The sequence below is a fragment of the Momordica charantia genome, assembly GCF_013281855.1.
Source record: "Momordica charantia cultivar OHB3-1 chromosome 1 unlocalized genomic scaffold, Mcharantia_2.0 BLBB01000001.1, whole genome shotgun sequence".
NCBI classification, from domain to species: Eukaryota; Viridiplantae; Streptophyta; class Magnoliopsida; order Cucurbitales; family Cucurbitaceae; genus Momordica; species Momordica charantia.
Genome location: NW_028275157.1, coordinates 7,184,569 through 7,328,747, shown reverse-complemented (window position 1 = coordinate 7,328,747; position 144,179 = coordinate 7,184,569). Strand labels below are relative to the sequence as shown.

Here is a 144,179-nt window from a genome sequence, read left to right as displayed (position 1 = left end):
AAAATGATAAAAAAAATCAAGTTTAATTTTGGACCATTAGATCTTAATTATTAAAAATGAAGGGTTGAGATAAATTTTAAAAAATGAATTAAGAATTATATAATAATAAAATAATATATACATTATAATAATAATAATAATAATAATAATAATAATAATAATAATAATGTGATTTTGAAATATGTGTGTGTGTGAGAAACGGTAAACAAATTTTCAAATTTTTTTTTTATAAATTGACACATGTCATTATTTAATGCTGACATGATGTAATTAATTTTTTTTATATTTTTTTCAAAGTTTCAACGGTAACTTTTTATTATTTATTTTTTTTACCATTTCTTTTCTTTTCCTTTTCTATATATATATTAACAAAAAAGCTTGCCATTTGTCAACCTACGAATTGTCCACATCATCTTCTCGGGGTTTTTCCTTTCTTGTTTCGATCGTAACTTCGCCGTTTAAGCTCCGATTTGAATGATCCAATAGTCGTTGGAATCGTTGTAACGAGCTCTACGCTGTGGACACTTTAAAAAACTAAAATTATCAATAAATAAAAATTAAGTTTGTTATCATCAAAACATTAATTAATTAATTAATTAAAATTAATTAATTTGAGATTAAGGGCCAAAAAGCCAACAGAAGCTTCCAAATCATTTCCAGCATTGTATCACATACTCAAAGGACGAAGAAGTAGGAGACCGATGAATACTTTCGTGGTGTGCAACCCGGTACCCAGTCTTAGCAATGTAAATCTCTATTTTTTCATGATGCCAGATAAGTTTATCAACCGAGATTGTCAAAATTGACGTAGCTTCCTCTTTCAAAAAGTGCAGCCTGATTTTATCCACATCATATTGACTTGAAGGAGTCTAACCCTCTATTTGGCGTCAAGAAAGTTGATGAAATGATTTTAAATTCCGTGATTTGAAATCCAAGAATTGATTTTAAATGATTTATCCTATTTGGAACAAGAATAATTTGAAACGAATTAAATTAGATTTCTTTGTTTAGATGTTCACCGGAAATGAAAAGAAAATAGAAATTTTACTAATTTAGGCTTTTATTCTAAATTTATTAATTAGAAATTAAAATATGACGAGGTTAAATAGGTAATTTACTTGGAAAGTCTATCAAATCCTTCAAAATCCGACCATTTTGATCTAGAAAATTTTTAAGTAAAAATAGGATTATCATCCAAAATCATGTGCTACCAAATAGTGAAATTCATTTGAAGTTCGTTGTGATTTTGAATTCCTTCAAAATCCGAGGTACCAAATAGAGCATAAAGGTCACAAACTAGACTATCCTGGGGTATAATGAGTGTAGATCGAATGTATTATCACGTCATCACGATGTGGAACGACCAACGTCATCCCCTAAAGAGTCTCTTTCGAGAGAAGAGGTTTGGAGTCGCCACCAACGATCTATAAGGTGTAATTAATCACCCAATTAAAAAACATAGTCTACGAAAATAGATTTTGGTTCGGGAGTCAATTAAGTGTAGGGTAGGTATTAACACCGTACAACATCCAATTTTAAAAAACGGTTACCAAATTCTATCTTAAATTATCCTATTATTTTATTGGTCACAAAGAAAACATAATTTTGGTTTTCTTTTAAATGCCTCACATTTTATTAATTGACACTTTGTTAATAAAATATAAATTAATATGTATGAGTGGCACAAATGCCATTAGAAAATTTTATCACCTCAAGAATATTGGACGGTTCCAATCTCCGTCATTGGAGTTTTCAAAATAATTATTAATTCAAGCAATGTTTATTTTAAAACGATGATAGATTTAAAAAAAAAACATGGTTTTCTATTAAAAATAAATTTCTAATTTCTTTTTTTAAAAACTTTACTTTAAGACTTTATTTAAACCATATTTTAAGACAATTTCTTTTCTTTTAAAACTCATCCTCCTTATTTACCTTCATTTTTAAAAAGCTCTTTTATTTTGAAACGAATTTTATTTTCAAACTCAATATTTAAGAATTACAATTTTGAGTAATCACAACAATTTAGCATAAACAAAAATAATCAACATGCTTCAATATCATCGATTTTAAAAAAATATCCACACAATTTCATAATCAAAACTTTACAAGAGACAACAAAATTACCATGAACTTTTTGGAACCACGAACACAGAACACATCAATTACCCACCTAATTTTCATAACTCATGAGCTTTAAACACCGAATGAATAACTTAAGACTAAAACAAATTTAAAATACCCACAAAATTTCAGAACCACAAACTTAAATATTATTTCATAATCACAAACTTAAATATTATTTCATAATCACAAACTTAAACACCCAAAACCATATAATTAAGAATTGTAAGAATCGCAAAATTTCAATATCATAAACCAACCCGAACCACATTCCCAAAAAACTGTTTTAGCAAACGACTCATAAAACAGTTTTAAATAACCACAAATTTAGAATTCAAATCTCATACAAAACTCCCAAAAATATTTATAAACTTTAAGTATCAAACTCTCATATAAGAAAACGTCTACTCACCTTACTCACCTTAAGGGAAATAATATCGATCTATATTTGTTGGAGTGGGTCAGCAATGTTGTCCAAGGTTTCAATGTAGTTGGTTAATAGTCTCAAATTTGCTATGAGTCAACGAAGTTCAGAACAACACCGTTATTCGAAATATGTCAGGCTTGTGAAGGTCGATGTGGGTATATTGTAGATCGCTGCAGGTCACCGGATCGAGTCTCACCACTGTCGGGTGTCGTGCGTCGATGTCACAGGCGTGGGTGTCGTTGAATTATGTCTCAACTGCCATTTGGGTTCGCTGGAGTGGGTTAGATGTCTCGCCATGGATCTGAGGTCTCGTGGTTGAGTTTGAGAGAACGAGATTGAGAGTGAGAAAAAGAAGGAAGAAGAAAATGGTTGAGCACGGTGGCTGATTAGAGAGGTTGATATTGAGGGGCGCGATTGGATTTGAGAGAGGAAGAAGAAGATTTTTTTTTTTTTTTCAGAGAAATGTCGTGTGCTATTTTTTTAATAATAAAAGTAGAATTAAAAAAAAGTATTCAAAACTTCTCTCCCATCTTTCCCCCTTTATTATTTTTTCATTCTCAACCCCTTTTCATTTCCTTTTACCTTTCACGATTAGTGTCCCCTTCCAAAGAACTAAACACCCCTTTATATAGGGTAAAAGAAAAGAGATTTTTAGAAGGTCAAAACTAAATTTAGAGATAAAAAATGAGGATAAGAACGAAATTTGTGTAATGTTTTCACTAAGAAGATTTCAAAATTACATAATTTTTATTAATTAGTCTTGACCAACGTAAATTAAATAAAACTCAATTTAACTTAATTAAATAAAAAACATTCTCATTTATAAAAATGCTTACTTTTCTTTAATTAATTAAAGAAAATACTGGAAATAAAATTTGAGCCAACTCAAATATGATGTCTATAGTTTGCCCCATTTATATATCATTACAGAACTAAAAGGGTAGATAAAGGAAAAAGACAAAGTAATGGAAAGGTGAAAATTTTTCTCAGATAAGGCAAGATAGTGACGAACCAAACTTGACGTAAGGCTTGTGATTTCCCTTGTTCATAAGGGTAAAAAAAAGCTAAATGAGTGTTGTTTTCTAACGTTTTAAACTCGGAAACCGTGATTTAAGCTTGGTTTAGTGTCCAAAACCTTTCATTTTAAGTTATCTTAGGTTATACATGCACGTAGGACGTTTTTACGTCATTTAGAGTTGATTTCTAACAGAAATTATACTTTTGTGCAGAAAAATTTCGAGCTAGGCGCTTGGCGCCTTCCCCAATCCCGAGATTGCCTTTAATGTAAAACGCACGTTTTGGTGTGATTTGAAGCCTCCCTAAGCTTTGCCACGTGTCTTCCATGCATTGAAGATTACAAATTCAACAACAAACTAATTTAAAGGTGTTTGAAATGGATGGCTCTCCACAAAGCTCTCAACCTCTTAACCACCTTGAAGTCCCTATAAATTCAGCAACTCCTTCTTTTCATTCATCATCCCGGAGTGATCATTTTAGCTTTCGACGTTCCTTGTCAGCTTATTTATGTTTTCTCTTTTAGTCTTTGAGTTGTTATTGTTTTAAACCTTATTTATTTCTAGTTCACCTTTTATTTTTAGCTTGTTAGTCTTGAATTGTAAGTTTAATCCTGTTTAATTAAAGTTCCAACAAGTTCTTTGTTACTCTTATCTCTCTCTTTCTCATTACGAAGTTGTAATCACTCAATCTTGAGGAATCGACCGAGTATTGCTCCCCAATCTTGAAAGAGAACGAGTTAGGGTCATTCGGGTTACAACTCCATAATTTCCAGCTTGTTTTAATTCTACTCATCTTTTAATTATGTCGTCTACTTCCATCAACATTAAATTATGTTTTTCCTTTATCATCATGAGCTAAATTTATTTTTCCCAAGCCTGGTTATGGATAGTTAGTTAAAGTTTTTAAAATCCAACAAGACAAAAGACGTTTTCTCCTCTTTTATCACTTAAAGTTGTTTCCATAAGTTGAAACTTGATTTGGCCAATTAATGTTTTAACCAAGCATCAATACTGAAAGGGTTGATACGTTTTCACAACTTTATTGATTTAACTTTAGAGAGGAATACTTTAGACATAAGGATTTCGCTCGGGTAGCCTAGACATAGGACCTCGACCTAAGGTTACGGTTGGTTTTTACTAAATTAAGTTCTTTTTTCTAATAGACATATTAGGAATGAACTTAAAACTTCAAAATCACTTAGACATAAGAAGATGGCGAAGTAAAACTGAAGAAAATTTATCTAATTTGAAGTAACTGGGCTGGGTTTATTGCATTGCGTTTTTAAATATCAAAACCAACATTATCCTTATTATTTGTCACCCCAAATTCAATTACAAAGTCTCCGATCATTAACATTTCCTATAAAAAGACTTCATTTGTCCTGAGGATCGATACTCAGAATACTCGTTCCGTTTTTACTACTCGTGACGGGTGTACACTTGCGCTCTCATTATTTTGAATCCAAAATCCCAAACAAGTTTTTGGCGTCGTTGCCAGGGACCATTTGTTTTAGTCTTTTATTAATTTTTGTGATCGATTTTTGTGATTGTAATTTCTGTTCTTAAATATTTAGATTTATATCCAACTACGAAGGTCGTTGATTAGTGCATGAGCACGGATTCATTTCTATTGCCATTTGATCCTGAAATTGAGAGAACCTGTCGTAGGTTGAGAAAAGAACAGAGACTCAAAAAATAGAGAGAAAAGCAAAAAAAGAAAGAAAAAGAAAGAGATTTCGAAAGCGAGAGTGAAAGTACCATCACTTTTATGGACGAGATTCCACCATAAAATCCTGCAGATCCACCAGTTGTTAACGGAAATATGGCAGGTCAACAACAAAATAATGAGTTCAATCATATCCTGATGGCAGATAATAGAGACGTGGCCATGCGAGAATATCCTGCCACAACATTCCAGAATTTGGATTCTGTCATCCTAAATCCCATTCCAGAAGCCGCCGACTTCGAACTGAAGCCACTTATGTTTCAAATGCTTCAGACATTAGGACAGTTCGGGGGGCGTGAACATGAAGATCCTCATGATCATCTCAAAACTTTTCTTCAAATAGCTGGTGCACTTAGATTTCCAAATATAACTGATGATGCATTAAGGTTAACTCTTTTCCAATTTTCTCTTAAGGACCAGGCGAGAATGTGGCTTAATTCTTTTCCACCAGGTTTAATCACCACCTGGGATTCGCTAGTAAAGAAGTTCCTTACAAAGTATTTCCCTCCTACTCGCCATGCTGACATCAGGGAAGAGATTGTCACCTTTAGACAATATGACCGTGAACCAGTGCACGAGGCATGAGAGGGATTCAAGGAGTTGCTGCGGAAGTGTTCGAACCATGGATTACCAGCATGTATCCAGATTGAGCATTTCTTCTGAGGTTTGGACCATCCCACTAAGATGATGCTCAACAACGCTGCAAATGGAGCTTTCACAAAAACGACCTTCAACGAAATAGTTGATATTTTGGAGGACCTAGCATCCCAAAATGAGCTATGGTGTTCTCAAAGGTCGAAACCTGCACCTAAGAAGCAAGACACAGCATGAGTGTTGGCATTGGACATCGCAACTTCAATGCAGAAAGAGATGATGACAATGAATCAAATGCTCAAGGAGATGGCCTTGGACAGGAAGAATACACCAGCTGCACCCGTGCAACCAGAATATGCTTCTCCTGTTTGCCAAATTAATGAAATTATTTGTTCTTATTGTAGTGATAACCATATTTATAAGAATTGTCTGCATAATCCAGCTTCTGTTTATTATGTAGGTCACGGGAACAATCGGAATTTCAACCCCTATTCAAACATGTACAATCCTGGGTGGAGACAACATCCCAACTTTTCATGGGGAGGCCAAGGAAGTTCTAGTGGAGCAACCCAAGGGCAGAACCAGCAGTATAAGCAACCCTATGTCCCTCCTACTTTTTTCAAGCAATAAACAAATGTCACCACCACCACAACAGTATAATCAGAACCAAAGAACCCCATCGCAACCAGCTCATAATAACAATACTAGTCTTGAGAACATGTTTAAGGAGTACATGGCGCGCAATGATGCATTGATGCAATCTCAGAATGCCACAATCCAAAATCAAGCAGCGGCAATGAGAAACCTAGAAGTTCAAAGGGGACAACTTGCCAATGATTTGAAGGCGAGACAGCAAGGCTCTTTTCTTGGGCATACTGAAGTTCCAAAAAGAGATGGAAAAGAGCAATGCAAGGCGGTAACTTTGAGAAGTGGGTTGTCTTACGAAGGACCAAAGATGTCGGTTGAGGTAGAGAAACCTTCAACATCAATTCAAAATGCTCCTAGTGGATCAGGGAAAGAAAAAACCACCTTGAGTGAGGGGGAGGCGCCTAGTGCCTCTCCACAAAAAGATTCATCTTTTGCCCCGATTCCTCATTTCCCTTAAAGATTAGCCAAGAAAAACCAAGAAACTCAGTTTAGAAAGTTTTTAGACATCTTCAAACAACTCCACATAAACATTCCTTTAGTTGATGCCTTAGAACAAATGCCAAATTATGTTAAGTTCCTGAAGGATATTGTGTCTAGAAAAAAAAAGTTACGTGAACATGAGATGGTAGCTGCCCATAAAATGTAAAAATCCCGCCAGTTTCACCATCCCTTGTTCTATTGGAGGAAAGAATTTAGGTAGAGCTTTATGCGATCTAGGTGCTAGTATTAACCTAATGCCTCTATCTGTTTTCAAAGAATTAGGCATAGGAAAAGCTAGACCCACTATAGTTACCCTCCAATTATCAAATAGATCCATTAAGAAGCCTGAAGGAAAAATAGAAGATGTTCTAGTTCAGGTAGATAAGTTTATCTTACCTGCAAACTTCATCATCTTAGATTGTGAGGCCGATTTGAATGTACCTATCATCTTAGGTAGACCCTTCCTAGCTACAAGAGATACAATGTTTAATGTTTGAAAAGGAGAAATAACAACGAAGGTTAATAATGAGGAGGTGAAATTTAATGTGTTGGATGCAATGAAACTTCCAGGAGATTTAGAAGAATGTTCAGCTATTAGTACTTCAAATCCTGAGTTTTATGATCTTTTAGTTACAGGAATTGAGGAAGAACTAGAGGTTACAGAAACTGATTGTCCAGAAGTAGTTGAAGAGATGCATCCACCAGAGGAAAAAGAGGATATAAAGTCAGAAGTGTGCAAAACATTGCAACCATCCATTGTGGAACCACACACTTTGGAACAAAAGCCTTTACCTTCTCACTTGAAATACGCTTATCTTGGACTTAATGAAACTTTGCCTGTTATTATTTCTTCCAGTTTAACTACTGAAAATGAGCTTTCATTATTACAGATATTGACAAAATACAAGAAGGCCATTGGTTGGACCATTGCCGACATTCGAGGGATAAGCCCTGCATTCTGCATGCATAAGATCCTATTGGAAGAAGGTGCCAACAACTCAATAGAGAATCAGAGATGTTTGAATCCAAAAATGAAAGAGGTTGTTCGAAAAGAGATCTTGAAATGGTTAGACGCCGGAGTCATCTACCCTATATCTGATAGCAGTTGGGTGAGCCCAGTACAATGCGTACCAAAGAAGGGCGAGATGACGATGGTAGTAAACAAGGAGAATGAACTTATATCAACCCGGACTGTGAGCGGGTGGAGAGTTTGCATCAACTATCGCAAACTAAACAAGGTAACGAAAAAGGATCATTTTCCACTCTCGTTTGTTGATCAAATGCTGGATCGTCTTGCAGGTAAGGAATTTTACTGCTTCCTAGACGGATATTCGGGATATAACCAGATTACCATCGCTCCGGAGGATTAGGAGAAGACGACGTTCACTTGTCCATATGGGACATTTGCCTTTAGGCGTATGTCGTTCGGTCTATGCAATGCACCAACGACATTTCAAAGGTGTATGATGGCCGATTTTTCGGATATGGTACAAAATATTCTTGAGGTTTTTATGGATGACTTTTCAGTTTTTGGGAATTCTTTTGATGATTGCCTATTGAATTTAGAAAATGTTTTACAAAGATGCGAGCAAACAAATCTTGTTTTAAACTGGGAGAAGTGCCATTTTATGGTACGAGAAGGGATAGTTCTAGGTCATAAGATTTCGAAAAATGGGATTGAGGTGGATCGTGCTAAAATTGATGTTATTTCAAAATTACCACCTCCCACAAATGTTAAAGGAATAAGAAGTTTTTTAGGCCATGAGGGTTTCTATAGGCGTTTTATAAAAGATTTTGCAAAGATTTCAAAACCTCTTTGCCAACTTTTGGAAAATGATAGACCATTCATATTTGATAATGCTTGCATGACAGCTTTTGAAACTTTAAAAACTGCTTTGAGCTCGGATCCAATAATTATAGAACCTAACTGAGAGATACCCTTTGAACTTATGTGCGATTCTAGTGATTATGCTTTAGGGGTCATGTTAGGTCAAAGAAGGAATAAGTTTTTACATCTAGTATATTATGCAAGTAAGACTTTAACAGGGGCACAACTAAACTACACCACTACTGAAAAAGAATTGTTAGCAGTTGTGTTTGCTTTTGATAAGTTTAGGTCTTACTTGATAGGGACGAAAGTAATTGTTTATACTGATCATTATGCTCTAAAGTATTTGTTTGAAAAGAAGGATGCAAAACCACATTTGATACGATGGATTTTGCTACTTCAAGAGTTTGATATAGAAGTAAGGAACCGTAAAGGAACGGAGAACCAAGTAGCCGACCACTTGTCTAGGCTCGAGTTCCCACTTCAGGAAGGTCAAGCAGAGATTCGAGAACAATTCGTTGATGAGCAATTACTTCGCATTGAAAATGTCCCTTGGTATGCTGACATTGCAAATTACTTGGCAAGTCGTATTATTCCTCATGAATTCAGTCGGCAGCAGGTAAAAAAGTTTCTTCATGATGTGAGATATTATAGGTGGGATGAGCCTTTTTTGTATAAACTTGGTCCTGACGGAATTCTTCGCAGGTGTGTATCGGAGGAAGAGCAAAAAGCAATTTTGGAGGTTTGTCATATGTCTCCATATGGAGGGCATTTCGCTGGACAAAAGATAGCAGCGAAGGTATTACAAAGTGCGTTCTTCTGGCCCACTCCATTCCGTGATGCACATAGTTTCTCTCAGGTTTGTGATAAGTGTCAGAGGACAGGTAATATTTCTAAACTTAATGAGATGCCTCTGAACCCTATTCTGGAAGTTGAAATTTTTGATGTATGGGGTATTGATTTCATGGGCCCGTTCCCTCCTTCGTATGGTAAGAATTATATTTTACTAGCTGTTAATTATGTGTCCAAGTGGATAGAAGCTGTTGCTACCCCTATGAATGATGCTAGGGTAGTTGTTCGATTTTTACAAAAGCATATCTTCACTCGTTATGGAACCCCTCGATGTTTGATAAGTGATGAGGGGACTCATTTTTTGAATAGAGTGGTAAAAAGTTTGTTGTCTAAGTATAATGTCCGTCACAAGATAGCCACAGCTTATCATCCCCAATCCAATGGGTTAGCTGAGGTGTCTAATAGAGAAATAAAATCTATTTTGGAAAAAACTGTCAATTTAAATAGAAAAGATTGGTCTTTAAAACTGGACGATTCTCTATGGGCATATAGGACAACATACAAGACTCCTCTCGGCATGTCTCCATATATGTTGATTTTTGGTAAAGCTTGCCATTTACCGTTAGAGTAAGAATATAAAGCTTTTTGGGCGACAAAAGACTAAACTTTGATTTATTTTTTGCAGGAGAATCAAGGAAGCTCCAACTGATGGAACTTGAGGAGCATAGGAATTTTTCTTACGAAAATGCAAAGATTTTTAAAGAAAAAACTAAGCAATAGCATGATAACAGGCTTAGGCCTAAATATTTTCAAGTAGGAGACTTAGTTTTACTTTTCAACTCTCGTTTAAAACTATTTCCAGGAAAACTAAAGTCCAGGTGGTCTGGAACATTTAAAATTTCAAAAATTTTCCCTCACGGTGCCATTGAACTCCAAGATTTTAAAGGTAACATTTTTAAAGTTAATGGTCAACGTGTTAAAAAATATTTTGGAGAAGAAATAGATAGAGGGAAGGCCTCTATCCAACTTTCAGGAAGTTAAGAGTTTGAAAAAAATTTCCCTTCCTTATTCAATTGAAAATTTCGTTTGAAGGGTTTTGTGTAAATTAGTTAGGAGTAGTTTTCCTTATTTGCTTTTCGAATTTCACTTATTTTTAATTGTAGTTAGGTTATCTAGGCTGAGATTAATTACTTGGGCAAAATTTTAGAAAATTCAGAATTTTTTTTAGGCAAGGCGCCTGGAGCCTCGGCCCGATCGAAAAATTCGGAAAATTTTTATTTTAATTTTGGGAGTTCGTTTTGACTTGAAATAAAGGGGGGCGCAATAATTTTTTTTTCGTTTTTGATCGAATTGGGAGTTTAAAAAGAATGAGAGAAAAAATTAATAAACACATGTTTTTTTTGTTTAGAAGGCTTTGATATAACAAAGTGGGTTTTTGAGTTTTTTTTATGAGCTTTCTTTTCCAATTGGGTTTTTGATATAATTAACATTAAACCCTATTTTTATTTTTATTTTTTTTGTAAAAAGACACTTCATCTTTTTAGTCTCTCCTTCTTCACGAAAAATTAGCCCCAATTCCCCTCTCTTCTTGCGCTTTACGACTGGAACAGAAAAACAAAATTTCTCCATCTTTTCCATTTGTTTTTTTTATCATCCATGACTTCTTCTTCTCAAAGTACTACATTCCCCTCTTCAACTACCACAATACCCATAAATTCTCATCCTTCAAACTCCCAAGATTTGAATGTTCACACTTCCAATATCCACATTTTTCGACCAGCAGCAGTAAATGGAGGTTTCCAGCCATTTATTGTTAACCCGACAGTGCCACAAGCCACGATACACAACCAATATGATGGGTCATTGGTTCGGGTTCAAAACTCGTCGATTTTAGGAGCGTTCAGCAGTGTTTTGACCCTCTTCCGGCCAATTTTCCGCAGCAAATCGGGAATAATTTTTCTTGTATGTATCCTTTGTTCCCTCCTACTTTTCCCGCATATAGTTCGCAATCGTCCAATTACCCAACTTTCCCGATAGGTCTTCCGCCTATTTACCATCAAAATCAATTTTTTACCCCTCAAAACCATGCTGTCCAACCACTACAATCACTCAAATTAGGCCAAAATTTGTTTAATTGTGCCCAAGTTACCCCACCGATGATTAGTACCCCTCCCCCTTCATCTCAGTTTCTGTTTTTAGAAGGGATGCCGATGAGTGGGTATCAACCGGGTCCTATGTATTCACAAGGTCGGAGTTTTGGAATGTCATTGAGACCTCTTGAGCCTCCTTTAATGCCCACTACTACATCTAGCACCCGACCACCTTTACCTACCTAAAAGTTCATCCCTATGGCTCCCCATTATGGTGAGAAAGATAATGTGATTGCTGAAAATAAAGGAAAGGAGATACTAAGTAAAGAGAGCGAGGTAAATTTTGATGAATTGGGGCACCCACAAGAGTGTTGACAGTGGAAACACAAAGGAGGAAGTTCAGGGGTGCAAAGCATAGAAATTGATGAAAGTTTGGGTGCAAAACTGGCGCCTCCCTCAGTGACAGTGGGCGAAATATCAAGAAAACGAGCCGGTTCAGGAGAGTTATCTAGTGGATCAGCGAAGAAAAGTAGGGAGGATGAATTTCGAAAGTACACATCTGAAGAATGGGAAACAATGTTTGAAGATGCTAAGAGGATTGCTAGTCAAATAGCTTGTAGAGCTTGTTATATGCAACCTCTTATACAATCGCCAATAAGATCTAGAATAATAAGTCTTCAAGAAGAGGAGATGGCGGTTGAACGACAGTTACCTCTTGATATTTCCACAGAAATGTTATCCAAGAGTTCACAGGAAGAGGTAACTAAACCTACACAAAAAGAGGGAGATTGTGTAGCGCCACAGGCTATCGTACCTGGCATTGGAGTTCAAGCTATCATGGACAAAGGAATATCACCATCTTTGGAAATTTATGGTGCTTGAGAAGTTGAGTCCTATCCCTCAATGCTGACTTCGAATGCTTTTAATGCCCCTTCAATAAACTCTATTCAAAGACAGCATTCCACAGGATCCCATTAGTCTGAGAGAGAAAGAAGTCCATACAAGGGGATACTATAGTAATGTGGGTAGGAACTTCTAGGACATCACCTCCAATTGAAAATCATTCCATAGCATCATCTTCGCCGTCGAATCCACGGGTTGTACCATCAGTCAACACTGACACATACGATAGGATCCCCATCACGGAGCTTTTTGGGGCTAGAAGACAACCAAAAGCTACACCAAGGAAGAGAATACAAAAGCACAAGACGATCAAGCTAACTTCATATGAACCTAAGACTCGAGCAGCTAAGGCTCGTGCTGCTACGAATAGAGAGCAATCTTCTGTACCGATACCGACTCCTGAGATAGTCAGTATCCATACCGATGCTAGTGACGAGCTCGAGACTAAATGGAAGCCATACAATCTTAGGAAGCGTCGTAGATGGAACAAATCGAGGAAGCTATTGGTTGAGCTTGGCTTAGATTTAGATCTTCCAGTTGTCCAGGACATGTGTCGAGAAGTGGCTCAAGAAAAGGAATGGTTACGCCTGCTAGAACCAGTGAGCTGTGTGGCAGTTGATGTAGTGCGAGAATTTTATTCATCCATTCACCCTCAGTTGGATATGGTGACGGTGCGAGGGAAAGAGGTTTGCTTTGATGCTGCGCAGATTAACCTTTTGTATGGACTTCCTGATTACCAGAACGCTCTTGGAAATCAGATTTTATTCGATCTATTTGAAGAACGTCTTAGTAAGGCAGTGGATACAGTAGGGACGCCTTTCTCTACGTAGGATATTTCGACGATGGGGTCCCATAAGCTTGCACCTGAGGATATTTCTGCGGTTGCTGCCATTTGGTTATTGAGATCTATGATATTTATTGCTTTAACACGGCCCGTCCTCTTGCTAAAGAAATACGACCGACGATACAGACAGATATGTGAGATGATCGATAGAGGTTCCCTATATGTCGTGAAGAATAGGATCATGCCAACTGAGCATGACCAGCACATTATTCGGGATCGAGTTCTATTGGTATAAGCTATGATGAAGGGATTCCCGATAAACTTTGGGCGACTAATAAGGGGAGTAATCCATGAATGTGCAGCTCGAAAAAATGGTAAACTTTTTTTCCTTGGTTTGATCACCTCACTTTGTCTTCGTTAAGGTGTCAGGATTTAGGAAGGCCAAATTGAGAGAAAGTTTCCGATGATAGAAGAGTGAAATTTCAAGCGACTTTTGGGACATGCGCTTGCTCGGGAGGCAGTTCGAGTCGGCTCACCGAATTCTGAAATTCGAGGCTTGAGGGATACTGTTCGACGGTTGGAGCAGAAGTTGGCAGTAACCGAAGCAAAATTGGAGGCCATGGAGCAAAAGTTAGAAACAATCATCCAGGTTACAAGAAAGATGCATGAACAGTTAAAGATGTCATAAGCATTAAGGCGTGGTCGTTTGATCGATGAGGCCGGTTCTTCATTTGAGGGAAGTTTTATTCTTATTCTTATGCTTGTTATATTATTTTTGAATTTAGTTGCATGTTTAGGTTTTGGTAGGATAATAATGTGAGCTTTTCTAGTTGTTTCTGAGTTTCATTATGAAAATATGACCATTTAGTTTCTTCTTGTTTCGATTATGATCTCGTTCTTGGCTTTAGTGATGTATATTTCTTAAACAAAGCATACTGCAGCTTTAATCTCATTTAACATATTGGTGTGCCTTTTCTTATTTTTCATGTCGATGATGATTCTTAAGAATTAGATGAACTTTGTTTTCTTTTTGTCCTAAAAAGCCATGAGCCATTTGTGACTGAGTTCTTTTCAATAACATGATTTCTTTGCTTTTCTTCTTTTTGAAACTTAAACTTTTTCAATGTTTTATGAAGTCCTTGTCCTCTTTCATTTTGATTTTTGCATTGCCTCTTCAAAAATCTTCTCCCAGTGAGGACATTGTCTCTCTTAAGTTTGGGGGGATAGTCTTTTACTTTTAGAAAGAAAATGTTATTTTTCCATTCAAGAAATAACATGCTATTTTTTATTTTTATTTTTTTTTTGCAAAAAAGAGTCACTAGAAAGAAAATGCATATAAAAAGAGTCTTTACAAGAAAAAAAAGTCGAAAAAAGAGTCGAAAAGGAAAAAGAAAAAAGAAAATATGAGTTTGCAAATAAAAGAGTCCTCTTTGATTGTGAGAAAATAAGAGTGGGGAAAAGATTTAAAATTGTGAGAGAAAAAGAAGAGAGGTAAGAAAAAAGAGTGGCAAGAAAAGGTCTTTATTTTTATCACTGTAGACACTCGTTGTAGCTTAGGTCGAGTGGCGTAAGCAGCTTCGAGGGTAGCAATTGGGTCTAGTGTAACATCGTGCAACCCACCGTAGATATGTTTTATGACCGGTTTTTACTTGAAAGGTCTCTACAAAGCTGTGGAGGAAATCCCTACAGAGGCTTGTAGCCATTCCTTCAGTGTTAAAATTTAAGTGAAAAAGGAAGCATGCAAATTCTAGAGCGTTGTCAAAAAGTTTTCATGTTTTGAAAAAGGAAAGGATTTTAAGAAACTTTTTATTGTTTTGAACTTTGTTGGCTTATGGTAATTTGGCTTTTGAAGATAGGAAGACGATGATGTTTTGATGATCTTTCCTGAGACACCATATGAAAAGCAAGTCTAGTCTATCCTTACGTTCGATGTTGCTTATGCTTGTTGCATGTGATTTAAGAGATATAAATTGTTAAGTTTGCTTGGGGACAAGCAAAAATCCAAGTTTGGGGGTGTGATTTCCCTTGTTCATAAGAGTAAAAAGAAGCTAAATGGGTGCTGTTTTCTAACGTTTTAAACTCGGAAACCGTGATTTAAGCTTGGTTTAGTGTACAGAATCTTTCATTTTAAGTTATCTTAGGTTTTACATGCACGTAGGATGTTTTTGCATCATTTAGAGTTGATTTCTAACGGAAATTACACTTTTGTGCAGAAACATTCTGAGCTAGGTGCCTGGCGCCTTCCCCAATCCCGAGATTGCCCTTAATGTAAAACGCACGTTTTGGTGTGATTTGAAGCCTCCCAAGCTCTGTCACGTGTCTTCCATGCATTGAAGATTACAAATTCAACAACAAACTAATTTAAAGGTGTTTGAAATGGATGGCTCTCCACAAAGCTCTCAACCTCCTAACCACCGTGAAGTCCCTATAAATTCAGCAGCTCATTCTCTTCATTCATCATCCCGGAGTGATCATTTTAGCTTTAGACGTTCCTTGTCAGCTTATTTATGTTTTCTCTTTTAGTCTTTGAGTTGTTATTGTTTTAAATTTTATTTATTTCTAGTTCACCTTTTATTTTTAGCTTGTTAGTCTTGAATTGTAAGTTTAATCCTGTTTAATTAAAGTTCCAACAAGTTTTTTGTTACTCTTATCTCTCTCTTTCTCATTACGAAGTTGTAATCACTCAATCTTGAGGAATCGACCGAGTATTGCTCCCCAATCTTGAAAGAGAACGGGTTAGGGTCATTCGGGTTACAACTCCATAATTTCCAGCTTGTTTTAATTCTACTCATCTTTTAATTATGTCGTCTACTTCCACAATCTTGGATTGGGTTCAATTTAACCAAAGAGATAAATAAAATGCAATAGACCTGTGCTTGACACTAATTTCGACCATGATCTTTGATCTGGTTCGATTCAACCAATAAGATAAGTAAAATGCAACCGACCTATGCTTGACATAGACTTCGACCTTGATTTTGGATTGGGTTCGATTTAACCAAAGAGATAAATAAATTGCAGCGGACCTGTGCTTGACACAGGCTTCGACCTTGATCTTCTATTGGGTTTGATATAACCAATAAGATAAATGAAAGACAATGGACCTGGCTTGACACAGGCTTCAACTCTGATCAAGTTCGATTTAACCAACAAGATAAATAAAAATGCAGCAGACCTACGCTAGACATTGTTTTCGACCTCGATTTTGGATCATGTTTGATTTAACAAAAAAATAATAATAATAAAATGCAGCAAACCTGCGATAGACACAGACTTTAACCTCGATATTGGATTGAGTTTGATTTAACCAAAAAAGGATAATGAATATACACTGGACATGCGCAATACAAAGGCTTCGACCTCGATCTTGGATCGAGTTCACAAAAGAAGGATGAAAATACACTAGACCTGCACTTTAGCAAGGATTCGATCTCGATCTTGGATCGAGTTTGATTTAACCAAAAAAGATGATAATGCATCGAACAAGCGCTTTACACGAGCTTCGACCTTGATCTTGGATCAGGTTTGATTTAACCAAAAAAAGAAGAAAGCATTAGACTTGCGCTTTATATAGGCTTCAACCTAGATCTTGGATTAGATTTGATTTAACAAAAAAAAAGATGGAAATACAATTTTACTAAAAAGTTGACGTGGCTTGATTTGTTAGGAAGTTCTTTACCTAAGTGCAAGGTTTAGAAATCCTCTTAAAAAAAAGCCTAAGTGCATGAGATGTGTGCTTGACGCATGATGATAAAACCAACACAAACTCAAGTGTTCATGAAAGTGCAAACTTCCACATGTAGTATGCATTACTTGTCATGTAAATGACATATGTAAAATAGATTTTTACATTTGGAAATGTGTATTACCCCAATGCCATGAATGATGAGTTAAATAAACATACTTTTTATTTTATTTATTAACTTTTGAAAAATGATAATTCAATCGACAATGTATAAACATATGTTCTATTTTTGCTTTGCCTTTGCCTTAATCAATATATTTGAGTAAGAATGCATGATGCATGCATGCTAAAACTTGATGGATGCAATATGTATGCATGATATACATATTATTTTTTGCTAAAAGAATGAATTTGGCTTTGAACGCATGACAAAATAATGTATATGCATGCTAAGATTGTATTAATGAAACAAGTATGCATGATGTTCATATTTGCATTGACTCATATGATGAATGTGACTCTGAATGCATAATGCATATGCATGCTAAGATTAGCTGAATGCATAAAGTCTGCATAATGTTCATATTTGCTTTCACTCAACCAATGAAATGTGACTATGAATGCACAATTCATATGTATATGCTAGAGTTAGATGGATTTAAAATGTATGCATGATATTTAAATCTTCATAATTTAACCATGACACGAACCTGCTTTATTATTATTATTGTTATTTTTTGAAAAATAGTGATGCGAGTGATGTGAATGCATGATTGTGAAATACGGTTGAGAGAATGAAAGTTTTTCCATATTTTGCAAGGACATTATCCTCTCACATCCTTTTTATTTGCAAGTATTTAGCAAAGAATCAAATGATAAAAGTATTGTCGACATTAGAGAAAACATGTCTATTTTTTTCTTTTTAATTTTTTTTATGAATGCCTTCACTTGATAGAAGATATATGCATCAGATTGATTTTTCAACCATATCAGGTTTGGTGGGAGATTTTTTTTTTTAGATGTATTTCATGTGCTAGTTTAGAGAACTATGAAAAGTTATTCAATAACATTAATTATATATCTTGCTTGATTAAATTGTTTTATAAACTCAGACTTGTAATTGATAAGAAGGTTGAATACAAGAGAACAAATTTGACATTAGGATCAAGTGAGGATGGAAATCACAATTTGATGAATAAAAGTCAACAGACTTCCTTTTTAAAGAAAATGAAAATAAAAATTCAGAGATATTTTTGTCATATCTCTTGAATTAATAAGAGACTTAAAAATTTTTAAAGTTTTAGTAAGAGACTAGGAGTATGATCAAATGAATAGAAATGTAGAAATGTAGAAATGATCAAATTTCTTTGGATAAATAGCTTCGTGAATTAGTTGTGTAACTCCCCAGGAGTTTCTCTCATAAACCTCGCCCCTTCTTTCGATTTAGCTCAAGATCTTTGATAAAAATCCTCTTTCTCGCCTTTAACTTCAAAGTGTTGTTCTTTACGGAAACGTTGTTGCAGTCTACTATTGAATGTAAATGCTCCTTTTTAGCCATGACTTGAAAGTGTAGTTCTTCATGGAAATATTGTTGCAGTCCACTTCTTAAATGTAAAGGACCTCTTATTTTAGCCTTTAACTTCAAAGTGTAGTTCTTTATGGAATGTTGCTGCAATATGCTTTTGTGAATGTGAAAAGACTTCTCGAAACTGAAAGATTTTCTACATAGAGAAATTTGACATTTTGAATATGAACTTAGCCTTTGTCTTAATAAGCTTTGTATCAATGATGAAGTGGTGACAACTTTGCCCTAGTGTAGCAATGCTTGACTTTGCCCAGTGTGAAGATTTGCAAAGAAGGTCTTGAAGCATTTGATAGTGTTGTTGTTGACCTATGTTGATTGTCGCTGTCATGGAATTAAAGGGGAGTTTGGGGCGCAGGTTTGACATATGTAGCCTAGAAATGTTAAGTCTGGGTGTTTATTTGAGGGTATTGTGATGCCGGAGAGTTGGAAGCTTGCGTTTGGGAATGTGTAAGATGGGATTTGGTAGTCTGAGTTTGGAGTGCAGGAATATGTTGCTTGGGTTTGAGTTGTCTATTTTTTGTTTCTTTTATTCACCGACCACCATGAATTTTTAAATTTAAATTCAATCAAACAGTTAACAATAAATTAGAACGAAATTTCAAATGACATATAACAAAATATTTTGATTTGAACTAACTTAAAACAAAATACATTATCCCAACTATTTAAAAATGATTAAGTTAAAAAATAATAATTCCTATATTTATGATGTTTTAATATGAATTAGTTGAAAATGAATATTCTATACACCTACTTTTAATTTTTTAGACAAATACACATACTTATGAATTTAAAAATTAAATAGCTTTTTAATATGGGTCTTTTCTAATTAAATATAATTTAATTTCATAAATTCAAAATAAATTACCATTTACGTTTTAAATAAATAAATAAGCTAATTTAAAAATGGTTTTTTTTTTCAAATTTTAATGTGATATATGCAAATTAAATTTATTCAACCTAAATAATCCTCATTAAATGATAAACCTAACTCAACCCAACCATGAAATATTTTATTTACCTTGACTCGGGTTATTCTGGTCATTTAAAGTATTTTATAACAAAAAAAAAAGTAAATGATAGGATCTTAAACATTTATTTATACATGGTATAATATTGAATCAAAATTCGTAAGTTGAGCCAACATGAGCTTAGCTCAATGGTAATTGACATGATTGAATTTTTCGTTTATTTGGGTTATCAGATTTTTCTAACACCTTAGTTTAGATAAATGTAACAACAAATTTTTTTAAAAGAAAAAGATGATACTGTTATTCATGGTAAAAAAATAGTTTAAATAAAATATTGTAAATAGAATATGTAAGAAATTAGAAAATAGAACATTTATAAAAAAAATGATAATATATATAAAAAAAAATAGGTGGGTAACCCATGGGGTCAAATAGTAATACTATTCAAGGTATTTTATCCCTTGCTCCAAACATGCCAAACCCACCACATTCCATTCACGCCCCCAAGTACGCCCTAAACAATTGTCACGGCCTTACAAATTTCTTTTCCTTTTTTTTCTTACTTTTTTCTTATTTTTTTCTTTGGTCAAACATACTCTTTTTTACAAGCAAAATATGGTGCAATTGTATAAAAAAGTCGATCATGCGTAAGTCACCCTTTTGCAACCTTGACCGTTGTTCTAAATTATTTATTTATCGATGCTGGTCTAGTACTATGATAAAACTGTTCCCAAGCACATCATAAGATACTGAAATCTTGATACTATTTCTTAGGTCGCTAACTTCCCAATTTTCAAAATTACTATCCCCAGTTTTGGAATAACTTTTTTCTCCAGAGAAGAAAATAGACAAAGGATTGAGCTTGAAGAACGAGATAAAAAAGATTTTGTAAGAAAAATTTAAATATGAATAAAAGAAAGTCGAAATAGGGAAATATTTGTGCAGCTACAAATACCAATTCATGAAGCATTAAATCATAAAAGTCAAATACTATTTCATTATCTTCAAAGTTCTTAGGGTAATATCAGATGGAAAATTTTGGACGTTTAACACACAATTAGATGTGTCAGACTTAGCAAAAAGCTATTGCGGTGAGTAGACAAATATGAATATGCTTTACAAAATTGTATGTGACGGGCTGAGCAAACGATTTTGCAGTAAATGGTCAACTCTCAATATTTACCATATATCTGTTAGGCTAGACTCAAGGTAAGTTAGGTTGAAAGTGAGCTAGGCTTAAGGTTTTAGAGAGTGGTATGATCATAATTGGTCTCAAGTCCTTGGATCCAAGTCAAGCTAAGAGGAGAGCTCGACCGCATGCAAAATGCCCACAGCGCGCATGCCTACGCCACCAACGACGGGCTAACCTCACGAGACGTCGCCCTGTGCGCACCCGCTAGTGTCCAGCATGCGCACGCCTTCTCTCAATTGCTTATCTCCGCGTGCTCCAACGTCACGTACACGCATGCATGCATCTAGCTCGTGCGCTCCAATTGTTCGCTCGCATGCTGCCTCAACCGCGCGCACCATCAACTCGCACATGCGCGTGCTCCTTGTCGTGCACCCGCACACACCCGCACGCCCTCGCTTCAATCGCTTTGTTGCATGCTGCCTCAGCCGTGCGCCCTCCAACTGCTTGCCTTCGCCTGCGCACATGGCTAGAATTCGCCAACGCACACGTAGCCCTATCGCACGCCCCTACCTACTGCTAGTGCCCCTGCACACGTCCTTCAACCTTTGTGCACCATGCCCTCACTTTCGCCCAACGCACACCTCGCCTAAGCCCAGCGTGTGTGCCCACCTGCCCTCATTCGCGTGCCATGCCGCTAGCTCCCATGGGCGCCTACCATGCGATGTCCCCCCCCCCCCCCTCCACCCAATCAGCACCCCATCTTAGGCGCAAAAAACAAGTGACTTGTCGCCCATTCCATGACATTTTAGGATTCTCCTATTCCTAAATTGTTTCAAAACAATTGTGAGGTTTATTTTATTTGATTTTTCCTTGCTCAAGTCCTTAATCTCAAAATATGTATATTTTAGCTAATATGGATGAATAGTCATACACTTTTCATCCTAAATAACCCTCAATTACGCATGAAACCCTATTCTTTTTAGCCTCTAATCAAGACTTATCAGCTCAAGGCCGGAAACACTCCATGAGTTTTGTGACCAATCAAACAAGCATGCTCCAAGGAGTAAAATATGAAAACCTAAGTTCTACCACACAGAAAAATTCGATATTTGGGGGAGGCTTGTTTTCCTCTTGTTCTAAACACATTTGAATCTTGTAATTATCATTAAATCAAATTGAGTAGAATTTTCTCTCATTGCCATATGCAAACCTCCCCCAAATATAAAATTTTTCTGTGTGGTAGAACTTAAGTTTTCATATTTTACTCCTTGGAGCATGCTTGTTTAATTGGTCACAAAACTCATGGAGTGTTTCCGGCCTTGAGCTGATAGGTCTTGATTAGAGGCTAAAAAGAATAGGGTTTCATGCGTAATTGAGGGTTATTTAGGATGAAAAGTGTATGACTATTCATCCATATTAGCTAAAATGTACATATTTTGAGATTAAGGACTTGAGCATTTATTTATAGTTAAATGAAGGCTAATTTGTGTAAATATGTTTATTTTGTAAGGAAAAATTGAAAATTGATGATCCTAATGCGCCAGCCACATTACTTTGAATGATCCAGCCAAAGCAATGCTTCAGCCACATTCGATGCCCATATTACTAAAACGTGAATAATCACTTTTGAACAAGTAATTGGTCCAAGATTTGGTCTCACCTTCTAAGATCTCTACAACAACTAGTGGTTACCAACTTCTCATGAAATTTTCAACACTTTGTTACCTCCCAAGCCTATAAATTAAGCTTCTAAGGATCACTTCAACATATCTCATTTTTCATGCTTTTGTTTTTCCTTTCTACTTTGTTATCAATTTTAGTTTTGTACTTTTTATTTAAGTTTTGTTTTTCAATTATTTTTCTACAATTATTCTTTGTTTATTTTATTGCAATTCAATTTGTTCCAATTTTGTTCTTTCTGTCCAATTCAAAAGAAAATGCATTCTTTTGTTCTCTTCTCTTGTTATTTCAATTATTTTACTTCCACAAGTAGCTCAACTATTTATTCAACCCTCTTATGGATGGTTTAGTTCATCCATTTTAAATTACATATATATCAGTGAGCACGGCGTATTACGCTCCTTTTGCTTATCTTGATTGATATAATTATTCAAGTTGATTTTCTTGTTGGTCACTTGTTTAAATCACGTTAGTTTGATCTTAATTCTGAAATGCTTAGAGTCAAACGTATTTCATCAAGATAAAATGGGAAGTTACTTAGACATAAGAACTAAAACAAGATCCTAGATATAGGCTCTCTTACCCGTTAAACATAAATTAGAATTTGATTTATTTAGGATTCTAGAGTTTCATAGAAATATGTAAACGCTAGCCTAAGCTTCTAAACAAACCAAAAGTGGTATGGAATAGGAGATGAACTAGTTTGCATAAATTGAGCATAATTACAACCTCATTTGATAGGTATAATTCATCTTTTTATAACTAAATCTTAGTAGGGGGGTTGGCCTTTAATATTTGTGTTTTTAAATCGTGTTCCCAACAATTTCACCAACTTTTATCCCAAACCCGATTGCTCATTCAAGCGATTTACAAAATTAATTTTAAAAGAAAACTTGTCCTTATGGAGACGAACTTGGAATATTTCCAGGTTATTACTTGTGACATTGTGCACTTGCACTTACCCTCTAGCTATTAAGTAGAGGCGCAACACGAGTATAGTGATTATTCTGTTTGCTCAAGGTAACGACTACAAAGGTAATCCATCTAATCCTTAGCCTTTCGGGTTGAACCACTTATACGTTTGGATTCAAGTGGCTAGAGGCTCAAGTAGTCTATTCGCTTGGGTTGTCGCGTATCATAGTGAGTGAGTAATTTTGGATTCTCACTGTGAAAAACATTTTTTTCCCAATACGAAAATTTGGTGGTTTGCTAGTTAGCACATAAGAAGAAATAGGGAGGTATGGGTAAATTTGCTTTGAGTCGGGGATTTGAGCGGACAACAAAACTTAGAAAAAATATCTTTCAAAGAGAGTAGTAGAATGGTTGAGACTTGAAAAGCTTTATATTTCATTCAGGATATTGAAGTCATTCATCTTTTCTTTTTCACTTTTTCTTTTCTGTGTTTCTTTCAAGTGACTTACTAAGTTGCTTATGATTCTTTCTAAAGTCTTAACTGAAAAAGAAATGATAAGAGTAGACCATACAAAATTCTTATTGAAAATCTCAAATATGTAATTTTAATTTAATATAAAACTTCAAAGAAACATTTTTTTTTTGTTCAACAAATCATATGATATGTATGACTTTGACCTTTTTTCTTTAAGAAAAATATCTCTATTTTAACATACTTTCATTCTTTTTAAGGTCAAATCTAGGTAGATCACAATTATTACAAACTTCAACTAAATTGTTAAGTTAAGACATGCCCCCATCTATAACAATATTTCCAAGACATGGAAAATTTTCGATACTTGCTCTTAAATCTTAACCATTTCTTACCTCATCTTCTTTAGCTCAAGATGCTGAATCATTGTGACATGCTTTTGGGTCCTGTCACTCATTTTCTCTAGCTAAAATTCTGATTTTCATAACTTGCACTTGAATCTGATCAATGACTTATCTCATAAACTTTAATTCAGCATTATACTCTTCCATCCTTGTATTCTTAGAATACAAAGTATCTGGTTGTTAAGTTTTTTTCTCGAAAGAAAGAAATTGTTGATGATTTAATGAAGAATGCATAAAATTTTTTGAATCTTTTTTTTGAATTTTTTTTTACAAAATTGAAATTGTTATGCAAATGTTGGATCACAAACTAGGGGGAATTTTTGAAGTGATTATGAACATATGAAATGATGCGTACCAAATATAGACTTTATATATATATATATATATATATATATATATATAAATGATTTAAACATATGAAATGACGTGTGTTAAAGATGATATGGTAATGTGGAATTATATAGTTTTTTGAAATAGATATATGAAATGATGCATGAGAATGATATATGTTTTTTTTTTTAATTTATGATATGGACATGTAAAATGATGCATGCAAGAGAGAGATGTATTTATTTTCAAAATACGATATGGACATGAGACTGATGCATGTGAGGACATGTGATATATAATGCTTTTTTTTTTAATGTATAATATAGACATGTGAAATAATGCATGTGAAAGATTAATTTTTTTAATTTAATTTTTTATTAAAAAACTTACCTAAATATGCTATAAATTGCCCCATGTCATATGACATATTTTATGCAATGCTAGACTCTAAAACACACTAAGAGAAAGAAAAATGAATATGAATATGAAATTAACTCAAAGTTTAATAAGGTTTAACTCCTAAGTTTTGGATAAAAGTGAATGAATTTGAAAGTTTTGGTGTGCCTACATGAGGAACATCTAATCTCTATGAAAGGTACTTTTGAACTCAATTTAGAGGTAGGCCAAATATGAGACTAAAAAAAATGTAAAATAAATGTGATTTAGACGCATGTTGAAAACAAATAAATAATAAAACAAATGGAAATGGTGAATGATTTTTTTATTTAAAAAAAATGGTTAATTTTAAAACCTTATGGTTAAAACTCCAAATTGATCCTAATTTTAATTAAAGAAAGAAAGAATATGACCACGAATGACATAACACCACAACAAAAACATAAAATGCAATATGGATATGATTGTGGATTATGTTCTAATGCGTCGTCCTATAGGAAAATGGTCCCCAAATCTTCCATATGATTTCGCAGAATGGTCAACTTGAGTGGAGAATTTCATACGCCTGCACGTGAACCTAAATTTCACGAAGGTCACACTACTCAGTCTTCGATCTAATCCTAAGGTAGAGCTGGGTAGGATGCTTGCGTGTGTGAAATATATGATGATGTAAAATAAAATTAATCATTATACAAGAGAATAATTACAATAATACAATGTAAAAAAAAACAACAAAGCGAACCAAAAAAAAAATAATAAATAATCTATATGATATATAAATGAGGCTATGAAAGAGATTTTTTACCTATCTATTTTACCCTTCATATTTCTATGTAATGCTACAGTTTCAATGAGGTGTCTGATTATAGAAGCAATGCATCTCTTCTCATATGGGTGTCATTGATCAAGAGGTGAGACTATTCGACGAAACAATGTGCCTATTCCTTTCCAAACCACTTATAAAAGGAAAGAAAACTAAGTACTATGATACTACATCATAATTTTTATTATTTTCTTTATCCCAAAATATCTACAAAGATCTCTTCTTTTATCAAAGAACTCATACCTTTCTAAAAAGATCGGAAATTAAAAGTTTTTGTTAGTGGTAAGGGAAACATTGAAGCATGTCAAAAATAGAAGATTTATGAATACAAAAATTAATTGTAGTCCATGAAGAGGTAAAGTATAAAATTATATTTAATGTGATGGAAAATATACATACATGAGCAGCGGAAGTGAGCAATGATTGAAATAACAATATAGATGCATAATACAACGTAGGATTAAATATGCATGATCATACATTATGATGCTTAGAGAAAAGTAGAGAAAAATACATACCTTTGTAGCTTTTCAAATTTCTTCAAATAGCTCCAATGAGGATCATCAAGAGATCTTCTTAGCTATTCTCAAGGCTTGGAATAGAGTGGTGGGACTCTTTTTAAAGAAGGAAAAATTGAGAGAAATATCGAGTTAAAATGAGTTATGTAAGCTTTTTAAAAAACCTCAAATGACCAAAGGTTCCAAGAGATTTCAATGTTTGAACAAAGACCTCTTAAATAGTCAAATTACATGCAACTCTTGCATGTCAAAGTTTACCAAAAGTTTATAACACATATTCCAATCATGCATAACATGGCTAAGTGTCAAAATGCATGTCTAAGTTCATAAAAAACTTACAACACACATTCCACTCATGTATGACATGACTAATTGTCAAAATGCATGTTTAAGTTCCCCAAAAGCTTACAATACACATTCCACTCATGTATGTCATGGTTAAGTGTCAAAAAGTGGATTTTTTGAGATTATTTAAATGTTTCACTCAACAAGTTAGTGAAATTTTCCACCAACTTGATTAAAAACATTATTTTAATCTTCTTAGTCAACCTTTGCTTCCTTTGGTCAAAGTCAACTATTTGACTTTTTCCGAAATTCGACTGTTTGACGAAATCCATGCCTCCGATTATGAATCCGCATTCATAATTTTAATATTTAAATCCTATTTAAATATTTTGACCAAATTTCTCAATTTGATATCATATATCAATTACTTAATCATATCTCATATGATTAACCTAATTTGTACGATTCGAATTATTCCTTCAAATTATTCCAAGTTTATTCCTATATGAGCTAGCCAAGGGACCTACAGATCTTGAGCTTCAACGATACGAGATTAACTGGTTAAACTCTTTAACCTAGTTAACCAACATTCGTTAACTACCGGGTCACTCAACTAAAGCCCGTAGCTGCACTCTCCTCACTGTTTGATATAACGATGATCTGTAAGTCGATCCTTCACAATTGTTCATAATTACAGCTGGGTCAAAATACTGCTTTACCCATGTAATTATCTCTTGTTCCTTAAGTCTCACTGATCCTCTAATGAACAATGATTTGTAGTCCAACTATCAAATCAAAAAATCCTCTCAAACCTTTTAATGAGGGTGGTGCCAATTGTTCAAGACCTGGATTCAGCCCTTAAGAGAACAACCTCTCTACTATTCCAAAATTGGGTAGAAGTGAATTCCTTCTTGCACCCTATGTCCCTAGCTATCTACCTGGTCTTATCCCTGAAATGGGAGGCTTATTGAGCCAGTGCTGTTGAGCTGCCCTCATTCATGCAGATCTAAGGATAATCCCGAGTAAACAGAAGTTCATAGTTAGCTCAGGATTAAGATCGAGTTACCTAGGCCATCAAAGTCGAGATAGTCAGTTTCAGACAGTAAACGGTGTTATAAAGTAAAAGTAACTATCTCATGGTCCGGTCTTATGCAAACTCTTTGCACGGGACGCCCCCACTCGCATATCTTCACATTAACGAATTAGGATCACATCGTTTGTACTAGCTACAAAGTGGGCCGCATCCATAGTGTCCCCAGAATAAGGCGCCCAACCTTATTCCTATACTATAGACCATTTAGACTGTTAACTCAAACTCGATCCATATTTATGTCTCTACGTAAAGTTTGAGTCTCATGTAACAGTCTATGATCCTTAGTTTATTGGATTTAGATCTATTTAGAACATTTGATTGGATCAATAACTACTTATTGATTATTGATTAAAACTTTCAATAAAAACTTTATTGAATGATAAAAGTATATTCGGCATTTTCAAACTATGAGTTTTAGGACATAAAATCCAACATAATCTTCCTATTTATCCTTCTTGATTTTTGTTTTCATGATATTAACTACTTTTGGATTTCTTATAGATTTCTTATTTTATATTTATATATTTTTTAATTAACTTGGATTTCTAAATGGATGTGGTTAGTTTTGATCAATAAATTTTGAATTGTGATATATTCTGAACGTTCTGTTTTCTAAATTTATGTGAATTTTTGTACTGTTACCATATTCTGAGTGTTCTGTTTTCTAAACTGACATGGAGTGATTGTTGTTCTCTCTTAACTATTTTTAGATTTCTATAAAATTATATTTAATATTTTTATTTATCATTGTTGTTTTCACGATGTTAATTACTTTTGGATTTCTTATTTCTATATTTTTTTTAATTAAAAACAAGTGTCTTGTTGATTTAAATGGAAATATACTTCAACGAATTCTGAAAACTTTCAATCCAAGAGATGGTCCTTTAGTATGCACCATTACTTCAACTAAAAACAGAAAAAATTAAACAATAAAATGGTTAGTCCCTTGAGAGGAACACAAGGCTAGTTAAAAATCGTAAGAGAGACGAGTCTGAAAATCACAAAAAAAAAAATTGTATTTATCTATTTGAATTGTTGTTCTCATGATCTTAACTATTCTTTTATTTCATATCTTATATTTATATATATTTTATTAATTTAACTTGGAATCCTAAACTGATGAGGTTGGTTTCAACGAAAAGTTTTATACAGTGATATATTTTGAATGGTTTGCTTTCTAATTTATGGTTCAAGAAATACATAAAATAGAAAATGAAGAATCTAACTCCGATAACGTTCTTAAAGTTTTACATGTTAAGAAAAAAATTAAAGTAGAAAGTTAGTTTAAAAAAAATAGTGTGATGTTCATTCATATTATTGTAAAATTAGATTTCATATTTTAATTGTTTGGTTTACTTTAAATTCAATGTTATATATCTTATTACAATTTTATTTTGCCTTTTACGATTAAAGTTTAAAAATTAACATACAAAAAAATTAAAAGAATATATAATACTAAAGGAAAATAAATAACTACTAACTATTAAAAATAACAGTTGATATAAAAATAATGTGAAGAAAATAGTTCATATAAAACGATGTATTTGTAAAAAATGTCAAAAAGTTATAAAAGAGAAAAAATAAAAAAGTGGTTAAGTAGATGGCTCGATTTGGTTCGATTCATTTTGATTTAATTTTATTATTTAAATTGTGGTACAAAATAAGTTTTTTACCTCCATGAAATCAATTTTTAAAATCATCTCTATTTGAAAACAACCTCAATTTTGTAAAACATAACTTTTAAAGGATCTAAATTTTTAAAAAGTTACATCTTCAAATTTCTTAATTTTTTAAATCAAAACTCTTCCTGAGAGAGTTTTTCCATTCAAGATGGCTCAATGGAAACTAACATAAATAGAAATGCAATCATCTTCCACGAAACAGGAATGTAACATCTTATATATTTCTTGAAAACAATAAATAATAATCGTAAATTCTACCAACTCTCTGAACGAACGAGAACCCAAAGCCATTTAAAAATATAAGTCATCCATCATTTTAAAAATTCAATTTCTTTTTGTAACTTTTATCATTTATCTTTTTTAATTCATTTTTTTCTTCGGATTCCCGCAGTAACATCATGTTTATTACTCAAATTTGACAAAACCATTTACATATTAACTATACAAACAAAATATTTCATAATAAGTTATTATTGATGGGGAAAAACCCCCGATTTCTACCGTAGGAATAAGTAGAAAATAGTTGAGAAATTAAAAGAAATAACAACAATAAAGAAAACCTAAGAACTAACGTGGAAAAGTCCAAATCGGAGAAAAACCACGATCCACAGAAGAAAATCCACTATGTAAAAAATTATTACAATCACAGAGATTTCTCTCCCCGGCCCCAACTACACAAAATACTCTTTTAAAGGAAATACTTGTCAGTTAACTAGAGTTGGTATACCAGGCTTAGAGTTTTTCAATTGGGATGATTAAAACCCAAGCCCATGAGTACCTTTTACAGTAGTTGGAACACACCATCTCCTTGTACCTTTCCGATGTACGACGATTTCTAGCACTTGGAGCACACTCCATCCTTGTACTTTTTCAATGTGGTACAACTTTCATTCTAATATTTTGCCAAAACCTAACAAATTCTACCTTGGCAAGATTTTAAAGAATTCACATCCTCCACTGCACTCATTGTCTTCATCAACAATCATAATTCTCAATTCAAAGAACTATAGTCTATTCCACCATAAAAGTAGATCACTTGGAATGTCGTCTTCCAAGTTTTTACTTCCTCGTCACATGTCGATAAATCATACTAAAATTTATGGTGCAATTTCCACTTACTTGGCTCACCTGGAAGTTCTGCAGTCATTGACATAATTTCAACCATACACATCTTGCATAACCGCCAAGTCAATGACCATGTGTAAACTTTTGTAACTGCTAACATCAAATTTTCTATCATGGTAAAACTGACATATCATGATAATGAATTCTCTCTCTTTAGAGGAACTGATCATCGTCTTCGCTGACGAGATAAACATTGTCAGCATCCGACTGCCCAGACTGTCCGCATCCCTAGCAACAATCTTTCCGTTGTACGGAGTCTTTCTTATTCTTCCAATTTCTAGCTACTAGTGTTGAATCTTCGTGTGAAGTATGCCATTCACTTTTCAGTCTTCTTTCCTCTAACAATAGTTTACTAGTAGCCGCGGCAAAATTTAAAATATCCTTCCCGTACTTCAAGATTTGCTTCGTGTGTTCATAAGAAGATGGATTTGATAAGATGAGCTTGAGTGCCTTATCTTCGTCCTCTATCTTCACTTCGGTCATCTCCAATTCAAAGATGATGCTATTGAAATTACTCAGATGATCTGAAATTTTTATACCTTCCTCCATTCGCAGCATGTAAAATTGCTCATTCAGGAACAACTGATTTGAGATGCCCTTTGCTTGATACAACGCTTCGAGTTTTTCCCAAAGTTATTTGACTGTCGAAATTCCATGCACATTCGCAAGAATATTCTTAGCCAAATATGTTCGTATTGCGCTTACAGCACTCAAATCCATTTCTTCCCAATCTTCATCATACATGCTGGACTTCTTAGAACTTTTGTTGCAACCACTACTAGACTCTATTAGACCACCATCAACGCTTAACTTTTCAAATGCACCTTCATCTGATCTTCCCTTCAACGCCTTGTGTAACCTAAATTGTATCAGCTTATCCTTAACTTGCACTTGCCACAAACCAAAGTTGATCATTTCGTCAAATTTCCCCACGTCAATCTTCATTGGATTCATAAAGAATGACATACCTACTTCACACTCCTAGTGAATCTGGAAATAGTAAACAAACCACACTATTCATAGAACCGTAGCTCGTTTAAAGAAATATTTTCTAATGTGGAAGTTCAGACAATGTTGCAACCATAGAGCATACTAAAAAATTATAGAAATTACAAACGCAAATCTCTAATACCACTTGATGGGAAAAAAATCTCCTACATCTACTGTTGGAATAAGTAGAAAATAACTGAGAAATTTAAAGAAAGCGATAAAATAAAGAGTACACAAGAATTAACTGTTGGGTGTGTTGCCCTAAACTCTTATAAAAACAAATTTATATTCAATCAATTTGTTGTTGAATTCACAGCATTGTGTTTTCCAAATCCAATAAACTAAACATCCAAGGTTATTATCATGTAACCAAGACATTCTTATACTGGGTATGTATTTTATATACACTCGATATACAAGTGGATAATATCCCGGGAATAATCTAAAGGGTCTATAGTATATGGATAAGGTTGGGTACCTTATCTTGGCAACACTATGGATACGACTCACTTTGTAAATATTACAGATGACCCGATCTAGGTCGTTCATATGGAGACATGCGAGTGGGGGTATCATATACATTGAGTTTGTATAAGATCGGACCGCGAAATAGTCAATCTTTAGATGTAACGCTGTTGATTAATAGATTGCTATTTCATAGGATGACCAGACGACTCATTCTCAATCCTGAGTAACTTATGGACTCCTACACTTGAGGGTTCGTTCTTTGACCTGTATGGGTGAGAGTGGCTTGAGTCGCCGACTCAACATTCTTATCATTTTGGAGATGAGGCCGAGTGGAGAGCGGTGAACATAACTTCACAAGATAGAATTCACTCCTCTTCGACTTCAGAAGAGTAGATGAATGTTCTCTTAAATGCTGACTCCAAGACTTGAACAAGGGAACCCACCCTCTCAGTGGCCCAAAAGGAACTTCCGGTTATTGTTTGGACCATAACTGATTTCTTCATTAGAAGAATGGTGGTATTTAAGGAGCAAGATGTGACACAACGGTAAAACAGTAATTTGACCCATATGTGGTTAGGAATACTCATGAAGGAATGATTTGTCGTCAATGGTCGATATTTGTTGACACAAAAATATTCTATAGTGAGAAGAGTGCAACTGCAGGTTTTTAGTGGAGTAATCCTTAATTAACATATGTTGATTAAGATGGTTAATGAGTTTAACCAATTAATCTCGTAACGTTGGAGTTTCTGATCAATCGGTCCATTATGTCCCCTTGCTAACTTGTAAAGGATAATTAAGAACATTAATTATTGGAAAGAATATTAATTGTTCAAATTGAATTAAAGGAAATTTGAATTAATTGTGTATGACACAATTTAATATAATGTACATTATAAAACTATATATCATGAGAGAATAATGTGAATAGGATTCATATTAAAACTATAGGTTAAAGTTTAATGTGAATTTGATTCATATTAAATATTATAGGTTAAAGTTTAATGTGAATTAGATTCATATTAAAAACTATAGGTTACGAGGGAAATGTATATTTGAATATGATTCAAATATTTATTGGTTTAATTAAATATGATTTAATTAAATTAAATTAAATTAAATTATTTATCAATTAAATTAAAATAATTTTAATTATATATATATATATAATTATGTTAATTAACATAATTAACTTTTATGACTTCCCAACATTTTTTATGGGAACTGGTGAGGTGGAGACTCTCTTCCCTCATAGGTTAAATCACAATGTTCACGAAAGAACACAAAAAGAAAACCTTCCTCTCTGACAATCAATAATTCCCATTTGTTTCCTTTCAAAGAACCAAATTCTTAACGTGGTGGTAGTTTCTATTATACGTGTATTCGATTCGGGAACGTTTGTTTGCGTCAAATCAAACTCGGGTTCAAGATAGAAGAATTCCCGACAGTCTTCAAACTTAAGTTATCTTCCTCCCGTAAAGCGATCGGCCGCTTTTACTGGGGATTCGATCCCATCATTTATGTGAAAGAATACCGCTCAGTTAACAAGAGCTTGTATACCAGTCTTAAAGCATTTTAATTGAGATGATTGAAACTCAATGTCATGAGCTCCTTTTATAGTAGTTGGAACACACCTCCTTCTTGTACCTTTCCGATGTGGGACAACTTCTAGCATTTGGAACACACTCCATCCTTTACTTTTCCGAGACAACTTCTATTCCAATATTTTGCTAAAACCCAACAATTATCTTACTATATATATATATATATATATATATATATATATGTATGTATATATATATTCATCTTACAAGTCATATTTATAAATCTAAATTTTAATCCATTGGCTTCCAGTACAATGTTATTAATTTCAAACATGTTCTTAAAATAACTTTTCTAAAGGTGTTTCTTTTCAAAATTTATAATAATATGCATATGATTTATTTTTTTTATAAAATTGGTAATGGTAAAATTTTTATGGTATCATTATTTTTTTAAAAATTTGTTTACTATCTTACCTTATTTGAATGGATATATTATGGATAAAATAGTATAATAGATAATAATTTTTTATAAAATAAGAAGTAGATTTATATTTTTAAAAAAATGGAAATAAGAGGCAGATTTGTTCAAAATCAAAAAAGAAATTAGATGAATATTTTAGAATTTGTGGAGCAAATTGAAATTTGTTTAATGTCTTTCTCTCTTGACTGAAAATATTCTAAGTGAAACATATTTTAAAATTTTAAAATATAACTCAATAATAAGCCTATTAACAAATAGATATAATGTCATTTTTAAAAAGAGATTCCACAAAGTCTTAATTTTTTTTACTTCATTTAATAACTACTTTTTAGATGAATTTTTCATATTGACGTGATCTAATAGTGAAAAACTTGAGAAATGTATTTTTTATGACCAAAGAAAAAACTTTATTGTATAATATCCATATAATTTTTTAGTTTTTTACCAATGTTTCGCCACTAATTTCATACAATTTTTGATTGGTACACATTTTGTGTTTGAATTAATAAAAATTAAATAATATTTCACTTGTGTACAAAATAAATTGTAATGTTAAATAATTACTTAATCTATAATATTAAACCTAAAATAACTTACGTGTTAAAAAAACAATAGAATAATAGTGCAATTATTATTCAATTTTGTTTTCTCATTACAAATCCTTTATCTTTTTTCACCTAACATTTTTATTTTCTAAAATTTCCAATTTTTTTTTCTAGCAGCGTTGTCGTATATTACTTTTTAAAATGAAGAGTAATTTGAATTTTAGTATCAAATATGAAAAAGGTATGAGAGCTTTATATATATATATATATATATGAAAAATTGGCTTACGTTTGATAACATATTGTTAAAAAATTGGCTTACATTTGCCAACATATGACTATTATTTTTTCTATAGAGAAACAAAAAACAAATGCAAATGAAAGAAAAAGGAAAAAACTTGCAGAATTATCAATTTAGAAACACATAAAAAAGGTTCAAAAATCAGCAAATACAAAGAAAGTTGCATAAGCAAAAATGAATTTTCAAAATAAAAGATTTTGGAACTAGAAATATACCTGACAGAGATCATCTTGAAGAACCGACAAAAATAGGTAGATTTTCAACTTTTTCATATATTTTATTTTATAGTTTTTATATTTATATTTGTATTATATGTAATTTAAACTATCATGTTTCATATTTTAAACAGATTTTATTTCAAATAATAAAGACATACTCATTTTATGAATTGAAATATGTATCATCATGTACCTATCTATTGTAGTGCAAAAAGGTTTGAATACGAAACACCAGCATTTTGATGTTATAATGGACAAATCCAACATTCTTAAAAGAAATTCCAGATGAATTGCTTAATCTACTTTTGTCAGTAGACAATGATGGAATCATATTTAGAAAGTATATTAGAGCATACAATAATATTTTTTCTTTCACTTCATTTGGTGTAATTTTGGACAAAAAATTTGCTTAATCAAAAAAAGGTGTATATACATTTAGAGCCGAAAGACAATTATATTATGATCTACTAGCTTTACTCCTAGAAGACCGGCATAGATACTTTCTATTATTATATTTTTATGACAATCACAATGAGATTAAAAATATAACAAGTGTGATGCAAGATGAAAGCGTTAGTGGCTGTTTAGTACAAAAGTTAATGAAAAAACTACAGTACAGTCCTTAAGCGTAGGTATTTCGATCATTGTAAGGGTTGGATAATTTTCAAGTTATTCATAAACAAATTGCAAAAAATGTGAAAGTGGATCAGCGACTCTATAACATACCGACTGTAAATAACTGTCATACTCAATGTCTCTTTCTACATCGTTTGAAAGAGACATTGTCATCCATGCCCATTCAGGAAATCATCATAGGATGAAATATTATTTTTGTTGTAATGATTCCCTACAATATCCATTTTATTTCTAAAAGGAGAACCAGGATGACACCAAGAAATTAAGAGATCTAGCATAACAAAAGAGAATGCGATGACATCATCTATGCGATGACATCATCTATAAATGGTCAAACTATACAAAATTGTAGATTTCAGACAGTTAAAGAAATCATTCGAAAAGAAACTAAACAAAATTGTAAGATAACATATTTTACATATTTTCATTTCATATTCTATAATTTTTCTTTAATTTCTTTTTACATAATTTAAAATCTTATGTATAGATTTATCAAAGAAACAAAGGGAAATGATTTCGTGTAGAGAATATTATTGTTTCAAGTTTCAAGTTTCAGATTAAAACCCCACAAAATTCGCTCTCCTTTGAGTACGACAGTTGTTTAAACAATTTGTTGTTGATATGTACATAAAACTCGAGATAACAAAAAAGTTTTGTTGTCTCAAGTTTTCTGTACATATTAACAAGGCTAGACTTTTTTAAAACACAACAATCTCAAATAAGATTTGAGTTATACCAAAGATTGGTTGATCCTGTGAATGCTGGAGAAACAAATGCACATAAAGTTGGAAAAAGAATATTACTTCGTGGTTCTATTGTTGGAGGCCTAAGAGATAGACGACGTAGATATTTAGATGCAATGACCACTACAAAATTATGACTCTTAGCGATGAAATATTTTTGTCGCTGAAAGCCTTTCGGTGTCGCTGAAGACGTTCAGCGACAGCCTTTAAGCCATGTTTCTTGCGCGAAAAGGTGCTTTCGTAGCATATTAGTTTTTTTTTTAATTTTTAATTTTTAATTTGTCTTTTTTTTCAATCTTGAAGTTCCTTTTTTGTCACAAAAGGTAGGGACATTTCCAAGATTCAAGGTTAAATTTGAAAAACTTAAAAATTTGATAATAATATAATTTGTATTAATTCATCAATGCTCATCATCCACAACACTTACAAGTTTCTAAAAATAGAAACAACTAAATGCATCTAAATTTACAAACAAGCTTCTAAAAATAAAAACACCTAACTTAGTTTGGACCTAAATTTAAAATAAAAAAAAACTACTCCATTCTAACCAAGCTTTGAAAATATGTTGCCACCACTGTTGCTTTAATCCTGCACAAAGAATTGCATAGTTGTTAAAATTCGAATAAAGAATTTATTGGAATGATAAGAATCACTCACATCTGAAAATTCAGGACACAAAACATACTCCAAACATACTTAATCCTCAAACTTATGTGAAAAATATATAAATAACTAAACTAAAACAGTTACAATGCATGAACTTATTTAAAAACCATGATAACTAACTTAACATGTGTAAATCACATACTCAAACTAATTAACCATACCCTCATCGCCTTTTATTAAGCATGCGAAAGTCATGTCATACATGCATACATAAATTTCAAAATTAAGAGCGAAACCACAACACCAAGATACTAATTTCAAGATATTATTCAGACATACCTAAATCTCAACTTTAAGTCATAACCACACACTTAAGTCTTATACCACCCACTCGCTCTTTATTATTATTCATTACATAAGATCAACCTTCATCCATAAACTCAAAACACAAAACCAAGCATATGTAATACCCTCACTCTCATCATAATTCTAGACATATACTTGACACAATCCTTGTTAAGAAATTGCCACAAGTTTCTCCCCTACCTTGTTTCATTTCAAGAATAGTTTCATCATTTTCACTCTCGGATGACATTGTTCTTGCAAAAATGAAAAGAACAAAAAAGAACAAAAAATATTTTAGGATTAGTCAACAACAAAAATTATAAACATACATAGACAATATAACATACCATATCGGAGTCATCGATTTACTAACCTCAAATTTCTCTTCAAATTTACTATTCAATCATCTGTGAATGTAAAACTTCAAGCTTGAAAAGTTCCAATTACAATTATGTCATCTTCCTTTCTTGAAAATAAATTTCAAATTAATTTCCTACATATTTCTGATAGTCGAACAAACTTTCAAACCATTTGTTCTCAAAAGCAACTTAGAGTAATCTATTCTAAACTTTTCCTAAAAAAAAAAACAAAAAATCTCAAACTATGTGATAGAAGAATAAAGCACAAAAAATTCATAAAGATAGTATTTTACCTAATGGTTTCAACATCATATTCATAACACATAAAATGGATACCAAATCTACAAATATGCAAACAAATATCATCACTTTTTTACATTGCCTCAACTAATTTTAAAAGGAAAGAGAGCAAACCCGAGCAAGCATGAGCTTGAAATTGAGATTTGAGCAAACCCTAGCAACCACGAACAAAGAAATATACAAAAAAATATGAGATTCTAGCACAAAACAAACTAAATGAAGTTTTAAAAGGAAGAAACTTACCTATATATTCAAACCCGAGCAACTTCCGGCAAGAAAAATATAAAAGAACATCAAGTATTCTACGAAGTCTACGATGGTAGACGAAGAGAGCAGAAAACGTAGAGAGAGGGGTAGGAATTGAAAAGGAGAGAAAAAATAGGGAAGAAATTAGGGCTAGGTGATTTTATGGGGCTAGCGACGAAAATTCATTTTGTTGCAAGCCAAAATAACACTGTTTTGAGGTTCGAAACACGGTCATTCTATTTAATGCATGCGACGAAACAACTTTTCGTCGTTTATTTAAGCGACGAAAAGTTGTTTTGTCGCATATATTAGCGATGAAAATTGGTTTCGTCGTATTTTGTAGGGACGAAATGAGATTTTGTCGCGTCTTTATACGATGAAACAACATTTCGTCGCTGAAATTTTTTATGAAATGTGTTTTCATCGCATATTTTTCTTTCGTCTCTTATATGGGATTAAAATTATTTCGTCGCCTATGTTTCGTCAATGAATGCTACATTTCTTGGATATTAGTATAATGATTTGGAAAGCCATATCTTTTTATTACTATGACAAGCAATCCTAAGTGGAAAGAAATTAAGGATGAACTCTTAGATGGACAACCACAAGATAGACATAATCTTACTTCTCGAATTTTTCGAGCTAAGTTACATGATCTTAAAGACTAGCTGTTTAAAAAAGAAGTTTTCGGAAAGGTTAGCGTATACGTATATGTCATTGAATTCCAAACGAGGGGACTGCCAAACACTCATATTTTGATTTTTTTAAAAGTTGGTATAAAATAACAAATGCAAATCAATATGATACTTTCGTTTCAACTGAAATTCCTGATAAGGTGGCAAAGCCACTCTTTCCTGAGTTGGTTCTCAAACATATGACATGGACCATGTGGAGGAGTGAAAAGAAGCAGCTTATGTATGGTTAATGAAACATGCAGATTCCACTATCCTAAGTCATATTGTTCTCACACTATACAAGAAAAAGATTCATATCCAATATATCGAAGAATAAATGATGGAATACAATTATCCATTAATACAGAATTTACAAATTCTATGTGCTATTGCAATTTTTTTCAATTTCAAAATCACTAAAATAGTTTGAAATATTATATTTTTACTTGTAGATATGCATTAGAAATGGCATGCTAGATAATCAATGGGTAGTTCCTTGTAATCCATATCTTCCGCCGATACAACTGTTACATAAATGTCGAAATTTGTTCTACAATGAAGGCAGTTAAATATTTGTACAAATATATATATAAAGTTCATGATAGAGCAATGTTATTGATACTAAATGATGATGGAAATATTATTGTAAATGAGATTCAAAATTTTCAAGATGCTAAATGAGTTTATGTCCGATAAGCATTATGGAGAATTTTTTATTTTAGGTTGAATGAAAAATCTTCTTCGGTTATAAATCTGCAATTACATCTTCCTAAGGTTTCTTATTGGGAGAACCAAAATCTAAATAGACTCATTGGATTAGACTATGTATCTAGAATTATGTTGACAGAGTTTCTTAATACATGCCAAAAATATGAAAATGCGAGAAAATTATTGTACAAAGATTTTCCAAAATATTATGTTTGGGATAAAAGAACGAAAGAATGGTTGTCACGAAAACAATGTCATGTTATATCAAGAATAAATGGAGGGAATCCAATTGAGGGAGAAAGATATTATTGATAAGTACACTACTAGACTATATGAAGATTCAATTTACATAAATATAGATTCATGTTTAAGATTTTACACCTTTGTTTTAAAATGGGCTAGTATAGGAAGAAACCCCTCTATAATTTTACAAATTTGTCATCTTAAATATATATTTAATAAACAATGAAAGAAAAATTCAAATATGGAAAAATCCTTAATTTAGGGATTTTCAACTTCAAGATTCTTTCTCTCTCAAAAATCACATCTCCCTCCCTTTTTCTCTTATTCATTTTATGAAACCCTAATCTCTCTCTCTCTCCCACAAAAATTGTCGTCTCCTTCCTCCCTCCTTTGGCGAGAGCAAGCATCGACGCAACACCCACATCAGCACAACACCCATAGACCCGAATAGCCACGAATCCGAGAAATTCTATGGCTACTTCCACGATGGCACAGCAGTTACAGTGGCGCAATACACATGAAATCCTACCAAATTTGCGGCTACCTCCATGACGACACACAACACCCACGAATGAGCGACGATCCACCATGAACGCGCAACGCATGATCCACCACGAATGAATGCCGGGATGATGTAGTCGTCGGAGAGTTGTCGCCAGCGATGGAGGTTGTGTGGCAGCTGGAACAAGGGTTGCAGCTTGGTCAAAGGAAGAGAATGAAAAGGTGTTTAAGATTTTTTTTCCAAAGAAGAAAATAGAGATGTCACAAAAGAGATAAAATTGTATATATTAGTATATATTATATAACCTATTGGGGTACATTATTATCATACTATAAGTTAGATAAAAGTATATATTATATTACCTTTTAGTTTAGTATATAATGAGGAGTATATGTTTATCATACTATATATTAGAATATTAAAAGGAAAAATCTATTATATAACGGTCATTGGAATAATACTATATAATCTAATAGTTTAGTATAAACTACAAAATAGTATATATTATATAAACTTCTAGAAGAGTGTATATTTATCATACTCTTGAAAAAAAGACGTCGGAAAAAAACGCCAGAAAAATATAATATGTTGGATCGATATGGCAACCCTAGAGGGGGGTGAATAGGGTTTAATTAACAAAATATAAACTTTTTAATAAATTGGCCCAATTTAAACAAAAATAATACACTTTTTGAGATATGCAATTCTAACAAGGCAAACAAGAGAAATTTAAAGCAAACAATAAAATTCTAAGATTAATTGCAAAAATAAATAAAAGAGGGTTAGAGAAATTTGACACCGGGAATTTTTATAGTGGTTCGGCACAACCGTCCTACTCCACTTCCCAAGCACCTCTTGGGTTGTAAATTGAAATTCTAACTCTTTCCACGATAGGAGTCAAACCGATACACTACTCTTCACAAGAGCAAAGACGATCCTCTCCACGGTGAGGATCACACCATTACAATGAGTTGGAAATTTCTAAACACACTTACAAACTCTCAAATAGAGTAAATTTACAAATTTGAGCTCACAAAAATTTCAATCCTGACAATAATAAATTTCTCTCACAAATAAGATGGAAAGAAAAATTGAGAACTTGAAGAGATTAGCAAATGATAATTTTGAAGTTATGGAGGATTGAGAATAAGAGAATTGTTGTTTTATTTTGAATGAGAAGTTGAGTTTAAATAGATGGAAGAAAATGGTAAAAAAAATTAAGTTTAATTTTGGACCATTAGATTTTAATTATTAAAAATGAAGGATTGAGATAAATTTGAAAAAAAATGAATTAAGAATTATATATATAATAATAATAATAAAATATTATAATAATAATAAATAATATATATATATATATATATAAAATGATGTGACAAGTTTTGAAATATAAATATATATATATATATATATTTATTTATTTAATAATAATAATAATAATAATAATAATAATAATAATAATAAAATAATATATATATATATATATATATATGTGTGTGTGTGAGAAATGGTAAAAATTTTCAAAACTTTTTTTTTTGCACCGACACATGTCATGTAATTAATTTTTTTTATAACTTTTCAAAGTTACAACGGTAACTTTTTTTTTAACCATTTCTTTTCTTTTCTTTTTCTATATATTTATTAACAAAACAAGCTTGTCATTTGTCAAGCTTACGAACTGTCCACGTCATCTTCTCGGGTATTTTCTTTTCTTGTTTCGATCGTAACTTCTCCGTTTGAGCTCCGATTTGGATGATCTAACAGTCACTGGAATCGTTGTAACGAGCTCTACGCTGTGGATACTTTAAAATACAAAAAAATGTCAATAAATAAAATTAAGTTTGTTATGATCAAAACATTAATTAATTAATTAATTATTAATTAATTTGAGATTAACGGCCAAAAAGCCAACAATCTACCCTTTTTGATGATGTCAAACTTCCAAAGAAAAATACATAGACATTTAATAATGATCACATTAAATTCAAAATATACTTAAAAAACCATTCAAAGATTAATTTCTCCCCCTCAATTGATACATCCATGGATTAATAAACCAATAAATCATGAAACAATTTTAGAGCAAAATTTTCTTAGACTTCTCCCCCATTGGAATCATCAAAAAGAACAAAAATAATTAATAACATAAAAAGCTCCCCCTAAAAACATGAACACAATTTTGCATAAATGCTCCCCCTAACAATATGCATTTAGAAAAAATAACAAATATAAAATCAAGATGCATCAACGAATAATACCAAGCTCAAGCCTAATTTTGCAAAAGCATTCTTCATTTAAAGGCTTGGTAAAAATATCTGCGAATTGATTATTTGAGCTTACAAATTGAAGAGTAATATGACCGTTTTGCACATGCTCTCTTATAAAGTGATGTCTAATATCAATATGCTTAGTCGTAGAATGATGTAATAAGATTTTTAGTCAAATTCATGACACTTGTATTATCACAAAATATAGGCACATTTTCAAACTTTAATCGAAAATCACAAAGAGTTTGTTTCATCCAAATAATTTGAGCTCAACAACTAGCAACCGTAATATATTCCGTTTTGGTAGTGGATAAAGCAACCGAATTTTGCTTTTTACTAAACCAAGAAATTAAGAAACTACCAAGAAATTGGCAAGTCCTACTAGTACTCTTTCGGTCAAGTAAACTACCCGCAAAATCCGCATCGGAATATCCTACCAAATTAAATTCAACATTTCTAGGATACCACAAGCCTAAATCAATAGTTCCAAGCAAATATTTAAAAATTCTTTTAACGACATGCACATGAGATTCTTTAGGACAAGATTGAAATCTAGCACAAACAAATACACTAGACATAATATCGGGTCTACTAGCGGTTAAATAAAGTAAAGAGCCAATCATACCTCGATAAGTCTTTACATCCACAAATTTACCTTTCTCATCCTTGTCAAGCTTAGTGGATGTGCTCATAGGAGTTTTGGCAATTTTACCTTCATTGAATTTGAACCTTTTGAGCAAATCCCTTGTGTATTTCTCTTGACTTATGAAGATACCATCCTTGAGTTGTTTGATTTCGAGTCCAAGGAAGAAGCTAAGTTCTCCCATCGTACTCATTTCAAACTCATTATGCATGCATTTAGAAAATTCTTCACACATGGAAGGATTAGTAGAACAAAAAATAATATCATCCACATATATTTGCACTAGAAGCATATCATTTTCTTTAGACTTAATAAAGAGAGTAGTATCAATTTTACCCATTTTAAAACCATTCTCAATAAGAAAATTACTAAGTCTATCATACCAAGCTCTTGGAGCTTGTTTTAAACCATAAAGAGCCTTTTTCAACTTAAAAACATGATTTGGAAAATCAAAACTTTCAAATCCCGGAGGTTGTTCCACATAAACTTCTTCCATAATATAACCATTTAGAAAAGCACTTTTCACATCCATTTGGTACAAAATAAAATTCTTATAAGAAGCAAAAGCAAGTAACATTCTAATGGCTTCTAATCTAGCAACGGGTGCAAAAGTTTCCTCATAATCTATTCCTTCTTCTTGATAATAACCTTGAGCTACAAGTCTAGCTTTATTTCTAATGATGTTTCTATTTTCATCTATTTTATTTCTAAAGACCCATTTAGTCCCAATTATAGAAGCATTAGAAGGCCTATGGACTAATTCCCAAACTTTGTTTCTTTCAAAATGATTTAATTCTTCTTGCATAGCTAAAATTCAAAACTCATCACTTTCGGTATCTTTAAAACTTTTTGGTTCAATTTGAGAAACAAAAGCAATGTTATTAAACATATTAAGGGAGGAATGAGCTTTCACACCTTGTTCGCGATTACCAAGAATTAAATCCTTAGGATGGGATGGAGCATACTTCCACTTCTTAGGCATGGATGAAAACCGTCCACTTTATTTTCGTTGATGCTCACTTCTTGCTTACTTGGAGCAATTTCTTTACTTTTGTCACTAACAAGTAAATGTCCAAAATTTCTTTCTAAAGAATCACTTCAAAAAGAATCATTAGAAACAACATTGCAAGATTCATAAAATACAACATGCATAGATTCGTCAACTATCAAAGTTCTTTTATTGAAAACTCTATAAGCTTTACTAGTAGAGAAATAACCAAGGAAAATACCAACATCCGTCTTACAATCAAATTTTCCTAGCTTTTCTTTGTTATTTAAAATAAAACATTTGCAACCAAAAACTTTGAAGTACCCAATATTTGGAATTTTGTTATGCCAAAGTTCATAAGAAGTTTTATCTAAAGAAGGTCTAATTAAAACTCTATTTTAAAACATAACAAGCGGTATTAATAGCCTCCGCCCAAAAATAAGAAGGTAAACCATACTCATGTAATATTGACCTAGCAAATTCTTACAAAGTACGATTTTTCCTTTCAACCACATCGTTTTGTTGAGGAGTTCTTGGAGTGGAGAAGTTATGAGAAAATCCATTTTCTTCACAAAAATTTTCAAAAGCATTACTATCAAATTCTCCTCCATGATCACTCGTAATTTTAGAAATCAAAAATCCTTTTTCATTTTGAACTCTTTTGGCAAAATTAGAAAAACTTTTCAAAGCATCATCCTTATGTTTTAGCATCAAACCCAAGTAAATCTTGAAAAATCATCAACTATCACAAAGGCAAAATAGTTCCCTCCACAACTAGCAATTCTAGAAGGACCAAATAAGTCCATGTGTAATAGTTGTAGGGGTCTTGTAGTAGAGATCATATTTTTAGATTTGAAAGAAGACTTGGTTTGCTTACCCATTTGAAAAACATCACAAACTTTATCTTTTTCAAATTTAAACTTGGGAAGACCTCTAACCAAAGAATTCTTGGAAATATTTGAAATTAAGTGCATGCTAGCATGTCCTAGTCTTCTATTCCATAACCAAGAATCATCATGCAAGACCGTTAAACATTTATCACTAATAGGACAATCATTCAAATCAATAGTATACACATTTTCATCTCTATTTCTAACAAATAAAACTTTTCTATCACTGGCATTTTCAATTATGCAATTCTTTTTATCAAACACAACTCTAAATTCTTTATCACACAATTGACTAATACTAAGTAAATTATACTTTAAACCATCAACCAAAAGTACATCTTCAATCAAAATAGAAGATTCATTACCTATACTACCCTTACCTATTATTTTACCTTTCTTGTTGTCACCAAAGATTACAAACCTCCATCCTTTTTGGAGAAAGTGACAAACTTGGATTGGTCTCCCGTCATGTGCCTTATGCAACCACTATCCAAGTACCACTTACTTTCCTTGGAAGCTTTCAAACAAACCTACAAATACAAAAATTTAAATTTGATCATTTGGTACCCATACTTGTTTGGGTCCTAGAAAGTTAGCATTAACAAACTTGGGGATCCATTTCATTTTTGCATTTTTATTGAAAGCATAAGATTTAGACAAGTAACAAGAATAAGATTTATGTTCATACTTGCCACATGAAAAGCAAACAACATTATGCAATGAATTATCTTTTACAACAAATTTATGCATCCTACTTTTCTTGGAGAAATTCTTTCTTGGAGCATTGTGAAACTTTGCCCTGTGAGAGAGTTTTCTTCTAGAAGAAGTAGTTTGAGTATATTTTAATTTAAAGCACTTGGGTTTTATATGACATTCAACACCACAATAATGACATATAGGAACAAAGTTAATTTTAACATGTTTAGATACAACTTTAGGAGCAACAAGCTTAGGCATATTAGGAGATGCTTTAACAAAGATAGTTTTAGAACTTGAGGGAATAGAACATTCATCAATATAGCCTAAATCTCTTTTATCACCATAAGGTTTACCTCAAATAATTGAAAAAATCGATAAGAAAGATTTTTTTTATCTCACAATTAATCAACATCAAGAAATCTACTTCAATTATCTTGTCCAACCTTTGAGCACCTATTGTTAATTTTTTAATAGAATCTTTAGCCTTATCAAGTTTCACTAAAGCATTTGATTCATTTTCCTTTAGCAACTTAATCAAATTATCTTTTTCACAACCATCATGCACAAGAAATCTAATTTTATCAAGTAAGGCATTTTTCTCATCACAATCAAGAACATGCTTATTACAAGAGATATTTACAACATCATGCTCATTTTTTCTTTAAGCAAGCAATATCATCAAGTAAAGACTTATTTCACTAGTTAAGACATTGCATTTCTTTTTAAGCATAACATATTTAGAACCAAGTTTTTCTAAATCATTTTGCATATTCTCAAAAGCTTCAAACAACTCATCATAAGAAAGGGGGTCAAGATTTACCTCATCATTTTGTTCATCCTCTTTGTCACTATGAGTCATGAAGCAAAAGTTGACAACTTCTTTATTCTCACTTTCACTTCCACTTTCATCACTATCATCCCAAATAGCCTTCATTGCTTTCTTCTTGGATTTCTTGGATAATTTAAGAAGAGGACAATCGGTTCTAATATGACCTGGTTTTTTGCATTCATAACAAATTACCTCATCCTTTTTACTCTTTTCACCTTTTGACTCTTTTTGGTTGGAGAAATGCTTTTTGAATTGTTTCTTTCTCTTAATGAAATTTTTATACTTACGTGAGAGATAGGCCACATCATCTTCATCAAGAGCATTCTCACCTTCGGAGTCAACTTCCACGGAGATGGTCTTCAATGCTATGCTCTTTTCTTTCTTTTTCTTCTCATCCTCCATGTTTTTCTTGATCTTTATCTCATGTACTATCAACGAACCAATGAGTTCGTCCATGCAGAGAGTCTTGAGATCCTTTGCCTCTTGAATGACGGTGACTTTAGGCTCCCATTGTTTAGGCAATGACCATAAGAGTTTCTTTACCTTTTCAAGATTTGACTATTCTTTTCCAAGCGCTTCTAAAGCATTGACAATATTAGTAAATCTAATAAACATATCGGAAATAGCTTCATTTCGATCAATTTTAAACATTTCATATTGATGAACTAACATGTCAATCTTTGTTTCTTTTACTTGACTAGTTCCTTCATGAGTAATTTCTAATTTATCCCATATATCCTTAATAGTTTTACAAATAGACACCCTATTATACTCAACTTCAGTAAAAGCACAAAACAAGCAATTAATAGCTTTAGAATTTAAAGAACATGCTTTCTTTTCAATTATAGACTATTCTTCTTTAGGATTTACAACTCTAACACCATCAACATCTTTTGTTAGAATTTTAAATTCTTCTTCAACAACATCCCACAAATCATAGTCAATAGAAAGCAAGAAAATTTTCATTCTATTTTTCCAATCACTATAATTATTACCATTAAAGAAATGAGGCTTAGTAATAGATTGACTATTGGTAAAAGGTATGAATCCTAAAGTGTCATAGCTAAAAAACAATTAAGTTTATCAAAGAAAAGCAACCTCGCTCTGATACCAATTGTTGGATCGATATGACAACCCTAGAGTGGGGGTGAATAAGGTTTAATTAACAAAAAATAAACTTTTTAACAAGAGAAATTTAAAGCAAACAATAAAATTCTAAGATTAATTGCAAAAATAAATAAGAGAGAGGGTTAGAGAAATTTGACACCGGGAATTTTTATAGTGGTTCGGTACAACTGTCCTACTCCACTTCCCAAGCACCTCTTGAGTTGTAAATTGAAATTCCGACTCTTTCCACGGTAGGAGTCAAACCGGTACACTACTCTTCATAAGAGCAAAGACGATCCTCTCCACGGTGAGGATCACACCGTTACAATGAGTTGAAAATTTCTAAACACACTTACAAACTCTCAAATAGAGTAAATATACAAATTTGAGCTCACAAAAATTTCCATCCTCACAACAATAAATTTCTCTCACAAATAAGATGGAAAGAAAAATCGAGAACTTGGAGAGATTAGCAAATGAAAAATTTGAAGTTATGGAGGATTGAGAATAAGAGAATTGTTGTTTTATTTTGAAGGAGAAGTTGAGTTTAAATATAGGGAAAAAAATGGTCAAAAAAATTAAGTTTAATTTTGGACCATTAGATTTTAATTATTAAAAATGAAGGGTTTAGATAAATTTGAAAAAAAAATGAATTAAGAATTATATATATAATAATAATAATAAAATAACATATATATATATAATAAATAAAATAAAATAAAATATATATAATGATGTGACAAGAGTTTTGATATATATATATATAGTAATCATAATAATAATAATAATAATAAAATAATATATGTATATGTGAGAAACGGTAAAAATATTCAAAACTTTTCATTTTTTTTGTGCACTAACGCATGTCAGCGTTAAATGCTGACGTGATGTAATTAAATTTTTTTTTTATAACTTTTCAAAGTTACAACGGTAACTTTTTTTTAACCATTTCTTTTCTTTTTCTTTTCTATATATATATTAACAAAACAAGCTTGTCATTTGTCAAGCTTACGAACTGTCCACGTCATCTTCTCGGATATTTTCCTTTCTTGTTTTGATCGTAACTTCTTCGGTTGAGCTCCGATTTGGATGATCTAACAATCGTTGGAATCGTTGTAACGAACTCTACGCTGTGGACACTTTAAAATACAAAAAATGTCAATAAATAAAATTAAGTTTGTTATCATCAAAATATTAATTAATTAATTAATTAAAACTAATTAATTTGAGATTAAGGGCCAAAAAGCCAACATAATATACGCCGCAAAATTCAACAAGAACCACCAAATGTTTGTTTTTGTTATAAGAATGAAAAATATGGTTTAGAGTATATTATTTAAGGTAGAAAATTAAAGAAGTTGGGCCACAAGAACCACCGAATATGATATAAAGAATTTGAATGTTTATTATGATTAGTGAAAAATATGGGAAGATTTTTTTTTGTTATAAGAATGAAATAATTTAGAGTATATTATTTAAGGTAGAAAATTAGGGAAATAAATAAGTTGGGCCAACGAGATTAATGTTTGAAAATCTAAATACATATAATATGAGAAATTAAATTTGGAAACATTAAATTAAAAATAAAATCTAAACGTTTGAATAAGACACAAATCTTATTAAATATAAAAGCAATAAATGATGGCAATATTGGTATTAATAAAAAAAATTTAAATATCATAATCTAAATACGTAAAATATGAAAACACAACCCATTTGTGTAAAATAGTTTTCAAAACAACCCAGTGAAGACAACTTTTCTATTATTTAAGGCTCTTATTGAATAATGTTAAAGACTCCTCATCTTTTAATGATTTTCTGAAGTTGATGAGAAAAGATATTGAACATTTAAAGAAGCCACACAGATAAGATGACTACTTGAATCTTATCATAGTTTCTTAGAGTGTTTGAAAGGGGCTGCAATACTTGAAATGTCGTATACATTTCGAAGACTATATGCTACTTTGTTGGTGTATTGTGAACCTACGGAAGTGAGAAAAGTATGAAATCTTAATTTAAAAGCCATGACAGAAGACTATAATTGCTCAAATGATTTATCCATTGAGCAAAAAGTTCAGTTGTTTCTAAAAGATGTAAACTATTTTCTCACATCCATGGAAAAAATATTGCATAATTTGACCTCTCTTCAATTCATAAAGAAAACTCTAATGATGACTTGATTTCTATGAGAGATATAAACAATGAAGAATCCATTAAAATAGATGGAGAAGATGTTCGAGCATCAACAAAGTTAAATGACAAACAAAAAGTTGCATATATGATATTATTATGGAAAGAGTTAACTAGCAATAAAAGTGGACTTTTTTAGACTTGGAGGAACTGTGAAAGCTTTTCTATATGGAACACTTTTAGTTACAGTTAGATCAAATGGAACAATAGCTTTGGCAATAGCAACAACATGTGTAGCAGCATCACTTTTACCAAGGGTCGAATAGCACATTCTAGATTCAATGTTCCTAAGCAAGCTATTGATTAAAAAATGTGCAATATATCAAAACAAAGTGTTAAAACAAAACTAATTTGAAAAACAAGACTAATAATATGGGATGAGGCACCTATGACAAAAAGATATACAATTGAATTTGTGGATGAGATCTAATGGATTGTCCTCAACCATGTGGAGGAAAGATATTTGTGTTTCGAGGAGATTTTCGTGAAGTACTTACAGTACTTCCAAAAGAGACAAGATAACAAACTGTTGCAATTAGCTTGAGAAGATCGTATCTTTGGAGTAAAATATATTAATTAAAATTGAAAGAGAATATGAGGGTACACAATGATAAAATATTTGCAGATTTTATCTTCAGAATTGGAAATGAAGATGAATATGCTTTTAATGATGATATCATTACTCTGCCTAAAAAAATTGCAATAAATGAATTATGCAAGTAACATGAAGATGAAATTTGTAAGAAAGGTATCCAAATCTACAATTTTATACTACATCAATGGAATGCATGACAAATAGAGTGATTTTGGCTACAATCATGATTATGTCGATTATTTGAATGAACTTTTGATAAATATCTTTCTAGGAGAAGTTACAACTTTCAAAAGCTTTGATGAGACAATGGATGATACAAATGCTTACTATCAGGATGAATTTTAAAATTCTTTGCTACCAAATGAAATATCTCCCCATAAGCTTACATTTAAGGTTAATTGTTCTATTATGTTATTGAGAAATTTTGACCCATCAAATGGATTGTGAAATGGGACAAGAATTGTATGTCGATCATTTGGAAGAAATATTATACATGTCGAAGTAGCGATGGGACAACATGCAGGGAAATAAATCTTCATCCCATGAATTCCATTAAGTCCAGAAAGATAATGAAGAGTATCCATTCAAGTTCAAAATGACACTTTGAAAGCTACATTTCATGAGATTTATATTGGAATTATTTTTTAGTTTTCGTTTCGTCATGATAGATTTAAGCACATAAGATATATATTTTGCAAGGTTGAAGTATCGGGAGGAGATGAGATATAATTGATCAAATTGAGAGAAAAATCGGAGTCACAGGGACTAAGGATGAACAATAACAAGATTTGAAGCCCAAAAACACACAAAACTTAATTTCTTCTTCTTTCGATTGATTTTTCTAGTTTTGTTATGGACTTCTCATTGTGATTTTATTGTTTTCCTTTGAATATGAGAAGTTAAATCTCTTATTTTAGGGATTGATGTAGCCATTGAAATTTATGGATTGGTTATTTAGTTTTTCTTGATTGAATGTTTATGAATATCCTATTTATGTTTCTTTATGCTTAATGTCTTTAACCTACTGGCCATAGATTGATTGATTTTAGACTTAAAATCTTACGCTCGGGAGAGGTGGTTTAGAGTTAGAACTGGGATGCATAACTAAAGGGGTTTTAAGATCGGGAAATTTAGAAGTTCTTTAGAAGTCGTTAAAAGACCTTTTCAATAAAGTCTTTACTTGTTATAGAAACTAAATAGGGATATTGGTTTCTTAACTAATAGGATAATAAATGACAAAATAGAATGACTTGACTCATTTCAGTGTCTCCAGTGGAGTTGTCAAGTTGTCGCAACGTCATCACGAAGCGGAGTAGTTAACATTATCCCCTAAAGGATCTCTTTCAATAGAAGAAGTTTCGAGTTGCTACCAACCATCTATGAGGTGTGATTGGTCACCCAATTAAAAAACATGATCTGTAAAAATAGATATTGGTTTGGGAGTCGATTGAGTGTTAGCATCGTAGAACACTCGTTTTAGAAAACAGTTATCAAAATTTATCTTAAATTATTCTAGTATTTTATTGGTCTAAAAGAAAACAGATTTTTTGTTTTATTTTAAATGTTCCACATTTTATCAATTCATGCTTTGTTATAAAATATGAATCCATAGGTATTAATGGCATGGAGACCATCAATGGCACATCCATGTTTTCGTTGAGGGGAGGCTGCACTTAGAATTTAGTAGAAATAATTTATGAGTTAGCAATCTCAAAATTCAATAACTAAATTAAATTATTAATTTAGTATATCATAATTTTCCTCTACAAATTTTCATATTATGAAATCGCAGCATAATAACTTCAATTATTGAAAGATCCAGAACTTTATATTAGAAAGTAGTGATATCAGTATTTTGATTATTAGTTTGTTCAATAAAAAAACACGATGAATTTTTCTATAGTAATATAGAAGAAATCAGGAGAATGAAACTTGAAATAATAAGTATAATTTTTTATTTATAAGAATTATAATGTTTTTTTATAGAATTTAATTTTTTTTTAAAATATTTTATTAAAATTAATTTTTTATTAACTTATATTTATATTTGATATAAAAAATAAAACAAAAATTGTAAAATTATATATTAGTTATTAGACCATTAATTTTCTAAATTTTTTTATTTCAAATTCAAAGTAAAATTGTATAAAATAACAACAACTAAATATAAAAAATTTGATGATTTATATAGAAGAAAAAAATATATATATGAGTACAATAATTTATACTAAAGATATTACTTCTATATAACGCAAGGTATGAATTGGAAAGAAAAATAAGCCTTGAAATTGCTAATAATAATTGGACCAAAGAGACTCTAAATATATAGTTATAAATTGAAAAAAAGTTCAAAATGATAGGATGATTGCACCATCTAAAAGTATCAAATAAGAAAATTGCTTTTATAGAAAATTAGGATTTAAATATCCCACTTATATTTTCTTTAAAATTAATATATTATATAAAGTAATTTTTAAAATTTTCTAATAGAGATTTAGGGATGTATGATTTTTTCATTTATCTTTTTTAAATGGAAAAATTTTGTTTTTTTTTTTATTTATTTTCAAAACTTAGAGATTATATGAAAAATAGAATCTTAGTCACGTAGCAGCAGCCATGAACCCAGTCTTCAAGGGGCTTGAGAGATTAAAAAAAAAAACAAAGAAATGGCACTTGGATAGGCTTAAACCAAAGTTGTAAGAGGGTTGGACAAATTTTGTCACTACTCTGATACAGAATTTTGATTAAAATGTTAACAGTTATATATATATTTTAAGTTCATAGGGGGCTCGAGCCCCACCTGGGCCCACACTAAATCCGCCGTGGAAGACCATTAGGAATTTCACCTCAAGAATATTAGAAGGTTCCAATCTCCGTCATTTAAGTTATCGAAATAATTATTAATTTTAAAAAGGTTTATTTTAAAACAATGATAGATTTAAAAAAAAATGTTGGTTTTCTTTTAGAAATAAATTTGTTATTTTCTCTTGTTAAGAGCTTTACTTTAAGACTTTATTTAAACGATATTTTAGACAATTTATTTTCTTTGAAAACTCATCCTCTTTATTTACCTTCATTTTAAAAAACTCGTTTATTTTAAAATAAATTTTATTTTCAAATTCAACATTTAAGAATTATAAATTTTAATAATCACAACAATTTAACGTAAACAAAAATAATCAACATGCTTCAATATTATCGATTTTAAAAAAATACCCACACAATTTCATAATCAAACCCTCACTAGGGACAACCAAATTTCCATAAACTTTTGGAACCATGAACACATAACACATCAATCACCCACCTAATTGCCATAACTCGTGAGCTTTCAGATTATAAACAAATCCAAAATACACACAAAATTTCATAATCACAAACTTAAATATTATTTCAAAATCACAAACTTAAACATCCACAACCACATACCCAACATGGTACGGATATCAAGAAAACTTTAGAATATGAATCCAAATACCTGAGATTCCAGAAAGCTTAAACTAGTTAAAAATATTCCACAAATTTAATCATGCAGCACAAAATCTCACAATTCGTAACTTTAAAACACCCACAAACATAAACTATAATAGTCTAATAATCTAATACTCTCCAACTTTCAGCAAATAACCATACAACAGTTTTAAATAACCACAAATTTAGAACTCAAATCTCATACAAAACTCCTAAATATCTATCAACTTTAAGTATCAAAATCTCATATAAAAAAACGTCCACTCACCTTACTCACCTTAAGGGAAATAGTATAGATCTATGTTCGTCGGAGTGGGTCAGCAATGTTTTCCAAGGTCTGAATGTCGTTGGTTGAGCGTCTCAGATTTGCCATGAGGCAACGGAGTTCAGAGCAGCACAGTTATTCAAAATTTTGTCAGGCTTGTGAAGGTCGTCGTGAGTATATTGCAGATCGTCGTGGGTCGTTGGACCGAGTCTCACCGCTATCGTGTATCGTGTGTCGATGTCATCGGCGTGGGTGTCGTCAGACTGTGTCTCAACCGAAGTCGAGTTCGATGGAGTGGGTTAGATGTCATGCCGCGGATCTGGGGTTTCGTGGCTGAGTTTGACAGAAGAAAATTGAGAGTGAGAAGGAGGAAGAAGAAAAGGGTTGAGGGTGGTGGCTGATTCGAGAGGGTGAGAGAGTGATATTGAGGGGCAGCTCCAATTTAAAAGAGGAAAAATATGGGTTTTTTTAGAGAGAGATGGTGGGTTGATTTTATTTTTTATTTTTTTATAAAAGTAAAATAAAAAACCTTTTTTTATTCAAAACTTCTTTCCCATCTTTTTCGCTTAATTTTTCTTAGTTCCCACAACTTTCCTTTTGCTTTTCATTTGGAGTTTTTGGCAGCAAGTTCGTGGCGGCGGCTTAAGTATTGGCAATGCAGAAAGGGGCAAATCGAGATTGACGTTTTGGATAATTGTATCTTGATTATTCTGTGAATGTTTTTCATTCATGTACCTAATTATCATTGTGCTAAATACTTAGAAGTTAGGAGTTTTTTTTGTTGGGACTTCTAGAGAGCGAAAATCTGTGGGGAGATATATTTGAGAGTGCTTGTATCCAATCTCATTATCTTGGAACCCTCATCTGAGTGGAAGACTCGACGTAGCCCATAAACTGTTGGGTTGAACCAGTATAAATTTGTTTGTCGTTTATTACCTTCCCTATATTTCTTTATATTTTGTGCCTGGCTTAAATAACTGGATAGAATTGTGGAAGAGGAAATTATTTGGAGTGCCTAATTTCCCAACAAGTGATATCAAAGCGAAGGTTGCAGTATCATGGGATCCAGTCAGAAGTCACATCACTACTTCGAGGGAGTATTGGGATTTGATGGGGACAACTTTAGGTTTTGAAAGATGCAAGTGATGAATCTTCTTACATACAAGAAGATACACAAGACCCTGAAGGAACGACCGACCACTGGGATGTCAGAAAAAGAATGGACTAAGATGGATGAACAAGCAGTAGCAATCATCAGGTTGTGTTTGTCAATGAGCGTGGCGAGCCTCGTGGCAAGTCAGAAAACAACAATGAGATGAAGGCTTTGACTGACAGGTATGAAAAATCTTCTGCCAACAGTAAGGTGTATCTCATCACAGATACTTCAATATCCACATGGAGGATGAGACCTCAGTAAACTCCCACATAAATGAAGTTACTGATTTGATGAACAAGTTGGAGTCTATGAAGATCACTTTTTCAGAGGAGGTGGAGGCCATTAAGTTGTTGTCTTCTTTGCCTGACAGTTGGGAGACAATGAAGACAGTTGTGTCAAATTTAATGGGCAGTGGGAGTATGAAATTCTCAGATATTTGTGACCTTGCAATAGCTGAAAAGATTCATAAGACAGGAAGTTGAAAGAAATCTGCTTCTACTTCTGGGTCTGAAAAACATCTGGAATCAGCCTTGGTAGTTCAAAGCAAAGGAAAAGGGAAAATAGAATATGGGAAAAGACAGCAAAGGTGGAATCAGGACAGTGGGAGCAGCAGCAGAGATGTGAAGTGTTTTTATTGCCACAAGAAGGGACACATCAAAAGATTTTACAGGAAGCTCAAGGAGGATCAACAAAAGGAAGATTTTGTAAACTACTTGACAACTGAGGTGTTTCTAGTTAGCAGTGAGATTAGCACAACATCTGTAGAGTAGGCATCAGAGGGGGCATTGGACAGTAAAGCCTCAGTGCACATTGCTTCTGATAGACGGTTGTTTACATCTTTCACTACATCAAGCTTTGTCATGGTGAGAATGGGAAACAACAGACTCTCCAAGATCAGGGGCATTGGAGATGTAAATTTGGAGATTGATAGTGGAGCTGAGCTAATTTTGAGGAATGTCGCCTATATGCCTGGTTTTAGGAGGAATCTGATATCTGCTGAGAAGCTGGATGAAGAGGATTATAGTAGTGAGTTTGTAGATGGTAGCTGGAAGCTGGTGAGGGGATGTGAGGTGGTGGCAGTGGGCCACAAAGAAGCTTTAGTGTCTATGTCTGGATTTTAGGTTGCCAGGGGATCACAGAGATAGAAGATGCACAGGGCTATAGATGGTTTAGGGCCAGACTTAAAAGAATCAGCAATGATGACAACTAGGACAGAAGAAGAACATTTGTCATCAGTTCAAGTACAACAGCTAGGAAGTAGAGAGAGGGGAAAAGAGAACAGCTCAGTAAGGTGTTCAACAGGTTGTCGGTTTCTAGCCCAAGTTGTCAGACGGTTTGGCGAGTTGGTGAAGTCGCATAGGCGAAAGAGTACATCGAGGAAGAGAACTACAGTGGGTGCTGAAGTCAAGGGCAATGTCTCTACAGTGGCAACAGACTTGGGTGGGAGTGCCAAGTCATCAGGAAAATCTTCCTTCAAATGCCGTTGGATTCGATCGAGAAAGAAAGCATCAGGGACCACTTAGATCGAGTGAGAGCACGTGGCTGTCTCTAGCGTCTAGGAGACAAGACCAGGTAAGATTCTCAGTCTTGGAGCAATCGTAGATGGAGTTTGGATAGGGCAAGCACAAATAGAGTCTTGGTTGGTGCCAAGAAGATGTTAGAAGCTGTCAGTGCAGTGGGAGTAGAGCCTTGGTTGGTGCCAAGAAGATGTTGATCAGTTAGAAATTGTTGGTGCAGTCAAAACTGAGACATGAGGGACACTGTTGTGCATGGGAAGCGAAATTGTTATTTTGTCTCAAAGTGGGAGATTGTTGGAATTTGGATCCAAAATAAAAAGAAAAAAGAAAGAGTAAAAGCCAAATAATGGGCCAAAGTCGAAACTTTTTTTGTTTTTTTAAGGTTTCTGTACACTTGAAGTATATATATATATATATATATATATTCGACTTTATGTTTTTGTGAGCAGCAGCTGGTTTTAGGGGTTTTGGCAGCAAGTTCATGGTGGCGATTCAGGTGTTGGCAACATAGAAAGGGGCAAATCGAGATTGACGTTTTGGGTTATTATATCTTGATTATTCTGTGAATGTTTTTCATTCTTGTACCTAAGTATCATTGTGTTAAATACATAGAAGCTATTGTACTTTTTGTTGGGATCTTTAGAGAGCAAATATATGTGGGGAGATATATTTGAGAGTGTTTGTATCCAATCTCATTATAGTGGAACCCGCATCTGAGCGGAAGACTCGACGTAGCCCATAAACTGTTGGGGTGAACCAGTATAAATTTGTTGTGTCATTTATTGCTTTCCGTATATTTCTTTGTATTTTGTGATTGACTAAGATAACTGGATAGAACTGTGGAAGAGAAAATTATTTTCAGCGCATTAATTTCACAACAATATAGGATAAAAGAAAATAGATGTTTAGAAGGTCAACATTAGATTTAAAGATAAAAAAGGAGAAGAACGAAACTTGTGTAACGCTCACGAAGATTTCAAAATTGCACATTTTTTATTAATTAGTTTTGGCCCACTTAAATTAAATTAAACTCACTTTAACTCAATTAATCAAAAACCTTCTAATTTAAAAAATATGCTTACTTTTCTTTAATTAATTAAATAAAATACTGATAATAGAATTTGAACCTACCCAAGCATAGTGTCTACACAATGGACAAAGACCCATCTGATGGCACCCATTTATCATAGTAGACTTGGATGTTTTTCACTATTGTCCACCCACCCGCGAAGACCAACACTAAGAGATCCCAACCCCATATAAGACTTCGGCAGATAAAAGATGCATAGGAACTGATAGATGCTTCCAGAAAGATACGATCTTTAAAATACTTAAACTTGAGGACACATGCAAGAAGAGATGACAGATACGAGAGGATTTGCTACCCCTGTTTAGCAAGTAAGACCTAGTTAAAAAGTTATAAGTCACGAAACTCCAAACCATCCATAAATTTAGGCAAACACAAACGCTTCCAGCTAACCCAATGCAACCTACGGTCTTCATTCACTTTGCCTCACAAAAAACGAGTCATTAACATATGAATTTCATGGATCTATCTCTCGGAGAGATGAAAGCAATTCATCGTATAACACGGAATAGCCTGGATCGCAACTTTTATAAGTACTTCCTTGCCACTCACTGAGAAGAACTTATCTTTCCAACGTTGGTGACATTCCTCCTCAAGGAGCGCCAGAAAAGAACAAATAGAAGTTTGCATGGAAGCTGACATACTCTTTATAAATGACACAACTGATTTGTGATGTTACTTTCAAACATAACAACAAATAATTTGGATGAAAATTCCCTTGTAAACATATCGATGATTAATTAATTATGTTAATTCTTTATTTAGATAATTAAACTTAACTATATCAATCACCAGTTACCTAAAATATTTAACAAAAATAATAATGTTAAAGGACTCATGATAGTTGATGAATATTTAGGAATTAAAACAAAATGTTTAAAAGTTTTGGGTTTGTTTCATAAGGATTTCTGTTTTAATTTTTGGTTTTTCTATTTTCTGTTTTTTAAATAACAAAAATCATATATTTTTTAATAACCGTTTTTTGTTTTTTATTTTTAAAACATAGAAAATCAAACATGTTTCATAACCATTTTTAGCTTTCAGTTTTAATAAAGTTAGAAAGTTGAAAAGACATGATAAAGAAAGAAATTTCTATGTACAGTAGAGATGACAAGGTGTGAAGCGAGAGTGGGATGCCCTCTTCCCATTCTCGTTGTTGATGCTGGAAATTTGGCTTCCTTGGTTCTCGCTAAATGTGCACCAAATTGGATAATCACGGGACCGGATACCTGCAAAACCGAACAACACTAACTCGGTGTGACTTGAGTCACATTGGCTCTGATGCTTAAGTCAGCAATGAGAGAATTACTAAGTGAAGTAATTAGGATTTCTTTGCTTACCGTGGTTCCATTTATAGGAGTCTTGTCTTCCAGAACCTTCTCGTTGAGCCCACCTATATGTCTTCACTAGATCACAGGAATTCATGGACCAGGGCACCTCAACCAATGGGAGAGAAGAGAAAGTGGGCTCGGCCGGTGCCGAGCCAGGGTCAAGACTGAGCCCTGGCTCCTAGTTTTCAACCAAGTGGCTCCTTCCCAAATTGTTCCTAACGGGTGGTCCACGCTAATCAGTTGCTTCAACTTGTGGTCCTACCTTGGGGGCGACAAGCCTTTGACCGCTGCCAATTTCATGTCGCTTTACTATCTTAAACACAGCCCCGATGACAATTTACATTTCTATGTTAGCTCCCGAAACCAGGTCATAATTATGCGTCCTTCTTCTGTAAAGAACTGGAAAGATGAATGGTTCTTTGTTGGTGGTGACTGGCTGGCTTGTGATGACAATGAATTGCATTTTCCTATCCCGACAGAGTGTAGGGAACTAGGTGAGCAGATTTCCGAGCTCTATCGGGACTTCATTCCATGCCATTTTTTGAAGTTCTTTTCCTTTTTGTTGACAGCTCCTCGTAATTGTGAGCTCACCGCTGCAGTGTTATACTTCTACAACACTGTCATCCAGCTTCCAAACAACGAGCGGTGGGGTCCTGACCTAGTGAAGGAGCAGAACTTGGTGGATTTTAGCTTGGCACCTTCTCATCGCTCTTCAGGTAATTGTTGGGCTCTTTTTGGGATTTGCATCCACGTTGGTTTTTCATTTCCATGTTTCTTTTGTAGAAATGTCAAGGCACGTTGCCTCCCTGTTTGAGAGGGAACGTCAGAGCAATGCTTGAAACTCTGGAGCTGGATCGAGTCGAGCTTCTGATGTCGAAATAACTGATTTGACGGAGGATGACCCTCCATCCTAGTGCCAAGCTCGACCATCGATGCCTCCTACCGCACCTCGTCGTTCTGCTCGACTCCAAAGGGTATCTACATCATCCTCCTCTCGTGGTCACCCTTTTTCTGGCCCATACACAACCAACATCGATGGGGCAGCCTATCTAGAGAGAGCGTTCGACCTTTGGCAAGGACTTGGTGAATCATCTAGCAGGTCGAGCTTTCGATACTCGAATCCCCAACACAGCATCAACACCTAACTCGGTGATCTCCACTAGGTCAGCTACTGTAGTTATCCGTGTGCGTTTGAAGTAGCATGTGTTCTAACGATTGCCTTTGACCTTGGCAGATTTTTAACCTCCTGGTTGTGTTTTCGGGTAGGGTCGCTGACGAGATTAATCATCTCCGTCGCTCCTACGCTCCCGGAATGAGTTGGATTGGGCTCTTTCTTCTCTGAACCAGGCTAATAGCTTGCTAGAGAACCCCCAAAGTGACTTGGAGGCAGAGAGGATGAGGTCTTAGACTGAGTTGGCCGACCTGCAAAGAAAGCTAGATGAGGCCAAGGCTCAGCTCTTCAACTCTGAATTTTTGGCTGAAGAGTTCAAAAAGACCCTGTAGTATGTTAACTTGCAAAATGCTACCATGGAGTGCGGTGTCTCATGGCCCTTTGTCAGGTCTCCAACGAACATCCCAACATCGACTACTCCTTCTTCCTAGAGCGTTTTAGAGCTAAGTGTGATACGCCTGATGATATCGACGATGATGATGACGACGATTAGGGAAATAGCGAGTCGATCTACCACATTGCTTCCCTTTCCTTTCCATATTTTGAAAAGTTGTTCGTCATTGTCGCTGTTGTTGTTATTGTTTGAAAAGTTGTTCGTCATTCTGTTAGTAGCTACCTTTGCTCGAATTTTCAATTAAATCTCTTTTGGCATTACTATTGGTTTGCTTTCACCATTAGTCTTATTAGCCTAAGGCTCTAACTTTGGCAGAGCTGATTCGCCTACACCCAATTTCCATAGGTTTCTAACACATTGGCTGTGACCAACGGTTTTATACCTTTTGGTTTCGTTGTTTTTCTTTTGGCCTTGGCTTTTTTGCTCTGCCTTGCGTTTTAACCTTGCTAGGCTGGGTGGCTCACTTCTGGTTTGGCCTTGATTGAGGTCTTTAACCATTTTCCAACCTTTGTTGACCATTCATGCCCCCTACTTGAGGAGTATACGGAATGAGATTTACTGCTCAAGTATGTAGATAATAAGAATTTTATTGAACCAAAAAATACGGAATCAAATAATTTGTAGAACATAATCCAGGTCTCTTTTGAAAAGGAAAAATAGCAAAAGACATAAAATCCAAAAAGATGCATTATCCTAAAACTGTACTCATTAGTCAATCAACTCCAAGCAGTAGTGGTCATTTTGAGGTAGAGGTTCTACTGTCGTTGCCTCTTAATGAAGTGTAGTAACACTCGCCCGATACCCGTTGCTCCCCTTTAACTCCACCCACACCTTCTGGCATTGGGAACTTCATGGATTGGTGGTAGGTTTAGGATATCGCCTTTAGCATGTGTATGGTCGGTCTTCCCAATATAGCGTTATAAGATGAAGAGTAGTCAACAACTAAGAACTCCACCATCTTAGTGATGTTTTTCGACCCACTTCCAAACGTCACCGGTAGCTCTATCTTCTCTTCTGGAATGACTCGTTCTCCTCCGAACCCTACCAGCAGGGTCGGGCTGCTCTTCAGCATCCTATCACCCAAATCCATAGCTTTGTAGGTTGTTAGTGATATGATGTCAGTCGAGCTGCCCCATCTACCAGGATCCGATGTACCTTTGCATTGGCTATTTTAAGAGCAATGACCAGCACGTCATTGTGTGGGTGGAAGAGGTGGGTTACATCATCCTCTGAGAACTCGATCTTGGAGGCCTAACCTGAAAAGAATGTATGGTAAATGTCGTACTGCCCTAGGCTTGCCCTAGCCTCTCGCACACTCGCCTTTTTCTTCCTGCTAGACTCTCTCTCCGTTGGACTTCCCAGTACTGTCTGTATCTCCCTGGCAGGGGATTTACTGTCGCGTTTGTCGCTCGGGGTCGCCTTGGGATCATCTACATACTCCTTGAGGTATTCCCTCCGAATGAGATTCTCCACTTCTTCCCTGAGGTCAAAGCAGTCTTGTGTCGTATGGTCGTGATCTCGATGAAAGAGGCAATATCGCCCTTGCTCCTTTTGTTTGATGACGCTTTCATTCTCTTCAGTCATCTTAGCAGTCTTTGGTATTTAATCTCCATCAGCACTTGTTCGAGTGGAACCGTGGTCGGGGTGTATTTCTCGAGCATTCAGGACTGATACCTTTGATTATTTCGATCTCCTTTAGCCTATGTTATGTCCCATCTCGACCCATGTTGCTTTTCCCTTGATCTTTCTCTTTTCTACTCAGCCCGTTTTCCCTCGGGAGTTTTTTTTTAGTGAAAGAACTCCCTAACATTCATATATTTTTGGGCTCGATTCAGTTTTTCTGAAAATGTGCTCGGAGCTTTCTTTCCGAACGAGAAGGACAAGTGCTCTTCTTTTATGTCAGACATGAAAGCTAGCAGCGACATCGCATCAGTTAGTCCTCCGACTTGTAGCTTTTTCTCATTAAACCAAGCAACGTAGTCTTTGAGGCTCTTTGTTGCTCTCTACTTTATGGTTAGGAGGTAAGCTACTGATCGACTTCGGTTCCGCCCTCCCACGAACGCCCTAACCAGGTCTTTAAAACTTGAAATTGACCATCGCTACAACTGTCGAAACCAAACCATGGCCGAGCCACTTAGGGTAAAGGAAAACACTTGGCATCTAATGGCCTCGGTCACCTCGTAGATGTCCATCCATTCTCGAAAGGCGTCAAGGTGATCTATCGGATCGGTCGACTCGTCGAATTGCTTTATGGCTGGGAGTTTAAATTTTGGAGGGACCTTTTTTTTTCATTATTTCCTCCGTGCATAGAGAGTCGGCCTCGTCTATCAATTCTTCGAGGTCAAATCCCTTCTCCTTCTGACTTAACAGTTTCTCCGATGGCTCGGGTCAGTCCCGTGGCCTTTTCTTGTCGATTTCGATAAGTCCGAGGCCTCCTCGGTCATCTTGGCGTTCATTGCCTCCCGTGGGTATAGGGGACTTTGGTTGCCTCATGACTTGATGCTGCCTTGGTGGGTCGAAAATTCTGGTACGCCGCTTGTTACTCCTTATAATTTTTCAACTTGCTCTGGGCGTTTGCAGTCGATTCCTCTACCTCGCTCAACTTGGGGCTTTACCCTTCCGAGGATCCCTGAAAAGGTGTTGCGGGTTCACTTCTCGTTGTTCCAATTGCTAGAATAGTCGGGACATGCATTGATACATTCCCTCAACCTTCTCTTCTAGAGCCATGAACTTGCCCTCGATCTGCCCAAGAACTTCAACCGCAGGGATCTCGATCGGCCCCTCTATACGTTCTAGAACTTGTCGATCATTCTCTTTAGGAGTTTGTTCGACAATCTGCAGGCTCGTCTCATCTTCAACTCCTCTTAGCAGGGGATCATCCATGTTCAGCTTCCTCTTCGGAGGCCAATTCTCATCAGAGCGTCGTGGACTTTCCTCCATATTCATGTTGCTCGATCGCATGGTTTATATCTTTCCCACAGACGGCACCAATTATTGACACTGGAAATTTGGCCTCCTTGGTTCTTGCCAAATGTGCACCAAACTCGATAATCACGGGACCGGATACCTGTAAAATTGAACAACCCTAACCCGGTGTTACTTCAGTCACACTGGCTCCGATGCTTAAGTCAGTGATGAGAATTACTAAGTGAAATACTTAGGGTTTCTTTGCTTACCTCTAGGGTTCAGCCAGTGGTTCCATTTATAGGAGTCTTGCATTCTGGAACCTTCTCGTTGAGCATATATATACGTCGTCACTGGATCAGGGATTCATGGACCATGGCACCTCAACCAATGGGAGAGGAGAGAAAGTGGGCTCCGCCCGGGTCAAGACCGAGCCCCGATTCGCTCGATCTGTCGTTGGGATATATATTAGAGAAAAAAAAAGTAGTGAGAGAAAAGTTAAAAACAAAAAGAGAAAAAGTTTAGAAAAAAAATAGCAAAGTTGAGAGTAAGATATATATTAGAGAGAGAAATAAAAATAAGAATGAAAAAAAAAATTATATTGAGAAAAAAATTTAGAAAAAAAACAAGATTCGAAATATAAAAGACAATAAAAGTTATAGTAAAAGAAAATTGAATGAAAGCAAATTTAGATAGAGAAAAGCTGGGTATATATTTTTCCGAGCAAAAATAGAATAGAAAGAGAGAAAAAATTATAAAATGTAAAATTTAAGAAAGAGAAAAATTCAAGAAAATATTAAATTTTGAGATAGAAAAATAAGAGTGATATGTTACAACAAAAAAATAAAAAATAAAAGGGTTATTGTAGTGGATAGCAAAAATATTTTGATGTATTTAAAAAAATGTCATCAGCTTTTCAAATTTTCAAATATAGCAAAATATTTGAATTTTTATTTTTAGAATTTTTATTATTTTAGTTGTATATCTATATCTTATATACATCCAATTTATATCTGATATACATTTGATGTATATCATACTGATGTGATGTGAATCTCGGAGTGGAAGTGGATCATCGATCATTAATCTTTTAGAAACAAAATCAAATGTGCAAAAATAAGAAATACAGGGAAAACTTACATTTGAAGAACTGTTCTTCAACGATTCAATCTCCCGAATACCACCAAATAATCTTTCGTGCTATCCTCTGGGTACGAGATCGTGCTTGTGGGAGCTTTGATTTGGAACAAGAGGGAGAATTGAGAGAGAGAGCTTGATTGAAAGAGAATTCTTGCTCTTGCAGGGGAAGAACTACTATACAGAACTATTCTGTACAGTTTAAACAAAAGTGACGTAGGATAACTCCCCACGTCACAACTTCCCGCTCCTCTGAATTTTGGCGGGGAGTTTTTAATTAAACTTAATAATTAATTAATATAATTATTAATCTAATTAATAATTAATTAATTAATTTAATTATTAATAAAATAAATTTAATTATTAATTATTAATATAATTAATAATTATTAATATAATTAATAATTAATTAATTAAATCTAATATTAATTAAATAAATAATTAACAATTAATTATTTAAAATTTAATTAAATCTCACCTATTTAATTAAACCCATATATTTGAATCTTATTCAAATGTATCTCTCTCGTATAACATATAGTCGTAATGTCCATCTTATGCACATTATTTTTAACCTATAGTTTTAATATAAATCTTACTCATATTAATTTTTATTTGAATCTCATTCAAATAATCTTTCTCATAATATATAGTTTTAATTTAGAATTAACTATATATTATATTGTATCAATATACATACATTCCCTTGAGTAATTTGAACAGTTCAAATTCTTCTAAAAACTTGATCCTTGTTTTACTAGTTATGAGCTAGCAGGGGACTTAATGGACCTACAGAACAGAAGTTCCAACGATATGAGATTAAGTAGTCAAACTCATTGACCGAGTTAATCAACATTCGTAACTACGGGTCACTCCACTAAAGACTCGCAGCTGCACTCTTCTCACTACATTATATTTTGGTGTCCACGGATATACAACCATTAATGGCAAGTCAATCCTTCACGAGTGCTCATAACTCAAGTTGGGTCAAATTACCGTTTTACCCCTAAGTTACAACTTGCTCCTTAAATACCACTGCTCCTCTAATGAACAACCCGGTTATGGTCCGACCAATAATCAGAAGTCCCTCTTGAGCCAATGAGAGGGTGAAGCATCTTGTTCAAGTCCCAGAGTCAGCATTTAAGAGAACACTTATCTACTCCCCTAAGGTCAGGGAGGAGTGAATTCCATCTTATGAAGTTATGTTCCCAACTCCCCACTCGGTCTCGTCCCCAAAATGGTAGGAATGTTGAGTCGGCGACTCGGGCCACTCTCACCCATACATATCGAAGGACGAGTCCTCACGGGCAGGAGTCCATAACTCACTCAGGATTGAGAATGAGTTGCCTAATCATCCTAAGAAATAGCAATCTGATAGTTAATGGTGTTACATCTAAAGATTGACTATTTCGCGGTCCGGTCTTATACAAAGTCATTATATAGGATACCCCCACTCGCATGTCTCCACACGAATGACCTGGATCTAGTCGTCTGTAACATTTACAAAGTGGGCCGTATCCATAGTGTTGTCAGGATAAAGCACCCAGCCTTATCCATATACTATAGACCCTTTAGATTATTTCCAGAACATTATATTTAATGTACCCAACACATACATCAAATCTATATATGCTATAAATCCGATGTAAACTTGTATATGATATACCTCCAATTTATATTTAATGTACATCTGATGTAACTTTGATATACTTCCGATATACATTCAATGTACCACCAAAATACAGTATCAGATGTACCCATGATATACATTATCAGATATACCACTGATATACATCAAATGTACATATTATACATATAATATATATATATATTTGATGTATTTCTAATTTACGATATACTAAATATAAGGTATATCAAATGTTTAATTTTTAGTATTATATCAGCTGTTTAAATTTAGTTTACCATTTCAATTTGTTGATTAATATACCAATATTATCAATAATGTTGATTACTATATCATTACTATTTTATTCAATATTAATATTAATTAGATACTAAATATAAGGGATATCAACTGTTTAAATTTATAAAGTATATCAAAATTTTAACTTGTCTTTTTGGACGTGCATGGTCCATGTAAATCTTTTATATGATAATTTTATATTTCAAAAATTAAAAAAAAAAATTTTGCACCATTTTTTTTATCTGAAAGAAATATTGGATATAATAGTATTATATCAACACACATGTATCATAGTTATATTAGTAGATATAATGGTTATATCAGAGGTATATACATAGTAAATTAGAAGCATATTAAGTATATATCAAATATATATCAGTGTTATATTAGGTGGTAAATCATATAATCATATAAAAAGTTATATCAGTAGATACCATAGTTATATCAGTAGTATATCAATGGTAAATTAGATATATATCACATATATATGTGTTGTATCAACGTGGTAAATCAATGGTTATCATACGTAAATCAGTGGTAAAACATGTTAGAAGTTGAGTAGATATCATGGTTATACCAAAAGTAAATCAATTGTATATCATTATTATATCACTGGTATATCAGAGATATATATCAGTGGTTGGATATATTACAGATATATATCAGATATATTAAAGGGTGAATTTGTAATTTTATAATTGGACCTCCGTTTTTTCTGAAGAAAAATGCTATATTTGAAAAAACTAAATGTGGTAGCTATTTTAATTATTTTACTAAAATTTTTTGTCATATTTGCAAGTGTCCCAAAATAAAACAACAAATTTCACGAACCGCCTCTAAAGTATAATGATTGTTATAATCGCAACCTCAAATTTTCAATTGTAAAAATTAAACCCTTAAACTTTTCCAAGTGAAAAAATTGTACCCACAAACTTTCAAGTGTGAAAATTAAAGTGAAAAAATTGCACCCCTAAATTTCCAATTTTAAAAATTAAACTTTTAAACTTTGTTGCTCTTTCTCTCGTTCTACTCTCTCTCTCCACCCTATCTCTACTCTCTCTCTTGCAGGCATTAGAGAAGATGATCGGAGCCTTGCCAGATTTCTTCATTATCTTCGCTAGCAACAGCGAGTGCAGCCTTGTCTTCCAGTACATCATGCCGGAATGTGGGCTCTTGCTTGCCTCATCGAAATAATTCTCTGTCTCTACTTTTGATCGAAAACAGAGGTTTTCAATTCAACTGAACTGAGAAAACCTCAAAGAAGTTGTGAATGTTGAATGATGTGTAGCTTGGTTAACACTTGTAGAAAAAATTTGCACAAAAGGAAATTGACGATCTCTCGAAGAAAGTTACTTTAATTTAATTAGTAAATTATACAAATGACCACTCTTGGAGAGAAAACTCTCTCACACTCTTAGACTTTCCTCACTTTCTATACTCAATACTCTTGATTCACTCCCTTCACTTGATTCACCTATGGGAATATCATAGGAAAAAGATCCTTAGAGCTCAAGCAAAAATATCTTTCTAAACTCCTAATTAAATCTTATATATTCTAGATCCCTCTAAATCTATTCTTATTAAGGAATTCTCTAGAATCCTTTTTGGCCTAAGGGAAAAGCTAAAATATTTCTAGAGTATTTAAAATTTTACAGAACAATCTATAAAGACTAATATATCCAAGATAGATACGCGGAGACTCAAAAAAGTTTCTAAATGGTTAGTGTGATATTTTAACAATGAATTTATAGAAGTTGTGGAATTGAATAGTACCGCAGCCGGCCAATTGCTTCGATTAAGGTGGCTCAATCGAATCCAATTAATATACTTTTTTAATAAAATTTTTGGCTTCCTGAATGGTTGATCATGATTAGATTAGGAGATTTAAGTTAATTAATTGCAGCAGACATTTGGTTTTCACTTAATTGTTAGATTCATATTGTACCATGAGTCCCACAAAGGAGTGATTTACCTCAGTTAAAAAAATCAAAAAGTCACTAATCCCAGGTGACGAATGCCGCAACGTCATCGCGACGCAGAGCGGTCGACGTCATCCCCTGAAGGGTCTCTTTGAAGATAAGGGTTTGGAGTCGCCACCAATCATCTACGAAGTGTGATTGATCACTTAAAAATAAAGACAAAGTCTGCGAAAATAGATTGGTTGTTCGGTAATCGGCTAAGCGTAGTGAATGTGTTAGCACCCTACGACACCCGTTCGAAAACGGTACCACATTTTGTAAAAAATTATCCTATTATTTTATTTGGTCCAAAAGAAAATTGTTTTTGTATTTTGATTGAAATGTCCCACGTTATTTTAATTTGGAGTCTTTGAAATAATTATTTAGTAAAAGACAATGATATATAAAAACAAAATAAAAATATTTTGTAGCATGCAAAGACTCGGACTTGGATTGTTTATTAATGTCATGCTGGCATTTACCACTGTACCAAGACCTTGGGATTGTGAATTAAATTTATTTTCTAAATACAAAGTCTTTGATACTCAAAACTTTATTTTAAATGCTTTTGTTTTAATGAAATCTTTATTTTGAAAAACAAACGTTCCTATAATTTGAAATTTATTTTAAATATTTTAATTTCTGTAACAAAACTTATTTATAAAAATGTCTTATCTTTTTTTATATTTATCTAACAAATCTTTTATTTTAAAACAAATCATTTCACTACAACAAATAATACTTTTCATAGCTTTTAATTATAGCATAAGGGTTAAACACGCTATGAAAAAAGAAGGGCGGGACTACTTAAAAAAAAAAAGCGGAAACTAAAAATTGGGAGCCCGCTTCGTTACAGAAAGAGATTTAGGTCTCCCCAAATTCTCTCACATATGGAATTCTCCCAAAATCAATTCTTTCATAGGTTTCCCTCTCTCTCTCTCGTAAGTCATTCAATTCATGTTTTTCCTCTCTAGCCGCCGACCCCTTCCCACATCTATTTCTTCTCCGATGAGTTCTAGCGACTCCAACAAAAAAGGAGAACCGTGAACTAAACAACGAGTAGGGAGCGTGGTGGCCCGTTGACAGACCCACGACGACGATTGACAACTGATCCAACGGCAATCCAATCATGTTCCCTAGTTTCTCACCAGCGGCACGACTCTGGCGACCCATGAACCTTCGGTATGACGCGAGATCAGATCTACTATTGGTGGTGGCGGCACCGTCTTCGATAAAGATTCACGACTTTCTTCCACAACTTTGTCTGAAGGTTTATGCTTTACTCTTGCTCTCCACCTCTGACTTTGTCGAAGATTTGATGTTGACGCATCGTCCAAAGGTTTCTTTATCAGCTTTCAAATGTATTTCTCCTCTCAAATAGCTCAGCCGGAGGTTTGATTACTAGCGTTGTGGAAGGTTTCTCACTCACCCTCCAAAGGTCTCTCTCCTCTTAAATCCATTGGTTGCTAATTTTGCATTAGTTAATGTACAAAATTTCTTTTATTTTATCTTTATCTTCATATCTATTTAATCGGCTGAGCGTTAAAATCTATTTGTTCGTGGAAAAAAGGCTCATTTTGGTGTGTCTTTCACAATATTTATATAATCACTCTCTTCAATGTCATATTACTACTGAAGATTCAAGAAGTCTACTTAATTGCTGAGGTTGAGATTTGAACATATTTTTTTATATAATTTCTTAACTGTAATTTAGGATATGTAAGGGTTCTCGTGAACTTGTTGCCTTTGGCCTATGCTTCTCAAATAAAATAATTTTCTCGGTCTATTTTGTTAGATGAGTCCTTAATTTCGCAGATCTTTTTTTCTTTCCAATAATATCTTTATGCAAAATGGGAAAAGCTAGAGGTGTTATTTGACTAAATTAATTTTTTCAGCTTTGTATGGATGGTTGTTGTGCTCGCAAATTCAACCAAGGTGCATACTTACCTTGTTTGTGCTTAGCACATGAACAAATACATACAAACTTATGGGTCTTCTTTACCATGGTAATTCTTTGGCTTTATCATAAATATTTTTAGCCAACATTATTTTGGTTGCAACAACTACACAAATGACAAATGACACAAAGTTATTGAGTGAAATATGAACTACAACCACTAATACAACATCCTTTTGAATCCAACATTGGGATCAGAAGTTGAGTTGAAGTTCTTTGGCATGGGGTATTGACAATCAATTTCATTAATGAAATATTCCTTTAATGATAATTCTATTTGAATGAGAAAAATATATATTTCACAAGTATTGATCTATATAAATTCATGCTTGATGCACACAACATGAAGGAGAACAGTGGACTAAAAAACTCAGGTAGTTACATAGTTCATAGAATATGGGCACTCATATTGAATCTAGATAATTACAAAGAGACAAAGGTCTTGCTACATGTGTTACCTGCATGGCATTAACAGCTTGCTTCATACCCATCCAAACAAACTAATTACAAACTAATTACCGTCAAAAGTGAGAATAACATCTTTTGATGTATCGAATGTAAAGTGACCTGAAAAAAGATAGCAAGTTCAAGCCACATGGTTACTGTTTATCCTACTAACAACCTGAAATTAGTACACTAATGACTAATTAACTATACTCACGGTAGAAATATAGAATAATGTAAAGAACTTGTAGATGGAAAACGGAGATTGAAAAAAAGGTGATGACAATATCAACAAGTGTTTATAATAGAGTAATTAACAAATAGGATTTCAGATTATCTCACATGACACACAAAAGTGAGCCAGAAATGTTCTATTCCCAAAAATTACCTTAAACAACTAATTGGTGCTGTCTTTGACATCTTTATGAGTAGCTTTGCCTTTAAACAAGTACTAAGGTCATAGGGGAAAAAAATTCAAGAAAGAGCAATACAATTCCACAATGGAGAAAAAATAATCCACGTGATCAAACATAAAATAACAATAATACATGTACATTTGAAGCCAATGCCTAGAAATATCTAAGTCAAGTAGTGACAAGATAGAAAGTCAAATCAGGCCTGCATTACAACCTTATGATACATTAAGATCCTTACAACTAATTCATTTCAGTTTTTCTCTTTCAAAAATCACTTGAAACTAACAAAAATAATATATAGATATATATATATGAAATATTTACCTTTGCACTTGGAAGATAATTACTAGTAGACAAGCAGTGGTAATCCTATGATACAATAGATTCTGATCAAAATTGTCAATAAGGGGCAAAGTTGTATTCTCTGGGGGGCTTAATATCAATATAAAAATTATAATAACAAGCATAACAAATCTAAATTTGTAACGCACATATAGATAAAGAACCAAAGTGAAAGAAGATTGTACCTGTTGGTTATCATGTCCAGCATTGCCTCGAAGGTGAAAACTGAATCATTCAATAAAAAACATTACATTTTGTGGGTAATTATACATATTGAATTGCCAAAAGAAAAAAAAAACAACCAAGCAACTTTATTTATTATTATGCTGGTAGTGTCTTTATCTTGCATGTTTGTTAATTTCCATCTATTTTGCTTTTTTACGTTATAATAGACATTTTACTCAGTGGCAACTAGTCTTATTTTCTCTTTTTCTTTTTTTCAGATGTTAACTCTTGTTATGATGAGTAATTACTCATTTCTTGAAAGCATTATTTACTACTTCAAGATTTGGAGATTTTTCGTATCAGTTTTCAAGTGATTGTTTATGTGGTGTCCGCACTATCTAATTTGGCCACTCAAATGATAGGTTTAACACCTTGTGTAGTTGCCCTTTTAAAAGAAATATTTTTTTTATGAAGTATTGCTATCTATGCTCTTTCATGGGTTTAGCTAGGATTAAATTTCACTCTTTTAAGGCAATGGGAGAAAATCTAGTTGATTCTGATTTCTCAAAGATGTTGGATATTTTGGTAACAAAGATCTTTTTTGTTGTGTTTGTCAAGGGTCAACCAGCAGAAACCAAACAATGGATTTGAATTCTTGAATAGGGAGTTTAACCAACTGTGCAACCAGTATGAGTTGGAGAAGCATCGAACATATTTATATCAATGACATTATTGACATGATATGAGCACATAATGTGTCCTTTAAAGCATGTGTACTAGTGTTTTTGTTATCAAATGGATCGAGTTTTAGGTAGTTTATGTCAAGCTAAAATGATTCTTTTATTCTTTTGTATTTACTTCATACTTCATAGGTGGTATAATTTGAAAACTAATTATGGAGATTATTTAAGTTTTTGATATGTTGATCTAAAGTTAAGAGTTTACCAGTTCACTTAATTATTCAAGTCAAAATGATTCTTTATTCTTTTGTGGTATGATATAAGGAATAATCTAACCAAAAAGTTATATTCAATTAGTGCTATATTTTTCTATATTAATACACCTGCAAGAGATTTTGGGAGTGTTCCAAAGAATTGCAAGATTACTTATCTCAATCTCTTCAGAATTTCTTGTATTACATCTTGCCATAGTCTAGGTATAATCAATCTTTAAAATGTTGGCCATCTTAGGCAAATCAAAACTAATCTAATACTAGATGAAATCTTAACATTCTATAACTTTCAAATGAATTTTTTCTACAAAAGTCACGATTTATTAAAAGAAGTGGGTTTGTCTTCAGGTTGAATGGTTCTTATCCCTTTATAGTGGAGGTATTTGAATAAGAAATTTCCCAGGTTTGAAGGAGTGTTCGTGCTAGTTTGAAATTTAAAGATTCAAGTTATTGAGCAGGGTAAACGTTCCACTACATTGTTGCTTATATGTGATATTCAATTTGGAAGATTGATTTAATCCATTTTCTTGCGTTTTCTTACCTGATTATTTATTGATGCCTCATTCGTTACTTTTGTATTTGCTCTAGTAGTTTGTTATTTGACAGAACTACTGGATTCATAATGGTGGTTTTCTTGTCAGGAAACACCATGTGTTGTTTTCTCAAAGGTGAGTATAGTAATTAATATCCATTTTTCATCTTGAATTTTCTTTTGGTGCAACTTTTTAGTTGGATAATTTTCTGGTTCAGGTGCATAGGTGTAAATAAAGAGTTCTTTGTGCCAATGACTTTGATATCATTGATGAGTTGATTTTGTAGTACAACTTTGATACACTTATATACATATAGGAGTTGACAAAGTTGAGGTGTTTCCCCACTTTAAATTGGTTTTAGGCACTCAATTCAATATTTTCCACTCTGCTAGTTACTATTGTGTGTTGCCCGTAATGATTATGAGACCTGTGGACTTACGTTTAGTCATATTTCTCATGTGCCAAGGTATTGGTGCCATTTCTTTTTTGTGAACTTGTGTTAAAGTAGTTATATTATTGGTGTTAATAAAGTTTTACTAAAGCATTTATAAGTTTACATATGGATGAAGTCATCTCTCCATTTTATCTAAATAGTTAATTGAATTAGATTATTGTAGACTTTGATTATTTAAATATATTTCCATTGAAGCACAACTCATCTCTTCCTCTAACACTCGATCACTTTGCTGTAAATGTAAGAAAAAAAAATGATCTTACAAATATATTTTATTTTTGTTTTTTATAGATGAATAAGAGGATGATGCACCTGATCTACTAAGGACAAGATTCATATAAGATATGTTTATCTCAATTGGTTGATAATGGACACCTTGAAATGAATGTATTTTAGATTTAATGTACTTGTTTTGGCTTCATATCTATTTAATTGGTCTTATACTTGATATATATATTATAACATTCTTGGAGATATTTGAACTTTTTAAAGAATTATGTGTTCCAAAAATTTGAGAATTATATATGTATTAAATTTCTAATATTTTGTAAGTGCACTTCGCATGCATAAATTATGGGTCCAATTGAAATAATATTTAACACTATTTGACACTTATATAAAATATCTCAATATTTTGTAGGGGAATATATGAAACTTACATCCCTATCTAAATATTTCGAAAACTTTTTCTAATTCTATTTCATGGTTATATTTATATCATTTTTCAACTACTAACAATAATGTTTTATTACATTATATTATAAAAATTACAATTCGTACCATTTTATAGCATTTTTATCGAAGTTACAAAAAGCTTGAGCTTGTTATAAAATTTTATAAATGCTATTAAAAGTTAAACATAATAATTTTGGAGCATTATGAAGAGTTAAGATAAAACTAGAATTGTGCAAGTTTTGATAGCATTTATCACAAGTTTAGAAAAATGCTATAAAAGAGCAACTACTTTTCATAACATCAGCTACCATGACATTCAAAAGACGTTATAGAATGTTTATAATAGCGTTTATTAGAAGTTATTGAAAATGCTATGGAATGTCTACTATAACGTTATTTTAAAGCTATAAAATTATTTTTATAGCGTTGTTTTTTAGCTATTAAACGTTTACAATAGCGTTTGTTACAAAGCTATAAAAATTGTTAATAACAATAAAATTATGTAATCAAAAGTGGACTTTTTATAGCATTTTTCATAGCATTGAAAAAACGCTATGAAAAGTCGAAGACTTTTAATAACATCACCTACCACTGCATTACAAAAAGGCTATGGAAAGTCTATGATAGCGTTTTTTCATGCTATCACATGTGTTTTTAGTCAACTATTTATTTATTTTTAAAAAAAGTTTCAAACTTAAAACATTTTTTTCCTTATAAAACTTACCGGATTTACAAAAAAAAAAAATTATTTTAAAACAAATTTCATTTACAAAACCTTTATTTTCTTTTACAAAAAACTTATTTAAAAGTTAAAAACGTTTCTCCTTATAAAGAAAGAACATTCCCCCGCCAAACAAACTCCTGTTTAGGGAAAGACTAAAAAAATTTAACCCTTTCTCTTTAAAGTTTTATTTTACAAAAAAAAAAAACTTTATTTTCCTTTGATTTAGCAAACCAAAACCCATCTTTCTTAGCTTTGTTTTAGTAGAGGAAGGATGGAGGTCACCGGAATCAATGGCTACTGCCGAAGATCGTGAGTGTGTTATGCTGGAGGTGCAAGGGTTAGTCACGAAGGTCGCCATCATTGGATCTGCTGCTGTCCGTTGGCACACGTTGCGCTTGTTGCCGGAGTTTCAAAGATCTAATGCTACCGGGTTCGTGGTGCCGTTCGGGTCCTGCTGCTGCAAGCGTACACGGCTTGTGAGGTTATCTCTGTTAGGTGTGTTGCCCTAAACTCGTAGTTTGTATTTATGTAAAAACAAACGTATATTCAATAAATTTGTTGTTGAATTCATGGCATTGCATTCTCCAAAATTCAAAAACGAAACATCCAAGGTTATTATCATGTAACCGAGACAGTATATCTATAGGGTATATATTTGATAGACCCCTGATATACTAGGTATATATTTGATATACCCCTTATATACGAGTGGATAATGTCCCCGTGAATAACCTAAAAGGTCTATAGTATATGGATAAGGTTAGGTATCTTATCCTAACAACACTATGGATACGGCCCACTTTGTAAATGTTACAGACGACTCAATCCAGGTGGTTCGTATGGAGACATGCGAGTGGGGGTATCCTATACAATGAGTTTGTATAAGATCGGATCGCAAAATAGCCAATCTTTAGATGTAACGCTGTTGACTAACAAATTGTTGTTTCATAAGATGACCAGACAACTCATTCTCAATCCTGAGTGAGTTATGAGCTCCTACCTGTGAGGGCTCATCCTTTGATTTGTATGGGTGAGAATGGCCCGCGTCGCCGACTCAATATTCCTACCATTTTAGGGACGAGACCGAGTAGGGAACTGAGAACATAACTTTACAAGATGGAATTCATCTTCCCCAACTTTAGGGAGTATATGAGTGTTCTTTTAAATGCTGACTCCGGGACTTGAACAAAGGACCCCACCCTCTCACTGGCCCGAAGAGACTTCTGGTTACTGGTTAGACCATAATCGGATTATTCATTAGAGAAGCAGTGGTATTTAGGGAGTAAGATGTAACTCAGGGGTAAAACGGTAATTTAACCCAACTTGAGTGACTTGTCATTAATGGTCGTATATCCGTGGACACGAAAACATTATGCAGTGAGAAGAGTGCAGTTGCAGGTCTTTAGTGGAGTGACCCGCAGTTAACGAATGTTGATTAACTTGGTCAATGAGTTTGACCGATTAGTCTCATATCATTGGAGCTTCTTATCTGTAGGTCCATTAAATCTCTTTGCTAGCTCATAACGGGTAAAACGAGGATCAAGTTTTTTTTTGGAAAATTTTGAAATGTTCAAATTGCTTAAGGGATTATATGTATATTGATACATTATAATATATATAATTAATGCTAATTGAAACTATATATTATGAGAGAAATTATTTGAATGAGATTCAAATAAAATTAATATTAATATGATTCATATTAAAACTCTAGCTTAAAAAATAATGTGCATAAAATGTACATTACGACTATAGGTTATACGAGAGAAATGCTATAGAATATGATTCTATTTTTGTAATAAATAATTAAGTGTTAATTATTTGTTTGATTTATTACTAATTATAATATACTTTAATTATATATATATTAATTAATAATATTAATATATAAATTAAATATATAATTAATATTTAACTCCCTGCAGGAGTCTGTTTTTGTTATTTGGTTTTGCAATTTTGCAAAATAGAGGTGTGAATCACACGGGACTCCCAAGCATTTTCTCTCCATCTTAATCTCTCTCAATTCTCCCTCTCGTTCCAAACAAACGCTCTCACAAGCAAAGATCTCGGTACCCAGGGGATGGCACGGAAGACTATTTGGTGGTGTTCGACGGGAAATCGTTAAAGAACTGTTCTTCAGACGTAAGTTTTCCTTGTATTTCTCATTCTTGCACATTTGATTTTGTTTCTAAAAAATTCATGAACGATGATCGGCTTCTGCTTCGGGATTCACATCCCATCAATCTCACCCCCGCTGGAGGCCAAAATGGCTCTTCGCCGTCACGGGAGTCCATAATCGCCAGAATGGGAGTTGCTCTCGTCGTCGAAGGTCACTGTTTGTCGAGATCGTACTGCTGCAAATCGCCGGATTCGTGTTCGTCGGAGTTTGCTGTCGAAACGTTACTGTCACTGCTACGTAGGTGTCGTCGCTGCCGATCTGTACCGCCGGTCGCCTGAATGTCGCTTCGCTGTCGGAGTCCCTGTGCTGCCGCCGAAATTTGTGGATGTGGGTGTTGTGGTGGAGCTTGAAATTGAGAAGGAAGAAGAAGAAAAGATGGAACGAGAAATGGGTTGTAGAGAGAAAGAAAGAAAACAAAATAAAATAAAAGAAAATGGGAAAAGAAAATGGGTGTTTGAGGAGAGAAATGGGTTGTAGAGAGAGAGAAAGAAAACAAAATAAAGTAAAGAGGTAAAAGAAAATGGGTGTTTGGAAGGGAGAGAAGGAAGAAGTAAGAGGGACTCTAGAGATAGAAAGAAAATAGGAAGAAAAATGAGGTTTTTGGTGGGCTAAGGAGGGAGAATGTCTTTCAATCAAAACTTTCCTATTGTTTTGTATTGCTCTATGTTCTCTCTTCCCTCTCATGCATGCTCTCTGCTCCACTTAAATACACAAAATTGATAACGGAAATATGGAAGATTTAAACGAGAGATGAGGAAAAAATCAGGGAAAGAAAGAAACAAAAATAAAATAAAATAAAATAGGATTTTTTCATTTAAAAAAAAAATCTTTTAATAAAATCAAATTTTATTTAAACAAATCTAAACAAAATCAATTTTTAATTTCTTATTTATAAAATCAAAATCTTTAAACGAATTTAATTTAAGTTAATCTAAACTTTATCTTAAAACTAATAATAAAGTAAAATGAAGTTATTTTTAACCAAAACAATTAAAATAAAACTTAATAAAATAATCATAATAATAAATTAATTAATAATGATAATAATAATAATATTTGGACCAGACCAAATACAGTGTCTATAACCACGTTGAAACTTAAAAGTCATCGGGGTCATTTGGTTTGAGGTTTCAAAAAGTAGCATGAGATTACCTGAGATTAAATTATCTGAGAATAAGATGTCTGGACATTTAAGATAATCATGTTTTAAGATAACTGAAAATAAATTATATATGTTTATTTTTGTCACTACTTTATATATATGAGTTTTATGTCACTCTAGACATGGATTGAAATTAATCAAATTTTATTAAAAATAAAAAATATAAATTAAATTGTTTTAAGTTATTAACTATTTTATATTAACATTCTAAATTCTAAATTTTAGTTATATTGACAATTTAGCCCAAAGGATCAATTAAATCATTAATAATAAATGTTATTGGACTAAAATCCAATATATACATATTTAGAAAAATGATATCAGGGTATAAATTATTAAAATTAAACAAAATTAACTTTCAATAATTAATTTACATGAGTTAATTTACTTTTATTAAAATCATTTTAAGTAATTATATTTTAATTTAAGTTTATTATAAATAATATATTGTTGATTTTATTTAGTATTATATACATGAGGTTCCATCTCAAAACCAATTAACAATGAGAGGAGTAGTCCACTTATATTATAAACTCTTGTTAGGTCTCTTATCTTATCAACGTGGGAATCTTAACATTTAGAAATCAATTTTAATAATATCATAAAAGAAATGCATTTAACAAAATTAATCATTTTCATCCATTTAATTGCTTCAATTTTTTTTCGTTTAAAAAAAAAATTGCTTCAATTTTTTAAATTTTAAAAAAACTAAGTACATACTTTAATAAATTAATTTATTACAATAGAATAATAATTAGTTTAGTATATTATTAGAAAATTTTAATAATGTTTAATTAATTATAAATTTAATTTAAATATTTTAATTAATTTTAATAAAATAAAGTAAATAATTACATTAAAAGAAAAATAATTTATTGAAAATAAAATAAGAAGAGCATAACACAAAACTCCTGACAAAGAAAGACTTTGTAGGAGTAATAATACGTGATTCCCAAGCAAAGTATTTAAAACCGTGTACCAAACATGAGTTTAGTTTGTCCATGCCTATTTCAACCCAACAAAACATCTAACCACACGGACCTAAGTGAAAATGACTAAGGAGTGGAGAATGCTAATGTCAAAGAGTATCACCCTTGGGATTGTCGCGAAACCCGAAAGATTCATAGAGAGAACAAAGCCAAAGAAAGTAGAAAGAGAAGAGAGAGAGTAGAAATAGATATAATTTTCCATTTATGAAAGTTTAAGGGTTTAATTCTTATCATTGAAAGTTTAAGTTTGAGGGTATAAATGTGTGGTTTGTGCAATTTATCCAAAATAACAGCATATATAGAGAGAAAAATAATAGTAAATGTTAAAATTATGAAAATTGTAGAGAGAGAAAAATAAAATTTTTAGATAGAGAAATTTAGAAAGGAAAAATAAGTAAAAAAGAAATTCGTTAGAAAAAAAGGAATCAAAGAAAAAAAATTGAGCATTAGAAGAAGAAAAATTGAGAAATCTATTTTTTTAAAAGATTACTTAGAATTTCAAATATGTTACTAAAAAATAAAATATAGAAAATTGAATTGATTATCAAACAAACTTATTTTTCAAAAACCAAAAATAGAAAACGAACTAGCTATCAAATGAGTCCTTAGAAACTAAAACTAAACAATTAAAAGTTTAGAGATCAAAACATAAAATAAGTATGTGAAACGTATGTTGTTTGGTAACATTCTTGTTTCTTGTACTTAGGCATTTACATCTTCACTTCATGCTCTGCCTTATTGCATCAGTCACTCGCACCGACTCTCAAGCTAACCTCCTATTAAAATTGTTGGAATTTTTAATAAAATTAATTTTTGATAAAATAAAGAAACACAACTTTTCGTGATAGGACGTGTCTTTTGTAAAGGATATTACCTTATATGAAAGGATATGTCTTTTATAAAAAGACATAACCTTGTATGAAAAGATGTGACTATTTGAATGGCCACAAATAGTCTATAAATTGTGATTTCTTTTCAATTTTAAAAGATGAAAAATCTTTGCTCAAATTCTCCTTCCTTCTTCCTTTGTACGATTACTTAAATATTAAGGTTCGTTGAGTCCTGTGCTTGAAGTATTGCATTCACAGGTTGGTAAATTTATCCTATCTTGAGAGATAATTGTTCGTGAAACCTTGAGCACCATAGAGGGAACAAAATTGTTTAGAGGGAACAAAATTGTCTTTAAGGAAACAACGCTATTATTAGGTTCGGATTGTTTAATTTCATGTTAAGTTTTGTGTGCATATTTCTGTAACAATGTTAAGATAATTTTGTTTATTATGTTTTATTTAGATTTTGTTCCTGCTTCTTATACTTTGTCTTGGTGGTTTAAGATTTATGTCTCTGTTTAGTGCACAACTTCATTTGTTTTCATTAAACTTATTTATTCTATTTCGGTGATGTTTTTATTCACATATTTCTATTTTTATTTTACTGATTCTTTTTCAGTTTCTACTAACTTTTTAGTTGTTGCAATCTTTCATAGTGAAAATTATTTTACATATGCTTTTGTCCTAGTTATTGTTATTATTGGTTTTCGATTAATTTTAGATTGGTGTGATTGAAAATTAGTAATTTATTTCAATGATGTTATTGTTTTTATTATTAATATTATTTCTTTTTGTGGTTCTGCTTTATTGACACAAGCTTTGCTTTTCTTATTATTAACGATGTTATCCCATGTTTCTGTTATAGTTGTCATAATTGCTTTTATTGCATTCAGTTTTTGTAAGTTTAAAATTTAGTGCTTCAATCTTTGAATTCTTTTACTCCGTTATAGTTAATTTCTTTGGTGTATCTCAGATTTCGTATGTCCTTGGTGTTGGAAAAATCAGAAAATATGAATTGAAATTCTGCTGTGCTTGGAAAAAATCACTGCCCTGAAAGCGAAAATCCGGCTCGACCGTGGTGCAATCGAAAATCAACCGTTTGCCTCCCAAGGTTAACACAGCAACTCTGAGACACGTGCACTCGTGACTGGGAGCTGGAACACATACTACAATTACCTAGAAATTATTAAAGCGATAAAGAAAATGTACATCTTTTAAAACCAAACCTAACCTCTATTTACATAGAAACAAGTTTTTATTTCTAGTGGTTATTTACATAGAAACAAGTTTTTATTTCTAGTGGTTTTAAAAATAAGCAAGGTTAAATTTTAATACAATTAAAAATAGTAAATAGAACTATTTCTTTTGACTAAGAATTAGTCATTCCCAACACTTGATCTATTTGATTTTTCAAATTCGGTTGTTTGCTTAATAGTTATTTGTACCCAAAAAAAAAGGTTTTGTGGAGTTAATAATTATTATATTTTACTAGAATATTTTTGTGATCAACTCACAGAAATATCTTTGATGATACCAAAGATTTCGAGTCTCATACCACATGGTAGTGGAAATTATGGCGAAAAGCCTGAGAAGTTTAATGGCAATTACTTCAAACGATGACAACAAAAGATGTTGTTCTATCTCAGAACTTTGAGTCTGGCACAATTTCTCAAAGAAGACCCTCTTGTTATGGATGGAGAGACCGATAAAGAAAAGTTGTGCACTCAAGGCATGGAAACGTGCAGAATATTTGAGTAGGAACTATATTCTGAACGAGCTGGACAACACACTCTATAATGTATATAGTGAAGTTGATTCGACAAACGGTCTTTGGGAATCACTGGAAAAGAAATACAAGATGGAAGATGCTAGATCAAAGAAATTTATAATCGGAAAATTTATGGACTATAAAATGGTTGATTCCATAACCGTGATAAGCCAGGTTCCAGAACTTCAAGTTATTTTACATGAGATGCATGCTGAAAAAATGTTTGTTAGTGAATGTTTTTAGGTTGCATGGATAATTGAGAAGTTACCCCCATAATGAAGAGACTTCAAAATTATCTCAAGCATAGTGAATCTTTTCAGGTTGCATCGATAATTGAGAAGTGTTGGGTGTGTTGCCCTAAACTCGTAGTTTGTATTTATGTAAAAACAAATGTATATTCAATAAAGTTTTATTCAATAAATTTGTTGTTGAATTCATAGCATTGCAATGTCTAAAATCCAATAAACTAAACATCCGAGGTTATTTTAGTGTAACCGGGACAGTATATGTACTGGGTATATATTTGATATACCCCTGATATACGAGGTATATATTTGATATACCCTGATATACAAGTGGATAATGTCCCATGAATAACCTAAAGGGTCTATAGTATATGGATAAGGCTGAGTACCTTATCCTGGCAACACTATGGATACGGCCCACTTTGTAAAGGTTACAGACAACTCGATCCAGGTCGTTCGTGTGGAGACATGCGAGTGGGGGTATTCTATACAATGAGTTTGTATAAGACCGGACCACGAAATAGCCAATCTTTAGATGTAACACCATTAACTAATAGATTGCTGTTTCTTAGGATGACCAGGCAACTCATTCTCAATCCTGAGTGAGTTATGCACTCCTACCCGTGAGGGCTCGTCCTTTGATATGTATGGGTGAGAGTGGTCCAAGTTGCCGACTCAACATTCCTACCATTTTGGGGACGAGACCGAGTGGGGAGCTGGGAACATAACTTCACAAGATGGAATTCACTCATCTCCGACTTTAGGGGAGTAGATGAGTGTTCCCTTAAATGCTGACTCCGGGACTTGAACAATGGGCCCCACCCTCTCATTGGCTCGAGAGTGACTTCCGGTTATTGGTCGGACCATAACCGGATTGTTCATTAGAGGAACAGTGGTATTTAAGGAGTAAGATGTAACTCAGGGGTAAAACGGTAATTTGACCCAACTTGAGTTACGAGCACTCGTGAAGGATTGACTCGTCATTAATGGTTGTATATCCATGGACACGAAAACATTCTGTAGTGAGAAGAGTGCAACTGCGGGTCTTTAGTGGAATGACTTGTAGTTAACTAATCTTGATTAACTCGGTCAATGAGTTTGACCGATTAATCTTGCATCGTTGGAGCTTCTGATCTGTAGGTCCATTAGGTCCCCTTGCTAGCTCATAACGGGTAAAACGAGGATCAAGTTTTTGGAAGAATTTGAACTGTTCAAATTTCGTAAGGGATTATATGTATATTGATACATTATAATATATAGTTAATTTTAAATTAAAACTATATATTATGAGAGAAATTATTTGAATGTGATTCAAATAAAATTAATATGAATATGATTCATATTAAAACTATAGGTTAAAAATAATGTGTATAAGATGTACATTACAACTATAGGTTATGCGAGAGAAATGTTTTAGAATATGATTCTAATTTTATAACAAATAATTAAGTGTTAATTATTTATTTGATTTATATATATATTTATTAATTAATTATTAATTGGATTAATAATTAATTATATTTATTAATTAATATGATTAATTAATAAATTATATATATATATTAATTATTATTATTAATTAATAATATTAATATATAAATTAATAATTAACTCCCCTGCAAAATTGCAGGGAGTGGGCTAAGTGATGTGAGGTAACTCCCCACGTCACAGTTTTTATTTTCTTCTTTTTGCAGTTCTGCAAAATACAGAAGAACAGAACAAAAAAGTGTGAACTCCCATTCTCTCTCAATCAAGCTCTCTCAATCAAACTCTCCCTCTCGTTCCAAAGAAACGCTCCCACAAGCGTGTTCTTGAAACCCAAGAGGATAGCAAGGAAGATCGTTTTGTGGTGTTCGTTGAGAAATCGTTGAAGAAACGTTCTTCAAAGGTAAAGTTTTCTCCTGTGTTTTTCTTCTTTGAACTTAGATTTTGTTTTCCCAAAAATCATCAACGAAGATCCGCTTCCGCTCTGGGATTCACATCCCTTCAAAGTTACCCCCATAATGAATACTTCAAAATTATCTCAAACATAAATGCAAAGAGATTAAACTTGAAGAATTAATTGTTCGGTTGAGAATCGGGGAGTATAACTGAAAACCTGAGATGGAAAATGGAGGAAATGATCCTATGACCTCAAAGGCCAATTTTGTGGAAGGATTTTCCAAGGCCAATAATAAGAAGATAGTTTTATGGGGCTGATCCAAGTCAGCCACACAATAAAGGCATGAAGTTCAATGACAATTGTTATAATTGTAGAAAACCTGGACATCGATCCAAGGATTGCCGAAAGTCGAAGTCTTTTCAAGAGAAGAAATCAAATGCTCAAACACATGTAACAGAAATGGATAATCTTTCTGATGGAGTTGTTGACATTGATTTATCTGCTTTAGTATTTGAATGCAATTTGGTAGGCAATAACAAGGGATGGTAGGTAGACACTGGAGCCACTCATCATATTTGTGCAAATAAGTGGATGTTCTATACTTATAAACCAACTGGAAATAGAGAATAATTTTACATAGGTAATTCTTCAAGTTTCAGAGTTGAGGGACGAGAAAAAATAGTGTTGAAAATGACTCATCATATTTGTGCAAAAGAACTGACTCTTAATGAATTGCTTCATGTTCAAGACATTCACAAGAGCTTAGTTTATGGTTCTCTGCTTAGTAAAGATGGGTTCAAACTGATCTTTGTTTCTGATAAGTTTGTACTTAGTAAGCAAGATGTCTATGTGGGGAAGGGTTACTTAAGTGATAGTCTATTCAAGATGAATTTAATGACTGTTGTATCCAAGTTCCTTACTATTAATAATAAGAATGTTTCTTCTACTTACTTGATTGACTCTTCCGATATTTGGCATGAGCGATTAGGTCATGTTAATTACAAAACTTTAAAGAAGTTGTGTAATATGGATTTAATACCTAATTTCACATTAGATCATAATAAAAAATATGAACTATGTGTTGAATCAAAGATGACAAAACCTCCCTTTCATTCAGTAGAAATAGAAACTGAATCTCTTGAATTAATTCACAATGATATATCTAATTTAAAATTTTTGCCTACAAGAGGAGATAAAAAGTATTTTATAACATTTATTGATGACAGTACAAGGTATTATTATGTATATTTGTTAAAAAGTAAAGATGAAGCCATTGACGCGTTTAAACACTACAAGGTTGAAGTGGAAAATCAACTAGGCAAAAAGATTAAAATGTTTCAAAGTGATCGAGGGGGAGAATATGAATCACCTTTTGAAGGTTTTTGTTCAGAAAATATAATTGTACATCAAACTACTACTCCTTATTCTCCTCAATCAAATGGCATAGCAGAACGGAAAAATCTTACATTGAAAGAAATGATGAATGCCATGTGGATTAGTTCAGGAATACCACAGAATTTGTGGGGGGAAGCATTGCTTACAGCAAATTATATTTTGAATAGAATTTCATATAAGAAAACACAGAAAACTCCATATGAATTGTGAAAAGTTCGAAAACCGACTTATAAATTTATGTAAGTGTGGGGGTGTTTGGCAAAGGTGGGCTATTCATAAACCTAAAATCGTTAAAATAGGGCCAAAAACGGTTGACTGTGTCTTCATTGGGTATGCAATTAACAATAGTGCATATTGGTTTCTTGTACATACATGCAAATACAATTATTGAGTCAAAGAGTGCATCATTCTTTGAAAATATGTTTCTTTATAATATGAAAAATGAGTCAAATATAAGGAAAATGACACATGAATCACCATCTAATCAAGAAAATTTGGATGAGATTCAGGGGCCAAGACGTAGTAAGAGAACAACAGTTGAAAAAACTTTTGGGCCAAATTTTCTAACACATTTGTTAGAAAATTAACCTCAAACATTTGCTGAAGCAATTTCTTCTCCAGAAGTACCATATTGGAAAGAGGCTATAAAAAGTGAAATTGATTCCATTATCCAAAGTCATACCATGGGAATTGGTTGATCTTCCTCCTAGTACTAAACCACTGGGTTGTAAATGGATTTTTAAAAGGAAAATGAAAGCAGATGGAACAATCGATAAGTATAAAACTCGCCTCGTAGCAAAAGGCTATAAACAAAAAAAATGGTTGGATTATTCTGATAAATATTCACCCGTTACAAGAATTACTTTTATTCGCATGTTATTAGCCTTAACACCTTTATACAACCTTGAAATACATCAAATGGATGTAAAAACGGGTTTCTTAAATGGTCAATTAGATGAAGAAAATATATATGGAACAACCAGATGGTTTTGTAGTTCCTGGACAAGAGGAAAGTATGAAAACTGGTTAAATATCTTTATGGTTTGAAACAGGCACTCAAGCAATGACATGAAAAGTTTGATCATGTTATGATAACAAATGGATTCAAAATCAATGAATGTGATAAATGTGCTTATGTTAAGGAACTCAAACGTAGTTCGTACTTGTATGTTTGTATGTTGATGATATGTTAATAATTGGTAACAATAAAGAAATTATTTTAGCTACAAAAAAATATTGATTAGAAAATTTGAAATGAAATATATGGGTGTCGTAGATGTTATCTTAGGAATCAAGAGCCATAGAACATCTGATGGACTAGCATTCTCAGTCACATTCTCAGTCACATTATATCGAAAGGATTCTTGAAAAAATCAAGAAATTTGATGTAAAAGTTGTAAAGACACCTTTGGATGCTAGTCATCAATTTACTTCAAATACGAGTGATAATATATCTCAATTGAAGTACTCTCATATAATAGGAAGTTTAATGTATGTTATGAATTGTACAAGACCCAATATAACATATGCGGTAAGTATGTTGAGTCGATATACAAACAATCCTAGTCCAAATCACTGGAAGGCTCTTTTAAGAGTTTTGGGATATTTAAAATATACTCAAAATTACAGGCTACATTATACTAGATATCTGGCTGTACTTGAAGGGTATAGTGATGCAAGTTTGATAATTAGTATGAAAAATTCAATGTCAACAAGTGGATATATCTTTACACTTGGAAGTGGAACCATATCTTGGAAATCTTCCAAACAAACTTGTATAGCAAGGTGAACTATGGAATCTGAATTCATAGCTTTGGACAAAGCAGGGGAAGAAGTCGAATAGTTGCGAAACTTTTTGGAAGATATTGCTAATTGGACAAAACCTGTACCCCCAATATATATACATTGTGATAGTCAAGCCGCTATTGGAAGAGCGCAAAACTTAATGTATAATGGTAAGTCTCGACATATACGTCGAAGACACAATACCACAACACAATTGCTCTCTAATGTGAATTATATCAATTGATTATGTGAAATCAAAGGATAATATTGTGGATCCTCTTACGACAGCTTGGCAAGAGAGCAAGTGAAATTGTCTTTAATAGAAATAGGATTGAAGCCTATAATATAAGAGTTGACATAATGGTAAATCAACCTAGCTTGACTGGAGATCCCAAGATCTAGGTTCAAAAGGACAAACAAATTTATGTATACAACTCAGAGGAGCACTAAGAAGGAATTATAAATTTTCAACCGTTCCTATTATAAAAATTAATGCTAACCTGGAAACGAATGAGGTTAAGATATGCTTTTAGTGACTCTTTAGCTATTTTATAAGAGTGGTGTTGGGAAATTAACGGTCCTGTATAATTTTCTCTTCCATAGAAAATATCCAACACAACCAAGAATATGCAAATACGAAGAAAAACAGTAAAGCACAAGTAAACGACAGAGCAAATTATACTGGTCCACCACTAAGGGCTATGTCCAATCTTCCACTTAGATGTGGGTAACTCACTAATACTGTTAAAGGATTGGATACAATAACTCTCCCAAAAATATCCCCTAGAGGTCCCAACAAAAGCCTCATAGCTTCTAAGTATTTTAACACAATTAATACTTAGGAACATGAATGACAAACTTACCGAATAATCCAGAACAAATTACCCCAAACATATCGATCTCGATCTACCGTTTTTGTATTGCCAACACTCAAGTCGCCGCTCTAAAACTGCTTAAAAAACACTATAAAACTGCAGCACAAACCCACTGCCCTTTTTATTTCTTATTCTCACGGCTGCTCTCACCTACAATAAAGAAAAGGAATATATAGATACATAAGTGGTGGCACAAACCTAAAACAATAGGTTCTTGGGCTTTTGGCCCATTAAACATTCCTCATTTTTTCTTTTAATTTATTTTGTATCCACAAACCCAACAATCTACCACTTGGAGACAAAATAACAATTTCGCCTCACTGCACCAACAATGTCCCATCATCTTAACACCCTCTGTCAAGGCACAATTCTAACTCCTCTATCAACGAACTGATCCCACTGCTCGGCCCTACCCAAGCTCTGTTTGTGATTACCCCGAGACTAAGCAATCCTACGTGGTCTTATCTCCTAGACGTTAGAGACACAGCCACGTGCTCTCACTCGAACTAAGTGGTCCCTGTCGCTTCCTTTCTCGATCGAACCCAACAACCTCTGAAGGAAGATTCCCCTGATGACTTGACACTCCCACCCAAGTCTGTTGCCTTTCTAGAGACATCACCTTGACTTCAATACCAACTGTAGTCTTCTCCCTCAATGCACTATCTCACCTATGCAACTTCATCAGCTCGTATTCCGTCTGACAACTGGATATTATACCGACAACCTATTGAACATCTCACTGATTTCTTCCCCTTACCCTTTCCTCTACTTCCCAACTATTGTACTTGAACTAATGGCAGATTCTTCTGATCTGTTCTGGTTGTCAATGCTGCTGATTCTCTAAGGTCTCGCCCTGAACCATCTGCAGCTACTCTGTGCATCATCTGTCTCTAAGGTCCCCTGACAACCTCAAAATCAGACACATAAACAAAAGATCTCTTGTGGCCTGTTGCCACCACCCTGGGTTCCCTCTTGAGCTTCCAGCAGCCCCCAACAAACTCACTACTGTAGCCATCGTCATCTAGCTTCCCTGCGGATAACAAATTAAATCTGAAGCTAGGAATATACCTGACGTCTCGGCCCCTTCACTTGTCTTCAAACAAACATCTTCAATTCCTCTCACTTTGGAGATACTCTCATTCCCCATCTTTACTGGCCATAATCACCTGCAGTAAAAGATGAGAACCAACGTTTGTCTGAAGCATCATGGGCTGATGTTGTAGTGTCCACTACCTAATGGTCTACAGATATATTCCTCTGAACACAAGCAAGAAACTCTTCAATCCGTTCATCTCCTGTTACAACGTTTGTAGAATTGTTCCCTTTCTCATAATCTTCTTTGAACTTCCTACAAAGCGTTTCATGTGTCCCTTCTTGTGGCAGTAATAACACTCCACTTTCCCATTGGAACTCCAACTACCCCTGGTATATCTCTGCTGCTGCTTCCCGTTGTAATTCATCTTTGTCTTTCCTTTATTCTGAGCTACCAAAGTTGATTCAACCCTGTTCTCTACCCCTGAAGTAGATGCAGGCATTTTCCCTAATTTTCTCCAAGTTTCCTCAGATAAGGCGGCATCACAAATAGCTGAAAATTTTAAGCTATTTTCCCCTAGCGAATTTGACACCATGGTCTTCATCGTGTCCCAACTATCAGGCAAAGATATCAACATCCTCATAGCCTTCACCTCTTCCTCAATCTTGACATTCATCTCTTCTAATTTATTCAAGATATCGGTGAGCTCATCAATTTGGGAATTCACCGAAGTTCCCTCCTTCATGTGGATATTAAAATACTTCGTTCGTAGAAGTATTTTTGTATTGGCAGAAAGTTTTTCATACCTGTCTTGCAAGGCCTTCAACGATTCCTTCGCTGTAGTCTCTTTCGCCACCAGACTACAAACATTCATCAATAACGACATTCTGATGTTCGCAACGGCCTGCTCGTCCATCTCATTCCAATCCTTGTCAGTCATCTCCGCTGGTCTTTCCCCCAAAGTCTTGTGTATCTTCTTGCATGTAAGAAGATCCTTCATCTGCATCTTCCAAAAACTGGAATTCTCTCCAGTGAACTTCAGAACCTATTTATAGTAATGGTGTACGTGATATTTGTCTCACATGATGTTGCAACCCTGCAACTCTGATACCACTTGTTGGGAAATTAACGGTCCTGTATAATTTCTCCTTCCATTGAAAATATCCAACACAACCAAGCATATTCAAATAAGAAGAAAAACAGTAAAGCACAAGTAAACGACACATCAAATTATACTGGTTCACCACTAAGGGTTACATCCAGTCTTCCACTCAGATGTGGGTAATTCACTAATATTGTTAAAGGATTTGATATAATAACTCTCCCAAAAATATCTCTTAGAGGTCCCAACAAAAGCCCAATAGCTTCTAAGTATTTTAACACAATTAATACTTAGGAACATGAATGAAAAACTCACAGAATAATCAAGAACAAATTACCCCAAACATATCGATCTCGATCTACCCTTTCTGTGTTGCCAACACTCGAGTCGCCACCTCTAAAACTGCTACAAAAACACTCAAAAATTGCAGCATAAATCCACTTCCCTTTTCTTTCTTATTCTTACGGCTGCTCTCACCCACCATAAAGAAAAATAATATATAGATACATAAGTGGTGGCACAAACCTAAAACAATAGGTTCTTGGGCTTTTGGCCCATTAATGATTCCTCTTTTTTTTTTCTTTTAATTTAGTTTGTATCCACAAACCCAACAAGTGGGTATTGCCTCGATATTCTTTAAAGAAGTCATCTATCTCAGTGTGAAGGGGTCGCTTCTATGAGGATTTGATTTACTCCTAAAAAGTTGACAATTCAAAGTTCTTTAACTACTGATCGGCTATGTAAGCTTCATAATTTTACTAAGGAAAGTTCAAAGTCTTAGACTACTTATTCTAACGTAGTTATTCTTCATGAGTAATCGTACACGCTTTAAAATAAATTTTATTCATGTGGGGGATTGTTGGAGTTTTTGATGAAATAAAGAAACACAACTTTTCGTGATAGGACGTGTCTTTTGTAACGGATACAACCTTATATGAAATGATATATCCTTTATCAAAAGACATAACCTTATACGAAAAGATATGACTATTTTAATGGCCAGAAATAGTCTACAAAATGTGGTTTCTTTTCAATTTTGAAAGATGAAAAATCTTCCCTCAAATTCTCCTTCCTTTTTCCTCTATATGATTACTTAAATACTAAGGTTCGTTGAGTCTTGTGCGTGAAGTGTTGCATTCATAGGTTGGTAAATCCATCTTATCCTCGAAGACAATTGCTTGTGAAACTTTGAGCACCATAGAAGGAACAAAATTGTCTTAAGGAAACAACGCTATTGTTGGGTTCAGATTGTTTAATTTCATGTTTGCTTAAGTTTTATATGCATATTTCTCTAACAAAAATATCTTCCTATCTCTATAGTCAAAGTGCTTCTGGCAAACAGGAGGAAAGGGAGGGAGGAAGAAGAAGAGGGGGGCTACCTGAAATTTTGCCTTAAAACTTTAAATTTTGAGTATTTTGACCAAATATAAAAGATATATGGTGTCAAATGAAGCAAAGATCAACTAATTAAGACATATCTTTGATGAAAAAGTTGAAATAACAAATTTATTCGAACGGTATAATTTTTACCCTCTATTTAATTTATACTAATTCACCCACTAATTTTAAAAAAAAAGTGATTAAAAAACAAAAATAAAGACTTACTAATTTAATGTGAATCAAGCTTTACATAAGATTAAGTTTGACTAGTACACAAAATCAATAAGTAATAAACTCTATCAAACTTATAAAGCAAAAAAAAAAACCAAAACAAAACAAAAACAAAAAAAAAACAAAAAACTCCAATGTCTATATATGTTTTATAATTCATTTGACACATAAGAAACTCAACTTCAAATAAAAATGATCACAGGCAATACTTTTTAAAATTTAACGTGAATATTATAATACTTATCCAAGTTCCTTTTTTTTTTTTTGCGAACTAACCAGCAAGCAAGAGTGAGAGTGAGAGTGAGTGAGAGCTAAAAAGGTTGGAAAAAAATATTTTAAAAAAATTAGGTCAAATTTCACTTGGACTCAAATTTTTAGGTCAATCCACTGGAATTCAAACTAAAAGTTTAGAATAAAAATTGATATACCCTACCAAATTTGGAGTTAGTTATTATTTTCCTGATTACAGTATCTTTTCCAACAATAGAGAAATGCCTTTCTTTCCGTTGTACAGGTGTGTATATATAGGAAGCCAGTTCTAAAAATTTGGCATGACTTTGTACAGTCTGCACATTAAGAATATTAAGAAGCCGCTTCATAGTTTTTCCAAAATATTATTTATTGTCCAACGAGACTTTAAAAAATAATAGACTATCATCAACAAAGAACAAAGAAAAGAGAGTAATTTAATTATTCAACATTCAAAATATAACTATTTTGATCTTGATATTGACCATCAATTATTTAAATAGACAGATAACATGACCTGAAATATATGTATTAGCATATTGATCTGAGCATGTATTAAAGCTACGTAGGTTGGTTGAGAACAATGACCTAAGGTTATTTCTAAAAGTTTAAGAACCAAAAGGAAATAAACATGAAACACATTTAAATTAACGAAACAACAACAAAGATGAGATATTAGTGTAGAAGTCCAATCTCTTCAGCAATTAAATACAGAACAAGGCTGGATTAAAATATGGCAAACCAACTCCTTTAGAACTCTTTATTCAACAAATTTACTGTAATGACCAATGAAAATTAAAGCAGACACACACCATGAATAAAAAACTTTGGAGGTTCCTGAACCTGAAGAGAGTTATTTTTGGCTGAGAAGATCATGAAAAACTTCTGGCCTTTTGTAATCAGCAATACAGAGAGCCTGAAACCAAATGCCCAAATATTATAAAAACTCAGCAGTGCAGTGTGATAGAAGAATTAAGATTAGCAAGACTAGTAATATTAATCCATCCAAGATCTAAAGACCAAAACAGACTTGGAAAGAAGGAAAAGGTTGAATCAGTGTCCACCTTAAACTTTCTTCATCAAGTCGAAACCTAAACTTATCAAAGTGATAATTATCAAAAAGTTTGTTATAATCCAATCCAACAACAGGGATTCTTAGTAAAACTAGGGATCCTCTAGAGATGTAGAAAGATGCAAGACTCTATGCTGATATTTGCTATAGTTGAATTATATATACACATGTAATGTAAGAAAGGAGCATGAAATTCATTTTATTCCCCTTGCCAATATTTTCGGAAGAAATAATTTCCTTTTATTTTGTTTGATAGGGATTTCCTAATTACTAATCATGAATATCGGTAAAAAAAAATTCCCCGCATGATTCTTTCTACAATTTAATCCTTCAATTAGTTAAACTCTCTCTTTTTTCTCGAAGATTTGTGGCTTGATATTAGCATTTTTATGGGTTGGATGCTGACTGTTTTAATCAAGTCAGAAACTTTTTAGTTGGACTTCGGCATTTCCACGCCTTTTTTATAGCTACTTGATTTTGTAGTTAAGTTTTGATATTTTCATGGTTGAGTTTGATCATTTCTATACCTTGATTTTAATTATTTGTTAATTTAGTTCTCTACTATGCCCCTAGAGTGCAGCCCAGTTGGCAAGGGCTTGAGGTCTCTTGATCATACTGGTTTAGAGGTCTCAAGTTCGAACTTTCTGGTGAGCTTAATACCAAAGATCCTTGATGTCTCTCGGGTTCGGGTCTTGAAGTAGGCATGAGTGCCCCTGAGTATAGGAGAACAAAGCTCTAATTCCCCGTTATCAAAACAAAAAAAAGAAGAAGAAAAAAAGGTCTTTACCACTTATTCAAGTATAAATTACACTAAAATTTACTTATTAAGCTATGAGTGGAGGAGCAAAATTGAACTTTTTCCCAAAAGAGAAACTAAAACAAAATACATATGCACAATTGGCAAAACAAAAAGGAGAGGGAAGACAACTTTACCTGCATTGCACATGCTATATGAATGAGGGTTGCTTCAGACCAAGGCCTGCCAATGAACTGGAGGCCTATTGGCAAACCTGTTTTATCATATCCAACCTGTAAAAGAAAGTTTTCCAAAGAACAAATCAAATAAATTATTGGTATATTAAAATCCCAAACAAAAATATTCAAGGATGAAGACATTATGATCTTACTGGCACAGTTACAGCAGGTAGTCCTAGAAAGTTCCCAGCTATTGAATACCTAACAAGTGCAGCTGAAGTGATACAAAGTTATCATTTCCACTTGTGTTTGAAATTGATCTCTTCATAGAATTCATTGAAAAATAAAATAAATGGTATGTTTGCAATATAATTGAAAGGCCAAATATATAACTCAATGTCTAATGTTTGAACAATTTAATAATTTTATCCCCAATCTTTTTTTTTTTTAATTTCAAATTTATTCTTTTTATGTATTTTTTTCAATCAAGTCCTTAACATCACAAAATGTTACGATTTGTTGACAAAATGAAGATGATCATCATGCTATGACAAAATACAATTATTAATTAAGTTGGAAATATAACCTGCTCATCTATAAAGTCACCTACACCCTTCATATCACTCCACCAATTCACCATTCGTCTCGAGATAATTCGTTGTTTTAGAAAATTGACCCATTAAAATACTGCTATACTTATAGTAACAACTAACGTCATAAAGAAATAAATAACTTTTAAAATTCACACATCATTCTTCTTAAAAACTTTTTAAATTATTCTATTGATATTCAACGAGAGCAAGTACTCGATTGAAAAAATTCCATACATAAAAGGATGAAATTGAAAATTTTAAAAGATTAATGACAAAATTGGAAAAAAAATGGAACAAACACTAGATACTAAACTGTATTATTCAGCTTAATTGCAAAAAAAAAAACATTCAAAATCAGAGCAAGCATGTCTATGTGTTGTTCTGTACCTCCGTTAATGTAGTCAAGTTCTCCGGTCTTGAGAGCATCATTCAAGATAGGGTAAGCAGTTACACTGTCGAATAAAATTTGAAAGGTAACTATTTTGATGACTACATTGGAGGAATTTGTGAACATATAAGAATATAGGAGCTTGCTTGGGAGACTTCTTTAAATAGTTTTTTGTCTCTTTTGAAACAGAATACAAACTTTTCATGATCATTGAAAAAAGTAAAAAGTAATGTCAAAATAAAGTATTTCTTAGGACCAACTCCACAATGAAGCTTTTATAAGAACCCAACTTAAATTAATTACGAAGGGAGTTTAATCTTAAACTCATTATCTATAAATACCCAGTGATGCAAATTATGTTCCAAAAATTGTGAAAGATCCATGAAAGTCCTGAAGTTGTAGTAGAGAATGCCAAAGCATCAAGCTAAAAAAACAATGAAGGACGAGATGATCCATGCCTACACAAGCTTTTAAACAAAGGTATACTAGAGGGACTCCAAAGAAGACCCTAAACTTTTTTGGGGCACTTTCCTATCAAAATTTACTTGGAGAATTCTTTTTCCAAGTTTTTTCCAACTAATGTTTGATTATGAAATAATGATTGAACCGAGAAGATGCCTAATGTGTGTATCTTCCAAATTCTCTTTCATCCTTTCCTTCCCCACTATTTTTATTTTCCAACAACAATAAGAGATCATTGAACTCACTCATTCATATCCCAGACAAGTTTCTTCTAGTCACAATATGCCGATTCTTTGAATGTTCATCCCAGATTTACAAGGCAGATTTCAACTTAGGTTCCACCATCACATAAAGATTTTGAAATTTCAATGAGTTGAGAATCCACCCAAACACCCTCCTAAAATTTAACTATTTCCATCAACTAGTTTAATCTAATTTCGGGAAGAAATAAAAATGTTATATTTATTCTAATACAAATACAAGTTCTTCTTATATAGGAAAATGACACATACCAATTTGGAAAAAACTAACCCAAATATTAACATAAATATGAACCACTAATTTTTACAACAATAAATATAAAATAAATCCAACACTCCTCTCAAGTTGGTTTAAAGATGTCTTTCATATAACCAGCTTGTCTAATTGTCCTTTTGAAAGAACTTTAGTTAGTATATAAACTATTTGTTATATTGTTGGAAGATAAGAGATACATACTATGCCAGCATCAATCTTCTCCTTTATAAAATGTTTGTCAACTTCGATATGTTTTGTTCTATCATGCAAAATTGCAATATGAGTTATAGCAATGGGAGCCTTATTGTAAAAAAAGAAACTCTTATAGGTGTCTCTTATGAGAGTAAGTAAATTCTTCTAGTATCCTTTTAATACGTATAACTTCGCTGTACATTCCACATGTAGAAAATTTGCCTCTGGTTACTGTTTTTGAAAGAACTTTAGTTAGTATAAAACTATTTGTTATATTGTTGGAAGATAAGAGATACATACTATGCCAGAATCAATCTTCTCCTTTATAAAATGTTTGTCAACTTCGATATGTTTTGTTCTATCATGCAAAATTGCAATATGAGTTATAGCAATGGGAGCCTTATTGTAAAAAAAAAAGAAAAAAAAAAAAAAACTCTTATAGGTGTCTCTTATGAGAGTACGTAAATTCTTCTAGTATCCTTTTAATACATATAACTTCGCTGTACATTCCACTTCAGCACTACTCTTAGCTACTATAATTTGTTTTTTACTTTGACATGTAGCTAATTCCCTCCAACTAAAGAACAGTAACCAGAGGCAAATTTTCTACATGTGGTACGTCCTACCCAATCTACATTAGTATAGACTTCAACTTGTGTCAAATAGAGATCATATTTTCACAAGCTTGGAATACGGAAGCGTTATCAAATGCAAGGGTACACAATTTAAGTGCAATATGTGGTATCACCTAAGGTTGATGGATAGATGGAGTGTAACACCCCAGGCCTAGGATTCAAGTTTAAGATTTGGAATTTAGATGACGACCTAGCATTCTCCTATGACCTCGATGCACGACATGCTTGACTTGAGTAGCTTGTGAGGGTGAAAACTGTCTCGGACCAATATAGGTCCTTTCAACATGCTTTGTCCCAAATAACGAGAGGTATGTAAAAAACAGGTCCTATTACGCCTATTCCTAAACCTAAATGGAATGTAAGGATGTCCCTACTCACATACTTCCTAAAAAATTTCTTAGGAGGTTACCTAACATAGAATTGCTTCAATTTGAGCACGCTGAACTCTGGAGGTCTTGTGATTGGATACTGAAAAGAAAGGTGCACCTTGTTGGCATAAATATTAACTATCAATTCTTTTAAGCCTCTTCTAATCCTGCTTACATGATCTCAAGATCCCTCTCATTTGAACGTGGCACAGGTTCATTCACGTACTCCCCTGCTCAGGCTTCACATGGAGGTTGTTAATAAAGGTCTATAAACTCATCTTCATCATGATGCAATGACAAGCCCATAATAAAGTTGAGCAAACTGGTTGTCTTCAGCCAGATTTGGCTACACCAGTTCTTTCTATAAATACCAAGTTTCTTTATTTTTATCTTTAAAATAAGGTGCCTATTTGAGGCAAGGTAGTGATAGACCACCAATTCTTCATGCACATGAAAGAAAGAGGTACGGACAGAGAAGCTAAGGTTTATTAGTTACCTAGGGGGCCCATTTGTAACTAGATGATGCAATTGTTTAGGGAGAGGAGAAGTTGAAAGGGAGAGAGTATCCCTTGTAAAAGAACCAAATCTGAATTAATCAATTCCAGTAACATTCTTGATAATAGCTCTGTTTCCATAAGCCTACAAACCGATCGCATTCCAGCTTATAATCCTCGTAAAGACAGAAGGACCCTAATCGAAGACTAAGAGGAAGGACATTCCTTTGTCCGATTTAGTGTTGAAATCAAAATTTCTGCTCTCTATTTGCCATATGGCTTCTTTTTCCCTCTATCGGTAGGAATCAGGTGAGATATAAACCTGATTATTTTTAATAATCCACCAGTCCCCCCCTAAAGAATCCTAAATATGTTGCTGAGTGATTCGCACATTTGTTGAGTGAGTCGAAATAATGTTCCATTTTGTCTTACCATAAGAATTTCTTATGCTCACAAATGTTCATTTCCAAAAAAGCATTTTCAAATGGCCAATCTGGGCCCACCTTTGCTTTTCCCTTAAAACCATATGTGCATATAGACTGAAACCTCCCTACAGTCGAGCTATTTTTCTCTCTATCAAATTTCACGAAAATATCAGGCCTCGGGCTTTCAAAAACTAAGCCTTCAAATTTTGAATTTTCTATTATTTAGAACAAAAGTTAATTAAAACTATATTTGGTGAGCACTTCTTACATTTGTTTTTTTTTTCCAATTTTTCTTTCTAATGGTTGATCTAATTTTGAAAACAACTAAAATTGTTCTCGTTTGAGGACATTGATTTCAATTTTCAAATGACAATAAGCTTAACTTCACTTGATCACAGTTTTAAAAACAAAAACAGAAAAACCATTTTAAAGACAGTTTCCAAGCAAGTCCTACACATTTTGTTTTCTGATTCATCTATATGTAAAAGAAAAACTCAAGTCTAACACTGATAGTTAAGTTGAGGAGTCACAAATAAAACACGAAATACATTTGCCACTTCAAGCCAATAATGACTATAAAATATAAATCCAGTTAAAGTTTTGAAACGAGATAATGAAAGTACCCTGTTGTCGGTGAAACGATGACATCAGCATGCATAAATATTTTCTGATGAAAGTACATCTGACGATTCCTGTGAATATTTATAGTTATTTAATACCACACAAGAGGAAATTCTAGCATTTGCGCAGCTCCAAGTGAGATAAATGATCAGTTTTTTCAAGAAGAAAGAAATTTTGACTAAGTTGTGCCAGCAATAAAGGAACCTTTACAAGGATGAAGGATAACAAGTTGAAACAAACAAGCGCAGTTAATATGAACTGTCGTCTCCCGTTAACAGAAGGGAGTTAAATAACAACTTCTAACTAATTAATCTCTCTCGACAGACAAACTTACAAACTCTCTCACAGATGTCTCTTTTATCTTTACCCACACTATCTCACTAATATCCCTTTGCATATGTTATACCGAACCAACTTTTTGTTATAAGTAATCTCTCTTCCGATATACGCACTCAGTTTCTTCTACAAATTTCCCTTTACAGTCAATTTCTCCCTACCCAAATGTTCTCTCACAACTAAGCTAAAAATTTCTCTTTACACACACTTTCTCTCTACACATAATTGCTTGAATATTTTTTACCATATACATAAGAAGTAGATGTTTTTGGAACTAAGAAATAACTTATGGTTATTCTAAAAAAACATCCGTATTAAAACAAACGCTATAATCCATAGAGGTTCAAAAGAATGCCTAGAATCTTGGATAGTAGACTGAGGTGCCTCTGACCACATGATGTGCAATGATGACGAATAATGTAATATCCTAATATAATTTTAAACTTCATATTGAAAATTTTCCTTCTTTTCTTTAGAGTCTTTCATTTATATAATATATTTTTTCCCATCTGTAATGATGTAAATATCATGTATATATGTGGTTATACTCAAGAAATATAGAAATACATCCTGATTTCTCCAGAAATTATTAAAGAGACAGAAAGCTGAGAAACATCCAGCAAGATATATAGGATTTCAAGTAGTTTCTCCTTACCCGTTCCACCTTATGATTATCAATTAATGGAAAGTATGAAAATACAATCCATTAAACATGTGAAAAGCAGCATTACTACAACCTCAATTTACTCATGCAAGAATCTTTTACTAAACTGATGTAACTTGTATATATTTTCGACAGTCTTGATTTCAAACCGTTGGGACTTTATGACAATTTCCTAAGCCACAATCTTACCTGATCTTCTGGGCTTTTATGTACTCCTTGCTAGTGAAAGAACCGTAAACTGCAAGTGCTACTCTTGCATCCCATCCTAGTTGTGCGGAATCCCTGATTCAATGGATTGAATAGTCTCAGGGTATATCCAACATAAATCAATTGGTAAATATTGTGGAGTCAACATACAACTTCTCAAGGTAAGAACTCAACGAAGTGCTGCACTCGGATGCAATTGTTGAATAGTGTGCTAACCGCATGACTTCTATCTCTGGGATAGTCACCTCTACAGTCTTTGAAGTAAACAACAAGATTAGCAGGCAAATTTCTGATGTTATGCCAATTGCTATTTCAGTCACCTCTACATGCATATTTTATGTTAATTATTCATTTTGTTGTTTATTTTAAGCTAGAGGATAGGTAAGAGACAGCAAAGGAACGAATTAAGCAGTATGTCAGTTTTTAAGAACGTTAATGCAGTACCTTCCAACCATGATGTTTTTGAAGTTTGTCCAAGGCAATGGAACAGCAAACTTTGATATCATCACTACAGTCGTTAAACCACTAATTATTTCAATTAGTGGTGTAAAAATGAATGAGATAATTTCAAAATACTACGGTACTTATCGGGAACATCAAATAAGTTAATGTTAAATTACTAACCTCGCCATACTTTGCCAATGTGATCGACGATATTGGGCTTGATGAGTTCAGCAAAGGAAAACAAAGTTTTGGTGGCTGGACGCACATAAGGTGAATCGAAAGACAAACAAAGGTTCAGGATATATATTGAAGATTTATAAAAAGAACATACCGTGACTCAAGTTGGCATGTATGCACACATCCATTAACATATACTGAAAATAAGCATGACATGCCCTCAATCATGCATATACATTAACTTAGTCTTCGTGTTAACATTATCATCAATCAACTTAAAGTTAAAAAAGAGGGAAATATGCACTGAGACGAGCTCCTGAAACTAATATTTTGACATAAATTTCATAACAGAACTTGTTAAACTTTGTCTTTAACGTACTATGGTACTATAATGATTTCAAACAAGCACTTGCCAGTATAGTATTCTGATGCGAAGGAAGTTTGCTGCCTATAGCTGCATAACTGAATAGCATATCAAGGTCAAAAAATTTTCCATCAAAACTCTCTCAAGTTGCATCAAGATAATGGAGAAAAGAAGGAACACTAACACAATAAATGCATCCTCAATTGTGCCTGCTATTATCCCTACCATCCCAACAGTCCAATTCAGAGGAAGAACACTGTTAAATACAGAATGTACTAACCAAATTATATTGAATTGTCAAAGGTATAAATGTAGAGATGTTATTTTTCAGTAGACATAAGTTGTCACCCAGAATGAGGAACACGGCCAAATGTTGGCTTAAAACCAACAACTCCACAAAGTGATGCAGGGATTCTCACAGATCCTTCATAAAATTACCAATGAAGAGAATTTAGTTGCAAAATATATAAATTATCACACAATTTATAAGAAGAAGCCAACTTTATTGAATATCTTAATATACATAGATCTCTAAGAGCTAGTTAATTTGTGTTGATGATGTCGTCTTCAATGGAATAAGATTAATTTGACTAGGTTTCAGATTTTATGTGAAATATGTAAACTATCAAATGCTTAAAAGTTCCGCCATTAAAAAGACGAAAAATTGATAACTTCCACATCCTTTTTTTATTGCAGAATATGGAAACAATATTAATGAGACTATTTGGCCACAATTATACTTTTTGTTTTAAAAAGAAAATTTCTCTTTAGAAAATACATGGTAGGTAAGAAAGTTTCTTTGTGTATGTTGTATAATCTTTCTAAATAAAACAGGAGTAGGAAAATGTTGCAGGATGGAATTATGAATTTTTAATAGAAAGATGATAAGAGAGGACAGCGGTAGGATAAAAATGGAAATATAGGGAAAAACCAGAGATTAGAGAGTGGGAGGAGAAAAGCTAGTCTTTCAAAGATAATGTTATCATTAGGTTAAATTATACCTTTTGTCTCAGTACTCTCATGTTTGTTGAAAGTATCAATTTCATTCCCAAATTTTATTTTAACTGAATGGACTTTAACAGTCATGACTATGACCTTTAGCACTGCCTTATTCATAAATAAAATTACCTCCTCCATCAACACCTAGAGCAGCCGGACATAATCCTGCAGCAACGACTGCAGCAGATCCACTAGAAGAACCTCCACATATCCTGTTTGTATTATATGGATTTCTTGTTGATCTACATGACCAGTTTAAAAAATATTTAGCCCTCTAATAGACAAACTGGAGTTCAGTGAGGAAATATGTAAAGAAAGCCACGTCATGCTGTAATGTATACTATATTTTTGGTGCAAGGCATGGTACTAAGGTCTATGACACAGTCCATATACTACAAATATACATTGTATTTTATTATTTAACACTTCTATATTTTTTTTTTTTTAATTTCAAAACATAACGTTGATATGCCCAATCTGATTGTATTCATATTTATATCAATGTTCATGCTCCTTATATATCATGAATCCATAATACTACAGCAAAACTTTAGCACACGTTTAATTCATAAGGCTAAATTATACAAAATGCTCTAATATCTAGTTTGTGTTAATTTATTCGATCATAACACAATCTTTGATTTGTTGCAAAGAAAGACCTCTCAGCTAGTGATTTTCCTTATAATTAAAACTTTTAAAATGTTGTCAAGTCTCTATTTCCTCTAAGAGATCATGAATTCAAACCCTAACTCGTATTTGCAATGTAATATTCTAAAAAAAAATTTAAAACATTAAGGGCAAAATTGAAACCAAATAGATTGATTAGAAGTGAAATTAAAACCAAATAAATTATCTACCAATTTTGCTCCTAACATTTTAAACAATTTTACCCTAATTTTTTAATTTTCGTTTGTCACTTCGACAGGAATTGCCAAGGAAGGGTTAAACAAAAATAACGACAACAACTACTTACAAAATTGGAGGTTACATTGAAATTTTTTAAATGTTGAGGATAAAATTAAAACTAACTATAGGACATCCTTCCATTGGTGCTCTCATCAAAGGCTTCTAGATGTGCTTTTCTCATATTCAATATATTGGTGTAGCTTTTGCAAATTGAAGGAAGTGATTTTAGTTGTTTCGGCTCGTCGTTTTGTTATGATATTAGGCATTTGTTCTTTAATGTTTTATTCTCTTGTAATTTTTGGAGATTTATTTTTTATTTGGCCATTTTGTCTTTTTTTCACTCCCTTTCAGAGTTTGTATCGTTGAACATTTTTCTTCCAATTCATCTATCAATGAAAAGTTTGTTTCTTGTTCAGGAAAAAGAAAGGGAAAAAAAAAAGTTTATAATTTAGCCTTTATAAAATGCAAAGTGGTAAAGTTATTAAACATCAACATGAAGATTATGGTATTCTTAGTTACAAAGCAAGAAACAGATCAGATCTTCTCACCCGTGATGAGGGTTTATTCCACTTGTTCCAATACCAAGTTCATGCATATTGGTTTTCCCTACAATTAGGGCACCACATAACCGGAGACATTTTACACAGCTTGCATCACCTGTACAGGACCTTAGTTTGTGCAGCCAACTTGTCCCTCCTACAAGAACAAGATGCCACCAAGCACTAAAATAAAATAATCTTGCATGCATGAGAACGTTTTTGACTTTATCACTGCGAGTGGGAAAACGAAAAACACCAAATTACCTGTAGTAGGATATGGTAAACAATCTATTTCATCCTTGATAGCAATTGGAACTCCATCTAGAACTGAAAGGGGTTCTCCTGGGATGAATCAAAATGAAAAGGAATAAAACTGAGAGGAAAAACTAGAATAGTTTCTCACAAGAGCAACATACTAACATCATAAAGGGAAATGTAAATCTTGAATGACCAAAGTTGACCAACGGAGATGAAAGAAACTGAAGGCAAGGAAAAGAATGACAAGATAATAGTTTACTGATACAGATCTGACTCAATTGCTGGAAATTATTTCATGTGTGCAGTAGAAAAGATGAACTTTTCTTCCCAATGCTAATAGGTACCGTTTTCATAACGATAAGTTGATTCGGCTGCTTGCTTTAGAATATCTTCAACATTATAATTAATGAAGAACGACATGTTCAATGGAGGTTTGGATGATTCGCTCACAGCTGCGATGAATCTCTCTGCAACCTATAAAATAAAAGATAATTCGAAGCTCATATGAAGCATATCACAGACTGATAACTAAACAGGCACTGATGTGTGAGAAGACAAATTTGAAATTCATTTAAATAAGGTCTCAGAACTCAGAACAGTTAGTTTTTCTTCACAGAAAAAGAGCACTATGAACACGATATTCTCAAAAATATGAAAAGCAAAAAGTTGGCTTACAGTTAGAGGAGTTATTGTTTTTGAATGATATGCCCTTGAATAGTCCATTATTGTCCAGCGGTGAAATGAGGGGTTCAAAGAATTTACTTCTCTCTGTGACCATGTAGGCAGACAACTAACTGCCTCTTGAACTTGTTCCATTTCAGATAGATCTAAGCCTATGTACTTGACCTCTTCACTTTCTTTTTCTGCAAACCAATGTAAATTTTCATGAAGGAAAAATATGAGTTTCTCGATGTAAAATATGTGAGCTATCTAACCAAGAAACTGAGCAGGACTGAAATGTGCAAGACTGTAGAGTGGTGGATGATTCCAAGATTGACTGAGCAAAACTAAAAACTGTGACCGTGTCCAACATCTTACCAAGTGTTCACTGTTCACAATATTAACCAAATAATCAACTTGTGAGTAATTGGAAAATAATAATAAACAAAAGGTTTAAGTTTGCATTATCAGAGATTGAGTATTAGGGTCACACTGTGGGGCAGTTGTGGATGACTTCAAGATTGAGGTGATACTAGGGTGGTGAGTCCCAACCAACCTAAAAGAGCTTCGCAGGTTTAATTTACCTTTAATTTTGGAAAAAAATGCCTCAAGTAATGGATTGGGGGCAGTGCTTTTGCAAGAGTAACGTCCTATAACTTACTACAGCCCTTGAAGTGGCTAATGTATTTTTTTTAAGGTGGGTTGTGAGGTTGTATGAAATTTCTAGAAGTCTGGTTTCTGACAGCAGCCAAACTCTCACGTCTTGTCTAGACAAAACGGTCTGAGCTATAAGGCACTCAGCTTCATGGCGTACTGTTTACCATTCTCAAAGTGGTTGCTAAATTGACATTTGGAAGCATGTCTTCGATGTTATTCATACCAAAGGCTAGCTCAGTGAGAGAAATGGCTAACATGGGCCTGAGTACAACTATAATACCTCATTTTCATACTATTACTAAGGAAACCTCTTTCAAAATTCTGCATGGTTGCTATCCTTTCCCACTTATATCCTATCATTCTAACTCTTTGTCGGTCTTATTTGTTGGCCATATTTTAATGGATAGGGATGCTATGCTAGTTAAAGTCAAGTCCCAATTAACAAAAGCTTTGTAACGACATGTCAATTCCACCTCAGGAAGTGAAGGCATGCAATTTGATTCGGGAGAGCTGGTGTACCTCAAATTACAGCCCAACCATCAAGAAGTTGTAGCCACCCGGCCCTCTTACATGTTGGCCCCTTGGTTGTACGGCCTTTTTCCATATTTTGAAAATGGTGGGTGTTGTTGACTATGAGCTCAATTTGCCCCAAGGAGGAAACGTACACGTCATTTTTCATGTTTCTCAACTATATAGGTAGCAAGAACATGGTCCAACCAATGTAAACCTTCTACTATTATTACTGGCTTCTGAGTGAAATTTGAGGCTGATGCTGCGTTAGGGGTTCCGAATATGGAAAGTGGAGAAAGATCAGTACAGGTTGTAATCTTATGGGAAGACATGTCTTCTAAAGATAACACCTGGGAACTAGTTGATCGCATAACTGAACAGTTCCTTCATTTTCACCATGTGTACAAGGTAGCTCCTTTTAAGGCAAGGTATTGACAGGTCCCTCTTAGATATTAAGATATACTTTACTTAATAAAATCAATAATAAAGGTAAGACGGGAAATGCAAGGTCATCTGATATGAGAAATTATTCAGGTTAGTATTTCACTAGTTGAGTTGAATCTTGTTTTGGGAGAAGGTAAGCTTTCAAACTATTCCAGTTAGTTACATCGGCTTATTAATTGTGTTATATTATTGTTGACTTAATATAGTCTAGCTAAACTCGCTATAAGCTTCTAATAATCTAGTAGTATTAAGATTCTAAATTTGCCATTATTTTCTACCAATAGGCGTTCTGGTAAGCTTGGAGTTCGTGTTTTCTAGAATTCCTGAGAATTTGTTTGAGTTCTATCAGACGGAACAGGCAATGGCTTTAAGAGTTCATTTTTTATATATTACAAAATGAGCGACATTGCACAATGTTCTGTGAAGTTATGAAACCTGAAAAATTAGAAAGATAACATACCTTCAACGGGATGCAAAGGAATAAAAGCCGGTGACTCTTCTATCTCCGCATTTGCAATGAGCTGCATAACTTTGACGCTAGTAAGCAATAGAAAATAGCATCAAACATATAAAAGTTATTTTAGTTTCTAAAACAATTCACAGCTGAAAGCAACCTACAAACTAAACTTAACCCATATAGATAACACGTGCTTGGGTTTCATCATGCTCAAGATGAAATAGTAACAACTTTTTCTCCTTCATATTTGAACTAACAAAAACATTACTAATCACTAATTCCATAACTCAATAAGATAGCCTAGAGCTTGAAAATACAGAACATGTCAGAGTCTGCCAACTCTACCACTCCATTCATCAATACACATGTCAAGAACAACAATTTCATAGATTCTTATAAAAATTTCAAAAGGAGTGAGGCAATTAGGTTGAAGTTATGTTCGTCACCACAGAGAGCTTATACCTTGATCCAATATAGGGTTTAAAGAGCAAACTTATGTACAACCCAGCCTTCTGCAGAATAATGTAAAAAATCCCTCGACAAAATTGGCAATCCGAAAATGGAAAATATCCCATAGTCGTTTCCTTGTGTAAACTTATCGAATAACAAGAACATTGCAAATGGGAGTAAAAATTCGAGCAAAATTACACCCATTTCCATTCCACCCCAAAAATGCTTCAACAGCGAACAAAATTCTCTCCGTTTTCTCATCTTGTTTGTCGAAGCTTTGCTCATAATTTCGCCTCTCATCTCTCAGAAACATCAGATTCGAGAGCAATATGATTCATATCGATCGTTAGAATTTTCGTTAACTTCTGCTATGCATTTCATTTCACATAACAAATTTGGCCAAAAACAGATTACTTCTGTTTCGCGTTAACAAAAGTTAATTTAAATTTCGTGATTCGAAATCTGAGAAATTGTTTTAATTTTTTTTAATCTCTTTTTTAAAACAATTTTTTATCTTATTTTAAACAGAAATGAATTAAATTAAATTTTTTTATATTTTTTTAAAAGACAAATAAAATAAAAATTTTATTGATTTAGCCTTTTAGTTTAAATTTATTAATTAGAAAAGAAAACGAAAATAAAAAAATTATTTAGATTTGTAATTTAATTTAGTTTTAAATTTTTAATTTAAATTATAAATTATAAATTAAAAGAGAAGATTTTCTTTAAAATTTTATGAAATGCCATAAGATCCAACCATTTTGTTTCAAAAAAATTTTACCTAAGAATAGGGTTTGAAATCTTCATTCAAAATTACGAAGTGCCTAAAATATGAACAGTGGATTAGAAAGTAGATTTGAACTGATCAACTACTTCTAATCAACTACTTCTAAGCCCATAATATAATCTTGAAAATTTTTCTCTCTATTAAAATTATAGTTTTCTAATCTATCTACTATTAAAAAAATTTAATAGTTTTCTAAAAAATTAAAATAGTTGTATCAATTTTCATGTTAAGAAAAAAAATAATAATAAATCAAATACTAGATTTCAAGAAAATATTTTACTTAATTAAATATTAATATATATTTTATCTTCAAAGAAAACAAAAATTAAATAAATTAATAGATAAATTAATGAAGGAACTAAAACAAAATTATATACATAAAAGAAATATTATCTTTAAACTAAATATTAAATAATATATATTTATTATTAATGTGGGATTGGATTGAGTTGAGACACCTTTTAAATTATATTTCGACTCAAACAACCTTCTTAAATAATTAGTTACGCTCAATCCAACTATGAAATTTTTAGGACGACTCAACCCATAAAATTTCAATTTATTTAAACTCAACGTACAAGTTTGAAGGAGAATTATGTTGAAATAAATTATACTGTTTAACACCTTTATTAAATACTTTACAAGTTTTTTTTTAATACAACATCAGACTTTTTTTTTCACCTAAAGGATAGCTTGGGTGGTTTGGGACAGCAAGCAATGACTTGTTACATATGTACGAGTATGGAGTAAATTTTAAGTTTAAATTGAAATAAATTATTTACTTTGAAAGATAAATTTGTTTTTTATATATGCTTTTTCAGAAAAATAATAATAATAATAATTTGGATGTCAAATCATCTCTAGAAATAGGAAGAAAAGTATAAGGTTGAGAAGTATTGTTTTAACATAGTCATACACTTTATAAGGTAGTTTTAGAACTAATTGTAAGAGTAGAGTACATAAATCGTATATTATCAACACGATTTCTTTAAATTGCGTGAAAGTATCCCCATTTAAGAGTAATAGGAAAAAGGAGAAGTTAATTGAAGTTGCTGATTCTGGAAAAGTTTGAAGGGGATATAAATTATGTGTCATTAATACAATTTATTAATGCTAATTAATTGTCCATTTATTGCATGGATGTCAAGTGGACTCATTTTCTCTCCCCTCTAGCCACTCATTTTAGTTTTCCTTAATTTTTATCGTATCAAGAAGATGAACAGTTTTATAAAAAAAAACAGCCTCAGACGGAAATTTTCAAAAATTATTTAAAAAGTGACAGTTTATAGTCATCAAAACGAATAATGACAGTTTGTAGTCTTCGAGATCGTAAGTTCAAATCTTTACTTCTGCGTGTTGTACTCGTAGCTGTCATCTTATGTAATTATGTTATAAGACAGTTGTTTTTAGAGTTAAAGTCAATTTTTTCCCTTAAATTTGTAGCTCCAAGGTAGAGGCATAATTAAAACCAACTAAATTATAAAAAAAAAATGTCCCCAACTTTGATAATTGACTTCAATTTTCCCCTAACATTTTAAGATTCTAAAAATTATCCTCAATTTTTTAGCATTAGGTTTTTTTTTTTTTTTGAAACACAGCATGTGATGGTTATCCCAAAAGAAATTGCTAAGTGAAGATTTTTTGAAAAGTAAAAACAAATAAGAAAACTAAAGGTAGAATTGAAATTTTGAAAATGTTAAAGGGTAAAATTAAAACCTAAGTGGATATTTTGTATAATTTAACCAATATCTTATTGTTTTTTAAATTAAAAATATATATATATACAAAATATCACATTATTATTTTGCCACTTTTGTAATTCCTTCCAATCGAAATTGGACAGCGAATAGAAACAGTAATAAATATTTGTGTTTTTTTTCTTTTTCTTGTTTAATGAATATAAATATCCGTCAACATATCGACATTTCCATGTCCTTAGGTTCGACATCATGAGAAATAAATTAACTTTCTATAGCATTATAAAAAAATCAACAAAATATGAAAAATATTAACAAAATATGACTAACATAGACATAATATTAATATTAATAATTTTTAACTTATTTAAAAATGATAAAATGCTTATTTAATCTAAATATTTTTTCACAAATTTTTAGTTTTTATAAATATTTCAGAAATATTCACCCACAGTGATATTTTATATAGATGCTTCTATTGTCATATTCATAATATTGAGATATTTAAAATGTCGAGTTGAATAATAAATATTTGTTTGGAAAAGAAAAATGGAAATGAAATTGTAATAAAGAAGGAGTGGGTTAGTGGGAGATGTTTTAATGGACGCGACCAAACTTCCAAAGGTTAAAGAGCTGTCATTTTCTGTACCCACACCACCAATCAATCACCAAAAGTTTCACCAAATTATTCATAATTTTATTCACATATATATATATATATATATAATTCATAATTTATTTAGTTTTTTTAGTACAATAATTTATTTAATCATGCTTCGTTTTAAAATTTATATTTATTGAGTTATTTGAATTAGATTTCAATTTGATTCTGAATTTTCAAATACAACATTTTTTAGAAACTTATGTTTTTTTGTCCCTCTTGTCATATTTTTGTTAACGTAACTAACATAAAGCATACAAAATGTTTATTTAAATTGTTTTTCAAGTCGATGTGAAATAGTAAATTTGTTAGGTTACTTTCGATGCAACGGTTAAATAAAATTTTTGAAGAAAATTTTGAATCTCTAGATCACCATTGTGCTTTTTGACAAGTAGGAGAAGAACATAGAAAAGGAGAGGAGATAGTTTTTCTTCTTCTTTTTTTTTTTTTTATAAAAACCTGTCAATTTTGGTTAAAATAATATTCTTTCTTGACTTACTCACTAGGTAGGAGGTAAGTATAAAACTTTCGTTTTAGAATAAGAATAAAAGCTAGTTAAATTTGGTTAAAATGATACCTTTTCTTTCTTATTGACCGGTGAAGAGGAGGTAAATATGATTTTCTTTTAAACAAGATAACAAAATATATCTTCATTTTGAATAAATTATACATTACCTATTAAATTTTCACAGGGATTAAAGGTATATTTCTTCGCATGGTTTTAGATCTAACCACTTTAGTTACAGTTGGATAAGTACTAAAATCAATATTTTCATCGACATTTCACGGAATAGTACTAAAATCAATATTTTCATCAACATTTCACGAATTTATGCGTAATTAAGTGGTTGATAGAATTAATGAGGGAGAGAGAGGAGAAAACGTACCTTGAAGATGAGATTGTTGGCCTTGAGAACGTACAAGAGCATGTTCCCTAAAATCCTCATTTCCAAAAGCCATGCGAATATTTTCACCGCAATCCCAACCATGCGAGGAGCTAAGCCAACCAAAAGGGAATTCCAATCCATTAAGTTATATTTTTTAAAAAATATATTTGCTGATATATATGTTTTTTTTCCTAAAACTAATTAAAATTAGACGTATTCAAAAATTACATCCTAAACTTCCATAATTGTATTTAATAATTAAGTTTTTGAATTTAAAAAAGTGTCTAGTCAGTTAACAAATTTTCAATTTTGTATCTATACTAAAGAAATCGAGATTTCAGTGATGACAAAAAACATCATTGAAGATCATTAACAACGAAAAACAATCCGTCGCAACCATCGTTGTTGAAACACAATCGTTGAAGCTTTTAATACATTCCTAGATTTTAAAAAATGCTCGGTTTAGGACCCATTAGACATCTCAAAACTTTTTAAAAAAATGTTTAAGAGATCATGAATCTACTTAACACAAGATTAAAAGTTCCAAGATTTACTATATATATATTTTTTTTTCAAGTAGATCAATATAAAATATAACCCTCTTAAACTTCTTATTACTTTTTCAAAATAGTTACAATAATATAAGAATAGTTTTTTTTTTCAAAATTAATATCTTAAATAATAGCAATCGATATGTATTTTTAATGTAAAAACCATATTATAAAATATAACCCTCTTAAGCTTCTTATTTTGGCATGACTAAAATCACATTTGCTATTGTCAAAATCACTTCCCTTCCCATTGATCCAACAAATTAAAAATTTTATTTAAAAAAGCTTAAAATCACTCTAAATTGATTTTTAATGCATCACTTAAAAACCCAATTATATTTAAATCTCTTCTTCTAAAACCACAAAATATATAATCTTTTCCAAAAACACCTATACTTTTAATCAGTTATTGACTACATATTTATACAAAACAATTATTTATAATTACACAACTCGAACCTCGATTGATTAAGACATGTCATAAATTAAAAAGTCGAGAGGTCTAACTTAGAAGTTATACTCAGACGGTCAGGTGGTTGAACTTAAAAAAGTATATATTTATAAATGTCATTGTTTTGCAATATTTAATTTTACCTGTCCTAGAAAGCAAGAGAGAGGGAATTTTACGCAGATAACAAAATTGGTATCTTCTCTCTGACAGCTCAGAGAATTAAAAGCATTACAAAAATTAGGAATTTTTTATGTGTGAAAAAAAATTCCCCTTGGGATCTTCGCCGCATTTGGCTGCCCAGAAGTTAAACCAAAGCAAGTGAAAAATAATTTCTCGTTGCAATTCCAATTCCAATTCCATTTCTGTTCTTTTTGTTTTTAGATTTGGAATATAAGAAATTTACAAAATATCTATTTTGTAGATTTATTTTTAAAATTGATTTTAATCCTGGTGGAAATTTTGAAAAGATTTTTCAAGCCTTGTTTGGTAAGGCTTCATTTTCTTATCTCTAATTCTTCATTTTTTATATAGAAAATTGAATTGCATAATTTCAACATCGATAATTCAAGTACGATAAAATAAATTTTTTAATTAATTTTTTGGAACAAATTAGAAATGAGCACAAAAAGAAATAAACTTGTTTTGGTCGAAACATTGTTAGTAGAAAAATGCTTAAGAAAATTGGAAGTAAAAAATGAGAACGTGGTCCCAATATCTTCAAACTTTTTAACTTTGAAACTTTAAGCATAATTTAGAGCACTATTCCATGTTATAAACTCATTTGACTGAGATTCAATTTTCAAACCTGTTCCATCACACGCATGTTCAAAGATACTAAAAACAACATAAAATACAACTACTGTTTTGAAATCACCAACCAAACGCACGTAGAAAGCAAATCAACGGAAGAAAAAAGAAGAATTCACTGGAGAATTCGAAGTCGAATTCGGAGGAAGGCGAGGAGAGAGAGAGAGGGGAAAATGAAGAGAAGGGAACCTTTAACATGAGCTTTGAGGTAGAATTCAGAGCTTGTGGGACTCAAATCAACATCTTTGGCAGGCTTGTAAACAACTCCACCAGAACTGAACAGCAAACCCATTAATGCAACACAGACAAACAGCCTTCTCACTTTCTTCACAAAAACCCTTTCAAGAATAATATTGCCGACGACGGAGAGAGCAAGAAAAACACCCACTTTACAATTATATATATTTGGCTGAAAAAACTAAGCTTATAGAGAGAGAGATTCTTTTTTTTTTTTAAATTTATTTTTGAGATGAGAGAGATAGAGTTGGTTGGAGCGGATGGCATTTTCTGGTCACAAAAGATTATTGGGGTAAGTTTGGGTTGGTTGGAAATTGATTGACCTTAATCAATATATTAATAATAGTTGTTCCTTTTCTTTTTTTTTTTTTTTTTAAACTTTTTTAGAAGGACCTTACCATCATTGAGAAAAAACTATGCTCACCTTGGAGTAATAGTTTGTAAATTTTTGGAAGATAACCCTTTTGGGTTTTGGCCCTTTTTTAGTATAACAATTTGGGGATATTGGGATTGAACCTTCAATTTGAAGGAAATGAATACATGCTAATTATCGGCTACGTACACATTGGTTGGTTTGAGTGAGTATTTAATTTGGTAGATGTCAAAGCGAGCATAACTCAGCATTAATTGAGGTTGTCAATTCGATCCCCCACTCCCACGTGTTGTAGTAAAAAAAGTTTAGTATATGGATACTAGGATTATTTGTTAAAAAAGGACTAAGATAAACATTTAAATAGTTAAAAATCAAAATTTTATTTTGATCTGTTAACTTTTAATTATTATATTTTGGTCTCAAGATTTTCAAAAGTGTTTTTGAACTTTAAATTTGTGTTCTACTTTTTGTCGAATTTTTTAAAAATATATTTTATTTTAGTTCTTGAAATTTTAGAAAATAATTATCAATTTAATGAATAAATTATGTAGCTTTTATTATGTTTATATCAATTAATGTGCTAATGGAAATATATATTGAATACACAGTTGACCAAATATTCGGTATTAAAAAAATTAGTGACAAAATAATAACAAAAACCAAAATTATTTAATTATTTATTTTTTTTAGAGACAAAAATCAAAATTATTATTTTTTAAAAGTTCAAGAACAAAATGTTATTCAAACCATTATATTATAATGTATGGTTAATGATATATAACAAATGATTATAACATACAAAATCAATAATAGATCACATTAATGTGATGATACGTAATATATATATATTTTTTGAGTTCGATCATTATGTATGTAATTCTTAACATATGAAAAGCGATACCGAGGAGTCAACGAACAGTGTAGGGAGCAAGTTGCGGATAGGTGGAAATACCAGGCGACGAACCCGAATTTTCGACCCTCGAAAGACGAAAAAGCAACATAAATCCCCGGCACCAAATGGGGGCAAGAGTGACCATGATGATAGAAACTCTGAACCGATAAGTCTCGACAAAGGCAAACCGGCAGATCGGCCAGAGTCCTCGGAGAAGCGACATAGCCACAAGGAGAAGAGATTCGACCTCGAAGAACTACTGGATCAAGCCGACTCACCATTCACGGAGGAAATCATGAGAGAAAAGGTCCCTCCAAAATTCAAGCTACCCAGGGTGAAGCAATTCGACGGGACGACCGACCCAGTGGACCATCTAGATGCTTATCGGGAATGAATGGATATCTACGGAGTGTCGGAAGTGGTCAGGTGCCGGGTATTCTCGACTACTTTAAACGGGTCGGCCAGAATATGGTTTCGACAATTAAAACGAGGGTCGATCTCGAGTTTCAAGAGCTTGGCCAGAGCATTCGTGACCCAGTTTGTAGGGGGCGGTGTCGAAGCCGACCCGTGACTTATCTCTTAACCATTAAGCAGAGGACGACAGAGAGTCTACGCGACTATGTAGCCCGGTTCAACGAGGAGAAGCTGCAGGTAGAAGGCCTTACAGACGCTGTATCTCTGCTGGCCTTCATGTTCGGCGTCAGGGATGAACATTTGTCATTCTCGTTCGGAAAGAGAGCACCGAACACCTTCTCGGAGGCGCTGAGCCGAGCTCAGAGGTACATGAGCGTTGGTGAGTTCTTTTACTCAAAAAGGGAACCTGACGGAAAGCGAACCGACCCAAAGAGGGAGAGGTCGGGAGATAAACCGCAGAGGTCGAGATGGGAGAAGAGGGATAGGAGTAGCCAGAAAGATCCACCCCGAAAATTTGGAAAGTATACCCCGACCACCGTTCCAATCGAGCAAGTGCTGATGGAGATCAAAGACCAAAGGTTGCTTAAATGGCCGGAGAGGATGAAGGCCCTGTCAGCTAAGCGCAGCAAAGGCAGGTATTGTCTTTTCCACAGGGATCATGGCCATGCAACTCAGGATTGTTTTGATCTCAAGGAAGAGGTGGAAGGACTAATCCGAAGGGGCTACCTTAAGGAGTATGTAGAGGAACCTAAAGCGACCCAGAACGGCGAAAGCGACAAGTCTCCCGCAAGAGAGATTGGAACTATAATGGGGGGCCCCATAGAAAGCAGATGTGCGTGAAGCTAGGACGAGTCGCGAGCAAAATGAGGTCTACCACGCGTATACTACAAACCGGCCGGTGACAATTGAATTTTCGGAAGACGAAGCAACTCACCTCCTTCACCCTCATAACGATGCACTTGTTATCACGTTGAAGATAGCAAATGTTAAAGTACATCGAGTCTTGGTGGATGGGGGCAGCTCGGCGGATATCCTCTCCTGGACAGCCTAAAAAGCTATGGATCTAGGAGAAAAGGTGCTCAAGAGTAGTTCGGCACCACTGGTAGGATTTGGGGGAGAACGGGTCATCCCCGAAGGGAGGATAGAGTTGCCAGTAACATTCGGAAGTGGGCCGAAGAGTGTCACCAAGATGGTGGACTTTCTGGTCGTTAACTACACATCCTCCTACAACGCAATACTGGGAAGACCGACGATGCATATGCTCAGAGCAATACCGTCCACACATCACCAATCCATGAAGTTCCCAACACCGGTGGGGTAGGAGAAATTAAAGGAGAACAACGAGTGTCACGGGAATGCTACTATACCTCAATGAGGGACAACGACAGAACTTCTACTAAGGGGGGCTGTTGACCTTTTATTTCTTCCTTCAAATATGGTTGTTTTCTACTTTTAACAAGATTTCTAATTATAATTCCTTGTGTTCAATAAAGTACCCATTTATTTGATTCTCTGTCAACTGTATCTCTTAAATCCAAAACGAGATACCAAGAGACTTTTTGATAAAATACTTTGTCTCGTCTACAAGCGTACTCTCAAAGGATATCGACAATACAATTGAGAGTAGGGGGCAACAAGTACCGACTACAGCTACTCAACGACGGCTACTCAACGACGTAAGCTTGGTAAATCCAATCCTACACGGTGACGGTAAAACCAGCTATACAGAGCAGGCCGAGCAGGGCTCGGGGCCGACCACTGCTCGGGTCCGACCACTGTTGGCGTCGACCAAGTGCGAACAGGCACAGATCTACATTAGTCGGCGGTTTTACGAGATAGCCTATGTTTGTTAATAGGTCTTATTTTCGACTAAACACGGCTCGTGGACCGACCACTGCTCGGGTCCGACCATCACTCGACGCCGATCATGTGCGACGAAGCATGAATCTACTTTAATCGACATGTTTGGAAAGAACAATTAAACAATCTCAACACGGCCAAACCAGAAGCAGGTCAATTGGCCTAGCACGGTTAAAACATGAGATGGAGTAAAATTACAAAAAGCAACAGCGGGTGTAAAACCATTGGCTATGACCAACGAGTTAGAAACCTACGAAAAGAAAGCAACAAAACTCCATCAGGGTTAGAGCCGTAAGCCAGTAAGTGACTGGTAAGAGGGTTAATTGATGATTCCAAAGAAAAGAATACAAGCAACATAGTGACAAAGCACATAAAAGTCAACCGTAAGAACTACTCGCTCAAGCTACCCTATTACTCGTCGTCATCGTCATCCATGTCGTCAGGAGCGTCACGCTCAGCCCTAAAACGCTCCGGGAGGAAGGAAAAGTCAATGTCAGGGTGTTGAGTAGAAACCTGACGGAGAGACCAGGAAACACCGCACTTCATGGCAGAGTTTTGCAAGTCAACATACTCCTGAGTTTTCTTGAATTCCCTAGCCAAGAACTCAGAATTAGAGAGTCGAGCGTTGGCCTCGTCAAGTCTCCTCTGCAGGTTAGCTAGCTCGTCTCGAGATTTTCTCTTCTCTGCTTCCAACTCACGTTGGGTACCCTCCAGAAGGCTGGTGACCTGGTTGAAAGAAGAAATGGCCTGTTCCAGCTCCTCCCGAGAGGCAATGGTAGGCGAACTCCAAATTGGAACATCGCAGCATAAAATACTACTTCACCGGGATAAGAACCGTCAATACTCTCTCCCGGGTTCGGAAGACGAAGGCTAACCGAATCCGGGATACGGTATTTCAAACGCAAGCGGCGCAGGTCCTTCGCCGTAAGAGTGGAGTTATCCATCCAAAATGGACGATAAGACTGGGACTCTGACGAAGGATGCGATGATGACCCATCATCCGAGGAAGTCCACTCGAAATCAAGGCCGGCCATATAAAAAGAAAATACGACAAAGAACAGGGCAGAGAAATGAATACCTTGTTGGGAGGTTAGCAAGAATTGATGAGAATGGAGGGGTTTAAATAGCCCTCAACTCATAGCACAGTTCTCGGTCCAGAGGTCTTTATCCAGCGGGCCAAAGGGTGCTCGGCACAAGGCCCAACACTCTTGTGACTACTCGGCTCGGTACCCAACACCCTTGTGACTACTTGGCATGATACCCAACACACTTGTGACATCTCGGCTCGGTGCCCAACACCTCGAGATCTCAAAGCATGGGTCTATTGTAGATGTGACAGTTGCATGACGGGCTCCATCGGGTCTTGCAAGGAAAAGGAAAATTGACATACACTTTAACTTTCTCGTGTCCCGTGAAGATAAGATCACTCACTGCGACAAGGGTGCCATGAGCCCCGCAATGATTCGACAATTCATTCGACTCGGGCCCATATGACAAGATAGATCACTACAAAAGTTGTACTCCCAATGAGATCGAAAGCATCACATTGAGAGCAGGGGGCAACTGTTATGCAATGGAAACCGAAAGTCGAGGTACAAGTGAAGATTGGAAGGAAGCCACTGGGCTGCGATGGGCTCGGTCCCGACCCGTGGCACGGCCCACGGCCTTCCAGCGGCCTTTCGTCTTCGATCCACGGTTTCGCCCAGGCCCGCCAACGAAATTAGGGTTAGCTACCTATGGAATGTTCTGGAACAACCTGGCGACTATAAGTAGCGATCCAGCCTTAGAGGTAAGGGCATCTAAAACTAGCTACATTTCACATTATCCTCCTGCTAACTTAAGCATCGGAGCCCGTGTGACTAGTGTCGCACCGGTTTAGCTCATCTGGTTTTGCAGGTACTAGTCCCGGATCAACAAGTTTGGTAGGTGCGAGGAGGAGAACCGGAGGATCGAAATCCACGCATCAACAAAATCTATTTTTTAATAATAATTTTAATAACATTCATGTAATTATACGTTTGAAATTGTACGTTTATATAATACCTAGAACGAACTATGTATTTTAATCATATACTAAGATTAATTTTTAAAAAAATTGAGCACGTATAAAATACTAAAATATTATAATCGTTTATACTTACAAGAAAATAAATTAATTAGGTGTCTTTCCATAACTATTTCATTTTTAATTTTCTTTTTCTTAGTACAACAAGTGGGGTTGGGGGATTCGAACTCATGACTTCTTGGTTTAAGACAGAATTCAATTACCGTTGAACTAAACTCATTTTTTATTTTCTGTTTTTAAAAATTATGCTGGTTTTTGTATAATTTCATTAATAAGTTTTTCACATCTCTTGAAAACGTGTTTGAATTCTTAGCAAAATTTTAAAAACAAAAACAAGTTTTTGAAACTACTGTTTTTTGGTTTTCAAAATTTGACCTAGATTTTTAAAATGTTTACAAAAATTATATAACAAAACAATGAACACATAGGTAAAAATAATGTTTCTAAACTTAATTTTTAAAAATAAAAAACAAAGAACGATAAGGATTATGATATTTGGATTTCTATAAATAGAGCCTTTTTGTTAAGGTTTTAGCTCTACAAAATCTAAATAAAAGAAACTTGAGTGGTTGTTTTGGAGGAAATGTGAATCCCGGAGCGGAAGCAGTAGAACATGTTCTTGAATTTCTTTTGAAATTTAAAACACATAAAAATATAAAACAATGAAGAATGTTGAATTTTACCTTTGAAGACTCTTCTTCGTGTAATCTCAATGAGACAACACGACTTAATCTTCCTCACTATATCTATCGGTCGAGAATCTGGATTGTGGGATCCAATTACAAGGGATTGGGAGAGTAAGAGAGTTCAGTTAGTGTTATATTTATAGATAGGGAAAATCCTATGACCATAATGATATCCTTTTGATATAGGATATCTTCTCCTAAATCTAGGGGAAATTCCAAGACAGGATATATTCTTCTTTTTATTTAATTAATAATAAAAAAATTAATTAATTTAACTCATAATTATTAATCTAATTAATAATTAATTAATTAAATCCAAATAATAAATAAATAAATAATTAATTAACAATTAATTATTTAACTTTTAATTAAATATCACATATTTAATTAAAACTATATATTTGAATCATATTCAAATGTATCTCTCTTGTATAACCTATAGTTTTAATACGAATCCAATTCATATTACTTATTTGAATCTTATTCAAATATTTCTCTCATAACATATAGTTTAATTATTGAATCTTTATTTAAAAATAAAGTATATATATAATGTATCATAATATATATTATATACATTCCCTGATATATAATTTTGAACATTTCAAATTTTCTCAAAATCTTGATCCTCATTTTACCCGTTGTGAGCTAGCAAGGGGACTTAATGGACCTACGACCATTAACGGCAAGTCAATTTTTCACGAGTGCTCGTAACTCTAGCTGGGTCAAATTACCGTTTTACCCTTGAATTACATCTTGCTCTTTAAATACCACTGCTTCTCTAATGAACAACCCAGTTATGGTCCAACCAATAACCGAAGTCCCTCTCGGGCTAGTGAGAGGGTGGGGCCCCTTGTTCAAGTCTTAGAGTCAGCATGTAAGGGAACACTCATCTACTTCTCTAAAGTCAGGAAGGAGTAAATTCCATCTTGCGTAGTTATGTTCCCAGCTCCCCACTCGGTATCGTCCCCAAAATGGTAGGATTATTGAGTCGGCAACCCTGGCTACTCTCACCCATACAAATCAAAAGACAATCCCTTATAGGCAGGAGTCCGTAACTCGCTCAGGATTAAGATCAAATTACGCGGACATCCTATGAGATAACAATCTATTCACTAACAGTGTTAGAGCCAATGATTAATTATTTCGCGGTCCGATCTTATACAAACTCATTGTATAGGATATCTCCACTTGCATGTCTCCACACGAACGACCGGCCTGAATCAAGTTATTTGTAACTATTACAAAGTGGGCCATATCCATAGTGTTACCAAGATAAGATACCCAACCTTATCCATGTACTATAGACCATTTAGGTCATTATTAGAACATCATTCACTTGTATATCGAATATATACTGTATATAAAAAATATACACTGTATATTAAATATATACTTTATATCAAATATATACATTGTATACTAAATATATACTGTATATCAAATATATTCTATTCCAGTTACATTAAATAACCTTGGATCTTAGTTTATTGGAATACGAGTAATGCAAAGAAATAATAAGATAACTCTTTATTGAATAAATAATTTGTTTATAAATTATAAATACACGAGTTAAGAGCACCAAACCCAATAGTTCTGGGCAGTGTGTGAAAAAGCGTCTGTATCCTGTGGATTTAGTGAGAGTGAATATCTGGAGAGATATTTGAGTTCTTCGTATCCAATATCAATTTATTAGTGGAACTCGCATCTGAGTGGAAGACTAGACGTAGTCCATAAACTGTTGAGGTGAACTAGTATAAATTCTTATGTCGTTTTCTACTTTTCCCTTTAATATCTTATTTGTATTGTGTGATTGTGATTTACTGTATATAACTGTAGAAGGGAAAATTGTTGTGTACACTACAGCATCAGGACATGTATCTTCAGACATAAAGTGGTTCACATATTTTACTAGTAGCACGACGAGGTAAGGATGGGCAATGTGAGTATCTCCAAGGTTAGAGGAATTGGGGATGTCTGTTCGAAGATCGATGGGAGAAAAGAGTTGGTGTTGCGAGCTATAAGCATGTTCCAGGTTTCAGAAAGAATTTGTTATCTGCTAGAAAACTGGATGACGATGGTTTCAGGAGTAAATTCGCAGAGGGTAGCTGGAAACTTCTGAGGGGATGTGAGGTAGTGGCAGTGGACCACAAGGAAGCTTTAGTTTATGTGTCTAAATTTGAGGTTGCCAGGGGATCTGAGAGATAGAGGATGCATAGGGCTACAGATGGTTCATGGCGAGACTTGAAAGAATCAGTAGCATTGACAACCAAGATAGAAGAAGAAATTATGTCATCGGTTCAAATACAATAGCTGCGAAGTAAAGGAAAGGAAAAGTGATACGTGACAACCCAAGCTTATTGGACTACTCGAGCCACAAGCCCCAATTGTATAGATGGTTTCAACCCGAAAGGCTAAGAGTTAGAGGAATTACCTTTGCAGTCGATTACCTTGAACAGACAGAATACTCACTATGCTCAAAGCCGGAAACACTCCACGAGTTTGGTGACCAACCAACCAAGCATGCTCCGAGGGTAAAATACAAAAACCTAAGTTCAACCACACAAAGGGATTTGGTATTTGGGGGGGGGGGGGTTGCACAGAGAAAACTTAACAATTTTCTTGATTTCAAAACTAAGATCTTTCAAAATATGAGGAAGACCTATGACCTTTTAAGTAAAATAACAAAATTAAAAAGAAATAAAAAAAATGATAAATTCCTAAAATGTAATAAACTTGCCTAAAAGTGAATTTAAATTTGATAAAACTAAAAGAAATAAATCAAAATGAAATCCCTCAAAATATCTCAAACAAAAAAGGAAAATATTTCCTAAATTGCTATGGAGTGGGTGGCAAGGCAAGCTAGGGGCAGCAGGGGCGCGTGCGCAGGACTGGCGCTGGGTGGGGGCGCGGGCATGAGCGATAGGTGTGGCTCGCAGGCATGGGCTGCAAGGGCATGCGCGTGGGTGTTGGTAGGTGAGGGGCGTGCGAAGGTGCCCGACATAGTGGGGGAGCGCAAGGGCACTGGGCGACGTGGGTGTGTAGGCGTGAGCGTGCGATCTTGTAAGTATTGGCGTCAGGGGCGTGCTGCAGGGGTAGGCAGCGCATGCATGGGCGTGCGGGGCAGGCATGGGGTGTGCGGGCGCAGGCAAGGCGCTTGTGAGGTTAGCACGGCAGCGCGCGGTGGCGTGCATCTGGCTGGGCGTGCTTACGGGTGGCCTCTAGATGGGCTTGTCTTTGATGGGTGGCCACTCACTTGGCTTCTCCTCCATTCCTCACTTCCTCTTGACCCTAGTAGGTTCTTCATTGGCCTTCAAAATGGTTAAAATTTGTTGTTGGGTCCAATGGAGTTTCCTTCGTTTGGTGGGTCTTTCTTCAAGCCTCTCTTCATTTTTGGTGTAGGTGGCATCTTAGAGCCTTGGGTCAATTATGATCACATCAAAAAGGGGAACATCTCAGTGAATTATTCAACAGGTTGTCAGTTTCGAGCCCCAGTTGTTAGATGGTTTGGCGAGTTGATGAAGTCGCTTAGACGAAAGAGTGCATAGAGGAAACAAACTACAGTTGGTGCGGAAGTCGAGGGAGAAGTCTCTAGAGAGGCAACATACTTGGGTGGAAGTGTCAAGTAATTAGAGGGGTAATCTACCTTAAGAAGTTGTTGGGTTTGATCGAGGAAGGAAGCATCAAGGACCACTTAGATCGAGTGGGAGCACGTGGCTCTGTCTCTAGCGTCTGGGAGACAAGACCATATAAGATTGCTCAGTCTTAAAGCAATCACAAATGGAGCTTGGTTGGGGCCGAGCAGTTGTTGATCAATTATAGTTGGTGTAGTTAGAACTGAGCCTTAGCGGGGTTGCCAAGATAATGAGACACTTTTGGTGTAGTGGGAGGTAAAATCGATGTTTTGTCTCCAAGTAGGAGATTGTTAGGATAATGGATCCAAAACAGAAAACTTATGTCTTACGAAGAAAAAGATTTTCAATACTACTGCAAATTCCTACAAGGAATAAGATATTGTTTTCTTATAAGGATTATAATATTATTTTTTCTTATAAGGATTAGGATATTTGGCTTCCTATAAATAGAGCTCTTTTGTTATTGTTTTATTTATACAGAATCCAAATAAAAGAGGCTTGAGTGGTTGTGGGCAGTGTTTGAAAAGGAGACTGTATCCTGTGAGTTTAGTGAGGGTGAATATTTGGGGAGATATTTGAGTGTTTTGTATCCAATCTCGATTTATTATTGGAACCCACATCTGATCGGAAGACTGGACGTAACTCATAAACTGTTGGGGTGAACTAGTATAAATTCTTGTATCGTTTTCTACTTTTCCCTTTAATCTCTTATTTATGTTATGTGATTGTGATTTACTGGATATAAATGTGGAAGGGGAAATTGTTTTGGAGCATATAATTTCCCAACATTGTTGGGGTTGCAAGGTATGCAAACAAAGTCTCACATTGACTAGGGAAAAGGGTGATCCACGGTACATATAAGAGAGGACAATTATCCCTATTGGAATGAGACCTTTTGGGTGAACTAAAACCAAAGTCGTGAGGGTTAAGCCCAAAGCGGACAATATCATACCATTGTGGAGATATTTGGGGTACGGGAGTACTGTTGTCCCTAACAAGTAGTATCAGAGCCATGACAAAAAAACCTAACTGTGTGGAGGAAATATTCGGAAGCCAGACAAGAGTGATTGTGAGCCTAATAGTCATTACGGAACTCGTGGATGAATCTCTAGATCGGACAAAAAGTACTCCAGGTGGCGAGCAATGACATGCTCTATGCTTAGGTGACGAGCAAGACATGCTCTAACAAGTCGGATAGATTGATAGGAAGTCTATCACAATCGGGAAGACTGATAGGAAGAATGGTGTAGCTTTGTTTGAGGGGAGGAGATCGATGGTGCGATAGAACGACCCCAATGTGGTCCCGTGTAGCAAGTGCTCTATCTGGACGTGTTTGATATAAGCCAGCTCCCGTTCTCTTTTCTTTTGAGTTCATTATATCTGGAAAGATATTTAGTGAGGGTAAATATTTGGAGAGATATTTGAGTGATTTGTATCCAATATCGATTTATTAGTGGAACCCACATATGAGTGGAAAACTGGACATAACCCATAAACTGTTGGGGTGAACTAGTATAAATTCTTATGCCGTTTATACTTTTTCCTTTAATCTCTTATTTGTATTGTGTGATTGTAATTTATTGGATATAACTGTGGAAGGAGAAATTGTTGTGGACACTGCAGCATCCTTACATATATCTTCAAACAGAAAGTGGTTCACATCTTTTACTAGTTAGCACGGCGAGGTTGTTGGATTTGCCGCCCTTAGCTCGTGTATTTGTAATTAATGAACTAATTATTTATTTATTCAATAAAGAGTGTTTTTAGTATTTATTTGTATTGCTCGTATTATAATAAACTAAGATCCAAGGTTATTGAATGTAACTGGAACATTATATATTTGATATAAAATATATATATATTTGATGTACAATATAGTTCCAGTAATAACCTAAATGGTCTATAGTACATGGATAAGGTTGTGTATCTTATCCTTGTAATACTATGAATACGACCCACTTTGTAATAGTTACAAATGACTTTATCCAGATCGTTCATGTAGAGACATGTAACTGGAGGTATCCTATACAATGAGTTTGTATAAGATCAGATCGAGAAATAATTAATCTTTAGTTATAACACCGTAAACTAACTAGATTAATATTTCATAGGATGACCATGTAACTCGATCTTAATCTTGAGCGAGTTACGAACTATTGCCTATAAGAGACTGTCCTTTGATTTGTATGGGTGGGAGTGACCCAGGTTGTCGACTCAATAATCCTATCGGTGATGAGACCGAGTGAGGAGTTGAGAACATAACTTCACAAGATGAAATTTACTCCTTCTCGACTTTAGGGGAGTAGATGAGTGTTCCTTTTAGCGTTGACTCCAGGACTTGAACAAGGGGCCCCACCCTCTCACTGGCCCGAGAGAGACTTTCGATTATTGGTCGACCATAACCGGGTTGTTCATTAGAGGATCAACAGTACTTAAGGTACAAGATGTAACACAGAGGTAAAACGGTAATTTGACCCAACTGTGGTTAGAACACTCGTGAAGGATTGAGTTGCCGTTAATGGTCGATATCCGTAAACACATAAATATTCTACAGTGAGAAGATTGTAGCTACAGGTTTTTAGTGGAGTAACCCACAGTTGACGTTTATTGATTAAATTGGTTGATGAGTTTAACCAATTAATCTCGTAACATTGAAGCTTCTAAACTATAGGTCCATTAGGTCCTTTGTTATCTCGTAAAAGGTAATTGAGAACATTAAGTCTTGGAAAGAATTTGAATTGTTCAAATTTAATTAAAGGAATTTGAGTTCATTGTATATGACACAATTAATATAAGGTATGATGTTGCATTATAAAACTAGATATTATGAGAGAATAATGTGAATTGAATTCATATTAAAACTATAGGTTAAAATTCAATGTGAATTATATTCATATTAAAATATTAAATATTATAGGTGAGGAGAGAAATGTATATTTGGAAATGATTCAAATATTAATTGATTTAATTAAATTATTTTTATTTAATTAATTAATTATTAATTAAATTAAAATAGTTTTAATTTAATTAATTAATTAATTAATTAATTAAATTAAATATAATCAAGGTTCAAAATGTCGATGTCGATGTAAATGTCGACGACGTATATTTAGAAAAAAATCATGGTAATTTATGGATATTGATGCAAATATTTTGAATTAGTGAATAACACTTTAATTGTAGCTTAATTAGTCTATAACTAGTCACTTTTAACCATTATATCTAAATATATAACTAATATATTTATGGAAATATCGTTGCGATGAAAACCTCGTGATAATTTCTAATCCAACCTAATTTTAAGTTACATAATTGAGAAAATAGATAGAGGATCAAATAATTTTTTAAAAATTAGATTTTGTTTAAAATTTAAATGTTTAATATTAATTAGTTAAAGTAATTTTATTTTGTTCGTTTTAAGATTTTGTTAGTTAAATTTAATTTTAAATGGTTTTTTTATAATTTATTTTGATTTTGTTAGATTTTTTTATAGTTAAGTTTAAATAAAATTTTGATTTCTAATTGTTTTTTTATTGTTTTTTGATAAAAAATCACGTTCAAATCCAGTCAAAATAACCGCTTGAAATATCTGAGTGCACAAATTTCTCTCTCCTCTAGAAAGTCGGTCCCTATTCGCACTTCACAGATTGAGGTTGCGGTTTCTCTCTCTTTTCTTCCCCTTTGTCTATTTCCCTCCTGAAAACCCTATTTTTCTTTTGGGGTTACTGTCAATTTTATTCTCTTATGGGTTTTATTTTTCCTTCGGTGGAAGGAAAATAGAAAGCCCGAAGAAGAAGAAAAAAATTTGCTCCCCTTATGTCGATGTCGAGGCCCTTGACAGGTCGACAACATATTGAGCGAGATTTTGAAACACGAAATATAATTAAATATATATTAAATTAATTAATTAATCACTTCCCTCTTTCGTTAAAAAACACAAAAAGGTCTGTGGGTTTTTTTTAATTTTTTTAATTTTTTACTCTGGTTTCCTGTGTTTCCTTTTCCAAGTACTTGTGATGATTGGATTGACAGAGAAGAAAAGCTTCGAAGGTAAAACCTTATTTTTGTTTTTCTTGGGTTTCAAATTTCAAAAAGAAAATTCAAGAACGCGATTCACCACATCCCATTTGACGCGGAGCATCTCGGATTTCTTTCGAGAGAAGGGTTTGGAGTCGCTATCGAGTCGCTATCAATCAACTATGATATGTGATTGGTCACCTAAAAAAATAATAGGGAAGGAGAGTGTGTTTTCTAAAAGCAATTCTAGAAACAGGGCTTGAACCTTTCCTTTTCCATCGTCACTTTCATGGGGTGAACACCCTTTACATAGGACCCAAAAGAATCCATTCAAATTTTAGATCTTGTAATCTTTAACTCAAAATCTCGTTTTAAATCAAAAATCAAATTGAAATAATATTTTTAAATTCCCCAAACCTTAACTGAAAATTTACAAAAGAGAATCAATTAGAAATTCAGTTAAAATTTAAAAAACCTTAATCAATTTGAATTTCAAACTTCAAATCTCATATTTTTTAATATTTCATTTTCTATTTTTAAAACTGTTTTCGGTTTATTTAAAAATTTGAAAATCACATGGCTTTAACCGAAAATCAAATGGAAATTGAAATTTCAAATCCCATTATTATTTTAAAATGTTTTACTTTATTTTCTTTTACTTTGCTTTGTTTCTTTGTTTCTTTTTTTTTAATCTTTTTTGAATTTTTAATGAAAGACATATTTTTTCAATTTAATTAATTAAAGAAAATAAAATTGGCCCGTACCAAATACGGTGTGTATAATGGACAATGGGCCCCCGAACACAGCTTACAACTTTCATCGTATTGTGCTTTCCAAAGAGCAACTCTTCTCAAAATCTCAAAAGGTACTGAGTTGGAATCCCATTATAACTAAGGATTCTTGTGGTTCCGGAGAATCCAGCTACAGGAGAACTAGGAACGGAGAGCTTTCCCCCCTTTTCCGCCCGCCTCTTTGGTCTTAAGAATGCTGGTTTTAAAAATGAGTGATTGCCCTTCTCCGACCCTTACTGCCCAACCGGAGAGCGGACAGCTAATGCGTTCCACTTATTGAACAGGGTTCTATGGTCGGTCCGCGATCCTGGATACCGAAGGCATCCTTGGGGTGATCTCGTAGTTCCTACGGGGTGGAGACGATGGGGTCGGTCCATGGATTTTCCTTCCTTTTGCCCCAAGGTCAGAGGAATTGAGGATGTCTGTTTGAAGATCGATGAGAGAAAATAGTTGGTGTTGCGAGCTGTCAATACGTTTTAGGTTTCAGAAAGAATTTTGTTATCTGCTGGAGAACTAAATGACGATGGTTTTAGGAGTGCATTCGCAGAGGTTAGCTGGAAACTTCCGAGGGGATCTGAGGTAGTGGCAGTGGGCCACAAGGAAGCTTCAGTTTATGTGTCTAGATTTGAGGTTACCAAGGGATCTGAAAGACAGAGGATGCACAAGGTTCCATATAAGAATTAACTTAAGCTTCAAATTATATATGGTCGAGCTCCGCACTAGTGCAAGGTTTTTTGTTTGCAGGTTTTCAACTAAGCCCATGTAAGAGCCCACATCACATCAGGTAGGCCTACTGACCTGTCACACAAGCTTAAATCCCTCATCAACATTTGACACTATCTATGGAGAGAAAAGAGTTCCATGAGCCGACCCTACCACCTTCATCACCTGAAAAATAAAGATGACGCTGTCAGGTGAGTCTAGCAGTAGCAAATGTCGTCGTGATAATGCGCCAATGAATAAATGGGGATGGATGGAAGATGGGGATGGATGGAAGAGTTATTGGAAAGAAAAATTCATTTTCTAGTGGAATTTTGATTTCTTAACAATTTTGAAATTTGGATTGACATTTGAACTTCTATTTAGAACTAAATTATGAATTAGAAATTGAGAAAATTACCTTAGTAGAATCCTTAATTTGATGTTCCACATGATCTTCCTTGAGAAACTTTTTTCTTCAAACCTTAGGAAAAATTATGGAGAGAATTTACTCATAGAAAAGTGTGTACCAAGAGTCCTATTTATAGGGGTGAATCTTTTAATATCTTATATATTAAAAAAATTGATATTATTAGTATATCTCATATATTAACAAAATATTTAATCTATTCTTTTAATGTATAAAATAAATTAATTGGGATGGAATCATGAAATAAAATAATATATTTTGTATTATTTGAATCTTATTCAAACAAATATTTTATTAATATATCTCATATATTAATAAAATATAATTTTCCTTCAAATGTATCAAATACATTAGGACAGGATCTTTAGCCAAATAAAATCTTTTAATATCTTATGTATTAAAATTTATATTATTTAAATCTTATTCAAATAAATATTTTATTAGTATATCTTAATAAAATATAATTTTCTATTTAAGGTATCAAATACATTAATTCATATTCTCTTTATTATTTAATATATCCAAATAAATTAAATAATTAAATATGAATTTGAACATTTAAAATTCAATTTTCTTTCAACACATTTGATCCATTAATGTTATTGTGAGCTAGTAAGACGACATTATGGATTACATTTTATAAGTTTCAATGATACAAAATTAATTAATTAAACTCATTAATTAACCACAAGTTACTCCAGTATAAACCCGTAGTTCCACTCTTATGTACTGTAGGACAAATTATGTCAATGGATATAATCACTACATGCAAGTCGACCCTTCACTAATTGTTCGTTTTACTCGTGTAATTACATCTTATACCTTAAGTACCACTAATCATCTAGTGAACAATATGTTTATGATCCAACCATAAACTAAGTCCATCTCAGGCCAGTGAAAGGGTGGGGTCTCGTTGTTCAAGTCTCCAAATCAGCACTTAAAGGAACAACTCATCTACTTACCCTAAAACGGGAAGGAGTGAATTCCATCTTATGATATTATGTTTCTAACTCCCTATTTGGCCAAGTCCCCAAAATAGTAGACTTATTGAATCGGCTGCAGATGACACTCTCACCCAGGTAAATCAAAGAACATGCCTTCACAGGCAGGAGTTCATAAATCACTCAGGATTACGATCGAGTCGCATATGATCATCCTATGAAATATTAATCTTATCTTTTAACGGATTTACAAAGAAAGATTAAATATTTCGGGATCTAATGTTATACAAACTCGTTGTATATGATACCTCTACTCACATGTTTCCACATAAATGATTTGGATCAAATTATTTGTAATATTCTTACAAAATGGGCGATATCAACAGTGTTAACAGGATAGACACCTAACCTTATCCATATACTATATAGACTTCTTAAGTTATAACTTGAACATGATCTTCTGATATGTCAGCTACATACTGTTCAAGATTACATTTATAGCCTTGGATTTTAATAAAAATGGGTAAATATTGCATACGATCAAAATAATTAAATAGTTATTATTTTTAAATATATAATAAAATATTGATTAATTACGAGGCTTTAGGGCATAAATCTCGACAAGATCACTCGTTACTCACCCAAGCTGATGGCAGTGATAGACAACTTTCATTCCCTACCCAAAGGAAGCCATATAGGAAGACTCCAACCAATAAAGGGAATAGGAAAGGGGCAAATGCCTCGATCCAAGTCTAACTAGATGGGATAAGGAGGAAATCAAATAGATGACAATGCTCTTCTCTTGCTAATAGACGACGAACATGGCTTCCTCCAAGGAACTGCGAGAGCGAGATTGGAAGGGTAAGGGACATGCTAGGGATGACTCTTGAGGAACGAACTAGGGACCACGTTGGAACTTGTCGGAGAGGCTAAACCTTGGCATTAAATTAAATGGTCCCATTCCAAAGCTCGAAAGGCAAACACCCCCAACCATGTCTGAGAGACTAGTTGAACAAGAAGATGATCGCGTGCTCTAGTGTGGAAGGAGTCGATGTCTTCGCAAAATAGCTTGTGGAAAGATAAGTTGGACAAACTAAAGACTGAGTTAAAGAACATGCTTCGAAATGAGCTTAGTGGGCTAAATCAAGATGGCCAGGGTAGGACCCACCTCGCTGAAAAATTACTCTAAATCACTCACGAGCCTATGACATCATGGCAGTCCCACCCTAAGGGAAGTTCAAAATCCCTATGATTGACAAATTACGACTGGACCAAGGACCCTGTTGAGTACGTGGAAACCTTCTCTACCTAGATGCATGTCAATGACTATGACAAAATGCAGAAGTGTCGTCTTCAACCTGGTGTTAATTGGGCCGGTGAGACTTGGTTTAAAAACTTAAAGAATAGGATCATATATCCTCTTACTGTTGAATCAGTATGGCAACCCTAGAGAGGGCGTCGATGTTTGGGGAGGAAAATGGCTGTGCTACATGGAGGACAGAGAAGCGCCCACGTAGGCAATATTGGAAGACAGGTTCGCCTCGGACACTTAGCTATTTATTTTCCACTTTATTCATATAATGGGTTCGATCTACTCCAGAGTCCGACATGTCCGATCTACCATTTGACACGAATAACCGTCGGTCGGGAGGTCTATCGAATCCCTAACCTATAAATTGAGGGCACCATTTCCACACCAGGTATCGAATTTCTCCTCAAACTTACTATTGAGTTTAAGCTGTTTTACTAACTTGAGCGTCAGAGAGTTTGCCCTCTTGTGCAGGTCATTCCGTGTCGTTCCGAGTCAGCTAAGCTTGCGTGTCCGACCTTGACCAGGTCTGACCTCGTCCCATTTTTCGCATATATTTATATATATATATATATATATCTAATAATATTTGAAAATATATATTATTATAGCAGTAATTACAAACCAAATTAAAAAAAATTACTAATTTCTTTAGTTATAAAAACTTATAAATTTTAATAATAGTATATATTGAGTAATTAATTACAGTATTAATTCATTAACCTATGAATTTATTTACTATAAAATTCTTCAGGCCAGTTTGATAATCAGTTTTGTTCTTTGTTTTTGGTCTTTCTGTTTTTTAGTTTTTAGTTATTTTAGTTTGTAGTTTTATGCTTTTTGAAAAGGAAAACCATATATGTTTGATAACTGTTTTTTGTTTTTTTTTTTTATTTTTAAAAAACAGAAAACCAAATATGTTTGGTAACCATTTTAAGTTTTTTTTTTTGTTTTTAAAAAGTTGGAAAATTAAAAAATACATATTGGAGAGAGAAAAAATTGATGTAGGTAGAGATGGCAATGGTGTGGGGCGGGAGTGAGGATGACTCTCCCATTCTCGTGGTCGTGAAAATTATTTTTAGTCCCCCGCCTCCACCTCGTTTTCTGTCCGATAATCGAGATCCATGTTAAAGAATCCTTGCGAATGGGGATATTCGCGGGAAAAATGACCAATTGTATAATTATTTTTATAATTTTAAAAAAATAAAAAGTGTAATAAATATATATTAATTATTTTTAGAATTATTATTGAGTAATTAGTTTTAAAAAATATTTAATATTTTATTTACAATTTAGTAAATATGTCACTAAAAATATATTAATTATTCTAAGAATTGAATCGGGGATGAGGTTGGACATGTCTTTCCTATTTTCTAGAGCAAAGACTCGATCCTACAAAAATTTTTGTATCTCTAACGTAGAGACATGCAAATACAAGTTTAGAGAAATGAAATAAACTTCTGAAGGATAAATTTTAGAGAGATAAAGAAAAAAGATTTAGGAAGAAAATTAGTAAAAGGAAAGTTAAAAAAAAGAGAAAAATTTTAGAGAAAAAGAGTAAAGTCGAGAGGAAAAAATATATTAAAGGGAAAAAAAGAAATTAGAAAGAGAAAAGAAAAATTATAGTGAGAAAAAAAATTTAGAGATAAAAACAAATTCGCAATATACTTTTTAGAAAAAATAAATAAATAGAAAGAGAAATAAAAGTTTAGTGAAAGAAAGTTGGACCAGAAAATAAAATATAATATATAATTTTGTCAGAAAAAAATTTCAAAGGAAAAATAGATTAAGAAGAAAAAAAGTTATAAAAAGACAACTTTTAGAGAGAGAAAAGTTCGAAAAAATATTATTCTTAGAGAGAGTCGTGCGAATGATTTATAAAACAATAAGAAAAAAGAAAAATACATAGACCACGAATTTGAAGAGAGAGAAAAATAATAATAAATATCTAAAATATTAAAATTTTTGGGAGAGAAAAAAGTTTTTAGAGAGAAATTTATGAAAAAAATTTAGAGTGAGACATAAATTAATACGTTAATTGTTGGGAAAAAAGATATTTACATGGAATTTCAAAATTGTTTTTTGAAAAACAAAAAACAGACCATTGTATTGATTATAAAACACATTGTTTTTCAAAAAACTAAAAATCAAAAACAAAAAATAAAAGATAAAATGGTTATCAAACGAGCTTTAATTAGCACTTATTTATATAATACACATAATTACATAATCACACCAATCATCAAGATGTGTGTAAAAAAGGGGCATTGGGCTCAACGTCCCACCTCCCATCTTAAAATTTCTTGAAAAAATAAGGAAATTTTAAGTAAGTGGTGAAATCTTGCAACCCATTTAAGAAAATGTCAATTTGTTTATAATTTTACAAAAATGGCTAAAGGATATATTTTAAATTTTACATTTTTTGTTTTCTCCCTACAATGCCTTCCCCATATTTTTTGGAATTTGCAAGTATTTAACCACCCAACAAACTTTCTTTTCAATTCAAATTTTGTTTCCTACTTTCAAGGGATTTTAACTTAATTATCCTTCTGTCATTCTACTCTATCTTCTTCTTTTAAGTCCCTTCTTCTTTCTTTGCAACAATGATGAATGTAGTAATCACAATTCTATATGGTGGTACGTGGAATGAAAAAAATGGGTACAACAATTTCAAGATCTCTTAGATATTAGAAGAATTACCAAAATTATATGGTTAGTAAATGTATATACCGGTTGATGAAAAACCAACATTAAAATACAAAACACGTATAAATCGCAATGCAACTCAATCATCAAAATTAAAACATCTATATATGTATATACTAATAATTCAACAATTAACAAAACATGAAAGTCAATAGATGTATGTATTAATTCAAGAAACAACCAAATATGAAAATGAATACATCTATGTGCTGATGTACAACTAAAATATCATGAATATTGTTTAACCCTCGAATCTCGAAGACACGTCATCCCAGAATTTAGCCAAAAGGGGAGTTATCTGAGAACAAGGTTGGATCATGGCCGAATTGGGCATTCGCCCGAGCTGGGTATCAAGTCAGGCGGTTTATCCCAATACACCATAACTGTCAAACCGCTCTCCAACTCAACACATAGTTTTCCTACTTTTATGGAGAAAGAACCATTTAATTCAAAACGAGGAGCCAAACTCCTCAACGGTCATATTCTTCACTCCTTCTATAAATACCGGCTAGGCAGCTGGAGATGGTATGTGAAAAAAGACTGATTTACAACACTTTCCTATTTTTTCGGGCACAGAGACTAACTTAATCATCGGAGTGCTAACTTGTCTTTTGCAGGATCAAATCCAAGAGTGTTCTCGAGGAATTATTGTACTTATCGATTTACGGTAAGAACAATTGGCGTCGTTTGTGGGGACGTAAGTTCTCTTGTAATATACAAGCAAACAGCCAGCCCTGTGACTCGCCCGGAACGAGATGGCCGACGAAGGAATGTCTCAGCGATCTTTCACAAGTAGTCGCACCCAGAATACAGTACGTACTCCGACCTGTTGACGAGGGAGACTGCCGTTGATACGAGGCGGAGGAAGAATGAGAAATACAACACGACCCAATTCCTCAAGTACCGCACGACAAATGGGCCAGGAATTAATGGGGCTATGTGCAGAGCTCAACGAGGTCCGGTCGGAGCTGGGAGGAGTTGCCAAGTTGAGGGCGGAGATAGCCAATTTGACTGCAGCCTTGCGTCGTAGTCAAATTCCGGAGGCTGATGTGGGAGACCAGCATGCACCTGGGCTGTCTATCAGGGTCTGGGAGGTTGATACACATGAACAAACCATCGAATCTCCTATTCAAAGAGATCCAGTGCGTGGAAAAGCACCTGCGGTATCAAGGGAGGAAGACAACCCATTACGAGTGCCAGTTCGTAAGCGCCTGAATTTAGGGACGAGACGAGCTACTACTCGTGACCCAAGAGAAGGTCTTCGTGTGCATATAATGACAGAAACCCCAGATCTCTGCAGGACACTGGAAGAACGCAACATGTCGCAGTAAGCCGGGCAACCCCAATTACTCCAAACTTGGGGTCTACACCTGCGACTGACGAGGTAAATTCGAATATAGTTCAACAGCCACATGCTGAAACAACTGCAACTACATCGACATATCCAGCCACGTGGATGTGCCAGAGGTGCAAGAGTCAATGAAGGAAGTATCAGCAAGCTTCAAAATGATTTTGAGGCTTTAAAGCAAAGCTGTAAGTGGAATGATGCTAGTTGGGTGGAGCTGGGTGAATGAGAGGATCCCCCTTTGACAGCCCCCATAATGACATATTCACTTCCATAAAAAATGAAGAAATCCGATATGAAACCATACGATGGATAAACTGATCCGATTGACCACATAGACCTTTATGAAGGTTTAACGGAGTTAAATGCTGTAGGGGACGAAATGAAGTGTAGGGCTTTCTCTGTTACTTTGAAAGGCCAAGCTCGGTCTTGGTACATGCAATTAAAACCTAAGACCATCGGGTCCTAGAAGTAATTGAAGAAGATCTTTATAAGCCAGTTCTCGGTGCAACATGATAGGAAAACGCCCGATACACATCTCCTCACCATCTATCAATCAGAGGGTGAGTCGCTGCGCGACTTTGTCGAGAGATTTATGACAGAAAAGATTAAAGTCCCCGACTGCTCGGATGATGCAGCCATGATGACCACATCGGCCATAATTAATCCCGACCTGGTTCATTTCTTTGCTATCCAGCCAGCTCAAACTTACACCGAGGTAATTCAGCAAGCACGCCAGTATATGCACGCTGAAGATGTACTTCGAGCAAAACACCTCTAGCATCAAACAGTGATATCTAGGCATGCAAAACTTTGAGGCCAGAGCTCGCAGTCGAAAAAAAATCATACAAATCGTGATTATGAGAAAAATAAGCCTACTCATGATAATTGATCACGACAAGAACGAACGATGTGAGTTCATGATCGACGTTTAAGGGAGTTTGACCAATACACCCCGCTCAATGTCCCCTTGTCGGAAATTCTGGCCAATATTGAAAATAGCGACCTACATACGATGTTGGAGAAACCGAACAAGATGAAGTCGAGTCTGGATAAGCGAAGTAAGAACAAGTATTGTAGGTTTCATAGAGACCATGGACATGATACTTCTCAGTGCTATGACTTGAGAGACAAGGTCGAGAATCTGATCAGGCGAGGTCACCTGAAGAAATATGTTGGGAAGAAGAAGAAGGATTCTTGTTTTTCTCAGGGTAAAAGAAAATTTGACCGATTAGATCGTGATGATCGGGATAAATCTCCATCACCTAAGAAAAGAGAATCAAGTGGAAAGAGGCTTGTAGTATTAAACACTATTTTTGGTGGACCAAATGGAGGACATTCAGGCAATAAGAGGAAAGCACTTATTCGAGAAACCGGTCGTGAAGTCAACGCTTCATATATTCAGCCGATAGCGACAATTTCTTTTTCTACTGCTGACCAAGAGGGAATTCATTTACTGTACAATGATGCTTTAGTGATCTCACCCATAATTGATAATGTACAGGTCAGACGAGTACTAGTTGATGGAGGAGCGTCCACCAATATACTCTCACTCTCAACCTATCTTGCTCTGGGGTGGGAGAAGTCACAATTGAAATGATGTCCTACGCCCCTAGTTGTTTTTCTAGGAGAGAAGGTCTAGCAAAAGGTTGTATCGACCTGCCAGTTATCATTGGAGAAAACGATAGCAAAATTCAGAAGATAACCGAGTTTGTAGTTATGGACGGTGCATCGGCGTATAAGGCGATTTAGGGCGACCATATATACATGAGTTGCAGGCTGTACCCTCAACTTACCATCAAATGATGAAATACCCTATCCCAAATGGTGTTGGTGTTATCAAAGGTGAACAGAAAGCTTCAAGAGAATGCTATGCCATAGCGTTGAAGGGTACCCGAACTTGTGCAGCCGTCTTTGGAGCTACATCCGTTAGGTCGCCATTGGGTGATGAGCTCAGCAATGAACTTAGATGGGGAATGTCAAAACAAGAGCTCGAGCAAATTAAATTAGAAGCCGATGAGAAATCGTCAGCATCGGCTTGGGGCTGAAAGACCCGATGCGGGAGGAACTTGTAAATTTTTTACAAACGAATACGAATGTATTTGCATGATCTCATGAAAACATGCCAGGACTAGATTCTAATGTGATGGTTCATAGGCTGAACATTGATCCGAATTGTAAGCCTATCAAACAGAAGTGCCGACCTGTTGATGCTTTTCGTAGTGCTGTAATTTCCGAGGAAGTCAATAAACTCCTCAAAGCTGAATTCATTAAAGAAGTTTATTATCCCGCATGGCTCTCTAATGTCATAATGGTAAAAAAAACAAATGGGAAGTGGAGAATTTGTGTCGACTTTACTAATCTGAATAAAGCGTGCCCAAAAGATAGTTTTCCCCTCCCCCGAATTGACCAGCTTGTGGATGCAACAGGCGGCCATGAGTTATTGACCTTCATGGACGCTTATTTGGGATACAACCAAATAAAAATGCATGTACCCGACCAAAAGCATACGACCTTTGTAACAGATCAAGGTCTGTATTGTTATAAAGTGATGCCCTTTGGCTTAAAAAACGTAGGGGCAACGTATCAGTGGTTAGTTAACATGATGTCCAGCAAACAGATAGGTTGTAATATGGAAGTTTATGTGGATGACATGCTAGTTAAAAGTCTTACAGCCGAACAACATACTGCTGACCTGGCGAAAGCATTTGGTGTATTGAACCATTATCAGATGAAGTTAAATCCAACCAAATGTGTGTTCGGAGTTTCATCGGGAAAGTTTTTGGGATTTATGGTTAATCGTAGAGGAATAGAAGCTAACCCGGATAAAATAAAGGCTGTTCTAGAAATGGAATCTCCCAAAAACTTGAAGCAATTGCAATGTTTAAACGGTCGAATAGCCGCATTGAATATATTTGTTTCTAGGTCAATAGATAAATGCCTGTCATTCTTTAAAATCTTATGAAAAAAAGGGAAATTCGAGTGGACAGAAGAATGCGAGTGAGCTTTTGTTAAATTAAAAGAGTACTTAAGTTCGGCACCTTTGTTATCTAAACCAAAACATGGTGATTCTCTATATTTGTATTTGGCAGTCTCAGACACAGCAGTCAGTTCAGTTTTGATAAGGAATAATGACAGAGCACAAAGCCCAGTTTACTATACAAGTAAGTCAATGACGAGCGTAGAGACCAGGTATCCAAGTATAGAAAAGCTAGCCTTAGCCCTGGTTAATCCGGCCTGGTGATTACGACCTTATTTCCAAGCGCATAAGATCATTGTTTTAACCAATTTTCCCTTGAGACAGGTTTTTCATAAACCAGAAACGTCGGGGAGATTAATGAAGTGGGCCTTGGAATTGAGTGAATACGACATCAGCTTAAACCGCACGTCTCTTTGAAGGGACAAGCAGTAGCTGATTTCGTAGCCGAATTGACGCCGAGTCCCTTGGTAAAAGACTCAAAACAACAGTAGACTCTGCACGTTAATGGCTCCTCAAATGAAAAGGGACGTGGGGCAGGAATACTCCTTCAATCACCAGAAGGCATCCGTTTCGAATATGCATTGCAGTTCAATTTTACAACATCAAACAATGAAGCAGAATACGAAGCATTATTAGCCAGTCTGAGATTAGCCCAGAGTATGGGTGCAGATTGTTTGTTGATCTTGAGTGATTCTCAGTTGATAGTCAACCAAATTTAGGAGGAATTTCAAGCGAGAGACGAAAAAATGGCTAGGTATTTGAAGAAAGCGAAAGAAAGTTTGGCCAGGTTCAAAGGTTTTATAATCTGCCATGTCCCCAGATCGGAAAACTCAAACGCAGATGCTCTAGCTAGATTAGTAGCAGCATTTGGACGAACATGGCCCGCACAGTACCAGTTGAGGTGCTGAATTCCCCTTCAATAAATCAAGAAGAACATTGTTCAGTGGAGACCTGACCTCGGAGCTGGATGGATCAAATCATAGATTTTCTTAAAGGAGTCTGACCAGATAATCAAAATAAAATAAAGAAATTAAGACGTCAAGCAGCTCACTATTTACTTCAAGGAGAGGTGTTATACAAACGTGGGTATTCGTTACCCTTATTGAAGTGCTTAACACCGGATGAGGTAGATTACGTAATTAGAGAAATACATGAAGGAATCTGCAGAGATCATGCTCGGCCCGAACTTTGATGTCAAAGATCATAAGACAAGGATACTATTGGCCAAGTATCAGCAGAGATACAAAGTCTTTCGTACGAAGATGTGATAAATGTCAGAAATATGCTGATTTGATTAAACAACCACCTGAGAATCTGACGCCGATCTCCAGCCCGTGGCCATTCGCGCAATGGAGGATCGATCTTATAGGACCCTTCCCTCCAGGGAAGGGCCAAGTGAAATTTGCGATAGTAGCAGTTGATTATTTTACCAAGTGGGCCGAAGCAGAACCTTTGACTACCATTATGGAAGCAAAGGTAAGAAACTTTGTTTGGCGGAACCTAATCTGTAGGTTTGGGATCCCATAAGTGATAATTTCAGACAATGGGAAGCAGTTCGACAATGAAAAATTTAATTTATTTTGTACGCGACTTGAAATTAAACACATCACGTCTTCTCCTGCCCATCCGTAAGCCAATGGACAGGTAGAAGCGGTTAATAAGATTGTTAAACGCGGGTTAAAAGTGAGACTGGAGCAATTTAAGGGAGATTGGCCATGAGGAACTCCCTGGGGTTTTGTGGTTGTACCGAACAACACCAAGAAGGTCGACAAATCAAACACCTTATTCATTAGCTTTTGGCTCGGAAGCGGTAATCCCGGTAGAGATTGGTTCACCGTCAGAACGAACTAGTCAGCAATTCAATGAAGCCGAGAACTCAGAAGCGTTGAATTTGAATCTAGACCTACTTGAGGAGAAAAGAAATGACTCACAAGTAAGAAACGCAGAATATCAAAATAGAATGACAAGGTATTACAATGCTTGAGTAAAAAAGCGATGTTTCAGACCGGGAGATCTGGTACTGAAAAAAGTTCTTCAAAAGACTGGGGCTCTAAAGCCAAACTGGGAAAGATTGTTCAAAATTAAAGATGTCGTCCGAACTGGAACATATAGTTTAGTCGACCTGAATGGCAAACAATTTGCTCACCCCTGGAAGGCAGAACATCTTAAGTTGTATAACCAGTAAATCAGTAATTTGTACAGTACTCTTTGAGCCCTACCCAAATTAGGGACTATCATAGTACATGTTATTTATGTATTCTTTTTCAATGTTTGATTGTTAAATGTTTGATTGTGCTTATGTATCACTTGTGCGAACAAAATGTTGGTCAAAACCAAAGAAGAAATGTATATAAACGATGGTGCGCATAAACAAAACGATGTAGTTCATTATTCAAACAAAAAAAAAACAAAAAAAATTTTGGAATGTGTACCGAAATTACACTTCAAAAAAAATAATAATAATAGAAGAAATGGGAGTTGAATCAGTTTAGCTTCCTTCTCTTCTCCATGCTGAGTCGACCCTCCAAAGATCTGACCTTCCTCTCCATTGCGCGAAATTCATCCTCCATAGTCACCTTTTCTTTCTCCCAGCTTTCCTTTTCCTCCTTCAAATCCCGGCACTCGAATTCAGACTGTAAAGATTGAACTGTTGACTCTTGCAGTTCACGTACAAGACGAGAAACTTCTTGCTTAAGTTTGAAAACTTTTGCCGTAGGCCACCGCAGTTCAAAACGAGAAGGAGGAGCAGTATAACAAGGCAAATGGCAGGATGAAAGGTGCTCTCCTTCAGAAATATGGGGAAGAGTAGGAATGACAGGAGATAGTGAGGGAGGAGAAGAAGAGGATGAAGATGAGTCCCCCGAGTGATCGGAGGAAATCTCCATAAAAGTGGTCGGAGGGCCGTTTACTTCCCAATACATACTCTAGGTATCGAAGTTTAAGATGAAAAATCAGAGTAAGGAAGAGGGCTGTTTAAATGGATTCCAAGCAGAAGGTAGAAACGACGTTTAAATAGATGTTTCATTTAGTGGAATCCGAAAAGACCTCCAACACATAATGAAAATTCTGCAAAAGAAATCAATTGAATTTACTCGGAATATGAAATGACGGTTGAGAATTGATTCGATTACGGAGAATCGAGACGGCGTCAGGCGAAATTCAATGAAAGTGGTGCTAGTGGAATCTTTTAAGATTGGTATTAAATTCAAAAGTTTGATTCCGTTCGAAGTCCATGATTAAATTCGGTAAAATTATAACAGAAAGTAGACGTGCATGTGGATAATAGAAATAATAAAAATAGAAATTATATTGAATCAAGATCTACAACCCCAGGGGGCATCATGAGTTCGTTTTGTGTCTGATCAGCAGAGAGGATATTAACTTCTCAGATTCATGAAATTTGGATTCAATGTCGGCCAAATGCGACTTTGTTTTGGTGAGTGCAGATTTGGTATCTGTGAGTTCTGCCTAGCAACTTACTCTTTTCAACCTTTGCACTTAGAATGTTCTCTGTAGAGGACCTGAGATCGGGGAGCTCGGCCTTTAACTACGCGAGGAGAGGCCTAAACTGGTTAGCCACAGTAGTCAACTCGGAGACTTCGGTCAGCAAACGGCGATTTTCCTTTTCCAATTTGGTTTGCTCGGCCTTATATTTGTTATTATCGACGATGCATTTCTCTGATGCAGCAAGGATGTTGAGGGTTTCGCGCCTCAAAGTTTTGAAATCCTCATTTTCCTTGGTCAAAACTTCCCGATCTCTTATGAGCTCTTCAAGAAGAGAATTGTACTCCGCCATTCGGGCAGAACAAGAAGAAGCTTTCTTAGCGGCCTCAGCAAGCTTGATTTTGTTCTTCCGTCCGGCGGAACCATGATGAAAGAGCTCGACAGCAATAGAGGCCATTCCCCGACAAGAAAAAGCAAAGGCTTGAAATCGAGTGTGGGTATTTAAAAGTTGAAAACTGTAACGAAAAATCAAAGAATATAAAGTTACCTTTATGATATAGGAGGAAATTTCAGAAAAGAGTTCCTGAGGAGATGAAGGTCTGATGCAATGAGCATGCTTTTCCAGATCGCCGGTAAAAGCAGAATAGAGTTTGTCGGTGGAAGATAAGATGCTCTCGCTATTGAGGTCGATCAAAAAAGGAGGGATCCCAGCAGCATGGGCTGATGAACTCTCAGAAATCTCGAAAGAAGTCTGTCTGATGTTGGACGGACCAGCAGCGAAAGCCGTATCGTCACCTAAAGGAGAGTGATATTGGACTTCGTCGAGCTCTTGAAGGGAGATACCAGGTCCATCCCCCAATCAAGTGGAGTCAGATCCCTCGTGAATTTTGAAGGTTGGATCGGTCAAGGCAGCAGGATCAGCTTGGAGGCCACTGGAATCGACTTCAGGTAGGAGAGGCGCTAGAGGAGCAGAAGTTTCGGGATTGGCTGCAGGACCTGTTTTTCTTTTCCTTTGAAGTTGATCGCCAGCACTGTTATTTTGCGAAGTGTGAGTGGAGGAGGCATGTTCATCAGCTTTCTGTTTAGATGTTTTCTTCGGAAACACCCGTCTGGGCGGGGGAGGCTGATCATATCCTTGTACGGCGGACCTGATCTCGGGTGTGGACTGGACCTGAGGGTCATGAGCCACATTATGACCCCCAGCAGAGTCAGCTAAACCCTCCCCAAGAGGTACGCCTCGACAACGACTACTGTTGAACCTAGAGGGATGGGGGTTCATTTCCTCTGCAAGGAAGAAGAGAAACGAAATGAGAAATTATGAATGAAGAAGATATGGGGAGTAAGAAACGAGGCTAACCTTTTGAGAGTTCAGCCATGAGTCCACAACTTCTCAAGTTCCGATTGGACAGAAGGTGAAGGCTATATCGATATCTGGCTGAAAATGTAGCACAACCAGCTAAAACCGATCTGGTTTTCTTAGTCAATTCAAGTGGAGGATCGAGCAACACTGCCGAAAGGATAAATCAATCAGTAAAAAGGAGAGCCTAGGTAAAGAATGCACGTACCCCACAAAACAAAATAGTAAGGGATCCACAAGCCAGGGCTTACCCAATCTACCGAACTCCATGGGCAACCTCACAATAAGGAACCTCTTTGCTGGTAGTCATAAGCCAATTTCCAAAAACATAAAACCACCTTTGCTTCCAGTTCTTTATGGAAGTAGGTCCATTTACAATTGAAGAAAAACCCTTCTCCATCACTGATCCATTGACTAATTTGGCAATACCAGGGAAGCAACTTAAATAAAATCCACCAGGGGCCTTAGATGATTTCTTAATGGTGTGGATAGAAAGCATTTGTTCAACAGACAGAACACAAGTTCTATCTTCACGGAATCGCCACCATAAGTACCAAAAAACCCATAAGGGTGCCCCACCCATTTGGTGTCAATTGAGCAGGGGTTAGGTTGACAGCATTAAGGAAGAATTGGACAAAAGGATGCAAGGGTAACCTAACCCCATATTCAAACATTGGAGGATAAAAACTAATGCATCCTA

The 144,179-nt window shown here is 34.0% G+C and overlaps 3 protein-coding genes across 6 annotated transcripts; 1 reads left to right on the top strand and 2 right to left on the bottom strand.

Annotated features, from left to right (window-relative positions):
* Positions 1-61,882: 61,882 nt before the first annotated feature.
* Positions 61,883-62,598, bottom strand: LOC111024121 (uncharacterized). Its single transcript, XM_022301728.1, has 2 exons — positions 62,271-62,598; positions 61,883-62,169 (listed from the first exon to the last, which is right to left on the bottom strand). The coding sequence occupies exons 1-2, from the start codon at positions 62,596-62,598 to the stop codon at positions 61,883-61,885; spliced, it is 615 nt and encodes a 204-aa protein (XP_022157420.1).
* A 30,728-nt stretch (positions 62,599-93,326) lies between these two features.
* Positions 93,327-113,774, bottom strand: LOC111024125 (fatty acid amide hydrolase). 4 transcript variants are annotated; one of them, XM_022301731.2, is made up of 20 exons: positions 113,488-113,774; positions 111,490-111,599; positions 107,011-107,071; positions 104,955-105,142; positions 104,624-104,753; positions 104,286-104,363; positions 104,031-104,178; positions 102,706-102,818; positions 101,926-102,001; positions 101,762-101,833; positions 101,627-101,675; positions 101,217-101,291; positions 101,037-101,117; positions 100,743-100,846; positions 100,575-100,667; positions 99,388-99,456; positions 95,672-95,736; positions 94,904-94,965; positions 94,710-94,805; positions 93,327-93,620 (listed from the first exon to the last, which is right to left on the bottom strand). In XM_022301731.2, the coding sequence occupies exons 1-20, from the start codon at positions 113,588-113,590 to the stop codon at positions 93,558-93,560; spliced, it is 1,836 nt and encodes a 611-aa protein (XP_022157423.1). In that variant the 5' UTR covers positions 113,591-113,774; the 3' UTR covers positions 93,327-93,557. The 4 variants fall into 4 exon arrangements, with proteins under 4 accessions (XP_022157423.1, XP_022157425.1, XP_022157424.1 ...); XM_022301733.2 differs by lacking the exon at positions 113,488-113,774 and having other exon boundaries at positions 107,011-107,087; XM_022301732.2 differs by lacking the exons at positions 111,490-111,599; positions 113,488-113,774 and adding an exon at positions 107,470-107,878 and having other exon boundaries at positions 107,011-107,087.
* Positions 113,775-115,190: 1,416 nt separating this feature from the next.
* Positions 115,191-116,054, top strand: LOC148213200 (uncharacterized). Its single transcript, XM_088123547.1, has one exon. It carries the CDS (start codon positions 115,191-115,193, stop codon positions 116,052-116,054), a length of 864 nt encoding a protein of 287 aa, XP_087979673.1.
* The last annotated feature ends 28,125 nt before the right edge of the window (positions 116,055-144,179 follow it).

Excerpts from the sequence above, each read along its gene's own strand:
- LOC148213200 (XM_088123547.1), top strand. The coding sequence starts at position 115,191 with ATGAATGGATATCTACGGAGTGTCGGAAGTGGTCAGGTGCCGGGTATT.
- LOC111024125 (XM_022301731.2), bottom strand. The coding sequence starts at position 113,590 with ATGGGTTTGCTGTTCAGTTCTGGTGGAGTTGTTTACAAGCCTGCCAAA. Across the intron at positions 104,179-104,285 it reads TTTACCATATCCTACTACAG|GAGGGACAAGTTGGCTGCAC; the intron begins GTAATTTGGTGT and ends TTGTTCTTGTAG. Across the intron at positions 94,966-95,671 it reads ACTTGACTACATTAACGGAG|CTGCACTTGTTAGGTATTCA; the intron begins GTACAGAACAAC and ends GTATCACTTCAG.
- LOC111024121 (XM_022301728.1), bottom strand. The coding sequence starts at position 62,598 with ATGACTGAAGAGAATGAAAGCGTCATCAAACAAAAGGAGCAAGGGCGA. Across the intron at positions 62,170-62,270 it reads TTACCATACATTCTTTTCAG|GTACATCGGATCCTGGTAGA; the intron begins GTTAGGCCTCCA and ends GCCAATGCAAAG.